General features: G+C 46.8%; 5 protein-coding genes and 1 long non-coding RNA gene across 23 annotated transcripts; 3 read left to right on the forward strand and 3 right to left on the reverse strand.

The window, feature by feature from the left end:
• Positions 1-8,414: 8,414 nt before the first annotated feature.
• CD8B (CD8 subunit beta) lies at positions 8,415-18,044 on the reverse strand. Its single transcript, XM_053976707.1, has 6 exons — positions 17,977-18,044; positions 14,211-14,516; positions 11,725-12,075; positions 9,750-9,839; positions 9,036-9,125; positions 8,415-8,920 (listed from the first exon to the last, which is right to left on the reverse strand). The coding sequence occupies exons 2-6, from the start codon at positions 14,254-14,256 to the stop codon at positions 8,880-8,882; spliced, it is 618 nt and encodes a 205-aa protein (XP_053832682.1). The 5' UTR covers positions 14,257-14,516; positions 17,977-18,044; the 3' UTR covers positions 8,415-8,879.
• Positions 17,687-27,228, forward strand: LOC128806868 (uncharacterized). 6 transcript variants are annotated; one of them, XM_053976705.1, is made up of 4 exons: positions 17,687-17,740; positions 17,825-18,067; positions 23,778-23,902; positions 24,131-27,228. In XM_053976705.1, the coding sequence occupies exons 3-4, from the start codon at positions 23,788-23,790 to the stop codon at positions 26,410-26,412; spliced, it is 2,397 nt and encodes a 798-aa protein (XP_053832680.1). In that variant the 5' UTR covers positions 17,687-17,740; positions 17,825-18,067; positions 23,778-23,787; the 3' UTR covers positions 26,413-27,228. The 6 variants fall into 6 exon arrangements, with proteins under 6 accessions (XP_053832680.1, XP_053832681.1, XP_053832678.1 ...); XM_053976706.1 differs by having other exon boundaries at positions 24,881-27,228; XM_053976703.1 differs by having other exon boundaries at positions 17,825-17,911; positions 17,993-18,067; positions 23,778-27,228.
• Positions 27,229-53,197: 25,969 nt separating this feature from the next.
• On the forward strand, positions 53,198-79,417 carry SMYD1 (SET and MYND domain containing 1). Of its 3 annotated transcripts, none has more exons than XM_053976262.1 (10): positions 53,198-53,334; positions 62,372-62,548; positions 63,183-63,396; positions 65,123-65,253; positions 66,980-67,018; positions 69,672-69,864; positions 73,334-73,426; positions 74,454-74,617; positions 76,145-76,313; positions 78,336-79,417. In XM_053976262.1, exons 1-10 carry the CDS (start codon positions 53,198-53,200, stop codon positions 78,492-78,494), a joined length of 1,476 nt encoding a protein of 491 aa, XP_053832237.1. In that variant the 3' UTR covers positions 78,495-79,417. The 3 variants fall into 3 exon arrangements, with proteins under 3 accessions (XP_053832237.1, XP_053832238.1, XP_053832239.1); XM_053976264.1 differs by having other exon boundaries at positions 53,199-53,334; positions 69,744-69,864; XM_053976263.1 differs by lacking the exon at positions 66,980-67,018.
• Positions 79,418-80,553: 1,136 nt separating this feature from the next.
• On the reverse strand, positions 80,554-83,679 carry FABP1 (fatty acid binding protein 1). Its single transcript, XM_053976266.1, has 4 exons — positions 83,542-83,679; positions 82,313-82,485; positions 81,193-81,285; positions 80,554-80,674 (listed from the first exon to the last, which is right to left on the reverse strand). The coding sequence occupies exons 1-4, from the start codon at positions 83,606-83,608 to the stop codon at positions 80,624-80,626; spliced, it is 384 nt and encodes a 127-aa protein (XP_053832241.1). The 5' UTR covers positions 83,609-83,679; the 3' UTR covers positions 80,554-80,623.
• Positions 83,680-91,897: 8,218 nt separating this feature from the next.
• THNSL2 (threonine synthase like 2) lies at positions 91,898-110,928 on the forward strand. Of its 10 annotated transcripts, none has more exons than XM_053976209.1 (12): positions 91,898-93,951; positions 94,600-94,824; positions 95,481-95,675; positions 95,925-96,077; positions 96,754-96,984; positions 97,832-97,980; positions 100,632-100,757; positions 101,676-101,815; positions 101,938-102,146; positions 106,102-106,166; positions 107,460-107,515; positions 107,616-108,081. In XM_053976209.1, the coding sequence occupies exons 2-12, from the start codon at positions 94,602-94,604 to the stop codon at positions 107,695-107,697; spliced, it is 1,629 nt and encodes a 542-aa protein (XP_053832184.1). In that variant the 5' UTR covers positions 91,898-93,951; positions 94,600-94,601; the 3' UTR covers positions 107,698-108,081. The 10 variants fall into 10 exon arrangements, with proteins under 10 accessions (XP_053832184.1, XP_053832181.1, XP_053832179.1 ...); XM_053976206.1 differs by lacking the exon at positions 91,898-93,951 and adding an exon at positions 94,098-94,474; XM_053976204.1 differs by lacking the exon at positions 91,898-93,951 and adding an exon at positions 94,098-94,471 and having other exon boundaries at positions 94,597-94,824.
• LOC128806557 (uncharacterized) lies at positions 97,691-98,204 on the reverse strand. 2 transcript variants are annotated; one of them, XR_008436865.1, is made up of 2 exons: positions 98,156-98,204; positions 97,691-97,992 (listed from the first exon to the last, which is right to left on the reverse strand). It is a non-coding gene; the product is annotated as an uncharacterized LOC128806557 (long non-coding RNA). The 2 variants fall into 2 exon arrangements; XR_008436864.1 differs by having other exon boundaries at positions 98,122-98,182.
• Positions 110,929-138,089: the final 27,161 nt, after the last annotated feature.

Genomic DNA, 138,089 nt, shown 5'->3' on the forward strand with positions numbered 1-138,089 from the left:
GACCAGAGGGTGGAAAATCTCCATCATCTCCAGGCTTGTTGGTACCTCAGATGAAAGTTTGATAGGAGACCTGGATGTGTTGTGAGTTTTCCTCGTGGGAAACTTCCTCTCCTGATCAGTAAATCAGCAATTTGTGATGGTGCCTTTTGGGGACTGGTGACAATGAACTCTGCCTTTGCCCCAGCTGCTCTTAACAGTGGACAAGCTGGTTTTCTGCCTCTTTAATCTAAATACCACAGATTCAGACTAGAATTAAAAAACAAAACTAATGTTCTTCTAACTCTATATAGACTTAAGAAAAGGTAAATTTTCTGCTTGGCTCCAACATATTTTTTTTTTTGTCTGAACTGTTCAAGTAGGTGAACTGGTCTCGTTATGTCATTTCCAATTGTCACAATCAGATTTTTGTTGGGTTCAAGGCACTGTTTGATTGTTGTCCTCTGAGTTCAGCTCCCTGCCAGGGTCTCTTGGTGCAATCCCCACAGCTGATGTCTCCTGTCGCCACCAATCCAGAGCCTTGCCACGTCTGGTCTCCTTCTTTGCTGGACACTGACCTTCTTCCCCAAAGACCTTGGGCAGGAAATCCTGGTGGAGATCTCTCAGGGAGTTTCTGGGTCCATGTGTGTGGTGCAGGAGGGCTTCCCCAGAGCAGGGTGTTGCTGTGCATCTTCACTGTTAAAATCTTTGAGAGGGAACTAATTCCCACAGCAGGTCCCAGCTAATGGGATGGAGGGAGGGTTCCCATTTCTGTTCTCCACCTCTCCTGCTGGCAGAGCTGGCAGGATGGAAACCCATGCCTTCCTGGAGACAACTTGCTTCATCCATTCTGTGGTCCTATTAATAGTGTTTGCTGGCTTATACAGCTTATTTCTTCTCAATTTTGCATTTATTTGTCAAAACCCCAACCCCCACTGTTGAATTAGGCCTGTAAGATGCAACCCTAAGCCACAACACCCTGTTCAAAAGGGGCAGGGTGGGAGGGATGGTGGCATCAAAAAGCAGCAGCTGATTTAATGTTCTCCTGCCATCAACAAAGCAAACTAGATTTGGTGTTATTTCACTTTTAACAGCCTGATCCCCACCAGTACTGCAAGAGAAGTGTGTGATTACTCTTCCCATGCCTGTTCTCCTGCAGGCACCACTGCACTTCCTGTCAAATCATGTCTAAAACAAATCCTGCAAACCTTATTTTTATGAACATTAATTTCTTTGTATTTATGTGTTGTAAATACAGAACTGCAGAAGTATTTTATAGAGACTGAAATTCAGAGTAGGTTTGTGATTCAGATTGTGAAGTGTTGTATGAAAGGAAAACCAGCCCTGACTTGACTATAAAATTTGGATTAAGACAGGTACTACCATGGGAATATCAACTCCTTGCCCAGCAGGAAAAGCAAATTGGATGCCAGCAGGTAGGAAGGAAATTAGATATAAAGCAGAGAACACAGCTTTGCCATTGCATGATCCAATGGTCTGGTCCAGAGCCAAGGCCTCAATGCTGTGTGTTGGTCTCACCCCTCATCTCACAGAGGGGACTCAAATAAGAAGTAGAGAACAAGAAAAGGTTCAGAGCAGGACAAAATGTAGGGCCAGAGGTCTGTCATGGATTTTGTGTGTCAAGCTAGGACTCTTCACCCTGAAAACCTGATTTAAATGGATTTACACTAAAGGTCTCCAGGGTAAGGAGTGTCTAGAAAGAAGTGGAGAGGGATAAATTACTCCCTGCCCTTTCCAATACAGAAAGTGAGGGGCAGCAGGTGAAGCTGATGCTGGGTGAGGCTGAAAGCAAAAGAAATCCTCCACCCTGGGATGTCCCCAGCAAAGGACACTGTGGATGCAGAGCCTGGACAAATGCCTGGAAGAGAGGCTCATTGTGGGTTACTCAACAGACAGCAACAGGCTCAGGAAATGCATTTAGTTAAAAACAGACTGAATATTAAGGGACAGTGTCATATATGAGTTTCTTGTCATTATTACTTAGCCATCTGCTCACAGCCAGTGTTGGAGACAGGATGGTTGTCTGGATGAACCTTTGCTTTGAACCAAACTAGTCATTTTTATATTCTTAAATGTGAGATCTCATTACAATGTGTCATTTTAAGGAAGCCATTTGTTACAAAACTCCACATCCATTTCCTCTGAAATGCTATTAATTTTCCAATTATCTCATTCTTTAATGCTGGACACTTTAATCTTCCTGAGCTGTTCACCCTGCACAAGGACATTTATCCCAACAACAGATCCTGTGGTTTTTCACAGGAGAACATTTATCCCCCTTGGAAAAGGGATAATGACCAGGAAAGATGTTTGACTCTGGGCAACTACCTCAGTTTGTGTTCCAGATTTAGGAAAGCAAGGAGTGACCCAGGTTTGGGGACCAGGAGAATTTGCACAGAGGCAGCTTCCTTCCCCTGGCCTTTCCTTGGGGATGTCACCTTGGGCTCTGCACAGTGGGATGGGAGCCATGTTTTTAATTGTGTCAAAATTATCCTGGCTATGGCAGTGATGGGTGTCAGATTAAAATGAAAGGACCTGAGGAAAGGCATCTATTTCAGTGATGGCTGTTCCACCACTGCTCTGACTCATTTCCTCCTGCATCCAGGTGACTTGAGACATGTATTTTAATAACAGGAATGTCATTTGCATCTCATTGCTCAGGGCAGAAATATACAATCCCAGCCCCTGGGAATATTTTGTGTCAATTTTTTTTTTTTTTAAGTGACTGATAGGAAATACCCTAACTTAAATTTTGCATTCAGTGTTGATGTTAAGGCATAATGTTTTGAAGCCCCATAGCTGGGCATCAGTGCAGCCCAGCACCTCTCCCTAAGACATCAGTCAGTGAGTTTACCTCGTGCTTGTGCTGGATGATTGCACCTGGGCTTTGTTGAAGAATGGCAGCTGTTCTTCCTGTGACCCTGTCTGTAAGCCAGGAGTCCCCAGAGCTCAGCATCTCATCCCTGGTGTGCCTGAAGAGGGGTCAGGTATTGACAGGACAAGGGGAACTAGCCTCAGGTTGAGCAAAGGGAGGTTCAGTTGGATATTAGGAAAAATTTCTTCACTGAAGGAGTGGCCAAGAATTGGAACAGGCTGCCCAGGGCAGTGGTGAAGTCACCATCAGTGGTACTGCTCAAAAACAAGCAGATATTGCATTTTGGCATTGAGGTATTGGGTCAAAGGTTGGACTTGATGATCTTGGAGGTCATTTCCAACTGAAACGATTCTCTGGTTCTATGCCGTGGTGGCACTCAGCATCTGGAAGAGCAGCACGCACCCAGCTCCTCTGAGAATGCTGTGCCTGTCCCCAGAGGCAGCTGCCCAGCAGGAAGGTTCTGTGCTGCATTTCATGCTGTCTGCAGAGCCCACAGCCCTGGCAGGATGTGTGGTGGGAGAGATCACACGCGCAGAGACATCTCCTAAGCCACAGCCCTCCTCCCTGCTGAGCCCTGCGGGGAGGGAGGGTGGCTGCACACCAGATTTTGGTGCCTGACCTCCTGGCTGGATGCTTTAACCACCAGCAGAGAAGAAGAGCAGCACACCCAGCGTGGTTTGCAGCTGGGGCAGGGTGAGGCCGGCTCCTCTGAGCACAGAGGAAGGGGTGGAACAGGACCAGGGTGGGCCCAGCATGGTGCCCGTAGTGGTTGGCACCAGCTTGTGGGCTCAGCACTGAATCTCAGAATTGTTTAGGTTGGAGAAGAGCTTTAAGGTCATTGAGTCCAACCCTTCACCCAGCACTGCCAAGACCACCACTAAAGCATGTCCCCGAGTGGCACATCTAACATGTCTTCTAAACCCCTCCAGGGATGGTGACTCCACCACTTCTTCCACATTTCTTCACTTCTTTCAGTGAAGAAATTTTTCCTAATATCTGATCTAAAACCCCCCTGGCACAAATTCAGACCATTTCCTCTTGTCCTGACTTTTCTTTAGAGGTGTCCATTGCTCCCAATGCTCTGCAGAGGAAATTCCAGAATTTTTTGGTGTTTTCCAGCAAAACTTAAGCCCTTGAAAAAAAACAGTGATGCAGAACTTCTCCAAATTTATCCAGGATCAAGTGTCTTCCTGCCTGATGCAGAGCTCTGTCCAGGGCAAGACAAAACTTAGCTCTGACTCATTGCTGGGGCCAAAAAAAAAAGCCAAGGAGACAAACTCTGAGGTGTCGGTGTCAGCCTGGCTGCATGAGAGCTCCCTCCAATCCAAGGAGCTTTTGGGAGAGGACGGAGAGGCTTTGCCATCTGAACAACTTTCCTTTGATTATTGACTTCTAGCTGACCCCCATCTTAGGGGTTTGGGGGTTTTATATTGAATAATTTTTCTGTGTGAGATCCCTATTGCAACAGCACTTAGATATGGTGTACCCAGCAGAGAAAAGATTCTGAGCTGGTATCCTCACTGCTTTTTTTTTTTGTTTGTTTGTTTTTGGTTTTTTTTTTTTTTTTTTGGTTTTTGTTTTGTTTTGTTTTGTTTTTTGTTTTTTTTTTTGTTTTTTTGAGTGTTTCATATCTGATTTTCATTTTTTAAGTAGATCAGAAAGTGTAAATAGCAATAATGACAGTCTCTTTCTTAAAAGTGTGATGCAGCCCCCTTTCATGCACATGTGTAACTTAAAGGCTAAATGAGAAGTTGAACTTTAGTAGAAAAAACACAAATGCCTAAGGGAGGAATGTTAAGGCTTCTGTCATCTTGCAAACATTTAAAGCATGGGTGAGTTTTGCTTCATGTGAAAGAACCACTGGTGTATGAGCTCAACCTCTCTCATAGCAAGGTAGCAGAGGAGCAAAATACATACTTTAATATCTGGAAATTATATTAAACAATAATTAGAATAATATATTTAAAAACCTAATTTCTTGTTTATATAAACCAGAAATTTAACACATTGCTATTTTTGGCTTATTGAAGTCCGGACAAATAGGGGCAAAAAGTACTAATGGTACCAGGAGGTAGTTTTTGCATTCCTAGAGGGCTTTTTTGGGATTCCCTTGCAGTTTCTGGGACACATCTGATTTTATACAGTGAGAGAAAAAGACATTTAGAAATTCCCATTTAACAGGTCTGACCTGAATCCTTAGAAGTGCTGCTGTGAATCCATTTCTCCTGCCAGGACCACATATTTCATAAACAGCTACAGTGCATGGAGCTGTTCTGGAGGATAAATCTGAAGGAACTTAAACAGCACCCATGGATAACATATCTCCTTTTTTTTTGGCACAGATTTCAAGTTGAATAATTTAATAGTTGAATATTATAGTTCTCCATTATTGTGCCTTACTCAGCAGTTTATGACTGAAAAATTATTTTTTTATATATTAGGAGTTTTAAACTCAGAGATAACTTTGCTCTCGTGTCAATAGTTTGCTTTCAGTTGAATGTTTTCAACTGCACCTGATTAGATTTACTTTTCTGTATCATAAAAACACAGACCATCCACATAAAAATGACTGAGCAGTTTAAAAGAAAAAGAAAAATTGAGCACTTCCAATATTAGATTAACAACTGAGATATTCTGTAAAGGCTGGCAATTTTTAAAAAGATGCATTTACAGAACTGTAACAAAACCATGAAGACTATTTACTGCAATGCCTGAAGTACCTCTGTTTCTGCTCTGTATCTATATCCTTTGAATATTTTAATACTTTCAAGATCTGCATTGTTCATAGAGAGAATAACTGCATTATATATTTATAATATAGAATATGTATTTTATATATTCTTTGTATATAGTCTATATATTCTATATATAATATCTCTTCTATAACTTGTTCTATACCACATGTACATAAATACACTATAAAACACAAAAGAAATAATAGTAATAATAAACCAGACTATTTCAACATGTAATTTTTGATCTCTTTTACAATTCCTTGCCTAATGATTTGTGGGGATGAGCACAACATAGGTGAAATTTTGTTCTTGAACCCATACATCTGCAAAACCCTCCTTGTCCTTTTGCCTTTGTCCAAATTTTGTGGTGTCTCTTTTTGTCATTTAAAAGGAAATAGTTTGTTTACATTTGAAGCAAGATATTTGGGTTATATATATAAAATCCTTCTAGGTATGGCTGTTCCTTGCTGTAGGCAGGTTGGTGACAGTGGGAGACAGGAGAAGGCTGATCCATCATTGGAAGGAATCAAGGAATAAATTAGGGACCCTCATGTGCCAGGACATGGTGGCAGAAGTGACACTGTGATAGACAATGCTGTCACCTGTATCTCCTTCTCTCTGTGGATCCATTACAGAGATGCACAGAAACACTTTTCCATTAATTTTCAAGTTGGAAATGCCATGCCACGACAGAATATGGCATCCCTGATCCTTGGCTGGCATCATCACTGTGCACTCAGCAGAGAAGCTGCAGATATCAGGGAACTGGGATAATTTTCTCAGCATCTTTTCATTGGTGTTTCTGTTTTGTGCTTATTTATGCTCTGGGAAGAAAAAAAAAGTCTGTGAAATGGGAATCTTTTTTATCTATCAAACCTCACTGCTGCTAAAATCTCTCCCAGTTTTACTGTCTAAATCCCTCTATTGATGATTATAGAAATTACTATTATTTTTTCATCATTTCTACTGGTGAACTTCCCAAACCTGTGTTTCAACAGGCCACACAATATCTTTGGCTGTCAATGTCCTCTCCTGTTTTCACTGCACACAGGTGATGTAGAGTCTGGGTGGGTTTTGGTTTTTCTTTTTTTTTTTTTTTATTTTTTTTTTTTCCAAATACAATGGAAAAGTGAAGACTAATTGAGGAATTCAGACATTGAGCAAATTCTTTGCTGTGGGTGAGCAGAGAGCCAAGGAGTAAATCCCTCTCCTTTGTGCTCACGTTACTGGAGCTGGGATAAGTGACTGAAGCCTATCAAGACAAGATGGTGCTGTCCTGGGGAGGGGATTCAGTCAAGGTCAGACACTCTGAGGATGTCCCAAGTGTGGAGAAGAAGGAGCAGGAGTGGACTGGGCTGGGTTATCCCTGAGGCTGCTCACCTTCCTGTGGGAGAGGAGGATTGGGCTGTGCAGCCTGTATTTGCTGCTTGGCCATGGGAAGTCCTCTCCTGGGCTGGCTGGGAGGTGGGAGAGCTGGACAAAGTGTGGACAACAAGGTCAGGGCTCCTGAAGTGTGAGAAAGGGAACTGGGATTTCAAAACCAGCTGCAGGCGGAGGGAAAGCCCCTGTTTTTTAAAGAATAAACCTTTGCACATGGGATGTCATGGGCTGTCATGAAAAATGTACGTGCCATAAAAAACATCTGCTTCTGGGGCAAAGCTCTGCTCACTACTTGCAGGGCAGGAAAATGATGGTTTTAGTTAATGTGAGCTCTCAGAGAGGATAAATTGTGATGTATGGGAGGCAGAGACGCTCAGAGTCCCCTCCCTGCTGCACCTGGGGAGGGGTCTCATGCTGGTGTCCCCACAGCCATCAGCTGGGTGCCCTGAGAGCTTGGATGAGTGTCACAGCCTGGGAAAGCTGGCTCAGCATGAGCCACTGCCAGCTTTATTTATCCACTGCATCATCTAGGGGAAGCACCAACAGCTGGGCCTGAGACCCAGCTCTACAGAAAATTCAGTATTAAAGTGGAAAGCAGCAGCACCCTGGGGCTGGGAGGGGAGGGAGGGGAAGGCCAGAGTGATGCTGCTCTGCCACTGTGATGCTTTCACCCACAAGCTCATCCCAAGATTGTGTTAGCCCCAACCCTGGACCACCTTCCCCTTGCCCTCACTGTAGCTGGCACAGTGCTGGTGCCTGTGTGTGAGCAGATGTGGGGCTGGGGGTGCACCTGAGAGCGAGTGCTCGCTGCCCGTGCTCAGCAGGATGCCAATTTTCCAGCCCCAGCTCTGCCTTGGTACCCTGGGCAGCAGCTGAGCCTTGTTGCCATCCCTGGGGAGACCTTCCCTGCTTCTGGCATCACTCAAAGCTCAGCACACGAGGGCATGGCTCGGGGCTCAGCACGCAGGGATGTCACACAGGGTTCAGGGCACAGGTGTCCCTTGGGGCTCACAGGGGTGTCACCTGGGGCTCAGCACACCCAGGCATCACTCAGGGCAGTTCCTACTGGCCATGCTGTGCTGCTGGGCTCAGGGCCAGCTCCTGGGGACCTCTGTTTGCTCTCAGAGGTGGTGTTGACCTTCAGGCTGTGCCAAGTGTTTGGCCTTGTGTGCATGGCTTTGTCTGGTTTTCCTCTCCCACTCCTGGCTGTTTTAAGTCTCCCGTGGGAGAAGACACCCTCCCAGATCTGCTCACCCCTGGAGCTTCTGCTTTAACTCTTTCTTGGTTGGAGGCCATGGCTCCTTGCTTGCCACACAACCGTGTGGACCAAAAGACAGCAGCCTGCAGAACAAAATAACTGAGTGATATATTCACTTTTGGTATTGAATAAACCTGCACAGGGTCTTTACAAGTTGCCTCTGCCCCATTCCTGCTGGTTGCTCTCAAAGTGTTGGTTACCAGATTTTTATCAATCAGTATTAACAGGAGCAAAAAAAGCACCTTTGTGCTGTCCTACAGATGAACACAGAGGAGAGCCAAGGAGCTCACAGCTTCCCAGTCCATCTGAATCCCTTTGGTACCAGCCCCTTTTCCCCCGTGCAGAGCCAGCCGTAGCATTTGCCCTGCTCAGTGTCCTTTGGGAAGTGCTCAGGATGCTGCAGAATCCAGCTTGGTCCTTTTGCCAGCTGCTGTGTCCAGGAGAATGTTGAAGTCATGCAGGAGAGAAATGTCTCTTTTGTGGTACAAGCCCACGTCTGTTCCCTGCCAGGTCCTTCCTGGGTCATGTCCAGACAGTGCTCAGCTTTGTGCAGAGAAGTCTGTGGCTTCTCCCTGCCTGTCTGAGGCAGGGGGGGCAGTGGGATTTACTGGGACTTACTGGGATTTACTGGGATTTACTGCCTGTGGATGCGAAGCCACAGCCTCCGCCGCAGACCTGGGAAGAGACATGAGACAGTGTCCATCAGTCCCAGGACCCCCTCCTGGCTCTCCATCCCCCCCTGGGCTGTCCCAGGGCCTGGCTCCCCTCAGGATGCTGGCAGGGTACTCACGGTACAGGCGGTAGGCGGTGAGAACCAGGCTCAGCAGGAGGAGCAGGACACCAGCGGCCAGTGGGATCCAGACCAGGGGACTGCAGGGACCTGGAGACAGGAGAGGACTCAGCACCTGGCACCACCCTGCCCCAGCAGCTTTGGGGATGGAGTGAGGCGTGGGGAAGGGAGAAAAGCAAGGCAGGCCCTCAGAGGAGCGGTGGAGGATGTGACCATCACCCTGGGGTATCCTTTGAAGGATGCACCTCAGAACCACAGAACGGGTGAAGTTGGAAGAGACCACAGTGGGTCACCTGGTCCAGCGTTCCTGCTCAAGCAGGGTCATCCCAGAGCACAGGGCACAGGATTGTGTCCAGCTGGCTTTTGCATATTTTTGATAAGGGAGACTCCACAACCTCTCTGGGCAACCTGTTCTGGTGCTCAGTGCCTCTCACAGTAAGAAAGGCATTGCAGGGAACATGGCTCTGAGGTCATGAGAACCTAAACTGAAATACATCCTGCCCCCTAAAGCTGTGGATAGCCCAGGGAATCCCTCCTACAGGCAGAAGTCAGCTCTATCCAGAGCAGTGGGTCCATCTGGACCCAGACACCCACTCCTGCAGGGTGACACTGTGGTGGCCCCCACCCCAGGACAAACTCCAGCTGAGCCCTGAGGACCCCAAGAGCTCAGCAAACCCCTTTTCCCAGGCAGCCTGAGCTGAGACAGTGCCATACCTTCCCTGCTGGCAGCTTTGCCTTTGGTTATCCGTGGCACTGGCTTTTTGGACACCGGTGTCTGTGTGGTCTTTGGAGGCAAAGCATCAACTGGGGGATGAGGAGAAAAAGAGGGTGGTGAGTGTGGCACTGAGTGCAGAGAGATCTCCAAGAGCAGGCAAGAGGGGAAAGTTTGGGTCTTGAGCAAGCCCCAGCCTGCAAAGGGCTGTGCCACTCAGAGGGGTGAGCTTGACCTGAGCCTCTTGGGGCTCACAGAAGTTACCAAGAGCTTTTAAAAAGTGTTAATAAAGCAATGTACCAGGTAAAGAAGGCTAATGCAGGGAAAAACCCCCAAACTTGCTTGAATGACATTTGCTGCCAAGCATCATCTCACCAGAATTGCACAAAATCAGGTAGCAGGAGATTTCAGCAGCACTGGAATGTTTTAAGGGATTCCTGGATCTTTTTCTTATTCACATTGCTCTAAACATTGCTCAACATTTGATTTTTTTATTTTCTTATAAAATGAGGGTAGGATTTATTATGGTGTATCTGAATTAAAATGGAACACATTCGTTTCTGAATAAAGTTGGCCAGGAAAATATGCCAGTAATGTAATTAAATAGCTGCATGTCTGACCGCTCAAACCATATTTATTCAAAATTTTAGGTATTGAAAAATTTTGGGATCGAAAACTATTTTTTTTCTGTTTCTATCCAGGATGTAAATTCCTACAGAAACAACCATTCTTTTACATGAAAAGATGAGACATCAGGGCTCTGGGATTTATCTGGAAACTTCTCCCTTAAATTATAATAGACTTAGGGAAAAGAAACTTAAAGACAATTTGTTTTATCCTGAGAACTAAAAGGAAAAAAAAAAGAATATATCCAGCAAAGCCTGAGTCTTCCCAGAACACCTGCTGCTGTTTACTTTTTAATTGGTGTCCTTGATCAAGCTGCATTTCAAGCCTGTTTTTCATGCTTTGCACAGAGATATGTGCCCAGCTGTTAAAAAACAATTCTCCTTTATCTTAAACCAGCTTTTCTCTGAGCCTGCAAGAATCCAAAAGGGATTTCTCATCCAGTTCAAGGTACAGAATGTATTTGCAAAAAAAAAACCCCAGAAAAACTGGGACATGGGGTCTGCTTTAGAGACAGAAGCGGCATTTCAGTTAAATAAGTTATTTGTATCTTAGTTAAATAAGTTATTTGTCTCCCTAAAAGTCTGCAAAAATAGAGGCTGAATCCCACTTCAAATACATTAGTTTTTCTACATCAACTACTGCTCTGTGGTCAAAAGGAAAATGGTCTGAAAAGAGCTTCTGTATGACCCAGATGTCTGTAAAGCCTCTCTCCTCCCATGACACCTGCAGAAAACTGCTATTTCTGTTTGGATCCCCCCAGGGATAGTGGGTTGTGAGCTTTGAGGAATAAATCCCATTTCAGGATTTTTTTTTGAAAGGTGGTCTTCAAAGCTGCCATCAGATCCACCCCAGAGATGAGAGGGGTGATGCTCTCTGGCCTTGATGCTGCTCTTGTCACTTGGAGTGAGGGTAAGGAAGAATTAAGGCGTGGAAGGACCTGTGAGCTGAGCAGGGCACACATTCAGCCTCTCATCCAAAGTACAGCAGGGAATGAGAAAAAAACAGGGCATGGCAATACCAGGTCTTCCCATGGGAATCCTAGAGCACTAGGAGCAATGCTGTGCTCAAGGCATGCCAATAGCAGAGCAACTGCTGATGGCAAAAGGACTATCACATGAAGCTGCCCTAAATTTTAGCGATTTTCTGTATTTTCTGCATATATATATATACATATATATATATATATATATATTATAGATTTCTTCTGTCTCATAGAAAAAAAAATCCAGAGCCCCAAAACCTTGCAACTCAAAATTGGGAAGAATCTCCCAAAACTAATCGCCCCTTTCCCAGGGGACCTGATCACAGGTTCCTGGTGGCACGTTTTGGAAGCCCGAGGGTGCTGCTTACCCACTCTGAGCTGTGTCCCAGTGCCCAGGAGGAGCTGGGAGGACTGGGAGACGGAGCAGTAGTAGGTGCCGCTGTCCGAGGGATGCAGGTGGCTGATGTGCAGGCTGGAGGAGCTGTGGGACCTCGCCTCATGGACACTAAACTTGTCCTGCCTCACATTTGGGCCATATGTGGTTTTGCCCAGCGTGTTGGAAAATACCAAGAACTCGAAATGTTGCCTCTGCTGGCTCCAGCGGTACCAGTACACCCCGGTATGCTCCTGCTCCAGCTCACAGAGGATCTCAGTTTTATTGTTAGTTTGGGTTAGAATATGCCCTGGAGTTTGGGTTAAAAGTAGAGTTGTATAAAAGCCTAAGGAAAAAGAGAAATATACAGTTATTATTTTAATTTTCTTGTTTTTCTTTTGTGCAAAATACAGATTTTCTTTATGGGCTTAATAAAATCATGTAGACACACAGACCAGGGGGGTGACAAGTGAGAAACAGGAGCATTTTTATCAGGATGCTCCCATATTCCCTCAGAGGCCTTTTTGGGTTCCCCAGCTATTGTTTTGGCCAAGCCAAATTATACAGGCAGACTTTTCTCTGTAAACACTCATCTAGGAAGGAGGCTGCTGACAGAGAGAGAGATGGAGGGATGGTTTTGAGGGTGTTCTTGGGGCTGTATGTGCAGGAAAGAGCATCCCTGCCTGCTCCTGTGAATGCCCCTCTCCTGCCCTCCTTACCTTTCTCATTTTTCAGACATTTTACCCCTTTTTCAACAAATTTTTTATACCTCTCAACAAATTTGCCAAGTTTTTCTTCTAACTGATACAACACTTATAAGCATTTCAGGGGCAGAAAAAAACAACAAAAAATATGCAAATAATCTCAAAATGAGCCAATTTGATACTAGTTTTCAGACAATAATATTTTTCAAAGGAATTTTGAGACATGGGGAAGGAGAGGGAGTGAGGGGCAGTGGTGGGGTTCAAAGCTTTGGTTTGGCGTCACATCGCCCTGTTTGGGCTTTGCAGCTTTTGTGGAAATTATCTGTGTCTTGTTTGGCCCAGGCAGATGTGAGGGGTGTCTGTGAGAGCGAGGATGTGTCCTTGTGGAAAGGATAACAGGTAACTTGTGATCCTTGCTGTTCAGCAAACAGTCCTGCAAAGCTGCAGATACTCTGAGCCCGAGTGAAAAACAGCCCTCTGGAGATAAGGATACTCCTGCTTCCCCCATCTCTTTCCCAGGCATGTTTTAAAGCTGTGCAAAAAGCTCAATAATACATGTTTTTTGTCTTTTTTTTACTTTAAAATGTTCCTTTTTCCTCAAAATTCTGAAGTTGCTTACAGCAGTTTTTTTCAGCCTCATTGCAATGCCAGAAGTCCAGTGTTGCACAGCAGCTGCAGCATTTCCCCACATCCTCTGGCTCTGTGACAACATTAATGTCTCCTTATTATTAAAATACATATTTTAAAGGTTTTAGAGTGTAATTCTCTCAGATTTTGTCCTGGAAAACACCTGTGTGGTTTTTTTAGGGGATGAAATGTGTGTGGCCATGGCACATGGGGGCTTCAGGGTCTCCTTGAGTGACCTGAGGTCTGGCTCTGCTGGGCATGGGAAACATAATTCTCCATGAAAAACTTATCCCTGGCCTGCTGGAGACACTGTTATATAATTCAGAAAAGATACAAAAAGATTCTGGAAGATCTCAGCTCAGTGCCAGTGGTCAAGCTAGGAGTGAGCTGGGATGGAGACAGAGAAGAAAACTCATCCTCAGTCATACTTTCAACCCCAAAACCTCTCTGTTCCCTTTCCTGGTGAATATTCAGGGGGACCCTGGGGAATCACGGTGCTTGCCCAGACCAGCCTGCAGCAACTTAAAAATTACCCCTTTTCCTTTTGCATGGGCAAAGCAAACTCCCATTTTTTGAGGTTTTCTCAGTGGGTTTCCCACCTCATAGATCTATAGGATATCAGAACCTGTAAGGCAGAATGGTTTTATAACACACCAATTCCAGCTGTGGCCCTTGGGATGTAGTCAGTCTTTGGATGATTTAGAAAATTTGGGATGTGTGTCATATTTGTGCTACACAGGCAGTGGAGAGAGAAGCTATTTTAACCTCTTCATTAGCAGCTTCCTACAGCCCATCTGCACTGAGGAGTAAAAACTCTACCACTGTATAGTGAAATATGAATAAAATATAGAATAGAATAGAATAGAATAGAATAGAATAGAATAGAATAGAATAGACTATTTCAGTTGGAAGGGACCCACAGCAACCAACTGGTCCCACTTTCTGACCAGTTCAGGGCTGACCAAAACCTAAAGCATGTCATTAATAGCATGATCCAAAAAAAATATTTGAAATAGGTAATAATACCCTGTAGATCTATACTGTGATGGTATATTTAATCTTCCATCATCCAGCTGCTGGAGTGTGGTGGAGGAGAGGCTCCAGCAGAATTTTAGGTGCCCTCAACCCTTAAGAGATGTGTCCTTCTTACCTGGGATCTGGAGGCAGATGCAGAGATGGAGCCATGGCCGGGCCATGGTGGCGGACTCGGTGATGGAGGGGTTTTGTGCCAGCTCCCCCTTTCCACTTGCTGTCACCTCTTGGTGGCAGGGCTGGCTTAATCTCAGGAAGTCCTTGCCCCTCTCTGTGCAGATCTCTCACCAGCAGCTGCCAAAGAGCCTCTGCCACAGCAGCACCTGGAGCCTCAACCTGGCAGCTTCTCCTGCGCCGAGCCCCAAACCCAAGAGTGCATCAGGGCAGCAGCCCTATGCCCTTCTCCAGCACTTCACAGGGTACCCTTAAATCCCCTTTAGGAAAACAAAACCAAGAAAACTCGCTGATTTTTAATTTCTTCAGATTTCTTCATATTTCACCACCCAGTTATTCATCCTTCTTTTAATCTACTTCTATCCTATCCAAAAAATTACAAATGTAGGACCATGGCCTTAGAGATGGAAGCAGGAAAGCATGAATTTTGTCTGGTTTTCTCCCTGCTGAAATAAAAAAAGCATTCAAAACAAAGAAAAGGTGCAGTTTGATCTATGGAGTTGTTTTCTTCAGCAGAATTTATAGCAGGTGTTTTTCTCTGAAAAATGCTGAACACCAGACCAACCCAACATAAAGCAGAGATGTGAAGCATCACAGAAAGCTTTGAAATCAAGAGCAAGAAACCTCAAACAAATTTGTGGCTGAAAAACCACAAAAATGAGGAAATTCTGCTGGGGCTTTCCACCTCAGAGCATGTGCTGCTTCGGTAGCTGTGACAGCATGCAGCTCACAGACAGAAATATTTAAATGATAAAATATCAGAATGACTTTGAAATGTCTGTGAGGAAGAGGTTTGAAGCACTTGGGGTTTAGGATTCAAATACAAGTACATGAGGTGAAATTAAGGAGATGAACTGTTGTCAGCAGATTTCAATATTTTCATGTTTGGGAAAAAAATAGAAGTTATTTATTATTTTTATTTATTGCTGCCCTCTTGGCTGCCAGGTGAGATTCAGTTTTCTTTTATGTCCCTCTCATGCAGATACCTGTGGTCCTTACCATGCTCCAGCATTTCCCCAGAAAAGGGAATCTCACATGGGGGCACTGAGAAACCTCCCCCAGTGTTGAGCTGGCAGATGAATAGGAAAAACAATATTGTATCTTGTACTCTGTGAGCTTTTGGTCTGTTTTATACCAGATTTTTCCGTGCTGCTGTAACACATGCTCTCCCCATTTCTGTTTAAATTAATTTCCTGCTCAAAGCGGGCTGCTAGCTGCAAAACCCTTGCCACAAAAGGCTCATCTGCTAAACTTTAGGGTGGGCTGAATTGCTCCTTAACTCTTTCCTGGCAGGAGAAGGTAATTTTAGTGTTTTCAAACCCATTTCAGTGCTTTAAAGCTCTTGTTTTCAGAGCTGAGCCCTCGATGTGGGTTGCAGCAACACTTGCCTCTGCTGTCCTCACCTTCTGTTCATCTGTCCTCTTTTATTTCGCATCACCTTGAGATTGGGCCCTCCCTAGAATGAGGTGAAACACTTCTTTTTTTTTTTTTTTTTTTTTTTTTTTTTGAGGTGGGGGTGCAGAGAGTCCCTGTTATGAGAAATGCCACTGCAAGTGAATTTTCCGTTCATCCCTAAATCTGTGAGCAGAGCCCAGAATCCCCAGCTGCTGCAATGGCTGCGTCCCTCTTTTCCCACTGCTGCTGTCACCTGGAGCAACTTCTGGCTTCCTGGCCAGGACAAGAATTTTTCCCAGAGGTGGCTTTTGCCATCATTACAACCTTGGATATGGGGGTGTGACACTGGGATGACTCCCCAGGACATTATAGCAGCTTTAGAGAAAGCAAAAGAAATACATGAAATGTAAAAGCATAATGTACTGGAACAAGGACTAAATGTAATTTTTTAAAAATTGCTGTTTATAGGCAGTGGAGCTGTTTACCAGTGGCCAAGCTGTTCTCAGGACTGGCTGTTGCTCCTACAAGAAAACATTTTGGAGGAGGGATACTTTTGTCTGGCAGCAAAGCTCTGACAAAAATCAAAGCACTGTGTGAACGTGCAGGGGACAGCTGCTGTTTGTAACATCCCCACTTTGTTTGGGGCTGCTGTCCTGGGAAGAAAACGGGAGGAAAGAAGGGTGTAAGTTGATCTTATCTGTTCACACAACCAGGATTTGTTGTTGACCTTGCTGAGGAATAGCAGCTCCAGTGTTTGGCTCACGGCTGGGCAGTGCTGGGGGGGAATAGTTGAATTTTGGTGTATTTGTACTATGTAGCTGCACGATTTCCAGTGGAATTTTATTATTTTTCTGAAATTAAAGACAGCCATCCCTGTCCCCAGCCCAGCTAGGTGCTCTGTGAACTCATCCAAGTAGGAAACAACCCCTCCTCTTATTTCCAGCCTGCATCCTGCCCACCTTACCACATTGAGATTAATTACTGGTGCTTTCACCAGCTTTTCTGCATTTTTTTTTACTCTTTCTTTTCCCCCTCTTATGAATTTCCTACAATAAAGTGTTTGTTTTGGTGGGCTGGAGCAAAGCATTGGTGTAGAAGAACAGGGTTTAGAGGCAAGAAGCAGGACCTGGCTGGGGTTTCATCTCTGTTAAACTCTCATGCTGCAGAGGAGGTTAATTGCAGCTAGGCTGTAAATGCCAGGCTAGAGAAAACAGCTACCACAAAAATAGAGAAAAAAAAAATTCTCTCTGTGCTTTTGAGGTTAGAAGGATTGATTTTGGGGGTCAGGAAAGGCTGCTCAGCCTCCAGGCCAGTCCAACACAAGCCAGTACTACAGTACGTAGAAACAGGGGATTGCTCTGGGGGTAAAGGGGTGCAGGATTGAAACTTCCTGGGGCTCGAGCAGCCGCGAACATTTTTTTTCCCTTCTACTTTTTTTTTTTTAAATTATTTTATTCTAGTGGAGAGTTTAGCTTCTGGAGTATTTCATCAGAGGTAAAAGCAGTAATGAAAATGATAGCATTTTCACTGAGTGAGACAATTGGTACCTTTTTCTGAGTGTAATAGCAGAAAAAAAAAAACCAAAACAAGTCGGTCAAATTTTCTAAACTGCTCCAAGCTAAGATGTGGTTTGTATGGTGAGGTTGGGAGGTCCATCTGCTTTTGCAGGTGCAGATTTACCACTGCAATTCAGCTGATGCAATATCACAGTGGAGGCTCCTGACATCTCCTGGGGTAGCCCCAAGGTCCATGTTAGTGTATGATGAGCTGGGCTGTGGCATGGAAAAATGCTGCTTTTAAAGACCAGACGCCAAAATGGATCTAAATGATGATTTGTGTGAATTTTCCTGTCATTTTTTCCCTCCCTGGCAAACAGATCTGTGCTTGGGGGGTGGTTTGGCGGGACTGTGTTTGTCACAGGTGTCAGGTGTGAGCTTCATGTGTGATCTCACAGACCCCAGGTGCTAATGGGGTGTGCAGTAAGTGAGGGGGCCATGGGAGGATTTGGAAGGATGGACGGTCAGAGGACAGGCTCCAGCTCTCCCTCTTCAGGACATTTGGTGCAAGCAGAAGTTTAGAGTGAGCCGTGCCTAATCCCGGCCCTCCCCAAACAGATAAGGGGCAGTGCAGGTGCTGCCGTGTGATCTCAGCTTCCCTAATCAGTGTTGAAGAGGATAAGGAAAGACAAGGAAAGTGTCCTTGGGAAGGCAGTACACGGAGGAGGAAAAGCCACCAAGGAAGTAAACACAGGTGTCATCAGCCCCAAACAAGGACCTGCCATGGCTATAAAAATCACCAGGCAGAGACTTCATGACCACCTTTACCTTAAAGGTGCAGGATCTGCTGGACCTCTGCAGAGACCATCTCCAAACTCCTGGGACTGCTGGAACATTCAGCCGAGGATTGGTGAGATCTTATTATTGGGGTCCTACTCCGTCTCTCCCTTGCTTCTCCCGCTCCCATATCCCTTCCCCGTTCCCTCCCGGGAGCCGGCGGCTCGCGGCAGCTGCCGGCTCGGCTGCGGCCTCCTGTTCCCACCTTCCCCTTCCCTTGTGCCCGGGCTCGGTGTCCCCCCGGGGGCCTTTTCAGAAGGGTGGGTTGCAGGGTTGCGGGGTTGCGGCCTTGCTCTGTGGAGGGGTTGAAGGGGTGTCAGTGCTGGTGTGTTATGGTAGTTTTGCCCTGAGAAGGAGCCGTCTCAGATCTTGTCCCCTTCACTATGATGAGTGACATCGTTAGCAGCTGGAAGCTGGAGCAGTTCGTGCTCCAGAAGTGTCTCCCCCCAATTTGGTCGCCAGGGTCTTTCCAGGGCCCGGATGCGTACCAGCAGCTGTGCCAGCAGTGGGAGAGCTGGTCGGAGGAGAACAAAAAGCCCAAACCCACTAACAAGTGTAAGAAGCGAGCGGCTTTGCAGGGTTTGCTGATGGTAGGCAGGGAGTTGTCCAAATTGCTGAAGGAGGCTCTTGAGAATGTGCAGACCTTGGAGCAGGCCAAGGACGAGCTCAAAGTCCAGGTGGACAACCTGCGGGCGGAGGTGCAGGGCTTGTGCGGGGACTCTCTGCGCAGCGCGGTGGAGATTACCCGGCTGGAGAGCAAGCTGGGCTATGAGAAGCTGAAAACGGAGGAGCTGAAAAAGGAGGTTGGCAAGTGGATTGGGGAGACCCACGATGCGCAGAGCGCGGTGCGGGCGGTCCTGCAGGACGTCCAGCGGGACCGGGGCACTGGCCCCGATCACAAGGTGTGCCATGCCAAGATCCAGGAGCTGGAGGCAGAGCTGGGGGTGTCAAGGGGCATTGTGGCTGCCATTAAAGGCAAGAGGACCCCGATCGGGAATGGTGAGGGGGAGGACTCCCTGGACCTGCACCCACCCCACTACGATTATGAGGATGATGTGTGGGGTGCTAATAGCCCCACCAGGCCGTCCCCCTATGCTCCTCTGCGGGAGGAGGTGTGCCAGCTGCAAGTAGGGGAGGTAGAGGCTTCCAAAGATAAAAAGGTCCCCCACGATGAGCCAGTCAGCCATGTCCCACTCCAGCCCATTGACACCAACAGGGCTGTGCTCTGGTTTACCCCTGAGCAGCTTAAGACTGTGGGGAAGATGCTGGGGCCACTGACAAAGGAGACAGCAATTAACTGGCTGTCCAGGGTCCAGCGTCTGCCAAAGTGCCAGAGTGGCAACTTTGTGAGCGACCTGATAGACATTGTGAGAAAGAGCATGAAACCAGATGATTTTGCGTCGCTGCCGGGGGATGTGCAGATGGGCAATGTCCAGGATATTGGGGATGTCCAGCTGGCCGTGCTGAAGGTGTTCTTCCCAGAGGTCAACCCCTTAGTGCTCTTCCACCAGGAGAAGCAAAACCCCGAGGAGAGGCCTGATGCCTATGTTAACCGTAAAAAGATGCTCTACCAGATGGCTGGGCTGCCTGGCTCAAAGGACTCCCCCCCTGATTTTGACAGGCCTGAATTCAAGGAGCCACTGGTGGTGGGGCTGACACCCCCACTGAGGGTGATTGCTGGTGGGGATGCAGCCAAAAAGCCTCTGTCAGAGCTGGAGCAGATCCTGAACCAGAATTTTGAGCTGCAAAAGCAGGCATTCCCAGGGTACATGCTGGGGGGGAAGAAAGGGAAAACCTTGGGCATGTCTTTCCAAAATGCAGGGATGAGAAAAATGCAAGGAGACAACCGAAAAGATCCTGATAGCAAGGGGGGGTTAGGGAAGGAGAACCAGCAAGGGCTGAGGTTTCAGAAGTCTAACCCTTGGCGGGCTGAGCTGAGGAAGCGCTTGATAAAATATGAGAAACAGGAGGACATTGATGGCTTGCCGGATTCGGAGCTCTTCCAAAAACTGGCCTTGCATGAGGCCAAAAAAACCAGCAGCTCCCACCTGATTGACCCGGGGGCTAAGGCTCAGCAATAGGGCTGCCAGGCACCCGCATCGCCCCTTTTTGTGGCACCGATTAAGACCGATTTGTGGGGGCGCCTGATAGTTGATGCAACTATTGGAGGAGGGGTGCTTGGACAAGTGATGTTAATTGATACTGGTGCCTCTTATTCAATTCTGAATATGTCCCCTGGCAGAGCCGGGATCTTCCAAACCTCTGAAATTATTGAACTGACAGGACCAAACGGCCAGAAATCCTCAGTGCCGTTCACAGGGCCCATACCCTTTGAAATTGGGGCTGCCAAAGGGTCTGAAAAATTTGGGAAAATAGAAATGAAAGGAAAGCCAGGAATTTTGGCTATCTCTGCACTGACAAAGATGGGGGTGGTGGTGGACCTGGCAAACCAAGCATTGCTACACTGCCCACAAATTGATTTGCCCGTAATCCCGGCAAGCCACAGGGTGATGTCAGTGAAAGCCCCTGAGATCCTGGTCCACCCTGAGTGGGAGCCCCGGGTGAGACGGGTCACAGAGCGGTTCCCCCAGGTCTGGGCAAGGAGCAAGCTGGACTGCGGGCAGATTGATGCTGCTGTGTCAATCAAAGGGCCGGATCCGCCTCCTCAGCCTCAGCCCTGGTACCCAGCTGAGGCTGAGGACAGCCTGTGGGACACAGTCAAAACCTTGCTGGACCAGGGCGTGCTGGTGGAGCAGCAGAGCACCAACAACGCCCCAGTGTGGCCCCTGAGGAAAGCCGATGGGAAAACGTGGAAGCTGACAGTTGATTTCAGCACCCTGAACCAAGTCACCCCAATGCAGACCTCCACGGTGGTCAGGTATCCCAACATCATGGCAGCCATCTCCCAGGGGTCCGAGTGGTTCTCAGTGCTCAGCCTGACCAGCCCATCATTTGCCGTCCCCTTGCACCCCAAGTCCTGGCACAAGTTTGCCTTCACGATTCGAGGACGGCAATTTGCTTTCACCAGAGTCCCTCCGGGTTTCCACAGTGCCCCTGCCATCTGCCATGCCCGCGTGGTGAGGATGTGGGAGCAGGTCAGGCACCGGGAGAGCGTGCTGTCCTGTGCTGGTGATATCCTCATCCACACCCGGACAAAGGAGGAGAACCTGGAGGTGCTGGCAGAGGTGCTGGGGGCTGTCCAGAAGACGGGCTTCAGGATCAGCCCCACAAAGGCCCAGCTGTGCTGGAAGGAGGTCTCCTTTGTGGGGGTGACCCTGGGGGAGGAAGGGCGCTCACTGGAAAAGCAGAGGGTTGAGCTAATACAGAAGATGTCAGCACCCTCTGATGTCACCACCCTGAGGTCCTTCCTGTTCCTCCTGAGGTTGTACCGCGAGTTCATTGAGGGCTATGCAGAGAAAACAGCCCCGCTTTGTCACCTCCTGAAAAAAAACACCCCTTGGGAATGGGGGCCAGAGCAGGACGAGGCAGTGAAGACCTTAAAGGAGAGTGTGGCACGAGCCCCCATGCTGGCACATCCTCAAGGGGACAGACCCTATGTTCTGCAGCTGGCCAGCACGGGGATGGGGCTGCAGGCCACCCTGGGCCAGCAACACAGTGCCAACCTGCTCCCTGTTGCCCACGCCTCGCGTCTCCTGACGCCGGTCGAGCAACAGTTCAGTGACTACGAGAGGGAGGTTTTAACCTTAACCTGGGCCCTGCAGCACTGGGAGTACCTGGTGGGGTCGGCCCTAGTGCTGCTGAGGACCTCCCGCACCCCGGTGAGGTACCTGTTGTTGGGAAAAGGGGATGAAGGTCCTCTGTGCTGCCCCAGGATGGCCAACTGGGCGTTGGCACTAACCAGCAAGGAGGCCCCCGGGGACCTCTCACCTGGTGCCTACAGGGTGGTAATCAGTGCAGAGAGGGATGGGGAAGAGCCGCAAGTCTCCCTTACTGACCCCAAGCCACGACGGGCACCCCTCTTTGAGAGCAGCCTCAGCCTGGAGGAAGCCAAGGAGAGAGGCTACATTGTGTGGTTCGTAGATGGGTGCAACTACCACGAGGAAGGGGTGCCCTACACGGGCTATGCCGCTGTCAACAGGGGCACGGGGGAGGTGGTGAAGGGGAAGTGCCTGCCGCACTCCATCCAGGCTGCTGAGCTGGTGGCCGTGATGGCTGCCCTGGAAAACACGCCGACAGACAAGCCACTGGCCATATTTTCAGACTCGGGTTGGGTGGTGCGTGTGGCGCTGGAGTGGCTGCCCCTCTGGAGGGAGAGGGACATGCAGTCTGCTGATGGCAAGCCTGTCACCTATGCCAAAAAGCTGCTGTACCTGGCAAGGCTGGCAGAGCAGAGGGCGTGCCCAGCACAGATCATTAAGGTCAAGGCCCACAAGAAGGGAACAGAGGAAGCCAAGTGGAACAAGGAGGCAGATGCCAAAGCCAAGCAAGGTGCCAAGGAAGGGCAGATGTGGAAGGCCAGCAAGATGTCAGAGAGTGGCCCAGTGTTGGTGGCTCCCAACAGGCACTGGGAGAGTGTGGATCTGGTGGGCTTACAGGCACAGGACCCCAGGCTCTGGGAGTTAGCGCAGGGTAGGGAGTACAAAGGGTGCAAGGTGTGGAAAGATGTCTCAGGGCTGATCCTGGCACGGAGGGAGGGGGCAGATTTCCCGGTCTGGGTGGTGCCTGAGCTGGTCCGGACAGAGCTGGTGGCCCTGGCTCATGACCAGGGGCATCTGGGGACAGACAAGACCATGGTGAGGCTGCAGGGTGCTGGGTGGTGGCCCGAAATGAGAGAGGATGTGGAGAGGTATGTCAGCAACTGCCTGACATGTGCAGCCAACAATCCTGATGCCAAAACAGCCAAAGCCATCCTGGGCCACCAGAGGGTTTCTGGGCCATGGAGCAAGTTGCAGATGGAGTTTATTGGCCCTCTGTCCCAAACAGCCCAAGGCAATAAGTACTGCCTAGTGGTCAGTGATATCTTCACCAAATGGGTGGAAGCATTCCCAGCTCGAAACAACTCAGCCAGTGCAACTGCAAAGATCCTGGTAGAGCACATCTTCTCACAGTGGGGCATCCCAAAGGAGATCCACTCAGATCATGGCCAACGCTTCATCGGGGAAGTCACAAAAGGGGTGTGCCAGGCCCTGGGAATCAAGCAAAAGCTCCACATCACAGGGCATTTCCAGAAGCCAGTCTCAGCAGAGGGGCCCAACCAACCACTGAAGACAGCACTGAGGAAGCTTGTGAGCCAGCAAAGGAAAGACTGGGATCATAAGCTCCCACTGACCTTGCTGGCACTGCGGGGGTCTCTGGCATCTCAAACACTTTCTCCCCCAAAATTTCCTCCTGCAAGAGACCCGAAGTTTCTGGAACACTGGTGGCAAGGAGGGGAGCCCCCGGATGAAATGCAGCCCCGGGTGCTGATGGACAGGTGGGTCCAGGACATGCTGAGAACGGTGTCAGCTGCCTACCATCAACTCGCCTCAGTGCAGGAGACCAGCATCCCTAAGATGGATAAGCAGTTGGGAGTGCTACTGCGCCCCGTGGAGTGGAACACAGGGGACCTGGTGATATACCGAGGGGTTAGGGAGAAGAACCAGGTGCTGGAACCCCAGTGGATGGGGCCTGTTAGGGTTGTGAACAAGGCCAGCCCCTCTGTGTACCAGGTAGAAATCAGAAAAGGGGCAAAAAGGCAGGAGAAATGGTTCCATTCTTCACAATTAAAAGCATGGAAGGGAAACTAACGGGGCTGGAAAGCCCGCCTTGCTTATGTTTTGCAGATAAAGGAAAATGGAAGGCGATTGTGACCAGCGGGAAGGGCGATCTTCGTGGCATCACCAGCCCTGTTTGTGCTGCGGGGAAAATGCTTTCAAATTTCTGATTGCAGGATTTACTTTGCTTTCTGGTATGTGCATAGTGCTGAGCACCCAGTGTGTCCAACCAACCCATCAGCATCTTGGTAAAAATGTCATTCATTCTCACTTAGAAAGGCACCTTGACACACAGGCCACAGCCCAGCACAGGCTTAGGAGGCACACAGAAATTGGGACTCATTGGCCCTGGTCCCAAGCGTACATAAAACACACGGGGATCATGGGATTAAATTCTAACAAAGGCTTAAATTTGTCAACAGTGGTTATGCATGGGGCAGAGGTGTACTTGGAAAATGAGTGGGGCTGGGACAGCACAAACAGACTTCCACAGCTGCTGGGAAAGGTGGGACAGCAAATAAAGGTGGGGTGCAGGGTAATTAACGGATCCACTCACCAGAGAGTAACTCAAATCTCTGTCACTGAAATAAAAACTAAGAAGAATCAGAACAAAATCTGTGCTGTGGAGAACTTGGACTGCTGGTACAATTTTACTTTGGTCCAGCCAGTCTTTGTGGTTTGCCTTTGGGCACACAACAGCGTGGGGCTGTCCTTTAAATTTAAGATCAGCACCACAGCACCCTCCTTTGCTGCCATTAAGATCTCAAAGTGCCATTTTTTGGCCTGGCATGCACCCCGTTACGTTGAAATTGGCAACCAGGTAAAACTGGAAATTAAATACTCCCAAGAAAATGTAGCTGACCCAGTGCAGATTAATGGCACCACCGTGACTGTCACAGCCCCTAACGGCCGCAAGTGGATCATTCCACTGACCTGCCTCTGTGAGACCAAAACACTTGATAGATCTGAATTAGATGTGGACACTTCATGGTATAATCAGGATTATGGACGCTGCCCACACCTGATCATAACCCTCCAGGTGTGGTGTCAAGGAAACCTGAGCGTAGAAATGTCTCCCAAACTTGGAGGAAAGTGGTGGATAGGAGGCCCTGAAGGATTTAAAAAAGAATTTGCCATCACTGCTGTCTTGCCCCCTTTTGTTTCCAAAATAGGTCCTTATGTAGTGAAGAAAAATCACATCCAGGAGCTGCTGACAGGGCCTGTCCGGTCACTAAAGAAGGTGGTGCTGTCTCTCTCCACTGTTAATATTTCCTCTGTCAGACCACACTGTGCCCCCTTCCTGTCTGCTCTGCACACTGGCTGGCTGGCATGGCTCCACAGCCGCTCCCTCCAGGGCTCCCGGGCCAGGAGGGACCTGCTGGCCACAGCGCTGGGAGGAGGAGCTGCTGGCCTGGGAGTCCTCAACAGCATGGATGCTGAAGTCTTGGCAAACAAGCTGGAGACGGTCACCTTGGGCGTGCAGGGCCTCCTCAAGCCCCTGAATTCATCCCTGTCCAGCCTTGGGATGGGGCAGTGGCTTGTGTCAGAGGTGCTGCCCACCTGGGAACAAATAAGTGAGAAAGATCATCAGGTGCTGTTGCGAGCCCTGGGCATGGAACAAAGTAACGTCTCGCTTGCTCTTAGCTGCATCCAGGCCCAGATGTGGGTGCAGAGTGTTGTTGCAGGTATCCTGAGAGACGGTGACAACGGCGTCCTGCCCACTGAGATCCGAAAGATCGTGTGGGACGCGGCCACAGAGAAGGAGCGGCAGCTCCAAGCCTGGTGGAGGCTCGTCAACTTCACCCACGACCAGGCCCTCAACGCGGTCATTGCCCACGTCCTCACTGTGGCGGAGGCTCGCATTGAAAAGGTCTACCCCATCGTGGCCCTGGGGATAAACACAAATGGGTCTGTGCTCTACCCCCTGGACCACCGCATGTGGGCCAGGGTGTCTGATGGGAGGTGGGAGACGGTAGATTTGGAAGCCTGCATTTTGGAGAGGGGGCTGGGATTCATATGCGAAGATGATGCCCTTAAGGCGAGTGATGTGTGCTTTGACACCAAAGAAGGGGTGTGCCACTTTGAGATCAACCCCCAGAGCAGTAACAAAACCATGTTAGTGTACGTAGGGAAAGGCTGCGTGTGCTTCAGAACGACGTGTAAATACGTGCAAATTAACGAAGCTTATAACCAGACCGTGTTTAGCGACTCAAATATGTGTGCTTGCAATGTAGCTACTATTAGAGGCTGTGATTTTGTGTATAAACCACCCGTGTTTACTAGCCAGTTGCTAATCAGAAACTATACCTTGTATCGTAGTATAACCCCGACCCCCATTGGGATGGATTTATCACTTGTAAAAGAAATGTTAGAGCATGCAAATTTGCAGCAGCTGCTAGAAAATGCCAAGGCCGAAGCTAAAAAGATCCTAATAACGGTTCACCATGATGGTAAAGTCATAAAACAGGTAATGGAACGAATTAAGAGGGCGGGAGAACACCACTGGTGGGAAGTTTTTTTTGGCTGGTCCCCCACGGCCACTGGCATTTTCAACGCACTGCTGCACCCCATTGTAGTTATCCTGCTCGTGCAAATCTGTGTGTGCTTTGCCATGGTAGCCACTTGTTACCGGATGAGGCAGGTGAAGCTCTGCTTTGACAACCAGGTGAAAGAAGCAGGGCTGGCCAAGAGCCTCCTGAAATAGTCAAGGGCAAGACTGGGTTGGCCTCTGTGTTTGCCACCAAGAAGATCTTTTGGCTCCGCTGTTGGCTGCAACCCAGTAGGCGTTGAGCGGTGGGGACACACGCCATGCCAGACCTTGATGAGAGGGATGGCCTTCTCTGTTACCAGAGGGCCATCCAGGAGGGGAGGATAGGCCAAGCAGCCTGCAGATGGCATGAGTCACAGAATGGCTGAGGTTGGAAGGGACCTCTTGAGAGGTTTCGTTTAGTCTGAACCCACCTGCTCAAGCAGGGTCACCTAGAGCAGATTGCCCAGGACTGCGTTCAGCTGGGCTTTGACCATCTCCATGGATGGAGACTCCACAACTTCTCTGGGCAAACCTGTTTCATTGTTTGATCACCCTCATAGTAAAGAAGCAAAAGTTAGCATAAGTATCTTGTTTTTGAACTTCCCATCCCCAAATACTAATGTTAAGAAGCTGCTGTTGTGTGATTTAAGAGTCCTTAAGCCAGGGAGATGGGGGTAAGGAAAGCCAAGGACACTGTCTTTGGAAGGAAAGAGAAGGAAATGTAACACCTGAGCTTGGAAAAGCACCCATTGAAGACAGTGGGAGTGTGAACAGCCTCAAAGACTTGGAAAGATGGTAAAAGATGAGCAGAACAGAAGACTTTGTAATCACCATGGACTTTAAGGAGCTGAATCCACATGGACCTTTGCAGCACCACCTCCAGGTTGCCAAGACTCCCAGCACGTCTGGCCAGCGGGTTGGTGAGATCTTGTTTTTGGAGCCTGGACATCACTGCTTTGCTTTGCTTTTCTTAGTTGTGCATGTACTCAATAAATCTGTCTGTTAGAGAATGGGCTGATTGTTCAATCCCTGCCTCTCACTCACTACCCAGGCTTGTACCCTTGGCTACACTGGGAAAGAGAAATCCTGGTTAAAAGGGAAAAAATGTGGGTTTTTTTCCTCTTTTATAAGCCCAGATCTCCCACTTGCTTTTTTTGTCTGCAGAATATTCACTCAAACATAAAGATTTCTGCCTCGGGCTGCAGGATGAGGCTCTAAGCTGAGGCACAAACTCACTCCCCTTTCTCACTCTGCCCCTCCTCACCTGCATCTCTCCCCTGCCTCTGAATACAGAAAGAGCCTCAAAATACACATAGGGGGTCTCAAACAATTTTAAAACATGGGCAATTTCAAGAATTGGATTAACCACATCATTTCCAGGCCATGTTCAATTTCATCTCAGAGGTGCTGCACTCTCTGAGAATGGGGCAGGGGGTGGGGGGTTACACAGACAAAAAACTCTTTGCAGTTTAGGTTGAAATAAATAGATGAAGTCCTTTAACCCAGCAGAAACCAAGTGAAAACAGAGAAATTAATTTAAAACCCACTTTTCACAATCACCAGGCTAAGAAGTGCAAAGAAATATCATGTTGCTGCAACATAGGTGTTTTAAAAAAATTCAAAACTTTTGTAAAGACTCTTCCCCTTAAAAATATACATTATAACTGAGCTCATGAAAATATAAATAAATAAATCATGGCCTAAACCCACAGAAATCCATTTTTTTCCCTCCAAGAACTACAAATACACCCTTGGGATGGGGGGTTGAACTCTCCCTTCACCCCTCCCACCTGGCTGGGCGAGGGCCATTACCTGGCCCCCTCTATGCTTTGCTGCTCCCTTCAGTTTCCCCATCACAAAGCCTCACAGAAAACACATGGTTATTTTGGTTAAAGCACCTTTCTTACTTGCTAACACCTCACATGTTTCATGAGAACTAATTTCCCAGTGAAAAATTACCCTTTTACACAAAGCCTTTGCCCCTTACAGCACAGAAAATTCCCATTACCCACTCTTCAATCCCACACGTGCACCGTGAGTGTGGCCCAGCAGGGATTAGCCCTGGGATGATGGGATAGCCATAGGAGAAGGGGTTCCTACACCCACACCCAGGTTTGAGCTGAGCACAGACCCCTGCACGTGCATCCTCTGCAGCTGCTCCCTCTGCACCGCCAGCTCATGTGTGCACGTGGGTTGGGAAAGTTTAGAAAATATAAAGTTTAGAAAACGATGAAGTTTGCCCCCTTTCACTGCCATTTGTTAATCACCACAAACCAAGGAGGGTTTTTCACAGTAGCAGCACCACTGCTGTGGCTGTGACACACTCGGGGGTGCAGCCTGGGGGCAGGGCTGCAGGATTCGTCTGCTCTTCCAGCAGCTTCAGTAGATGCCAGAAAAGATTCTACCCAAACCTGCCTGCTCTTCTGAGTCAAATGAGTAACACATTATATAACTGGATTTATTCCCTGGTCTGTTTGTCCCTATCCTCTCTGCTTTGGGGCAGAGTAGACTCTGTGCAGTTCATATGAGCTGTGGCCTTTGGAAGCTCCCATCCATCCACTATGCTCTGGCTTCATTTAGCTCCAGCTAGGCAGATCAAAGAGGTGGTGTTCATCTCTAGCCTAGCCTGGCTGCCTCTGTGTCAGGCTGTGAGTGGGTCACCAGCCCCACAGACCTGGTTCCATGGCATTAATTCAGATTAAATTCTGAAAATTTGGGGTTAAGGTGCTACTGAGAAACAGTTTTGACTCAACCTGAACAAAGTGATGTAAAAAGAAGCCTTGGTGGAACCTCAGGCCTGCTGGGTTCCTCTTAAGAGTCTAAAAAAAATGCCCATAAGGGACAGAAATGTACCAAGCACATAATTTAAGACAAGGTAAGTGCTGATCTCTGGATATATCTCATGAGACTGCAGAGAAGCTTCTCTGTTATTTCTCTTGTGTACCTGGTGTGATGGGCATTTCCTGCTACAGCAGAGGATCCTGGTGGTTTTGGAAGGTGGCCTGCAGTCACACAGAGGTGCCACAGCAGGTCCTCACTCCCTTTGGGCAGACACAGAGTCTCCATCTGCTCCAAAGCACAGGTGAGTGGCTGTGTGGAGATATCTGACCATGGCTGCATGGGGCCATCTCCAGAGCCAGCCCTGGGGAAAGGACCTAACAGCCACCCTGAACCCAAACATCCCACATGGGCTCCAATCCAATGCAGAAGGAATTTGCACCTGGGCCTTTCCCTACTTGAGCACACTGTTCAGAAAAAGCTCAGACTTTGATTTCCCATCCACAAACAGATTACAGTATTGTATTTTCAGAAAAATGTTCAACAAAGCTTGGAGCTTTTTTGGGAGGCTCTGTCTGCAAAGCCCTAAAGACCATCAAGTTCATTTCATACCTCTTTGGGCAAGGCTAGCTGGGCAGATTTCTCTGTCAGTGTTGCCTCTCAAGCCCATCATCAGCATTTGAACCACAGTCACTCTCTGGTGTTAATGTTGCTTTTCAGACTTGAGGCTTGGCCATGGCTCTTTTTCCAGTCTTTCCTTCGCTCTCTTCCCTCTTTCCCACCTCCAACTTTCACCCCTTCATGCACCAGCTGCTTTCCACCTTAACACCATTTTTCTTGCTTCTCAAGTGCGACTGTCACTCCAGATCATCCTCCTGGAGTGAGAAAGCCCCGGGGACAGTGATAAAAGGGCAGTGATATAACCTGGCTGACAGTTTTTTATGTATGGGCATGATGGAAGAAATGAGCTTTAGGCAAAGGAATAAGGAAGAGCATCAGGACTGAGAGGCACAATAAGGAGAATTGGTTTGAGAGCTAAAATGCTGGGTAGCTTATCTGGGATGTGGGACAGATTATGGTTTGTGTTGATTTTTTTTCTCATTCATAGAGTCTCAGAGAAATTCTGTGATGTGCCAGCACTCAGCATGAAGAGAGATGCTTGATTTATTCCACACAACAGCCTCAGGAAGTGATCAGATCTGCACCAGCCTGGCTGAGAAGGGTCATGGATAACTCAGCAGGGAGTTAGTTTACTCTTAGGAGTGGTGAAATGACTGAAGATGTATCCTGCAGAGGGAATTCTTGTGGGTTCACTCATCTTCTCAAAAATAAAACACCACTGAAACAAATTCCAATTTTGAGAGATACCTATCACTAATGTGACTGTTGAATTTAGCAAGGTTAACAAAAGACTGTAATTAAGAATTAGGCTTTCTACAGCGTGGGACAATCAAAGTGTCCTCGTTCCTCCAGCTGCTCTCAGCATCTTCACTAGTGGATAGGAGTCACAGGTATCTGGAAAGAGAATAGAAAGTCATGAAGTTACTTGAAATAGTGCAGGCTAGGAGATATGGGGGGAAAATAAAAACCTTTAAGTTATCCTTGCTCTCCATAAGCAAATGTTGTTGTAAGGCTACAAAGATGCCTGCTTGCCTATGTTTCCCTAAGCAAATAGTATCAGAAAATCTATTAAAAATTGCTAAAAAAAGAGAAAGAAACAAATGTTCATTTGTTTTAACAGCACGCCCACCAATGAACAAGAAAGCACCACCACAACAGCAGTGGTATGTGTGTCCTCACCTCCTTCACACTTCATCAGAAACCTCATCTGTAATCTTAACCCAGTGAGCTGCCAGAGCAGTAAAATCACACCAAAAGGTGAGGGAGCTGTGAGATGAGCGTTGGGCAGCAGATAATGCCACATGGTGAGGCAGAGATGGGCACCAGCTTGGAGATGGACACCAGCCTCCTTTCCTTCACCAGCTGTTGCTTCTTGCTGCTTGGAGCAGAGGGGAGGGATGAAAGGCAGGCTGTGCACGGGTGTGCACCCCCTGCTCACAGTGCAGGGCAGGCTCTGCTCAGGCTGGTGACACAACACCTCCACCTCAGACACCGCGCAGGGGTCGGTGCCCACATCCCTGTGTGCAGCTGGATTTCTTCACTTGTTGAGCTCAGAAAAAAAAACCCAAAGAGACTAAAAAGAGCTGTCAACAAACCAGAAGGCAGGCAGTGAACAGCTGTCATCACCTTCTCTATCTGATATGAGAGGGAATTTTCTGAAAACAGAGCCACTTCCATAAAATCACCTCATTTTAAGGGCAATTCTAAGGAAATGAGTCCCTCTCCTTCTTTAGGCTGTGATACCCTCAGAGAGTGGCATGGAATAACTGAGCAGGGAAGAGAAATGCATCTGAAGAGTTTTCAAAAAATATCACAGAGCTGTAAATGCTTGAACAGACTCAAATGCCAGCAATGCCAGTCACTGGCCATTCACAGACAGCCCCAAAATGCAGACTTTATTTAAATCTGATGGGATCTGATGCTGTTTTGCAGGATACAACTCTATCAGGGTGCTGATTTCACACCAGCTTCCCAGTTATCCTTCTCCATGGAGCACGGATGGAGCTCACGTGTGAAGAAACTGGTGGTGCACACTCAAATTTGAACAGTACACACAATAGAGGTGAAAAAGGTTCCTTCCCAAGGGGCTCTGAGGTCTCTACCTCATGAGCACCACTGACATGAGCTATGGGGCCCAGGGATTTCAGTGCATGCACAGATGTTGCTCCTGCAGGCAAGCCCAGGTGCTGCCTGAGAGAAACCCACAAAAGCTGAGCCCACGTTGCCCTGACCTGGACTTGCATGAAACTGCAGCACCAAAACTTCTATTGGCCTCTAAGAAGTGGGCAAAAGAGCCAAATCTTGCAAGCTGCTGGGAAGTCTCACATATCAGTGGTGTCACACCACTTTGCCCAGACTGAGTGACTCATTTGTCCAGGCAGAAATGCATTTTCTTGGTGTTGCATCAACATGGGGAGTGCAAAGTGAGAGAGGGAGCATTAGTGGGGTGAAGCTGAGCAAGCCAGAGTGATTTGTTGTATTTTTTTTTAAGCACAGCAGCTGGCTATGCCCCCAGCATAAGAAGGACGTGGATCTACTGAAGTGAGTCCAGAGGAGGCCACGAAGATGCTCAGAGGGCTGGAGCACCTCTGCTGTGGAGACAGGATGAGAGAGCTTGGGATGTTCAGCTTGGAGAAGGCTCCAGGGAGACCTTCTAGCATCTTCCATCACCTAAAGAAGCTACACACATAGACTGACATAATACAGTTCCAAAAGAAACATTTTGAGGGAAAAAGCTTACCTAAATGCAAGAGGTATCACAGCCAATGTATTTCTCACACATCATGAAATTATTGACAACTGTGGTTCAGTTTTTGGAGCTTGAATTTATAATGCAGATGGTTTGGAAACATCTAGCACTTAGCTTTGGGGAAAACATCTTCATTTCAACTGTTTGTTAGGTTAGTGCTCGGAACACTGCCGGGAACTGTTTCATCCTTAATTCTAAGGAATCCTACATCACTTTAAAGGTGTTTTTTAAATCTCCCCTCTCCCACACAAATAGATTTTCAGTTTTCTCCACTGCTCTCACAGAGAAAAAACCCACAATGTACTACTTCTTTCACAATCTCCCCACTGAGAATCTGGTTTTCTTTCAAACTTTCATATCTCAAGTACAGAAGCAGCAAGGACCTAAGCCTATCAATGCAGGAAGAAATGGTCTGTGACCTGAGGATCTGTGGTTTTTTGTGCTTGTTAAGTATCAATTCTGCAATGAAGCCCAGCTGTGTGACAAGTGGCACCAGCACATTGTGCAAGGTGGGCTCCTACAGGTGTTCAGGACTTGTGGATATGTCAGTCACCTGTAGAAACTTTGATTTAAATTTTTATGCCCACGCTCAGTGTTCCACCCTGGAGCAGGAATGATTGACAGCAGGAGCAAATCTGGGCAGGCATTTTTCTGCAGCCCTCTGAAATCAAAGCAAGATTTTCCTAAATTCAACAGGAATCAATGCCTAAATTTTTATTTTGCCAGAAAAAAAAAAAAAAACCAAAAAAGCCCCAACCTTGTTGAAATAACTTCATTGCTTTCAGCTGTAAATTGAGCTCTGAAAGGGAGATGAAGACCACTTCATCTCCTTTTCCAAAGCTGTCCCACAGATTTATGGCACTGCACTTATTTATAGTTTCCTATTCATTGAGGGGTTTTTGTGACTATTTTTGTGACACCTGTTTTAGGGCACACTCAAGAACTGTTACAGCTGGTCGGGGTTAAAAAGATACCATGCTTGGCTGCTCAATACCTTGCTCTGAAAACAGAAGCAGGATGGGAAACAGGTACAGCTGGAGGGACACCAGCGGATCTGGCAGGGCTCTGACCTCCTCCCTCAGGCCACTTCCACCACTGGATGTCCAGAAGAACCAGCAGCTACAACATGTTATGGTTAAAAAAGCTGCAGCTGGAAGAGCTCATCTGGCACCACACTCGTGGTAAGTTGTTGTAAATCACAGGAGAAACTCGTACAAAGAGAATACAAATGTCCCAGCCTTTACCCTGCTGCTTTCCTCCTGGTGTTCTGGTCCTGGGGTCTGTGTGTCGAGGTGACCCCAAGATTGCAAAAGTCCTTGATTGGCTTCTCAAGGTTGTTTATTTTCCCTTATCTATAACATTCTTTCTCTGACCTGCTGAGCTCTGTCCATCAGGTTGCCCATGGCATTCTGTGTGCTGCCTCGGGCAGTGTTTACATTCTATACCAAAACCTACATGTGCTATGTTTATAATATTGTGTCAATACCTGTCATCTATGTTGGACAGTGTGTCTCTGCCTTAAACCAATAGAAAAGTGTCACCAAGACATGGAGGACAAGAAGAAAGAGAAGAAGGTCAGGACACACCCAAATCCCTCCATCTTGTCCTCTGAACCCCATTCTAAAAAAGCCCCAAAATTCTACTTTTTCACCCTGTGTTAATTCAGCTACTACAATACTCAAACCCTTGTGACCTGTAATTCCTCATACAAAATTGGCAGTTTTTTCCACAGGTTAAAATTGAAGCCACAGGTGTGTTTGACTTTGTGCCAAGGTCTCCGAGCCCCCTGCCAGGATCTCGAGGCAGCCAGAGGGATGTCCTGGACTATGACATTCTGGCAGATAAACACAACCGCCAAACACACTCTCACCTTCTGGGGTGTGGGATGGCAGTGCTGGCCAGGAGCTCCATGCTGAAAAAAGCCCTTAATTTAATTAAGCTGTAATAGATGTCTGACTTGCTCAAACAACTGTTTTACTCTGTGATCTGGTTCCACAGGTAAATGGCACATTCAAAATGCAGCACAAGGTGTTGCATTTGGGTAATTTGTAGCGATTTTGGTTGAATGCCTCTCAACCTTTAAGGAAACATGCTTGGAGAAGTTAAAAGGTTAGATATGACAAGGATGTGGCTCATAGGCCAACAGTGGGGTTAACTTGGCAGGTGTTGGTGCTCCCTGTGTGCCTCTCTGAAACCACAGCCCGAGTTCAGGGCACACAGAGTGATTCAGTGATTCTCCCTTTCTTTGGTGAGAACCTTCCACTGTGGAAACAACTTTTTGCTCACTTCACTCTGAGATGTTCAGTTTCAGTTGTGGACTTTTTCAGGTGGACTGTGAACTAGCATCTTGCCACAAATTATTCACATTCTGCAGCCAGTCATGAAACCAATGTATAAAAAGTCATAAAGGGGAAAACAAGCTATAAAATAGTGACAGTATTTTGCACATTCATGGCGCTCTTCACAGGGCAAGGAGTGTGATAGCTGCGATCAGAGATGAGTATCTGGGCTCCACTGTGTTCATTGAACAAACAATTCCACTGCCTGAAGGCATTTCTTTTTATTCCTGCTCCCTCAGAAGGGTGGTCTTACCTCCCTCTAATGTTGGCTGCCCTTTTTGGAGAGTTCCAGCAGATCTGTTTGTGAGGGACAGCAGCAGACACAGGGACACAGGGATTTCCAAGGAATGGTAATTTTCAGGAGAAAGGAAGCAAAGTGGCAGCAGCAATCTGTTTAAGGGGCCCAGCATGGCCAGGAGAAATCTGCCAGAATCCCTTTTTGCACCATTTGTAGCTGAAACAAGAGGCCATGGAAGAGCTACTTAATCCAGGTGACCTGGTGAACCAGGGACAGGGCCAAAATTGAAATGCAGGAGTCTTCCATTCAAGCTCAGCTTTAAGCAGCAGCTTTAACCTTGGTTTTGTGCTCTCCGTGTACTCAGTTTTGCCTTGTCCTTTATGTATAGAGCAGCTCTTTCACAAAGCCAAGCAGCACACACATTTTCCAGACAAGGAACAGTTCTAATTTAGTGCTGCTGGGCCTGCAGAGAGGAACACTTGTACCTGCCCTGGACACTGTGGTCACCAAGGGCTCTCCAGGAAGATCTGAAAGATTTTCTGCTTGGATGTGACAAAGATCTGTGGCTCCATTTGTTTCTCAAATCAGAATTGTAATGCTTTGGTGGCTTAAATGGGAGGAGCAGATGAGCAGAATTAGGTTTCATTACTGACATTTGTCTCTAAGAAGTGAAAAAAGATGTATTTAAGTAAAGAGTGAATAACAACATCAGTCTCTGTGCTAAGTACTTTAAATGTAAAGAACTACTGGCACAAATGTGAAAGGCCAGCAACAGGGAAATCATGAAACACATCAACAAAAACCATTATTTATGACCTTAGAAAACTGGTTATTGCTTACCTAAATTAAAGCTGTAAGTCACTTCTGCTAGATGAGAATCTGCTCTGTCTCATTTGCAGCATTTACATCATAGATGCATCATTTTTTAATGGAAATGTGACAAGAACACTTCATTTGGGATCTTATCTTTCATGTTTTACACCAAGAACCCTAGTTTAGAGCGTGGTTTCTGCAACCACTTTCCAGAGGGTGGGCGAGCAGAATTCACATTTGGGAATGACCACTGAACAAACAAAAACCATTTCCTTGTTCTGCCAAATCATTCCTTTTCCATATTTTCAGAGATGTTAATCTCCTCCTTCTGACTTCCAAAAGTGCAACTCTTTTTTCAAAAGCAAGTCAATTGACACTTATTCCTCTTCAATTAGTGCGTTCACAGTGTACAAGTGGAGTACTACATCATGGCCTTTCCGTCTCCTGGGAAGTTTTTAAAGGTTTTTTTAGACTGACTTCCTAATAAAAGGAGGTCTGTGTGACCACATGGAGCAAGGGTTCCCCAGTAATAAATGACACTGGCCAAATTTGCACAGCCCTCTGTGACAGAGTGGCAGAAACTCAGAGGAAAGATCAGATCTGAGTGAGAAAAGAGATACACTGAAGAAAGCAGAGGCATTATCAGTCTCAAATAAAGACCAGAAGAGTTTAGGAAAGGGGACTGAAACAAGAACCCCATGTACACTTTGAACTTAAAACTGAATCCTCATGGACCTTGGCTTGAGGTTCCTGGGACTTCTGACCACTGAATTGTTACTGGCACCTACGTGTCCCTGCTCAGCTTTGCTTAGTTCAGTTTGTCTGTTAGAGGATGGACTAAAATACTTGACAGCTCAGGTTCTGACTACCCAGAATATTTAATTTAGCAGTAGCAGGAAAAATCTAGAGCCAAGATTGTAATCAACCACAAAGTACAAATTCAAAAAGAAACCAGAAAGAAAAAGCAGATTGTATTTTTTACATTATTTTTCAGGGCTTTTCAGCCTTCCTCTTATACTCACAAAACTAAAACTAAGAGAAATCAGACAGAATTCAAGGTTTTGAGGGCCCTGGTCTCTAGTCTATCCCACAGCACAATAACCCACAACAGAAAGCTTCAGTTGGGCAGATTTACTGAGCACAGCAGCTGAGCACAGGTGGTTCTTCAAACAGACCCACCCTGGGGAAAGCACAATCGGAGTGGTGCACGCCAACAGTGTGATGTCTTTCAGGTCTCACATCAAGGCTTACAGAAGCTTTCCCGTGACCTGAAGACAATGAGAGAGACACTAAACAGCCTCTTATGAAATAGCTTTTAAATGATCTGAGGTTTTCAGAACTCCACTGTATTGCTCAGTCCAGCAGCTTTCAGTTAAAATGCCACACAGGCTTCAGGTGCTCTGCACAAGCCCTGCTCTGAACACTGCAGGCAGACTGTGCATTTCCCCTCTTTCTCTTGCCTTTCCCTGCCTACCCCAGGCCCTGTAGAAGCTGATGTTTCCAATCTCTGTGGCTTATTGAAGGTCTCACTCATGAGTCCTGGGAGCAGCACAAGATCTTGAACACATTATGGAATTATAAAATGACAGAATAGTTTGGGTTGGAAGGGACATTTATATATCTTCTAATCCAGCCCCCTGCCCTAGATCAGGTTGCTCAAAGCCCAAATCCAACCTGACCTTGAGCACTTCCAGGGATGGGGCATACATGGCTTCTTTGGGCAGCCTTTGCCAGGACCTCACCACCCTCACAGGGAACAATTTCTTCCTAATATCCAATCTAAACTTGCCTTCTTGTTTGAAGCAATTCCCTCTTGTCCTGTCACTCCATGGCCTTGCCCAAAGTCCCTCTCCAGCTCTCTTGTAGCCCCTTTAGGCACTGGAAGGTGCTGGAAGGTCTCCTGCAGCCTTCTCCTCTCCAGGCTGAACACTCCCAGCTCTCTCAGCCTCTCCCCACATCAGAGGTGCTCCAGTCCTCTGAGCATCTCTGTGGCCTCCTCTGGACTTTCTCCAGCACATTCATATTGTAAAATGCAGGCGAACACAGTGGGAAGAAATGATGATGCCCAACTCCAGTTCAGAAGGCCAAATGATTTCTTTATTATAACTATACTATAATACATTAATATACTATTTAAAGGAAGATACTAAAAGTACATACCTACTTTTCTAACTACCATATCTAACGAACTCACAACTTGTGACCCTCTCTCGAATCCAGACACAGGTGGATTGGATTGGCAATCAGGCTCAAACAATCCTCACCAGAATCCAATCAAGCAATCACCCCAGGTAAACAATTCTCCAAACACATTCCACATGGGAAAAACAAGGAGCAGAAATAGAAATTGTTTTCTCTTTCTTTCTCTCTGTGCTGCTCTATGAAAAATCTTGAGAGAGAGAGAAATGTGCTTGCCACACACTCATGTGTTTTTTATGTTGGGAATCACAGAGCTGTATGCAGTATTTGAGGTGGGGTCTCACCAGAACAGAATCCCCTCCCTCAGCCTTCCCACCCTGCTGGTGATTCAGCCCAGGACAGGTTTGACTTTCTGAGCTGCCTGTGGAAATGACCAGGTCATGTCCAGCCTCTCATCCACCAGTACCTCCAAGTCCTTCTCAGCAGGGTGGCTCTCATTCCTTAAAAATCAGGAATATAGGAAGAAAATCTCCCAGACTATGTGTACATTACAGCAACATTTCCATGTTTAATGGACTCCTTTTCCACTTATAACTGGTAACCAAAAAAGCAAAGCAAACCAAAACCACAATAGCAAATAACATCTGGAATAATTACGTTAAACTGTAGATAGGCCTGTAGCAGTATCCTACACTCCTGTTTTGGGGGATTGTAATTCTGTTCTAAAGAAGTTTTTAAAATCACACCAGTTCTACATCAGTCTTTAGTGGTTTTATTATTATTGTGCTGTCACTTAAAATTTTTTAATAGCCAGACTTGATGATCTTTGAAGTCTTTTCCAACCTTAACAATTCTAGAAAATGTTTTATCAAAATGCTTAATATGTAAGCAATTCTGATATTTTGTCCAGTTGCACAGCACTCTCTAAAAAATACATTTGAAATCACCACAAAATCCATTTTGCATTTAAAAGTTGGCAGCCCTCTCCTGGGTGAAAGGGAAGGTACAAGAGATTCAATTCAATTCAATTCAATTCAATTCAATTCAATTCAATTCAATTCAATTCAATTCAATTCAATTCAATTCATATCTTATGCCAAATGTAAAATGAATCCTGAAAGCAACACAATTGCTGCAGACTTGGCACTTTTCAGGATTAAGGTAATTTTGCCTTGTCAAAGTGAATCTTTAAGCTCAGACCACTTCCTTCTAGACTGAGCACTGCAGATGCTGTGCCAAAATAGGTGCTGCTACCCCCAGAGAGCAAAATAAGTGGGAAAACTGCAAAGGTTGAAGGACCTTCCCTGGGGTTGTCACTGCTATGAGAAGTCTAGGACTGCATCTCAGTTTAAGCAGACAATGCCTCTTAAAACCATTAAACCAAACAACAGTAAAAAACCCAATCCAAAACCAAAACAACAAAAAATCCCCAAGAACTTATTCAAGTCAGTTAACAGCAGACAACAGGGCTCATGAAAAAGTCTGGAAGTGCAAACTGCAGAGGAATAGCAACAGAAGACTTACTGATTTACCTAATCTGGTGCTTATTTAGTTCCATGTGAGAATGGAGTTATGGAATGGACTTACTATGGAAGTAAATGTGATATTACAGACAGGGCACAGGTAACAACCAGCCCCAGTTGTTAAAAAAAAGGAACCTGTAGGTTAGAGACTGCAAAAGAGGCACAAAACTCAAAGCACTCAAAGCATCCCATGCAAGAGTCCTGACACAATGACATAAACAGTATCTATAAGCAATACAGCCTCTGCTGCAGTTTTACACTAGAATTTATGAATTTTACACCAGTATTTATGAAGGGAGCTGGCAAGGTGTCCTGTTGCAGTGTAACCACAGCTTAAACATTAACAAAGAGTATTTCTGATATCTGAAGTGATGCAAGATAATTCCAGCAAACTGTTGTCAAGTGCTGCTGAGAATAAACCATTCTGAAAAATTAAACAATATTATAGATACTTGACCCAAAGCAAGCACCAATAGATACCAATTTAGTTAGTCCAGATTTAATTAAAATAAAATCAGTTTAAACATTATGTGAGACAGTATCACCCCAAGAGTGCGACCCCAACAAGGAATGCCAAACTGAGTATCAAAATATTGCTGATTGGCATGGAGTGCCATTTGTTTCCAATACAGGAATTAATTTTCCAATAAAAACTTTATTTTTGTGACATACAATAGTCCTGGTGGCTCATCTTTTAGAGATTCTTTATGCTGTGATGTAAATCATCAAAAAAATTTCACTATTCTACTGTTACTGATTCATGTAGCTTAATGCCTCCAACAGAGTGAAAGATGGACACAATAACTTGAGTTGACTCACACAAGAAAATCCAGTGACTAAGTTCTGACCATTAGATGAAAGCCCTTCTTGCAGACAAAATACATTAATTGCCAGTGTTTGTAGCAGAAAAGGCATTTACAGAGGAAAATTGCAATTTGCTCAAGTGTACTGAACTGTAAAAACAGCTACCTAGAGAAAGAGAGATGGAACAATATTATCTATTAAAAACCTCCCACCCAGTTAAAAAAAGGCCAATTGCAGCAAGGCACAAGTCTATGAAATGTTACTATCATGGGCAGTATTCACTCTATTTCAATTTGCATAACTTCTCACTGGAAAACATGTATTTGTTTCAAAGACTGACTTCTTTATATGAATTAAGGACAGTACTTTCTATATATTTTCCTTGGATTAGCAGTGAACTGCACAGCCTTCTTGGCAGACATAACCCAACCAAGTGAACACTACAAAAAAGCCCTACAACTTTATAATGTAAAATCTAAAATGAGGTTTAGTTCACCTTTTTTTTTGCTGACCACTGTACTGAGAAGATTGGATTATAGGGAGTAACAGTCTGGCTGGCCAAGTAACATCTATTGTGCCTGAACCCTGCTGCGTCCTTGTCCTCAATGTTTTACAGTAGCTGATGAATTGCACAGAAATACATTCTAGGGACAGCTTCAAATATTACCCTTCTTTGTTATTACAAGATCCATTTTCATTCCTTGGTGTTGTAAAAAGGCTGACAGGAATTAAGATTCTTTCTTCTTCATAAATTCATCATATTTTAGTTTTCTTTTCATATTATTGTCTTTTCTCCTGCTTGTTAAGTCAATTTCCCACCTCTTAACAATGCAGTCCCTTTGTTTGTGCTCAGTCTTTGCCAATATAAAATTAAGCTGCTACAGCTGAGTCAGCAGTGATGAATGCAGAGCTACAATAACCTCTTACCTCAGTCTAACACTTATAGTGCTGTTAATTCATTTGTCCCAAGAGAGGAACAGCCTCAAAAATAAAGACACAGAATTCAAAATATTTGTCTCCATTTCTGAACCCTAAAGATTCACTCTGCTCAGGTTTTCTGCGTGGTCACAGGATGATGATTAACACGTTTGACATGAAACAGGCAGGGCTCCCAAGCAGTAACTCGGCTGGGGAAGACAGGGCAGCACCTCGAGCATGGCAGTGTCACCTGCTTTGAGCAGCTCCTGGCACTCCCCTGCTGCTCCATTAGCAAATAGTGATTTATTAAAGAAATATGGATATTGATCTAGCACCAATATCCAACTGTGACGGACAAAAACTCTCTAACAGTTTAAAGTTAGAAAGTGTATGTTTATTGCGACGCCGGGCAATGTGCGGGATAGCTCCCAAATGCACACTGCACCTTTCCAATGATTACAGAGTCCTTTTATCCACACCAGAATTGAATACCCAAAATACAAATACATATTCATCATTTAGTACCTCCCATTCCTCGCTTCATATGCTTATCATTCCAAAAGCTATTAAGCATGCGTAGTTTGTTCCTTGAAATGGGTCGGTGGTCCCTTTCATGGGGAGGGGTCCCAAAATGAGGAAGTAAATGAAGTCTTCCTCATTCTGACCTTTCTACCTTTTCAATGCAAATATGACAAATGAACCTTGGTAGAACTCCCATTCCCTGTCTTCAATTGGTTTCAGAACAGAGGAGGCCCACAATTGTCTTATGTTCCTAAAAGCTGTTTGTCAGTTTCTATATTTTCCATTATAAACCCAGATAACTAAACATTGTGTTGACAAGCAATCAATTATTAGTTAACTACTAACTCTTAACTTCATCAAGGCCTACTCATTTATTTTAATTAACTCTAGTAAGGCTTATCTCTAACTAATATCTTAGCTCCTCTAAAATCTCTAAATCCCTTAAAGTTTATGTTTCAGCACAGGAGCTCAGCTCCAACTCTGCCAGTGTCACACAGCCAGGCACAGCTCAGCCTCTCCTGCTTCCCCCAGCCCAAACAAGGCCAGGGCATCCTGAGCCACAAATGGGGACAGCAGCTGCTGCTGGGCATGCTTGGAAGCACAGCAACTTCAGAAGCGCTGGGTAACCACTTTTAAAAACCCTGATCTGGTATAATTTCAGCTTCAAACCACATGAATAAAAAAATGTACAAACACACATAGCATTTTTCTTTTTATTTCTGTGTAGTCACCAGATTTTTAGGCAAATATATGCTTGTGTGTGCATACATATATTAAAAAAATATACATACATACATACATACATACATACATACATATATATATATACACATATACACACACACACATATATATATATATATGTACTGCTGGACAGGGTATTTATACATGGTATTCTGACAAACTGCACGAGGCAAGCTCAGGAATAAACTGATGTGTCTCTCACTTAAATCCCAACCAGGCAGCGAGCTGTAAATTGCTTTCAGTTTGGTCTGGGACACTGCAGGCTCCTTCCAAAGGGCACCACGACATCCACAGCTGCTAAAGTGCACAGCCCTGCTCACTCCCAGAGAGGGCTCATGAACAAGTCTGGCCTTTCTCCTTCTAACTCTGCCTCAAGGCCATTTGTTATACACAAAATTGACAGAGCATGGGGAGATCTACGCTCACACTGCCTGTGTGCAAGCAGTTCTATAAATATTAAGCTGAATTTTAGGTTTTCTACTTTCAGATTCACAAGACATCTTTCCTGGCAAGAAAAACTTCTTTAGAAGGCTACCTGAAAGTTTGTAACTATGTCATCAGAAACTGTTGAGAGAATCAATCAAAAGCTGTGGCCCTGCGGAACTGCCAGACTGATATTGTCATTTATATGCCTCCAAAATATTTTATGGTGCTGGTGGTGTGAGTTTGGAGTGGAACAAATTTCTGACATTAACAAATGGTTTGCTGCAGAGCAGACCAACAACTGATTGTCACAAAAGTGCAGCTCTTTAATAAAAATATATTGATAAAAATGTTTAAAAAATGTAAGTTGAGATTTTAGTTGTTGTTTTGTTTTTAATAAAAGATACAAGCATTTGTAACACATGATGAAGTCAACCTATAATTTTCAGTGTTGTTTTCCCTTTATTTTTGGTCTAAACAATTTGTTTGTCAACAGCCAAATGTCAGAGGGGAAACCAGATTTCTGGACTGGAGACATGGATCCAGCCCACATCTCCTATTTACCAGGACCCAGTGGCAATATTAGTAAATCTCATGGTCTGTCCTTGCCACGGGTTCCTCAGCTGTGTTTTGGAACTTATGGCCCCTGGCAGTGCCACAGACATGCTGTGAGAGTTCATGGCTTGTGAAGTCCACTGACATACCATGGCCACAGCAAATATTAACAGCAGTTTAAGTATCTAAAAGGAATGCATAAGTGAAGCAGAAAACATAAGGAGTTTCTGGAAAGCAAATTATGACTCTGATCCTACTGAAATGCTAAGAAGGGCTTGGCAGGTGATTTTAGCACAAGATATTTAGCCTCAGATACTCATGAGATTCCATGAAAAGAATTGCAAAGATCCCTCAAAGATTTAATTTCACATTCATGGGAAGTGTGGAGCACTGTAACAATTCCCTCTGGCTTCTGAGGTGAGAAATCCCACTGAACAGATTGGTACCTCTGCAGTTATGGCCCTGTTTTCAGTTTCATAACACACCATCTGCCTCACCTGTACCATTTGCTTTGCCCCATCATCCTTCCTAAGCACTACAGAAATACTTCTTTTCAGAGGGAACTGGGCTGCAAAAAGTACCTGTCAAAGCTGATTAGACAGAATGGGAAATGAGTGTTCAGGCACCATCCAGGCATAAAGGGAAAATCCAGCAATAAAACTGGCAACATCTTCCTGTTCTGTCATCCTTCACTTGTGTGCCCAGAAAGTAAATGTGAAATACAGCCTAGACTTCCATGAATGTACTACCTAAAATCTGTTCTTTAAATAGCAGATATTTGTGCCAAGAGAAACAAAATGTTATTGCTGTTGGATTGTCAAGGCCAAAGAAAGCAGACCCTGGAGACTACTGCTACCCACAGTGACACGATTCTTTTCACAACCAACTCTCAGCAGCCATATAGTATTTCTTGTGATTACTTCAGCTCCTTGATGATTCAAGAACTTAAAGTCTAGGACAGAGAATCAGTGCCAAAAAGATTTTGCCTATCAAAATGCCTGCAAAATGCTAAAAAAGCAAAGCACATGCACACAAAAGTCAATCTGTTTTCCTTCTTGGGTGTGAAACACTATTCATTTATAGTAGTCATCTGAGATACTTGGGCATTTTAATAGAGGGCTGCATTACAATCAGACTTAAATTCCAAATGTGCTCCAGATGCTATGGAGCCCTAACAGAGAAGAAAGACAGGTGGGAGGAGGTGAGAAAGAAGAAGGCTGGAAAGTTGGTTTATGCCTCTGCACAGAGAAAGGGGGCAAGACTTGGTCAGCACCCTTAAATATACATTCTCACATGCAGGTACTTTTGTATTTAGGCTTTTAAGTTTGAAATCTGGTTTTCACTTCTGTGCATCTCCGAATCCTGCAAAGGTAGCACGGGAGAAATGAGTCACTGCAAAGGGATGAGTTAAAACTTAATTCTTATGAATGCAACTTCAATGGACCTTTCAGTATTACCCTAAGCAGCAGCACTGGCATAAACAGCATCACTTCAAATGACTGTTTTCAGCTGGGGTATGAACAATCTTTGTTTGAATTCACTGGTTTTATCAGAAAACAGGTGTTTCAAAACTGTTCAAAGTGCTTGACTCCCTTGAGCAAACACAGTCAGTGAATTCGCTGCATCACTGCTCCCTCTGAGGCAATGTTCACCTTAAGTCACACTTGGAGTTCTGCCTCATAATTTAACTTTTTACAATACCATTTTAAAAACCCAAGATAGAGGTTTGTAAGGTAATAATTTGTTTCAAAATGAATGTGTTAGTGAGTTGGTCTCAGTCTTACAAGTTCTCCAGCATAAGATAAGCCGTAGGTCACTGAAAATTTATTAATTACCAAAACCCACCCAAACTTTACAAAGACTGGTGGATGAAGAGTTTCCTAAACACATCCACTTCTGCTCTCATAAAAATGACTTCTCATTCTTATCTCCAATGTGACTTAGAAATGGCATGAATAAATAGAAAGAAATTGTTATTAAAGCAGAATAAATCATAACAATAAATGCATGCTTGAAAGCCAGCATACTATTTATTGGTGTAATTTTCTGACTTGTGCATTCTGAGAGAAGACACAACACCTAATACATCAGATGAAGTGACATTAAAAGCAGTATGAGATAATAGTGAATAACAGTGAAGACAGAGAACAACTTTGTTGTTTCAATGTTCAGACACAGAAATTGGGGACATTGAGAAGGCAATGGGAACTTCAGGCTCTCTTAACAAAAAACCTGAAGCTCTTTAAATAAATAAAAATAGTAAAAGTAACTGACGTGGATTTTGAAAACCTGAAACCAAACAAGTTGCCTAATAATGATGAAGCAGACTCTTACTGTGTGAATTGAAAGATGATGATTTGCTTACTGTTTCTCTAGTCTCCATTGTGATCTTAGAATCGCACCCAGCTTTTTAAAAAGTTTTTTTCCTCATTGTCACAGCAATTCCATAAAGCCACTAAAACTTTGATGTGAGAATGCTTAAGGGCATTTTAACCTTATTATATTTGCAAATTTTACCTCTTGAGAGAAGCTTGAGAATGTCTTTCCAACTTTAAACCTTTGCTGTCTGTTTTCTTACTTTTGCTGCATTAATTGTAGAGGAATCTTTGTAGAATTCCATGTAGGAAAGGCAAGGAAAAAAGTGTTCCCTGGGGGCAATATAAACGTGGTAGGAAAAAGAGTAACAGTAATTAAAAATATCAGAAACCAGGTAATTTTAGAACGTCTGTTCACCCCAGGATTTTCTACCACTTGATTAAAAAGGAAATGCTTCCAGCTTTAGCCTATTATTAACTTTTCTTTCCCAGTACTTCAGGGCAAAGAAGACAGAAAACAGAATAATGGAGTAAAGAAAATGTCTAGGCTAGACAAACCCCTTAAGGCAAAGGCATAAAGTTTCAAGTTCAAGGTACTAAACCCACAAAATGACATGGCCAAATTGTACCTTCAGATGCCAACAGCAAACACAGCATTTTAATGAGAAGTAGGTGGATGTGCCTGAATCAAGTACAACTGCAGCTCTTCAAGAGCAAACACTGACTCACACCTTTTCTCTCTTTATGAGCCCTTCCACACATCCTCACAAGCCATGGGTGTGGGAATCCTCAAAATCAGAGGGGTTTGGGAAAGCTGCAAAAGGCAGGCCCCAGAGAGAGCAGAACTACAGTTAGAGCCAAGCATAAGATTTGTAGCAGAGTAGCTGTAAGATTTGTCAGAAAAGTTATATGAGATGTAGAAAGTAAGGACAAATAGAACAATGGCCTGTGTATTAATGCTTGGATAGAATAACTCCTTAAGCTACAGAAAAGTATATTTAGTGAGATATTAGGAATTTCTAAGCTTAATAATGGTGCATTGTATCTTAAGGCTTACAAGCAGGTATTGTACTTGAAATAAGTGAGCATTGTTTTAACCAAAGGTACGTGTGCTTACAGTGGTTTGATAGAACTACTGCCAATATGCTTTTGCTTTGTGTGATTGGTCAAAAAGCTTTTAAAGTGAGTTGTAACATTGAGTTCTTTGCTGCTGGGGGTGTGAGCTGCTGGCATCTTCCCATTGCCATAACCATGTAATGAGGCTGATGCTGGAAAATAAACGGCTCGAGATGCGTTCCTCAGCAGTCCTGTCCCGTTGGTGATTTGTACATAGAGCCCTGGCCAGCAATAATGGGGTTACACACCTCACCAGGACCACCTGCTGTGGAAACCCAGGGCACCAGGAATATTTCTCTGTCTGCTCTGGGTTGTCCTGACCCCCAGGGGAGCACTGACTTTGACCCTCATTCATGGAGAAAATTTCCAAAGCCTCAAGGTAAACCAGAAACTACAAAAGTGTGAAATTGTAGAGACTGTAGAGAGTAGTGTAGTATATCACATGGGTGAGAAATTTAGGTTTTAGGAATTTTAGTATGTTATAGATGGGTTCAAGATGGAGGATATAGGGTGTTGTTTTGAGTTCCCTTCTTCTTTCTTCTTCTTCCTCTTTCTTCTTGGTTGTAGGTGTAGGTTGTAGGTGGTGTCTTGTAATTGGGTAGAAAAATCCACACTGCAGGTCTTTAGGGGTCAGTTATTGGGTTAGAAAGGAAAATAATTTAGGTGTCATTTCTTAATTGAGTAGCTAGTTTTTGATTAGACTTAAAAGGCCTTGTAACAAGAGATTGTTGGCCATTTTTGTGCTGTTTTTCCTGCACGCAGAGTCTGGTGCAGACAATGTGCTGAAGTTTTGATAACAATAAACAGAAACTGAAGACTGAAAAAGTTCAATGCATCTCTCGTTCCTGACACAGAACTGCTCCAGGAGGGTCTCCCCTGACAGGGGAGCCCCAGGGAGTTGCCCAGCTTGGGCAACTCACAACCTGCCAGCCCCACTGTAACTGTGCATGCCCAAGCCTGCCCAGCAGCACGGGTTAATTTGCACCATGTGCACCTTGTTAATCCACATGCATTTATTTCATTCTGCAAGCAGCAAAGGCAGGTGCCTGCACGCTGTCATTGTCCCAGCTGACGGCTTGCAGCTCCACATGATGTTAAAACTCTATTGCTTGTCATCAGGCCATCGTATTCCTGCTCCATAAAAGGAGGAAAGATGAACAAAAACTTGGATGCTGAGAGTGTCAGATGTCAAACTGCAGGCAAAGAGCGGCACTGAAATACCACAGCATGGTCAGTGCACAGGAGGATTCAGAGAGCAAATCTAGAAATTCACTCAGATATTCACAGAAACTCAACTTAGGAAGGGCAGGCAAAGGTAATAGACTTTAAATCCCCTGTCAGGTACACTGGGCTGTGGTGTTGCAGCTCTGTATTCCAAATGAGGAAGGGAGGCTCTACCAGTGAGATTTCCATTTCTGCAGTTAGGTAAAAGACTTTTTTTCCAAGGAAACAATATTGTAGTAGCATTACATTTTCATTTGCTCAGTGAGTTTACTCTCTGAATATATTTTGAGTAATTTTTGTTTTGTTTTCAAAGCTCATGGGAATGAAAAAAAAAAATGAAACACCAAACTGGTTTTTGCTTGGAAATGAATGCTGTTAATGCTTGCACTGCATGTTTCATAAGTTTCATCACTCAAACCCTATGAATTTTTCCCCACAGAGTACCATAACAAGAGTTAACTTACAAGATTTCATATGCATTTTTGAACACTACATTAGCATTAATTTGGCTACAACACAGGACTAAGCCTGTCCTCTGCTTCTTCCTTCCTATCACCCCCATGAGAACTGGGCCAGATTATCAGTGCTGCAGGAGACTGAAATCAGCTATTCTGCTTTTATCAGGAAAAGAAAAAAGCTGCACTTTTTTAAAGTGTCAAAAAATTTTTACTGAAACCAATACTTCAGGATTTCAGAAAACAAGTATTTGATTTTTTTTGTTTCAGTTTCTGTGAGCATGGTTTGATCCAGCTGTGCTGTACTTCTTGAAACACACCATCAAAACTTGACTAGGCTGCAGCAGAAAGCTGATTAAATCTATGCCGAGTGGTTGATTCCTCCCAAAGAAGAATCCTTAGGATAAAAGACTCTTTTCCCTTTCCACACTGGCATGTTTTAGTCCTCCTTGTGCCCTAAGAACACAGTAAGAAATACACCTCACTTTGCAGACTCTCTGGGGCAGGTTAAGACAAGGCACTCGATCTTCTGCCCAGCTCTGTTGTGACATACAAATGCTCCCATATGATTGCAAGAGAGCAGTTTGTACAAAGAGGGGTTTGTGGAATACTGGGAGAGAAACATGATCAGTAAATTGGTACCCAAACTCTTTCTCCTCTCCAGCAAATGAATAAGATGTGCTGAAGAAGGGAGAGGGGAAAATTAATAATTTCTAACATATGAGAACTATTCACTGAGTCTTGATAAAGGATGCATGACTTTAACTACAGATTGACTCCATTCCTACAGGTACCAGGGGGTTTTAGCTTGTTAACACTGAGTCAAAAGAAATTCCTTACACTAAAACTAACAAAAAGAAACAAAAATTGTAAATCCTTTATAATTTTATCACAAAACACACACATGCTCCAAAGGGAGGATGTGTGTGTTGTGTGATAAAATTATTAAGAATTGTGCCATTGAGTCTTTCCAAACTGAAAGTTATTGCTGATTTTACATTGAAGAAAAGGATACCCTCTGTTTTCTCAGATTCTCAGACCAGAAAGTACCCATAATATGCAGTTCCACACCTCTGTTTGGCACAGGTGTGAGCTGACAAACACAACCACCAATCCTTGCTGTGTCTGGCTCATGAAAAAACCTGTACCAGCTCTGCACTAAAAATAAGAGTGTGAGCTACCTCTAAAGGTTAAAAACTACAACCCTCAGACTCCTAAACCCCTTGAAATTTCCAGGAGGCCAAAGTGCTTCTGAAGTTGTTAATGTACCAAAGCAGATTTTGGAGTTCAGAAACATGACAATTCAATTTAGGAAATATGTGTGAAAATAGGAATTTAAACCTAAACATAGCAAGACCATATTGCAACTTTCCACAAGTATATTCCTTTGGAGAGCTCTCATACTTTCCTCCAGAAAGCTGACTGCTTAAAATAGCTGTCAGCTTTCTAAAGGGAGTGATTAATTCCACTGGAGTTATTTCTGCTTCCAAGAATACTAATAAATTTAACTGACAATGGGGAAAGCTGCTGCTAATGGATGTCTCACATATTTTATATAAAGCCCACATCCATGTGTTGCTAAGTGTGTGGGTTTTTTGTTTTTTTAACTTGATTTTCATCATACAACCTATCAGTCAGTGCTTTTAAATCACTGACCAAAGCCATTTAATGACTGCTAGTGACTGCTAGTAATTAGTTAGTAACTGCCTTGTAATTGCCTCAGAGCTAGTAGCACTTGTCTAGTAATTCCCAGTAACTACTAGAGCTAGTAAGTCCCTAGGAACTGCTAGTTACTACTACTGTGTAGTAACTACAAGAAGAGCCTCCCAGTAACTCCTAGGAAGAGTCTAACAACATTGCAATAACTTAATAATAATAATAAAAGTAATATAATATTAAGATGATAATAATTGTGGTAACTGCTGGTAACATCTTAGTGCCAAACAACTGCTGGTAACGACTTTGTAGCTGTCTAATATCGAACATTTACTAATCTAAATATCTAACAATTACTAATATATATCTTAACATTTACTAATCTAATCTAACAATTACTAAATTACTAATTACTGCCTTGTAACTGCCTAGTAATTAATAGTCACAGCCTGACAGCTCCTAGTAGCTACTTAATACCTGCCTAATAACCACTAGTAACTGCCTTGTAACTGCCTAGTTAATACTATGCCTAATACCAGCCCTTCCCTTCATGGCCCCACTGACTCATCCCTTTTCAGGGCCCAATTCCCCTCAGCTCCCATTGTTTCCACCCCAAGGAGAATGAGCAATTTCCCCCCACTTTTCCCTGCTGTTGCCCCAAAAAGGGGCTTCATCTGGCTCAGGGCCTCAAGTGAGGGGTCACATTGGATGGTTAAAGCTGAACTGCAGTGGCAAGATGAGGCTGAGGAGCTCCTGCTTGGCACAGGGATTTTTTCCCTCCTGCTTTTTCCTTTTTCTTCCTCTCTAATTCATGGCTTATCTGAGCTCTGCTGGCAACAGTCCAAAGCTGCTGCCATTAAATTTGATAAAATTGTGCTTTGGATAAGTTTTAGAGGGCAGCAGAGGGTGCTGTTAGTTCTCCTGTTGGGAGGATGGGGCCACTCACCCCTCCAGCCCAGAATCCAGACAGACCCAAAGCACAGAATAATCTCCTGCTGAGGGCTCAGCCTTGTTCCAAGCTCCAAAACTGGTGATTTTCTCCAGCTGGCTCTGAAATTCAATGTTGTTTTTTTTTTTTTTTTCAGTGGGCTCAGAGTAGGTTCACTGCTCTAAATATGGATTGAAAAAGAAGGAATCCCTGATATCCAGCATCTTTGTTGTAATTTTATTATTCTGTTATTCTATTCTGTATTATTTATTATTTGGGAAGCAGAAACATTGCTTGGTGTGATTAATGACTGTGTTCAATATAGCCACACTCCAAGCTGTGGGAGTCTGGGAGGAAAATTCCAATCAGCACTGATTTTGAGGTGCTGAAGTCCTTCTGGCAGTTTCTAAAAGATGCCTAGAGCCAAGGGAATAACCTCTGAATAAGAGATGAGACCAGAGCATCCTGACATCACCTACCACACATGTAGAGCATTGCAGCTAAAATTATAATTGCTTGTAGGAGTTAATTGCCTGTAGTGACTTTTCTAGGCTATGAAAAAGTATGAAATGTACTTTTTCACAGTATGAACTGGGAGGCTTGTGCTGGTGGCTCTGGGACAGCTCTGGCCTTCCTCAGGAGCAGTGGAGGTGTCTGGTTGTTATGGAAATACTGCTCATAACCACATGAATAGCCAGATCACCCTGAATTTATGGAGCTGTGGATTGATACTGTTTGTGCTTGGCACATGCAGGCAGGCTATAAGACAGGGATTTGTTATGATACCAGACTTCATCTGCAGGCAAGAAACACTGCTAGAGGTTTTTATCAGAAGCTGCTGAGCAGTTCTGTGTCTCAAAGAGCCCAGTGATACTTCCCACTGCCTTGGAAATGTAAAGGATTTATTTTACTGCCATAGGATGCACAGGATTTACCCTCTTTATTTCTCTGCAGCTCACTTTTGCTGTTAACCAGGCAGATTTTTCTGTGCAGCACAGAGATGTGGGAAGAGGACTGCAATCATTGTTATCTGCACAGTGCTTAGAGCAGGAAACAGCATCAGGTTTCCTCGGTGGAGGGTGAGATTAGCAGGAACCAGCCCTGTGAATTGCTATTAAATGATAAAGAAATGCTGAAGGGCAACGTGGGCTGGGTTCAGTTTTCACAGCGAGGTTCACTCTTCTACATGAGGGCCTCTCCTTGTGTCTCCCTGAACTTGCTCTGGTGCAGAGAGTAAAGCCATGCTGCTCCTGAGTTTGGTCTCTCTGTTGGACCATCCTTTTCCACTCAGGTGGCTCAGATTCTCTTCCACAGCTGAACACTGGAAGGGGGGACAGCTCTCAGGTGCTGTTTCAAAGAGGTTTGGTGCATCCAGGATGGTGAGAGTATCTAGGATGTCCTGCTTGCTCCCACAGTCTGTGCTGAACTGTTGGTGTCCTTCCAGCTCCTTCCACACTGCTCTGTGCACACGCGGCCACTGGCATTTGGGATGTGAATTCCTCTTTTCCTGGTGGTGACAGGATGCTGAGAATGTCAAGGCACGTGTTTCTCTGTTATCCCTGCCTCTAAACTCGCTGCCCATCTCTTGGAGGGTAAAAATAAAGCAGCTTTGTTTGATTTCTAGAAAAAGCCAGACGACAGTGCAGGGGTCAGAAATAGGCATCCCAGCCCTCCCCATCCCACTGTCTCAGCTGTTGCTTCCTGAGAGACAGAAGCATGTGGTGGCTAAAAATACCCTGTGAAGAGAATACACTCTCTCTCCAATGGGAGAGCATAAATTAAGCTGAGTTGTAATATATACAACTTCTTGTGCTTGGGAGAAACATCTCCCAGCGTCACTTTTGGAGAGGGTTTTCCTAAAGAAGCAGAAAGCCCAGCCCTGTCCCGTCCCTGCGTAGTTTGGTGATACTGAGCAGAGGATCTCCTGCCCCTCCTGCTCCCACCCCCTGGCCCTGCTCTGGGAATCCATGTGGCCAGGGAGGGGGCAGACCAGCCCTCCTCTTATAAGCCTGGCCTCGCAGCACGTCCAGGCTGCCAGGAGTGACAGGAGGTTTGGCTCACTCTGAGATACCCACCTCCCAAACCCTGGGGTCCCTGGGATGACCAAAGGAGGAATGGAGTCCGTGGAATTGTTCACAACTGAAGGCAAAGGCAGGGGTTTGAAAGCCCAGAAGGAATTCTTGGCTGGGGATGTCATCTTTGCAGAGCCAGCCTACGCAGCCGTGGTTTTTGACAGGTAAGACAAAAGCACTTGGAAAACAGACCAAAAACAAGCTCGCTGCAAAATTTCATCTGGGTGGTTGTATAAAAGTTTGGAGGTGTCTGGATGACATCAGGGAAAGCATCAGAGGGAAGTCAGAAGCACTTCTGGAAAGACACATTCACAGCTTGTAGTGACTGTCCTTCCCAGGGCTCAGATCAGCTTGTTCACTTTCAGCATGGTGCAGTTTGTTTCCAGCAGGTGACCTTGCAAGGTGCTTGGTGTTGTAACCTTTTAGAAAAGCACTGGAAGTTGCATGTATTCAGTGCCTCACAAAAGCAGCCCCATGCTACACTGCAGAGCACTGCCAGGAGTCAGGGTAATTCAGGTACAGGAATCTCAGACTGACTTTGCTGAAGCCTCTGATGGGTAATAGAAGATAAAAGTGAGTTCTACTGTGCTCTGCTCACGTGTACCATCCCCAGCTGCACTTCCAGCTTCATCACCCGCTGCCCTCGAACTAGGAGCTGGTGGGGATCAGCAAGCAACAGTGTTTCTGTTAAAGAGATTTAATATTTACTGCTGGCTGAGCTAACTGGAGACAAACGTCTGCATTTGCTCTTTCACGAGACTGGTTTTAAATTTATGTTCACACTGATGTAGCCAGACTCTGAGTTCTGGTGCAAGGATGTTTTTCTTTTCTGCTGCTTGTTTTAATCACAACATTCACTCAACCTGGTGCTGCTGGTGTGGCTGGTAGGTGCAACATTGCACCTTTGAATCAGGGGAAGATTCACTTAACCTGGAAGAGAAAAGATGCAAAGAATGGATTTCTGTATTGATTTCCATTGGGTTAAATCTAAATTAAAGCCTCTGACACAAATGAAATTTCTTCAGCCTTTTAACATGGTAACTGAGAACAGAACGTGGCCCAGATTTTTAAACTGAGGACTTAGATGGCAGCTGAAGGTTTAATTCTGAGCTTAAGAAAGTTGTGAGTGTTCTTCAAGGGCATCATGGTGAGTCCTGAGACTGAATTTTTAGCCCCAAACAGCCAGTGACTTCAGTAAGTACCCTGCACACTAAACAGGGCTGTGAGCAATTCTGCTTAGCTGAGTTTTGTCTAATTGAATTGGCTCTGCTGACGAAGTCTGGGGCACAAGCAGAGGTCGTGCTGCTGTATTAACCCTGGTCATATCATAGCTGAAGCTGATCAGTGCCACTGTGTGATCTGGCAGCAGCAGAGAATTGGATATTAAATGGGCAGAGGAAGAAATAAGTTTTTTATGTGTCTTTCATTCACTGTTTCTTTGTCCTTTAACTGTCAGTGGGTGAACATGATTATAAATCTTTGCCATAGCAGGAATGACACCTTTAGTTTTTATTTTATTATGTCATTGCAAGAGCTCATATTAAAAATGTCATTTTTCACTATAAATGTTGAGTTCTTGAAGTCTTAACCCTGAGCTCAATTAGAGGAGTTGGTGACAAAATAATTTCTCCTTGATGTGTCCTTTTAGCTCTTCAGTTAGTATTTCAGTTTCACTTGTGCCACTAGCTGGAATTTTGTGGTGATTTGCTTCAGAAGTGCCTATGGGCAATTATTTCTGTCATATGCCTTATTAAAAATACTTTTTTTTTTTAAACCACTGAAAACGTTTTGATTTTTGATGATGAGTTAAAAATATTTTTTCTTCCATGTGCAATGTTGCACCATGCATGGAGCAGAGCTGCCCATGTTGAAGAGCTGAGACTTTGCTGCATTTTCAAATGTCACTGGTGTAATGTGAGATAAGGGCAGAAGCTATCACTGCTCCAGCTCAGACTGCAGACTGTGTCTTAGGCTGAGGCTTCCAACAGAAAACCTCAGATGTGTTTCCCTGCTTCCCTCCCTTCCTCTCCAAGCTGGTCTTGTTTAGCTCCCAGAGGGCAGGTCCAGAGGTTGAGCAGCAAGAAATCAAGGTAAATACAGCCCTTCTCTGCAACTGTTGTGCAATAATAATGGATTCGTACCCTCCTGTGACACATTTCATCTCAAAGCACTGAATATGGGTCAGAGGTGAAACAAAATCTCCCAAAACCTCTGAAACAGACTAAATGCTTTTTGATTAGAGCTTGGCAGGATATAGCCTGGGTGTGAGATATAATGGAAATACACATTTTTCTTGTGGAAATTACCCTGATGCTTTTCTTCCACACACAGGGCTTTGGTTTTAAAGGTCCCTTCTATTGCTGTCCCAGGGTATTCAGTTGCACCAAACTCCATTGAAATGATTGCTGTCAAAGAAGGGTTGCCTGCATCCTCATATTCTTTATTCCTGCAAGATTAAATCCACACCTGGCCATGGTAGCTGGTTTTACCCTACAGGAACTGCTGTTGCCTCTGCATGGATGAAGAGTCCAGTGAAGAGGCATGTTCTTTTCCTAGCCCACAAACACAGGTGTATAGGTCCTAAAATTGCTGTTGAGTCTACACTATTAACAAAGGGTCTCAGCCTGCACAGGGAAACCCAAAATCCAGAGTTCCTCATCCTAATTCAACTAAGTATCTCCCATGCCTTGCTGAAAGCACTGTGTACGTGTACTATGGAAAAGGGACTCAAACAGGAATGATTGCTGGGTTTAAGTTTTTGGCTCAGGCCCTACCAAACGTGTGACCAGATTTTCCAGAGAGCTCAGCTTTCTTTGTGCATAAAGACCACACAGATGCACTAGAGTGCAGAGCTGGTCTCTGCTTTGCAGTCCTTTGAAGAATTCAGTCCTTTGGGAAGTCTATTCGCAGTCTGTGGGTACTGAGACCCTGAAATCCTTCCCCTGATTTTGCTGTTGAAAGGTGTATGGAAGGAAGTTGTAGTGCAGAGGCCACACAGTGAGTGATTTCTGTATGGCTGCATAGGATATGCAGGTGAAGCAAAGATCTTTTTGAGATTAGTAGGAGGAGCTCTGCAGAGATACAACACTGATGTGCTTTCCAGAGCACAGCTTGGACTGGAGATCAGACTGGGATATCAGCCACAATTTACCTGGCCAATAACCAGATAGTCAAGTTTAAAGTCAGTAACAAGTTACACGTGGGAGCTTTGACAGGCTGCCAGGCAAATCAATGCCATTCCTGTACTTATCCAGAAAGTCAGGGCTGCTATCACTGCTGGTTACCTGCTCCACTGCTGGGAGCTGTTTGGAGAGGCTCTCCAAACAGCCCACTATGGATCCAATCCAGGGCAACTGGATACTAAAGTACAGACTCCAACCTGACTTATAGATGTAGATAGAGAGAGATACTTAGACAGATTCATCTGAGGAGCTGTCAAAGTAATTTGTCACCCAACTGCACATTATTGACGTCTGTCTTTCAGTTGGAGGCTGAGTTTGAGGAAGTGTGGAGATTTTATTTTGCTAGGAAAAAGGACAAATGTTTCCTTTGACAAAACTATATCATCAGGTATCCCTGCAGAGCCTAACACTGAATTCCTGTGTCCAGACAAGTGAATCCAACACTAAATGCTGATATAATCAATGGAGCTCTATATGTGCAGTGAACACAGACATCTACCTTTGAGCTGAATGGCTTTCCAGACCCCACTGATTGTGCTGGGGAATTTTCCTGATTTTCCAGACCCCACTGATTGTATTGGGGAATCTCTACTCAGACACAGGGGGTACAGACAAATGAGCACATCTTGGTGTCTGAATCTACAGGCTGAATCCACCCTGAAAGCCCCTAAAATTGTTTAAGTTGGTGAGGGCTTGTAGTCTTCAGCCTCAGATGGTCACCTGAGCAGCAGTCTCTTACACAGTGCCAGAGACCTTTAATCTAGAAATTCAAAAGAAAAAACTCAAAGAAAAATGAGTCTCCTATAAACACCAGCTCATAGTCAGATTTTAAGGCCAGAGTATGACTCACTGGGATAACTCTGTTCATTTCAGGGGCGTTGGACTAGGACTAGGTGACCTTTAAAGGTCCCTTCCAACCCAAACCATTTGCGTTTTATGATTCTATAACTTATTTGCTTAACAGAGTGTATACTTAGCGTTGGCTCCTGTATCAAGCCTGTTACTTCTACCTGAATGAGAGCAGGCTGCTTAAAGAAATGGTGATACTGATGGAAAAGGGGTGCAGAACTCTGTGTGATTTCCAGGATAATGTGTAGACACAGCCTGATCTCTGATTTAGCCTTGCTGTTATCAGCTGAAATATCACTCAGAAAACACCACTGTCAGGCAGCTTTGCCCTGACGTAGAAGCAGAAAGCTGGAGATGCATCTTCTCAAGGAATTCTTTGCTTTCATTGGGGTAACTTTTCAATTCGCAAAGGCCCTGAGCCTCTCACTGAAGCTTTCTGCAATCCTTCCTCCCTCTTTGCTTTCTCCTTGAAGATCCCAGATCTCCTTTCCTCCATGACTTTCATGACCATGGCATTCTTGGGCTCGATGTACTGTATGTGACCTTCTCCTCTGACACATCACTTGGCTCTCAAGCCTGTAAGAGTTTACATTTCCTATAAGCAAGGGGATGCCTCATATGTCTCTGTCAGCCTTTGCCAAGAGAAACTTGCTCTTTAACCAGCAGGATTTGAGGGACAGTAGTCAAGGAAAACAGTGTCATGTGGTGGAAAGCCAAGATCACCTGAAGATCTGCTTGATGAGTGATTTGCAAATTGATAAAAAACTGAGATCATGCAATTTGTGCATGTCTGTTTGATGTAGAAAGAGACCAAAAACATTTTCCAAGGAAATGTGGGGAGCTCTGCTATTGTAGTTAGGATGACCTAGACATATAAGAAATCCAAAATTTTCCATAATAGCATGACTGAAAAGATTATGGGAACAAATTCTTTGAGCTGACACCGATAAAAACTGAGAGCTAATGTAATCCTATTCATATTTAAAAAAATGTTCTGGGGTTGGATTTTTTCTTACTATCTCATTTGTTCAAAAGCCTAATTAAAATCTGGGAACAGCCCTAGATTTTTAAAAGAAAATCTCACCCACGTCTCTAAGAAAAGGCTAGGAAATCTTGTAATGAAAGACTAAAAATAAAATAGTCAAAAATTAGTCTAAAATAAATCCGCCTCTGAAATCAGAAAAAACTAGGATATATCATCCCTGACATTTTAAAGATAAAAGTACTAAGCTCCAACTCCTTTTTAAAGAAGCAAACCCATTCTTATGCTAATAATTCATCTTTAGGTAGCAGGTGCATTTTCTTAGGCTGTTGTCTTTAATGAAGTGTTACAGCCTCTGCTTTGAAAACCAAGGAGATTTTGCCCTACATCTTAAGCTGTTCTTATGCTGTTCTCTCTAGCAAACTGAGGAGAGAGATGCCCTGCCAAGCAATAATAAATAGGATTTAGGTGTAAGTTAGGCCATCTCTGTGTGTCATCTGTGATGTACAGCATGGACCCACGTTTAACAGTCTGGGAGCTACTCCCTGTGTCTATCAGCTACTCAATGAAATCCTCCTCTGTTCTTTGCACTAAAGCCATCTCACCTGGCTCTTCCAGGCCACTGAATGAGATGTTTTGTGTGCTGGATGGCAGATGTTTGGGCTGTGCATGTCTTGGAGATGAGGTTAATACATTTCCTGTGACAACGCTCAACCTGGCAGGTCCAACAGACCTTAATCTGTCTGAATCCAATCCAAGCAGTCACAAGAGTTATTTGTTTCTTGTGCTTTCACTGCAAGCTGTGCTTGCAGGAGCCATGGTTTAGTTGTCAGCGCTGTGTTGCCTCTTGCATTTGTTGAATCACTGTTTTTGTCACTGTAGCTGCATTCAGGATTAGTTGTGGTTGTGTGTCTCACCTAAGTGACACCAGAGCACGTGAACCCTTCAGAGTTCAGCTCGGTTGATGCTGGGGTGGGAGGCCAAGGAAACCTGAGGCTCCCCAGAAAGTCATTCAGTGAGACAGTCAGTGGCATCTGCCCTCAAGTCAGCCCTAAATCCTGACCTGGCACGCTGGTGATGGGCTGGAGGCATTGCTGTACTAAAGAAGATCCTGCTTCTGGGCAGGGTGAGAACCAGCTCTCACTATGTGTGGAAGAGGGCACTGATCACCTCGAGGGCTGTGGTGTGCCCAGACAGAGCAGAAATCAGTTGTGTTGTCCCCATGATGAAGAAAGGGAAGCTGAGCAGCAAGACCCAGAGGGTTCAGACCCCCAGGGTTCCTTGGTAGGTGCCACAGCAGAAAGCACCTCCCCAGGGTCCTCTCCAGGAACTTTTAGTGCTGCCTGGCCACGCAGCATCCTGCCTGCATGGGTGTGGGCTGCTCTCTGTACTGGAGGGGAGATCTGGGATACCTGGAACCATTTTGGGTTGTGTTAAACACTTTCTAGACCAAACAGAGAAGGTTTTATAGACCAGTGATTTCCACAGGCTGACAGACTTTTAAATTTAATCTCAGGCTGCTCCACTTGGAGAACCTTAACATTGCAGAGGGGATGAGAGAGAAGCCTTGAACCACTGCAAGCCTTTGGTGTCTGGGTGTTGTGTGTCTCCAGGACAGGTGGAACCAGAACCCAGCCAAGGGAGAGCCCCACTTTGTCCTTCCCTTTTGGGGCATCCAGCTCTGAGCTCCTCTGACACAGCAGGAGTTGCACAACTGCCAAGGGGCACCTGGGGGATTTAGGTGCCTGCAGATGCTTAAGCAATGTTAGTTGAAGTTTTATGGAATAGATCTCACATACTTGTGTCTCCAGATTTTTTACTGTGCCAACAGTTGAGCCCAGGCCTCTGGAGTCCTGATAACACACAGTATCTACAAATGCAGTCTTTGAAACCATTTTGGGCATGGAGGATCCCATAATGGCTTTGTAAGAGCTGCAGTATTTCTTATACTTGCCGGTCAGACTACCTGGGAGTAATTGTCTCTGCAGTTTCAATACCACAAGGGCTGTTCCTTCTCTTTCTCAGAAAGTCTTGTTTAACATTTCTGGTGCATTTCTGCATCTTCTCAGAAATGAAGGGTTTCCAGATCTGGTGGTAAGTTCTGCCAGCCAGGTTTGCTTTGGTAAATCTGGACACCCCATGCAATAAACAGCAAAATGCAAAGTCAGCATTTCAGTGTTTTTTATTCTCAGGGAGCAAACTGAGGGGAGAGAAGCACCTGTTAGAGGGCTTGCATTTTTCTGCACCATGTTCCCTTCCATTCCTCTCTACAATGAAACTTTTTTTTTTTTTTTTTTCTGACTGCCCTTAAAGGAGGTGGCAGGCGGGACCCCCATTCCCCATGTGAGATATCTCCCTGTGCTTCCTGGCACCATGTAACCATGTGGGTTTTATCAGCTCTCTGACTCTGCTTTGCCTTACAAGGAGTGTAATCTCTCTTGCACCTCTCTGCCCCCCTGACCTGACAGCTGACAGAGCCCAGCCTCACATTTCTCACCAGCTCTCAGCTCTTCCATTGGACACAGTGGAGCTGGCTGCATCCCCCTTCCCAGACATGTTTCCCCCTGCCCCATCCCAGGTGCTTGCAATGTTAATTAATTAAGCTTATTATTAATTATTATTATATAATTATATAAGTATATAATATTTTATATATGTGTGTATTATATGTAATTATATAATATATAATAATAATATAATTATTAAACTTACCACCAGCTCTGGAAACCCCTCATTTCTGAGGAGATGCAGAAATGCACCAGAAATGTTAAACAAGACTTTCTGAGAAAGAGAAGGAACAGCCCATGTGGTATTGAAACTGCAGAGACAATTACTCCCAGGTAATCTGACTGGCAAGTGTAAGAAATACTGCAGCTCTTACAAAGCCATTATGGGATCCTCCTTGCCCCAAAATGGTTTCAAAGACTGCATTTGTAGATACTGTGTGTTATCAGGACTCCAGAGGCCTGGGCTCAACTGTTGGCACAGTAAAAAATCTGGAGACACAAGTATGTGAGATCTATTCCATAAAACTTCAATTAACATTACTTAACATTGGGCTCCCTCCAGCACTGCTCACTTTCCTAAACCTTTTTTTCCAAACCTCATTTTTGCACATGGTTTTGTCTGAGGTGGGTCATCCTGCTTTTAAATCCGTGGCCCTCTTTATCCTGCAAGAGCCAAGGCACAGGGTAGATTATGTCAGCAGCTCACATAATATTTTCAGAGAAAAGAAAATGCATTTTGAATGTGCTGTGATATAGATATAAATATAAAAATGCATATGTATGTGTATATCTATATATAGGTAGAGGTATATTAGAGAGGAAGGCTGGATTCTCTGGGGCTGTGAGTCTGATTCCTGCTTGTGGCACATCCTCCTTACAGGGTGATCAATATTTTTTTTATTTCCCTGTGCCTCAGATTCCCCACTCTGCGCTGTGCACAATTATAAATGTTTCTTTGATCACGAAGCCTCTGTGGCCTCTGAGCTTTTTGCAGTGATGAGAACCTCCCTTCTGGCACCAGCAGCGGCTGAGTGGTGTGAATTTAAATTCCCCTGTACTGTCAAGCCTGGCTGGAGGCCCAGATAAAGTGGGCACTTGCCTGGAGAAGCAGACAGCTGCAGACACCAAATCAGGCAGTGAAAAGCCTTCTCTAGCAGCAAGGGGAAAGTCCCAACATTTTTTGGACAGGAGACCAAAGTGTCTCCCCCTCCTTCTCAGTGAATTAAGTTGTAGGAGCAAAAGCTGGACACATGAAGGGGGATATGGGGGAGGTTTCCCCTCAGTCTGGGACCCTGGACACTCTCAGAGGGAGGGTGAGGTCAGACTCCTTCATCAGTATCCTCCCCCGGCCTTGGTTATGGTTACATGCATACAATTATAGGATGCTTCTTGGAAATCCTGCTTTGAATCTCCCAAAGATGAAATACCCCTTTTGAAGGGGTCTCAGTTATTCCATCACCATCTGACTTACAGCAACAGCACCAGGTAAGAACACAAGGATTAAGATGAGTGGGATGATTCTCCATAGTCTCAAAAATCTTGAGAAGTTCGTTTGTGTGACTGCGAGGAGCCCAGGGCTGCAAAACCGGCAGTACCTTCACTGGGCAGAGCTGGTCTGATCCAAGGTGATCAAGGTGATTCAAGGTGATCACTGATCCCAGGTGTCCTTCTGTCCTTCCAGCCTGACACACGTCATCTGTCACACCTGCTTCAAGCGGCAGGAGAGGCTGCACCGCTGCGGGCAGTGCAAGTTTGCCCACTACTGCGACAGGACCTGCCAGAGAGCAGCCTGGCTCAACCACAAAAACGAGTGCTCTGCCATCAAGAGGCACGGCAAGGCACCCACAGAAAACATCAGGTGAGAGCTGGCCCCTGTGACCTGGGAGAGGACAGAGCATCCCATGGCTCATGGAACAGCTGGGTGGCCTGACTTGGGGAAGGTGGAGGTGGGAGAAGGTTTAGGATAGGCCAGGAGGATCTCTGAGATAGGGAAGGTACGGGGAGGAGCATCAGTGGTGCAAGAGATATGTTCCTGTTTGGTTTTTTTTGGTGCTGGGCCCCAAAAACTCTGAATGTGGTGAGGTACACCTACCCTGCATAGTTTAGGAAGTGTGGGAAACTGGGGAGTAGGTGGAAAAGTGAAAGAAGAGATGGGTTATTTCCCAATTTGCCTATAGGATACATTAACTTGTCTTCAAATTCTGGCTCCACCATAAAAAAATGAGAGGAATCCTCAAGGAAATGGGAGCAGCTGTAGAGGGCTGGGGACCTGTAGAACTTCTCCAGATGAGAACACAGGTGCAAGGACAAAACCCTGCATCTCCCTGTCCTTCAGAAGGCTGGGATGCTGACCACCCATCACCCACTGGATGCTGAGCCTGTCTCAGTCAGTCTGCCTGCACACCGTTTCCCCCCAGGAGATGAATTCTGATGAATTTTGCTCTCTCCATGTGGTGCTGGTGCTGTAACCCCCGTGGCCGTGTCCTGGCCAGGCTGGCTGCCCGCATCCTGTGGAAGATGGAGCGGGAGGGCAGCGGGCTGTCCGAGGGCTGCCTGGTGGCCATCGAGGAGCTGCAGAACCACGTGGACAGCTTTGGAGAGGAGGAGAAGAAGGAGCTGCGCGCCGACGTGGAGAGTTTCCTGGAGTTCTGGCCACCCCAGTGCCAGCAGTTCGGGATGCAGCTCATCTCCCACATATTCGGGGTGGTATGTCCAAGGGGTGGCAGTGCACGTGGGGAGGGTTTGTAACGCCAGCTTTGGGGAGGAGCTCTCCAGCTGGCCTCATGAGAGGATGGCTGAATTCATCTCATTCCCCACCTGCTTCTCCTCTGCACTGACACTGGGAAATTGAGGCATGGCAAGGGCGAGTGTTGCTATTGGACACGAAATGAGTACACAGAAGCTTGGTGAGTTCAAGAGAGAAAGAGTTAATTTTATTTCTGGCTTCGCAATATATAGAATTGCAAAAGGATGAAATTGCTACTTCTCCAACCACACTGGTCAAATTAACAGTCTATTAATTCTCTCTTCTCACAAAGAAGAATGTAAAACAATCATTATTTACATGAACAGTGTGTGAGAACTCTAGTAGAAATATGTAAACATTATCAGAAGGCTAAAGAAGTTTTATGAGAACTTTAAAACTTTCAAAAGAACTACAAAAGAAAACTTAACACTTTTAAAAATCAGGGCAACAGGCAAGGGCTGAAACATTTTGTCTGTCTCAATGTGCAGACAAGTGGTTTGCTCAATCATAGGTGCTGCATTTTCATCACAAGTCCCACTGGGCATCTCTCTGCACTTGGGAGAGCTGAGAAAATGTATTTTTAGTAACTACATCTAGAATGTATTTGAATATAGATCTGTTTTAGTATTTATATTAATGTCTATTAATATTGTGTGCATTTGATTTTTTACATTGACATAATATATACAATAAAAACAGTTACAAAATGGAAATATATTTAATAATATCAATTACAAAGTTGTTAACTACAAATTTTTGCTCTCAGTGTAGCAGAGGGGGAAATTCCAGTCCAGGCTGAGCTGCTCTGCTCCCAGCCCTGGGTATCCCTGCACTACCCCCTCAGCTCCCAACACTGCCAAGAGGAGCCTGTGTCTCTGCTCACCCCTCTGCCAGTGGCTGCTGTGCAAGACAAGCTGGCCTTTGTCATTCCCAGTACAGGGAGAGGACACAGCTTTGGCACCCACACCACAAAAAAAACCCAGTGCACTGGACACAGGGAGACCCTATGTGCTAGTGACCAGCACAGCTTGTGGAGGAGCAAGGAAGTACAAAAAAGCTACAGAATCAATTCACAAAGGAAATAAAACTATTAACAGGGTAAAATAATTAGCAGCTGAGTTAATTATTTCCTTTGGTTTATCCTATCACATTTTTTCTTTGCAGGTATTTCCATTATTTATGCTTGTGACTAAAAACAGTTCTGTTCATAATAGTGTCTCATATAGAAAAGTGAAATAATTCATTCTTGGAATATCTTTCATGCAAAAGTAGTCATTCTGAAAATTCACAGCAAAGAGTAGTAGCTGGTTTTTATGAGCTTTGAGGGCAACCCAGCAAACATGACCAGGTTGAATGCAGCAGTCAAGGTTAATTTCTAACTGATATCTGTTTTCATGAGTGTGAACTTTGCTTTCTGCTTGAATTGCCTCAAAGTCATTTTCCTGTGACCTTTCTCTGAATTATTTTCAGGAACCAAATATAAGGAAATCAATGCATGGCCAAACCAAGTTTATCTTAGGCATCCCAAGTGAACACTGACAGCAAATATTCTGTAACATTGACTCAGCTCTGGCCTTGTCCCTCCGCACAAGCCCTGCATTGTTTCTCTTCTGATGTTTTGCCCCAACTGGAGTGTTTCAGCTTTTTCTCCTTTAACACTTCTTCCTGCCTGTGTTTTGGGACTAGATCAGCTGCAATGGCTTTACCCTCAGTGACCAAAGAGGACTGCAGGCTGTTGGTGTGGGAATCTTCCCCAACCTCTGCCAGGCCAACCACGACTGCTGGCCCAACTGCACTGTCGTCTTCAACAACGGCAAGTGAGTGGATTTCTTTCCTTTGGTGCAGCAGGGATGCAGCCAACTCAGGCTCTGCCACCCCCAGTGTCAGGTCCCTGCCCCAGAAAATCTATTCATTCTTTTTTCCTTCTCTAGCTCAGAGAAAAACCCCAAACAGTGTTTTCTTGCTAAAGACAAACTAGTTTCTCTCCTTGTTATTTAAAAAATTGTCATCTGATGCACTAACAAATACATAAGATTTGACCCCAAATCCAGTGACCAGCAAAGAATTTTCCCATGGTGTCTTATGAGTTTTGTAACTAGACTCAAAATAGGTAGCTAAAGTAGTAAGTAGCTGTTTAACTCACCCCTCATATTGAAGTCTCATTTACAGATAAGGAGTAATTCTACTTGCAAATTATCAAGGATTATGCTGAGTCTACAATCCAAAAGTTTCTCCTAACTGAAGCTTGCACTCAGCTGTGTGTGTCACTATGTGCTGGTGTGTTCCTAACCATTCCTAACACAAGTGTGCCATCTCAATTAATCACTGATTAACTCTTTAGCAATGGGACCTTAGTGACAGTTGTAATTGTTATCTGCAAGCAGAGTCACCTGAGAGTGCAGGATGCTCTCACTCTCTGGGCATCCCCTATTCCCACCCCAGTCCTGTAAGAAAACCTCAGCAGGATGAGTGAGATGGAAAAAAAATTCAGTGGGAAATGCAGAGATGTGTCACCAGAGCTGGGAGTGGAGGGATGCTCCCACAGGAGGGATGCTCTGCCCTTCCCAGTTTCCAAGCCATGACAGGTATAAACTGCTGTTGATTCAGAAAGTTGCAGTGTGTGCAAAACAATAACTGTGGGAAATTGCTTGCCAAAAACTGATCTTTCCTCTGATCTTTCTGCTACTATTTTACAGCTACCTGTTTTCACTAAACTTTAGTGCTATAACTTAACCACCCCTCTTCCCCCCAGCTCCTCTTTTAACTAACACATTGGTTCTGCACTCCAGTTATCACTGCTGGTTTTCCCTGATAAAACAACACCAGCATTTACCAAGCAGCTGGTAAACGAGCCAAGAAAAAACAAAATTGCATTAGGATGATTACCTCGGTGGGAAATAGGGTCGGATCCAAAGTCAGGTTGGAGTCTGTACTTTAGTATCCAGTTGCCCTGGATTGGATCCGTAGTGGGCTGATAGGAGAGCCTCTCCAAACAGCTCCCAGCAGTGGAGCAGGTAACCAGCAGTGATAGCAGCCCTGACTTTCGGGGTAAGTACAGGAATGGCATTGATTTGCCTGGCAGCCTGTCAAAGCTCCCACATGTATCTGGTTACTGACTTTAAGCTTGACCATCTGGTTATTGGCCAGGCAAATTGTGGCTGATATCCCAGCCTGATTTCCATTTCAAGCTGTGTTCTAGAGAGCACTGCTGATGTCAGTGGAGACCTTTCTGTGCAGGAGATCCAGTCCCCTTGTTCCTGTCAAATATCAGGAGCAGGTTTTGCACATTCCCTGACCTAGCCCACTCCTAAAATCACAGTGCCAGGGCAGTTCTCCACCAAATCCTCTATGGCCCAGTGATGGGCAATTTGGTCTTTGCAGCTGCACATCAAAAGGGAAGCTCTGATGCAGTGCCACATGAGCCAGGCACAGGCAACCCCCTTGTCTCCTGTCAGTACAATGTCCAGTGCTATGCCACGTACCCATTTTTTTGTTGTTGTACTTGTACATGTGTAAACTGCAGATGTTTGTTTTGTCTTTCAGTCATGAGGCTGTAAGATCAATGTTCCACACACAGATGAGGTGGGTCAGTCTTGAAAGCATCATTCTCCTCCATTCCCCTGTACCCCTCATGCCCCGTGTTTAATGGAAAAGATGCAAAGACCCCAAGGGGCTCCCTCTGTTTACTCCAAATTCCAATTTTCCTGTTTTCTAAACTTCTCCTCTTCCCCTGTGTAAAGCCCCACTAAACCCAAACCTCACTTAACTCTGCATTTTGTAGTACATTAAAATAATAGTGGTAATAGACTGTCTTCCCCAGGGTGAATTCCCTCTTTGCCTTCCCACCCTCTCCCTTGGCTACCTCCCTGTCAGTATTTCCCCTCTCCACTTCTCATTTCTCCTCCCCTGACCATGGCAAGAGCATGAAAGTCAGAACAAGGTCTCGCTAATCTTGTACAGCCCAAAATAAAACCTTGCATATTAGGAGATGAGAAATGACTGTGTTACTGACACACTAAATGCTCCATGTTTCTCCTGCAACAAACTGTGCCCGAGGAATGTGTTGCCTACAGTAGCAGTACCATGACATGTAGGTTTCAATTCCTTTTTACCATAATCCATGATTAATGTTCCACTTTTTAATGATGCCACTGTTACCTGATCCAAACCAAATAAATCACAAAAATATGTGCAAAAAAAAAAAAGTCTTTGCTTAACTCATAGCATTTGGTATATTATAGTCAGTGTTCTTAAGGGGACACTGTTGTCTTTAAAATTTAATTTCAAGCAGGCATGCATTTTCCTCAAAGAAGATGTGAAATACATTTGAAGTGCTTTTCTTCACCACTGAATCTTACTCAGTACATTATAGGTAGGGCCATAAAAAAGGGGAAAAGGAGTTTCACTTCTGATTAGAGTTGCTATTTGGGGCAATTTAAGTTTTGAGCTATCAGGCACTCGCTGTGCCTGTGCATGCAGCTATCAAGGTCCCTGCTGCTCGTGGGGAAAGAGCCCTTGACAAGCTCAGTGGTGTGCTCCTGGCTGACAGTGTCTCTTGAACTACAGTATTTAAAATATGCCATGTGTTTCCTGGCTTACCCCAAAGGCTATCAATCCCCTCCACACAAGGGATGGCTGCCTAAAATACCCCTACAGTGCTTGGGCTATCAGGGGCATCATGAAAGTCAGAGGCTTGATTTTGCTTCTCTGGTTGCATGACCCACTTTGATGAGGATCCTGTGAAGTGTGAACAGGAATGTTTATATGTGTAACCTTCTCAGATGGGAATTGCTCTTTTTTGTGCACTTCCTCCTGGAGTATCTGGTTGCACCTTTCTCTGTCTGGCACTTTCCTGTGGTTGTGACATAACTAACAGCTGCCCTTCGTGACAATGGCATGTTTGGTGATAAATTTTGTATGAAATTTGTTGTTGATATGGCAACGCCCAGAGAAGATCAAGACCAGCCTCGGAGAAGAATTTTGACAGCAGCTGGAAGACTCAGAGCTACGCCCTTGGTACTCAGAGCCTGTAACAGGAATTCCAAGGGAATTAGAAGGGAATTACAGGAGAATTACAATCCCTTTGCAAAAACATGATCACACAGAATAAGTCATGTCCTCCCCAAAAGGCTTACTTCTAAAGCACCTGGTGATACCTGTGAGTCCTCTGCCACCTCTGCCTTTAGTGAGGCATTTGTTGGGTTCCACCTAGAGCACCTCATGTTCAGGTGGAAGCCAGCAGGTCCCCCCTGGTCCATCTCAGGGCAGACATGTACATTAAACGAACTGTTGAGCTCACTAGTAGTTGGGAGAGGAGGTGGATACCAAAGAACCACCTCACAGCTGGTATTTGATGGATTTTTTTCCCCATTCTGGCCAAATTCTCTAGCCAGTTGTGCCTGTTTAGCCCCTACAGCTGAGAGATGGCCCAGAGTAACTGGGACATTCAGTGTGTAGAGTGAAAAAGCAAGGGAATAGTTCTGAACCTCCACATTATTTAAGACCTTTTGCAGGGAATGACATGAGGGAAAGGCAGGTACAAAGGTCTGGCTTTCCAAATCCCATCATCAGGGGCTTGCCATGGATTTCAGTAAGAGACTGGCAATTGAATTGTGGTAATAGGTCAAATGAGCTATTTAAAAATAGACTCTCTCTAGATAATTATTTCTAAGCTTTTATGTGGAAATGCATGAACAGGATGAGGGCATCTCTTACGCAGCACCCAGAAGGAATTTGTCTTAACTTTTCAAAGTGAAAATGATACTGAAGGCAGCAGAGCTTGCGATCTGGGAGTATAGCCAGGGGTGTGTGGGTAGCATGCAAAGCAGTACTTAAAAAAAGACCCCAAATCCAAACTCAGCATTTCTGATCTCAATGTTTTTTTCTTCTGGTGAGATCTCCTGCAACAAACTAAAAGTTGATGTCTAGGTTCAGCCCCCATATGGATAAATTAATGGAGCTGTAACCTCTTTATAGTTCAGACCTTTACATATCCCTGCCAGGGACTTGTAGAGGGGCAGGAAAGTGATGTGACTGTGTTCTTGCTCTGTACTCAGTTAACCAGACTGCTGTTCACCTCTGCACTGCCTCCCTGAAGACTTAAAGCAGTGCCTTAGGGCGAGGGCTCACCTCTGCAAGGCAGGGCAGGCTGCAGGATTTGTCCCTGCCGGCTCTGTGGCTGCACTTCTGCTTCTGCTGCTTCTCCAAGTGCACATCCCATCTCCTGTGCCCCTAGGATCGAGCTGAGGGCCCTGAACAAGATTTCCCCGGGGGATGAGCTGACTGTTTCCTACGTGGATTTCCTCAGCCTGAGCGAGGAGCGGCAGAAGCAGCTGAAGAAGCAATATTACTTTGACTGCACGTGCGAGCACTGCAAGAAACAGCTCAAGGATGACCTGATGCTGGCAGTGAAGGCAGGGGAAAGCAAGGTATGGTTTGTCCTGCAGTGTCCAAACCCAGTGGTGGCCTCATCTCCTCTACCGAGGCAACTGTGGGTCTCTAGGAGTGTGGTTTCTCAGCAGACTTGAGAGGAACATAGATTTTGGCAAAAGCATGACTAATGCCAATGTAAAAAAATGAGAACAGAACTGGACCTTGATTGGGCACAACACCAATTCAAGCCCACCATGCAAGGCCAGCTTAATATGCAAGGTAAGTACAGTTTTTAATTTTAAAAAGCCTCCCGAAGTTGCCTTTGACCTAAAAGTCCAACAATAGACAGAATGCAAAAATATTGGAAAATTAGGTCCAGAGCTAAGGAAAATGCTGGCATTTAGATTGCAGGGTTTTTTTTTTTTTTTTGGTTGTTATTTTGTTTGGTTATGTTTTGTTTTGTTTTCCTGAGAAACTGCAAGGGACTCCACATTTTGAGTGCAAAAAGAGAAATGTGTTGCAGGTGATCCATGGTGTCAGGACTAACGAGTGCTGCTGAAGCTCTGTGGTTTGTACCATCACACAGGCTGCAGGAATGTGGGAAGCCTGAACTTCCAGTCCCTCTTTGCAAAGGCCTGTCACAAGGAGTTGACATTTTTGCATGCTTGCAAAAGTTGCATCAGTTGACATTTTTGCACGCTTGCTGCAGCCAGACTGACTGCAAGGAATGAACATGTTGAACTGCTCATTTTTAAGTAATCTTTCTTTTCCTTGGAGGTCTCACGAGTCATCCAGTAGGAGGGTATAAGGCTGTGTCTTGCTCTTGGCAGTGGGACGTGTTGCTTGGCTGGCAGCTCCAGTTTATGAGTGTGCTGGCAGCTCTAAGAGTTTCTTTTTAGTTCCTCTGCCCAAGGATATAATTGCTCATAGGTTTTGTGATCTCTGGCAGTGTCAGCTTGGGGATTTCTACTCCTTCAAGCCTTATAAAGTGTATAAGGGAAGGTAAAGCAAGGCAGAGCAATAAGTGTATCATCAGGTCATTGATCTGCAGCGTTGAGCAGTCACACCATGAATCAGACAGCACAGCCCAAGGGATGATGTGGAGCAGGTGGGAAACAAAACAGAAAAACTGGGCTGAGGAAATGTGACCTCACAGAAGCAGTGCCACCAGGAGAGGCCCAGTGAGATGCAGCTTCCTGGGAAGGAGCACAGAACTCTCAGCCTCCCTCTCAGGAGGTTCCAGGAAGCCAAGCTCAGTCCTGTAACTCTTCTTTCAAAGACATGGCAGCCAGGAAAGGCTGGATACTGTGGAGTGTAAATCTCTCCTTGAGAAAGGTTTAGAGGAATAGTACTGAGCTGATATAACGGAGCTCCCTTATAGGAGACAGGAGATGGGACTAGAGGAGACCTTTGCCTTGCTGGGTCAAGTTCTCCTCTGGTACAAAAGACCCTGCTATATAACCCCATTTTAAATTATCAAGCTTCATCTTATAGCTAATCCTGACTACTCCACTTCTCCACTTATAATATAAAGCTGTCCCAGAGCTCAGTTCTCTGATGCAGAAGGATTTTTATCTGCCTTTCTGCAGGAGTATTTTTGAACACATTCTCCAGTAGACAGCATTTAAAAAATCTCATCCAACACCTGCTATCAAGTCTTGACTGAACAGAGACCATGAATCACAGAATGATTTGGCTTGGAAGGGACCTTGTAGATAATCTCATTCCATCTGTCCTACCATGAGCAGGGACACCCTTCCACTAGACATGCACCATCCCCTTTTTGTGAGCATCAGAGGTGCTGTGCAGCACACAGCAGGAAAACATGCACTTCTGGGGAAATGTTCTCCACAGTCTGAAGTGCTTGTGCAGAAAAAGCCTGTGAGTATGCAAGGTGCATGATTTCAGCTATTAAAAATACACCCCATCCACAGACAATAAGTATCCAGGCTGACCTCACCCGCAGAGCACGTTGGCTGTGTCACATTTCCTGAGCTCAGGCACACTTGCCTGGGGGCAGCAGCACTCACAGCTGCATGGAAAAAGTGCTAGGAATCCATGGGAGATGGACAGCTTCCATCCTCAACAGCTGCTCTGACCTCCAGTCCTTCACCCCTTCCAAAGAGTAGCACAGTTCCCATTGTTTATAGGCAACTGACTTAGAAGTCTAGTAAAGGCAAGGGAGGATTTTTATTAGACAAAGCCACTGTGGAAATGCTGTTTAAGGTCCCTGTTCTGGGAGTCTTGATGCAGACAACACAGCAATGTGATTTGCACTGACATTAGCAGTGTCTTTGGATGTGCTCTGTGCCCCAGGACATCCTGTGTGCTGCTCAGACTGCCCAAAGCTGATGAGCTACAGTAGCTTCAGTATAATGCTATAGAATAATAAATCATAACACAAATCTTAACATATAACATCTGTAACAGATCGGGGTAAATGGGTCTGAAAATTATGGGTTTTCCTTCAATACTAGACTTTGAAGAGGATTTCCCAACTAGATGAATTTCAGATTCCTCAAAAGTCTAATTGATCAGGTGTGGAAAAAAGACAATAGGACAGTCCTACAGTCCTGATTCCCAATCTTTGCATCCTTCATTGCAATACTGGGACTCTGCTTTTGATCTACACCCAGAGATCTGTCCTGGCTGCTGGCTCTGCTATGTGTCTCCAGACCAGGCTCTTCCCAAAAATTCCTGGAGTCACGTGGCTGTGGGCTGATTTCAGATCTCCTAATTTATGAAAAGGCAGGTCATGATAGCTAGAATAGTTGGGAAATGCAAATTTGAAGGGCTCAGACAAGCAAAGGATGAATGGCTGTGCTGGATAGCATGTTATATTTCAGTATTAAGGGAATAAAGAGGTGGCAGCTAATAATGAGCTCATTAGTGTTTTGCCAGGTGTCCCTAGATGTGCTTCATGTCTCATGGTGAAACACAAACTTCTTTGAGGTGTGCAGGAAAACACATTTCCCTATTGAGGTGCAGCTGAAATCTGAGCTCAGCCATCTTATATTTGGATATTTGGAACTAATGGCAGCATTTCTCTGGGCAGGTAAACTCCAGGGATCTTTCCTATTCCACTCATCTCTCATTCAAGAGCCTCATTTCTTTCTAGCAGCTGCACTAAGAGCACCTGATACTCACCAGCTGGTGGCTTTCACAGCCTCTTTGGTATCTCAGGAGACCTCTCAGTTGCAGGGTGAATTCTGTCCCTTCTCCAGAGGGGAAGAGTGGTGGGGAGGGTTGAGGAACCTAGTTGTGCATGTCAGAGGCACATGGCCACTACCCTGATGGGCAATACTCTCACTGAAGTCAGCAGGACCTTCACCTTTTCACCTGGAACTGGGACCATTGCAGCCCATTTCAGCCTTGGGCAGGTCTGAGGTACACTGGTATTTACAACCAGCAGCAGGAAGGGGTGATGTGGGAAGCATCCCATCAAGCTGATTTGGACCAAGCATTCTTTCAACCATGTGTGAGGCAGTGCATTTTCCTCATTGGTTTTCCTACTGTTGTCCCCAGCCCTCTGCAGACACAGTGAAGGAGGTGATCCAGCTCTCCAAGGACACCCTGGAGAAGATCAACAAGGCCCGCATGGAGGGACATTACCATGAGGTGAGTCCTGGCACTTCTGCTCTCTTGCTGCACACACACTGCCCAGGAAAGGAGGCCTTGTCCCCCTCTACATTCCCAATTTATGGATGAAACTGTAAAGCAAAACCGTGTCTGTGGCACCCCAGACTAACTCCTTTTGTAGTGATGACACAAAGAGATTCAGGTGACTTCCAGCACCTCTGACCGACACAGGTGTTGAACCCAGGGCTCCTGGGTGAAACTCATGAATTATAGGTGTAACAAGTCAGCTCTGCCAGGTAGCCTCAAAAAAAGAAGGACAGTGGGTTTGGGAAAGGAACAAGACCATCGGGGTCTTTGTGTTGATCTCTTTAGTGCCTTGTGTTGTTCATTTGTTGGGTGCTAGGGATAGGTGTGTGGTTTGGGTGAGCCATGTCCCACCTTGGAGCCCAAGCTACAAGGGGAATGGGTGAGACAACTCAAGTAATTTCTTTTTTTTTTCCCTCTTTTGCTTACCCAGGAAATATTTAATTGTTCTCCTCAGAGAGCACTCCAGGTTGAGTAATGACCTCTGGGTTTTAACTGTCTTTGGGAAAAGGCTGAAGCCCCCTAGAACAGAAATCTGAACACTGACTCATGGCTAGATCAGGCATGGAACGGTGCAGCTCTGTGTCTCCAGCCCCAAGGGGTCATTAGGAGTATTCCTTGCATATTTGAATGTTTCCAGGAGGCTGCTGGATGGCATTGGAGTATGAGTCCTATAGGCACTTGGTATCTGACAATACCCAGCCTCCCGGAGTCTTTATTCTCCTGAGCAGCAGACATCACTTTTTCCTCACCGGTTTTATGAGTGTAACCCTAGGAGAGAAAGCTGTGAGTGAAAATCATTTTCCTAGGCTGATGTTCCTCAACAAATCAAAGCACATCCTCTCTTCCCCAACCTTCACAGAGGCTGGCTCAGCCTCGGGGAATGGTATGGACTGCGCAAACCACAGGGTCTTGGTGTGGCAGCTTCAGGCCCAAAGGTGCTTGGACTCACCCTTGCTGTCCCTGCTTCCTCCACACTCAGGTTGTGAAGCTGTGCCGTGACTGCCTGAAGAAACAGGAGCCTGTGCTGGGGGACACGAACATCTACCTGCTGAGGATCCTCAGCATTGCCTCCGAGGTGCTCTCCTACCTCCAGATGTTTGAGGAAGCAGCTGACTATGCCAAGAGGATGGTGGATGGCTACCTGTATGTCTGTGCCCTACTTCTGGCAGCTCTCTGTGCTTGTGCCATGTTAAGCAGTGTCTTACAGGAATAATTTTCTTAGTCTGCTCCCATGAGAGTAGTGGTGGTGAAATTCATATGGGAACATTTTTGTACCACCAGACAGAGAGAGGTCCCTTCTTAAATGCACAAGGGCTCCCAAACACCTTGATTCACTAAACTCTAAAATGGAACTGGCAGATGGTTTAGGAACATCTTTCACTGGCCCTTTTGTTTTGTCTCAGAGGCATCTCAGGGCTACCCTGATAGCAAGACACAAAGCCTGGGTGCAGGACACAGAGGCTGTGACTGCAGGAGATGGCCTCTTCCCTGCACCCTGCAGGAAGGAGAGGTCAAAGAGAAACCATGTCAAATGGCTGTGACTCAAGATATCCCCTCACTCCTGAACATTACATGGATTTTTTCTTGGCTCGTTATATAGTTCTGTGGTAAAAGCTTAGTGAGAATAAAGAAATTCAGGTTTAGTTCACATAGATCCAGGGTAAGCCTCACATTAAAAATTAAGTGCTTTATTATTACTGAGGTTTTATGACAGGACTGATGAGTATTTAACAGAAGGGGGGAAAAAAGGTAAGAAAGAAAAATAATGGAAACTGTTGAGAAGAGAGAAAAGCCTAATTCATCATCTCATTCACCCTCCTGCTGAAGACATCTCATACTCATTACTTGTTTTTTGGTCAGTCCTACCCCAAAAGGCCTGTTATATTTTGTTATTTTGCAGAGGGGTGACAGAGTCACCTCCCTGGCTTGCAGGCCTAACAAGAACCTTCATGTCCCAGCCCTGATGCTGAGCTAATTGAGAGAAAATTCCTTCTCCTCTGTGTTCCTCAGTTTTTCGGACCATGGTGAGGACACCTTGGTAGTTTCCTTTCTTGCTTTAAGTGCCAATTCAAAATTCCAAAGAAGCCCTTGAGGGCAGGTTTTCAGCTAAGTCCAAGCAGCTTCTAACTCTGCTTCAGCTTTCAAAGTTGGATGTAGAGGAGAAGTTTCATTTTTCCCACCTTAGGCACTTAAAATTCCCAGATGAAGGGATGCATTTGCAGAGGGTGAGATGCACATTTCTGGAACCACCTGTTTCTCTTCCTGCTTTGAATGAGGAACTGGTGATTGTTGCATTGTTACCCCACTAAGTGTGTCAGGTAAAGCTGGTGCCAACTGAGCTGTAGGGTCAGATCTGTGTTCTGTTTGTGCCAGAATATTGACGGAGCGTGGTTTTCTCTTGGCATGAGATGACAGAGCTTGGCTTCCTCCAAGCCAGGAGTTGAACTTTCCCAGTCCACATCCCATCTTTCATAACTCATGTCCCTGTACAACTCTGTCCTTGTGTAATGTGTCCCAGTCCCTTTCTAAGAAGAGCACATTTCGAGGGCACTGGCTGCAAGAGGCTCTTCACCTGAGTAAACAAACTGCTCTTTGGCAAACATATCATGTCAGTGACACTTTTGGGAACCCAGATTTCTCCTGAACTAAAATTACCCAATGTTTTTCCAGGAAAATTTACCATCCCAACAACGCGCAGCTGGGGATGGCCGTGATGCGGGCGGGAGTGACTCACTGGCACGCTGGCCTCATTGAAGCTGGCCATGGCTTGATCTGCAAAGCCTATGCCATTCTCCTGATAACCCATGGACCTTCCCACCCAATTACCAAAGACCTGGAGGTAGGTGTCATCTCCCGTCTTGTCTCTGCTCTCTATCTGGGCAAAATGACAGTCAAGCCATAGAAAAAACAGCCTGTAGGGATGTATTAAGTGCTGACTGCTTCTTACTAGTGCTAGATTATGTTACATTCTGCTGGGAAATGCATGTCTTTTCTTATTGGAAATTTTCATCCCTGAAAGCCAGCTTTTATTCTGCAGCAGAACATACATGAGAAATGGCAGCTGAGCCCCCTGAATCTTCTTTGAAATTGCTGTGCCAAAAGACAGAGCCCCCCATTCTTCCAGCAGGCTGATTTCACTGCTCTCAGATGGATGACATTGCAATTTGAGTATATAAAACTACATGTGGTGGATGTGCCCAGTTTCCCACTTGATTTTCTTTATTGGTGTCCATTCTTCTTTATTTACCACTCCCCACTCCTTCTCAGCAGCAGTGTATTTTTTCCTCAGATGACTGATAGGTGCATTTCCTAGTTTAGAGTCAAGAGTGGAGATCCCAGTGAATTGCATCTGCTGAGGTGTGAGGAATTATTTACAATTGCAGCTGGGGATCTATGATTTCTTTAGCCCCTAAGTCCCTTCATGTGACCTGTTTGCTTTATAGCATTCTCCTTTATTACCCCCAAAAAATTATAGGATACCAGGTGAAATCCTTTATTGATGTCTTAGTCCCCATATAGCAGAGCTATAACCTTTACAGGTACAATTTTATATCTTCAGAAAAATTAATATCTACTACCTAAAGCCAACCTGTTGACTGTTTCCATATGTGTAGCAGAGGATGAGATACCTCCATTTCTGTGCTTCCCTTCACATTTTAGGAAGAAAATAGCAGATATATGGCACATGCTTATCTCTGTGCTCCTAAACAAAGGGTTGAATAAAAGCACAGACAGGTGTAAAAAAATATATTCTAGAATTCCTTATGATCCTCTGCTATAATGCAGCACTAGGAATGACTGCTGCTGCTGAATCCTGGGGTCCAAAGGGTGCAACTGTGGGACTGAGCAACCCTCCTCCCACTTGAGGTGACCCCCACCCTGGTGATGGGCCACCCCGAGGGCCAGGCCCAGTGTGTGGATGGGAAGTGCACTCATTTCCTGGCTCTGCACAGCATCACCTCTAGGTCCTGCATCACTTTTTGGAGCGTGAGGCTTCCCAGTAGCCTGTGGAAAAGCTGGCTGTGGGAAAGGCTGATGCCTTCTTCAGCATGCCAGCAAATGAGAGTGAGAAAGGAGCAGAATATCTGTGTCCAGCCAGCTTTGGTCCTGGTGGTGGGACACCGAGGGCGAGGTGGCTCAGTCACTGCATGGCCTAAGACATCCCTTGGGGACAGTGCCTGATATTGGCAGTTGTTCCAGTTTGAAAGCAAAACCAGTGAGACACTCCAAGTCATACATACAATTTATTAAGAAAAGGAAAAAAAAAAAAAAAAAACCCACACAACAAAATACATACAATAACACAAAAAGAAAAACAACTGACAGAGTCAGAATACAACCTGACGCCCTGCTAGTTAGGGTGGTGGTAGCAATCCAGATGAAATGGTCTTGTTGAAGTGGTGAGCCCAGAGAAAAGATCTGGTAGCTCTTGTCCTCTGGAAACCAGTGGATAAAGGCTGCTTGTTCTGTCCCAAATCCCAGATCATATCCAGGTGGGGATGCTTAGCTCCTCCCTCCTGGGCAGAGCATCTCACAATGGGCTGCTGTCATCATTCTGTGAGTCATGCAGTGGGTCCTTGATTGCCCATTAAACAGAAATGGCTCCTGGAGGGAGTCATCTCTGAGTCATGGGCAAGGCATTGATGGGTGCATTAACAGGAGATAAGGAAAAAACAATTCCCCTCCTGGTTTCAACAGCTCTTGAAGATGGGGATAGAATACATCTTTATATTGTAACCTAGGACAGCAGTGTTTGACTCACGTGTTTCGAGGAGATAGAATACATCTTTATGTTGTAACCTAGGACAGCAGTGTTTGACTCACGTGTGTCACAGGGTTTGTAACCTGCTGTGTCCCTCAGGTCATGCGTGTCCAGACGGAGATGGAGCTGCGCATGTTCCAGCAGAACGAGTTCATGTATTACAAGATGAGGGAAGCTGCCCTCAAGAACCAGAAGATCCAAGTCATGCCTGAACCCAGCAATGAGACCACACCAAGCCTCTTCCACAAAAAGGAATAAACCCAGAGCTTGACACTTCATGCCTGCAGGGTAACATCACCCGTGGCACTTCCAAACACTGGGAATGTGATGCAGCAATGTGATATATCCACAAGGATTGTTTCCAGTGGCACAAGTCTGACAGCATGGACCTGCTGGGGGAGCATCCTGAAAACTCTTCTGAGGGCTTAAAGCAGAAGAGGTCCTGGCAGAAACAACATCCCATTTTCTATCACTAAGGCATTAAATAATCAAAGAAAAAAATCCTGTTAGAAAATTATTTACATTTTTATTGGAAGCATGTTTCTCTCTATGCGTTCTGATTCTGAATTCCTTTGTTAAATTTTGATTGATTTTTCCTAAGGGGTTCTACCACTTCCTTGGGATGACATAATTTCTTTCCAGTGGTGTCCATGGGATGATAGAAGTGGGAAGCCAGTTCCAAGAAGTGTCATGTACACCTGTGGGCAATGAATGCAAACTGAACAAGACCCACTGATGGTGTTTTGTGTTAAATGATATTTTTTCTGATGAAAAACTGCTGGAAAATGATTTTGCAGCTGGCACAGGTGCAACACTGAACTGTGGGCCATTTGCAAGTGAGACTAACTGGAATCCTTACATCAAGATAAGTTAATTGAGATAAATTATTCTCCTTAGTTACAAATCAGAAAATGTCTGCAGTGATGGACATGGGGCCATGCCAGAAGCCAGTTGCTATAGTTTGGTGCACTGGCTGTGAGGATTGTTCTAACTAGACAAGCAGTTTCCAGGGAGGGCAATCCACTGTTCCTCATCTTTAGGGTGAGTTGGGGGCTCTGATGCCTTAAAACATCTGCCTTTTAACTTAGGTGTTTCATCAATTTTGCACAGAGGAAAAAAGGGATAGTCCAAAGATCAGCTGCCAGTGAACTGCCAATAAAAAAATGTAATTGTTGTCTGTTCATATGTCTCAAAATCCAACTGATTTCCTGCAGACTTTCAGTGGCAGTCAGGAGAGGAAAAGGTTTATTCAAGAATCCCCTACCTGCTCCTCAGCACAACAGCAAGTAAACAAATCCAGATATTTTCCTCTTTGACATTTCTCAGTAATTTTGCTGATGTTTCTTCAGATCTGAGTTCACTAAAGACCAACACCTGATTTTTAGGCACTGTTTAGCTAAGCCCTTCCATTTGTCTGTGAGGTGCCTCTGCTGCCCTGTGTGACAATCCATATTGGTTCAGTTCTTGGCATGAGGATCAATGCTGATCTGTAATATGAAAACCTTTCCTGGGCACAGAGGAGTCCTGGCAGCAGCCTTGGAAAAGACAGATAAGAGGAAAGAGTTTCCTTTCCTGTGTGCAGCAGAAAACCACATCTCCATTTGGCCTGAAGTGCCAAGCAAGAGTACAGGAGATGGCTTTGGTGCTCCCTATATCTACACTGTGAACAACCAGCCCATCTCCTTCAAGCAGAGAAAATCTGTATTTCACCCTGGAAGAAGTGTTTAATTCCAGTTCAACCCAATTTGTCAGGTGTAGCTTGAGGTGAAACACGCACTGGATACCTGTGGCAGTTGTGACCCTCCTGCTGGTGGGGAGGAGATGGGGATGGGGTGGCCGGAGCTATAGGGCTGGATCGTACTGCAGAGGTGTGAGGATGAAGATAGCAGCTGGTAGCCCATGCTGGTTTCCTTCCCAAGCTTTGCAAACAGGATCACTGACACTTCCTTGACTCCACCTGAACCACCCCAAATCCTCTGGCCCTGCTGGTCACTCTCATTACTTTGGCCATGTCTGTAAGGAAAGAGAACAGAGCCCTTTTCTTGCCCAGTGCTCCCCAGCCCAGATCAGCCATGGGTGAAGGTCTCACTGGGGCATCCCCAGCAGGCTGCTGGCACCTGTCCCCAGGACAGGGCTGGAAGAACACTCATCAGCATGTGCCACTCAGTGGCTTTGAGCCTGTGCCTTGCCTCAACTCCATTCTCCAGCATCAGTACACCCTTAGATCAGTTTGTTGCCCAATTTCTACCATTGCTTCCATGAGCTTTGGAGGCTTGTATCTATTTATAGTAGCAATGAAGAGGTTGATGACAATGAAGAAGATTCAATAAAAATTTTATTTTAACGGCCACGTTTTACACAGTAAATTATTGGCATGTGTAATCTTTCTAGACTCTCTTGCTGACTCTCTTCAAGGTGAGGTCACCCATGGTCATTGTCTAAAAAAGAAATGGAAAGTGTTAGCTTTTTATGCATTTGTAGAATCATTGAATATCTCCAGTTGGATAAGGATCATCATGGTATTTAGCTCCAAACTGTACTTAGGATCTGGTCCTGCAAATCAAAACAGGACTGATCCCCAGTCTATCTCTTATAAACTGGATTTTTAAAGCTTTGGATTTCTTCATGAATACCCCAAAGCACATAGGGATAAGCTGGCATCCCTCAGCTGGGATCAGTTTGCCTCACCTTTCTTCTCTAAGAGTGCCAAGCCCTGGCACATACCTGTTCCTCTGGGTGGGTGAGAACATGCCCTCATTACCCAAAACTTTGATCAGCTGTGCCTAAACTGGGGTCTTAAAAAGTACTTTCTGATCATACTCTAATGAGAAACTGCCTTCAGAGCCTGTGTGCAAGCACTTGCTCTGCTCCAGCACCTCCCAGTGCCTCTGTAGCTTCCTAGGCCAGGCTCCTGAAGGCAGCCCTGTTGCTCCAGCCATTGCCCTTCTACACTTACGTAGGTGATGGTGTCTCCGTTGAGCTCTGTGACGGATTTCATCCCTTTCACCTGTGTGACCAGTTTGTTGTTACCCTCCATCTGCACAACAACCTGGTGGAAGACAGAAGCGTTCATGTTATTGCTGGAGACCACCTCGACCCCTACATGCTGTCCTTCCTCTGCTGTAGCAGGAGGGGACTGCAGAGCCACCTGAGCTGCACATCCAAAGAGGCTACAGACAGCACCAGCACCCCCAGGGCAGCTGTCACTGATCAATGAAATTAATCAAATAAATTAGACAGCAAAGCCCATTTCTGTTTATCTGTCTTGCCCAGCTATAAGATGTATTCATTTGCCCTTGAGCTGCTGATGTACAGAGGCTAAAAGTGTTCTAATAACTGCTTCCCCCTGGTTTATGCCAAAGGGAGTGCAGTGATACTGGAAATCATGACACAGCTGGTAGAGCTCTCAGAGCCCCATTCACGAGACATTTCTTCGGTGATCACCCCTCCTGCTTTCAAAAGTCCCTGCAATTCCATCTTCTCCTGAGGCAGAGATGAGAGGCAGATTTCGCCAGTGGTGTTGCCTTGACATTCTATGAACCACTGGAAACTAATGTCCAGGAAAGGGAGCACCCAAGTTCAAGGGTGGTAACTCCTCACCTTGCCAAATCATCTCACCCAGGGTAACCTGAAGCAGTGGGAAAGGCTAGCAGAGAAGCTAACAGCTACTGGGACTTAAAAGGAGAGATTTATTGGCTTATAACTGATTGTCTGATTTTCCTGCACTACCTTTGAGTCAACAAAATTAAGGTAGAGGTATGTTTTGTGTTGCAACATGACACAAAGTCAATCTTTTTTCACCTCAAATCTTTCAGAACTCTTCCTGTCAAAAAATTTTACCAAAGCATCTCTATCCCCCTTTTCCAAATGGGATATTACTGGCTTCTAGTGTTTTCCAAAATGACTGTTAAAATAGATTCAGAAATACAAGGCTTCTTCTGCAGGAAGTACAATGCATTAATTAATACCTCTGGTATGGTCAGTCCCTTTGCTCATATGCAGAGGGAATGGCTGGAAAGGAAATTTAATGTCCCTGAGCCCCCATGGCCCTGGCAGAGGAGGGGCTGCTCACTCACCTTTGCTTTCTCTCCATTCAGCATCTCTATCTCACTCTCCTCCCCAATGGTGAACTGGTTTTTCACCACTTTGGAGCCAGTGGTCACAGTAATCGTGAACTTTTTCCCATCCTGCACAATTTCTGAGATGCTCTTGAGGTCCTTGCCCTTCTGGATCTGGTCCTCAGGGAGCCCTACCCAGGAACAAGAGACATTGAATGAATGGTGGAGCCATCTGTGGGCAGATTGCAGCCACTGAACAAATCAATGTAGCAGGATTTGGGGACCTACAGTTGGGAAAATTTCTATTCCAGTGTGGAAAAACCTTTCAATGATGGTGCTTCCCCAAGAGCCATATGTCCTTGAGTCTGCTAGGGAGGAAGATTAATACTGTCATCCTGAATTTTGTGTAGGAACTAGACATGTCCCGTGTCTTGCTGACCTGACTGGGAGCACAAACACCACCTTGCTGTCTAAGAATAAATCCTGCTTTCCTTCCTTCACTGACAGGCAAGGAAAAATGGATTAAATCAAGACAAAATAAAGGAACTAAGTGGGTTTTTTAAATGAGATTCAGGGTTCCTCAGAACCAATTTATAAAATATTCTCCCAAAGGCTGAAGGTGATCTGACAGGTAGAGCCCTTCTGGCATATAACCATGCAGAAATAGTGCAAAGCCCCCTGGATCCCTGGAGGACCACATTCCCTGTCACAGAATTCCCTGTCCCTTCCACAGAAGTGGAAATGTACCAGACACATTCATCATTCAGCATTTGAACAACACCAACTATTTTTCTGATGAACCAACTATTTTTCTGTGGCTTTGCAGCATCGCAGCACAGTGGCTGAGCAATGTCCTGCTTGCCCTCAAATTTCACAGCCTGATGGAGCAGATCTGCAGTGCCCCTAAGCCACCAAGGTCCTGCTGGCTTATCACGTGTGTGCAGCACTCAGCCACGCTGGCCAGTGGCTGCAGAACCTGCCAGGACTGACTTCCTGCAAGCCATAAAACTTCACCCATCATCTCCTGACCCCCCGCCCCAGACAGGGAGATGCTTTCTCTTCTATTTTGAGATCACATCTCCACACAAATACATTTAAAATCCCAATAATTACCAGGTGACAGAGAGAAATAACAAATCTCAGAGAGATGTCTCAATCTACATCATCAGCACATCACCACAGTTGGCTCCCAAGAATCAGTGGGATCTGCAGAGACAAAGCAGTACATAGCATATGCAGGCACATACCGAGGGCTCTCATAAAGGGCTCAAAGTTTTCCTGGTACTGGAGCTCGTATTTTCCAGTGAAGCTCATGGTGGAAAAGCTCTCTGTGCTCCTAACACAAGAGAAGGTGCCTTGCTGGTAAGCAGAGCTTGGTTTTATATCATCCTTCTGCCTTAAAAGTTGGCCAGAGGTAAGATGATGTAATTGGTTTATGGGCATGTTCAAACATTAACATAAAACTGGGCAATGGTCAGTGATAAATTGCTCTACATTTTACAGACCACAATTTACAACGTGGGGGCAGGGAAAACCCCATAAAACCCCATTTTATGGAGGCTGCAACGTGGCATTGACAAACCAATGATAAAAAAAAATAATAATTGTGCAAAGAGGCTCATTATCAGATGAACGAGCCAAATCATCTAATGAGTTTGCAGTCTGGAAGCACATATGTGGAGGAGGAGAATGTGGTGACTGTGTGTCCCCTGGAGCTGACAGTGGGGGGTTTCTGCTCACTGGTGTGTGCATGGTGGGTCTCTAGCACTGGCAGAATAGTAGCTGCACACTGGCAGGGACTGACTCACTCACAGACCTGTGCTGGTGGAGTTTGGTGTAACCCAGATGTAGCAGCAGCACAAACCCGTGGCTGTTCTGTAGGGAAAATACTCCAAATCAATTCCTGGCCTTGCACTGGCCCACCTGAAGACTGAAGTTTGAATCAGGCTCCACCTCTATGGTCCTATGCGGATAGAGAGCTGGTGCCATTATTCATCTACCAAATCACTTTCATCTCCTTTTCCTGTAAGAGCCACAGTCACTTGTGTACTGAAGAAGCATTCCAGCCTGTGGAGCTGCAATTCTCCAAGTGCCACATCAGAAGAAGGGTCAGAAGCAGCCTCCAAGCTGAGCCCAATTCCTCCCTCCAAAGCCGGACTCAGAGCTGGGCTCCTCTTCCAGTCCTGTCCCTTTGGCTGAGCGCCCCAGGATTGCTTCATGACATCTGAGCATCCATCCTCTGGGTTTAACTCCCAGGCTGGCCTTCTTGCCTCAATGAATTCCTCCTCCCTCCCAAAGTCAACTCACATCTTTGTCCTTTTTTTTTGAAGTGAAATAATGCATAAGAAAGAAAAAGACCTATCTCCTTCCAATTTGGAGATGCTGTCAGAGCCTTCTGCTGTGGTCTGTCCTACTGCTGCCACTTCAGCTCCACTCTCTGTGCTGCAGTAGTGAGCCTCAGTTTCTGGTTAATTAGTACAGGCAGTCTGCCTGATGAGGCAAGAGAGGGAAAACCTTGGCTGGTGGGATGGACAGTGGATGAAGTTGGCTGGGAGGGGGGAAAATCTGCAGGGACATCATCTGTATGCACCACTGAGGGAGCCAGGCAGGTTCAGAGAGTGTTCATGGAGGGGTGGATTGACTCAGCAATTTCTCCAAACAGCTTTCTGGCTTTTTTTTTTTTTTTTTTTTTTTTTTCCCATTTAACCCCCTCAGGAATTATGTCACATTAGGAACTGCATTTCATTTTTATGCCTGCCTCAGGTGAATAGCCCGGTGTCACATGGGGCTGTGCTAACATGTCCCTTTTCAGTGTCCTCTTCATGGGGACAGTGGTGACTGACCTCTTTTGCTGTGTCCTGGCAGCACCCTGAGCTGCTAGATCTCTGCCTCCTGTCAGCCAACATTCTCTGGCCATGGGCTACCTGAAAGCACATGTGTGCCTCCTGCATTTTCATGCCCTGGACCTCCAGCTGTTCCTCCAGGCAATTCAGGTTCCCTCTCTTTGCATGATGGGGAGAGAGATTAGGCTTGAAAAAGCTGCAGAGTTCCCAGGCCCACAGTGTCCATGGAGATGAAGCTCCTAAGGACCGGATGTCACTCATCAAATGTTAAAAGAAGAATATAATTGTTCAGGACTCTCTTGGTAACAGGGAAGAAATTTTTCCTTTCACAGAAATGGACAACTCATGAGAGAATTCACCCCATTTGGAACCCAAGTTGTTTTCTGTAGGTATCCTCTCCTCCTCTGCTTACTGCGAATAGCTATAATATATCTGTGCTCCTGATCTGCTATTGCTAAGTGGGGACTATGGATTGCTGCTAGAAAGTTTGGAAATGTGACCAACTGATTTTTGATCAATGAACAAAAATAAAACCTCTTTGTGTTCTGTTGGGCTCAACGTTCTTTTATTTTCTTTAGCAAAGATATGCAGTTCATACTAAAGAAAGGAGAAATGCTTATTGAATGAAATTTGGCCAAGGTAATTATTATCTAGCAGGGCTTGCTGAGCAAATGGCAGGTGAGATAAACTTAATCTCAATAGCAAAGTTCAGAATACTTGTACATCTCCCCAACAGAATACAGTATCTTTTAAAATATGACATCATTTTAACTTTCCAGGGCCAAGAACATGCACTTGATTTGCATTAACATGAGGCCATGTCAATTGATAATTTGATTAAAGTAAATCCATACCTTAAAACTTGAATCTGGTTTGTATAAAGAGAAAATGCATGAATCATTTTCAAAAATTATTGAGGAAGCTACATCTTGAGTGAAGCCAGCAGGTACTTCTGTCTTTAAGGTGCTTAGAAAATAAAGCAGAGGGTCTTAGAAGCTTGTCAGAAAAAAAAAAAAAAGACTGAAGTATCTTATTTCTGCTTTTTGCACCTGAATCAGAGATAGGGACATGCAGAATGTCTTAGGCAAGAGTATCACCAGTGCATCAGACATGGTTTTGGCCAAATTTTAAACCCCACCTCCTCTGTCTCCCTAGGCACTGATCCTGGGTCTCCAAGACCCACCTCTTGAAGGAAAGGTGCTCAACCCAAACTTCCCAAACTGCAATTTGTGGCTGGTGCCTCACGTTACAACATCTTTCATAATCAAGGAGAGTTTGGCTCTGTCACCTCAGTAGCTGCCTGTGGAGCAGTTGCATCCTTTTATGACATCCCCTCAACCCTTCCCTGGGATTCCTGAGCTCAGCTCTCACTTTCACTCAGTGTCTGGAAAGCCAACCTCCTACCTGCACTCCTTGGTGAGTTGGACATTGTATCTAGATTTTGAGCTTTATGGCTCCTATAGAAAAAAAAAATCCTCTCTGACTCATCCAGTTCAAACTGAAACTCTTCATTAAGTTCTGAACTACAAAAATGACTTTACAGCCAAAGTACGGGGAGAGGCACTTCCTGTAGTCCAGGGGAGGGTCCCTGGCAGCCCTGTGGAGGTCTGGGAATGTCTTCATGCATCTCTCCTCTACCACCTCACTTGCTTCTCTTATCTACCCCACCAGTGACTCCTCAGACTTCAGTGAGCCCAGCACCTCAGTGCTTTGGGAAACCAGGGCTGGGCTCTACACTAGGATTTTCTTGGCCCAAATGTGAAAGGCTACAAGCCAGGACCTTGGATGATTCAGTCCTGGATTCTCCTACTGCAGGTCCAGTTGAACACCCCAAAAACCCTACCCATTTTTTAAAAAAGCTTGGTCACAAGCTTGCCAGTCACAGATCTCCAGGTGGGCTCCCCTCTGTCTCAACCTATAGTATTGTTGGGTAATTCTATTTCTGCTGCCCTTGAACCTGGAAACTTGATCTGCTGCCAGGTTTTCACATCTCTGGTATGATTATTTTGAACCTTAATGAACAAAGGTTTCTTCATCAGGCCACATGGCTGCATTGCTTTGAAAGGTTGGATGGGATGGAGAAGATGCCGCTGCTGCTGTGAGCTCTCCATCCCTCTCGGTTTTCCTTGTGCTGTGTTACCAAGACAGCACTGAGATTAAATACAGCACCCTTCCCAGATTCTTCTCTTTTTAAAATGGCCTTGGCAGTCTGCTGAGATTCCTGCCTCCAAGCTGTAACTTCCAAGCTGCAGATATGCAAGCACCATTTCATATAGGTTTAGATTAGATATGTCACTATCAGAGCCCTGATAAGAATGCAAAAGCAGTAGCTTGTGCAGTGAGCTGCTGCTTGAGAAAGCTTTCCATCGATGCTGATATTCAGAGAAGAGCAGCCCTCAGCCCTTGTCATCTTATTGCAAAGATGCCAAAGGGAGCAAAGGGTTTGTATTGCATCTTCAAGGTCAAGGTGGCTCTATCACTGATAGCACAAGAGCCTTACTTAGCTCTGCTTATCAGTGATCACCTGGGGACCAGAGCTTGCAGAAGACTTGGACTTTGCTGCTGGGAACTGGCTTTACAATAGGAATAAAGCTGCTGGCTCTGCCACCCACTTCCCATTCTCTTGTCTCCAGCATCTGTGGTGTAGAGCTGTGGCCTCTCTCCAGGCACAGGGATCCTCTGTTTGTGCCCTCAGAGGACGTGTATTGTCCTAGCAGGTTGGCCTTTGGTGGGGTGAGGCTGCCCTCCATCCCACAGCCCAGCTCATGGAGTCAGGGTAACAGACTGAGAATGGTGCTCATTGGTTATGGAACTAGTTTGTGCCAGGACAAGGAAAGAAAATGTTGGGAAAGAAATGGAGCCATTAGCAGCCAATGTTCTTGAGTGAGGAATGTCTGGAAGAGACCCCTCAAGCAGAGCCAGTGAAGATTTAACCAGTGGTGCATCAGATCCTGTGGCAAGCACATTTCTTTCTCTCTCAGGATTTTTCATAGAGGTACACAGAGAGAAAGAAAGAGAAAACAATTTCTATTTCTGCTCCTTGTTTTTCTCATGTGGAATGTGCTTGGAGAATTGTTTACCTGGGGTGATTACTTGATTGGATTCTGGTGAGGATTGTTTGAGTCTGGTGTCCAATCAGACCCACCTGGACTCTGTCTGGACTCTGGCAAACAGAGTCGTGAGTTGTTGGTAGTAAGATATGGTAGTTAGAGAAAGTAGCATGTAGTTTTTAGTATCCTCTTTTATATAGTATATTAGTGTATCATAGCATAGTTATAATAAAGAAATCATTCAGCCTTCTGAACTGGAATCAGACATCATCATTCTTCCCACTGGGTTTGCCTGCATTTTACAACAAGATCCCACCACACATCTGCAGTGCAAACATTTCCCTCTGACCCAGGCACATGAAGAGCCCCTGAAACACAGTGGGGATAAGGAAATTTTTATCTGAGCAAGTGCAGGAGACCGGTGTGTTTGGCATGGAAAGGGCAGCAGCCTCCAAGTGCCCACAGGTGGTCAGATGAACTCCAGTCCTGCAGGGACACCTGGCTGTCACTGTGGGCCAGTACTCACCTGCCCAGCTGTGCTCCCATTCATCCTGATTTATCAAGCACAGTGGCTCACTCAGTGCTCCTCACAGAGGGTTGCAGGTGATTAGTCAAGGAGAGCATCTTGGGGACAGACAAGCGTGGGGAGGAGCCTGTTTCTGTTTCTCCCTGAGGCAAATATATAACCACAATCTGTGTATAAAATGAAGCAAATTTCAAGCAATAACCCCCGAGACCTTCCCTAGCAGACAGTGCTCCTTGGCTGGGGAAAGCAATGAGCCAAGAGTGATGCACCAGCCAGAGGGTCAGTGCTGAGGCAGGACACAGCTGTGAGGAGGGCAGAGAATTGCATGGAGTCTGACAGCAACTGAGCCTTCACCAGGTTCAGGGCCACAGAGGTGCTCCATGGGGAACAACCATGGTGCCAGCAAGACCAGAGCTGTGGACAAAGCCCAGGACTGCCACTGTCCACATCCCACTTGGTTATGTTGTGTTTTTATAGTCAAAGTGCCTCCCTGAGCACAGGTATCCCCCCTTTTGCACATTATGGTGCCTGACTTTTCCAAAGTCACCTGGAGAAGCTGATAAAGCATCTTCCTTGTTCAGTCCCTAATTGGGGGTCATAGAGCCCACATGCTATGGCATTGCAGATTTTGATAAAAAATGTGGCTATGGGGAATAATGTAAACTTTAGCACAGTAGAACCAGATTGCACAGCCTTCTCCAGGATACAACAGCTTCTCCAATATCCCACCAGTGATGCCAGCACTGCGCAATTCCTTGAGTTCCATTTCTGCTCTGCCTTTATGAGTGGGTCCTGCACTTTGGCCTACAAGACCCAAACCACAACACAGATGTCCTTGACCTGGTTGTGAAACACCTGGCTCTGAGGCAAGAGCGTTGCACCCAAATGTGGGGAAAGGGCCAACATGCTGGCAGCTCCTTGCCCTGCAAAATCACCAGAGGGGGAAAAGTCTGTATGTGCACGTTTGCAGATGAGAGGAGGTGATCCATGTGGAAGTTCTGCCTCACATCAGCTGTGATATTGGCAATTTAGATCAGATTTAGAAAGTGGGGGAAAGAGCTACCTTTGCTGTTAACACAGATGCAGCTTTGTACAGTTTAATTTACTTACAGTCATACATTTCTGTCTTCTATCTCTTTGACATGATGCTCAAATAAATAAGTCTGGGTGCATGTTTGCCTGTGCAACTAAAGACATTCTGCAAACTTCCTTAGTCCCCTTCCTGGTGTAGATTCTGAGCCTGACTAAGTTGTGCCTGCCTCTGAGAAGGCACAACTGAAATACCTTGATTTCTGGCCAGAATCTTGCAGTTTTTACCTAGAATCTCCCTGTTCTCTCTGTGAATGTTCACACTTCTGTACATGAGAGGGCAGGGGACACATAACTTCAAGAACCCCCAGTGATATGCTCCTGTAAATTTTCTCAACATAACACACTTCCCACTAGGAGATACTCTGTACAGGGCAGTAAATGGCATTGCAAAATCCCACACTGGTCACTAGCTTTCTGGACCTGCCTGGTGTTGTCTGGGTCACTTATATATGAAAGCTTTTGTTTGAATGTGGTTTTCAGACCCCAGACAACTTGTGGGCAGAGACAGGACTGGGAGTAATGGGGATATTTTTGTTCTGCTCAGGGTTACATGTTTTTTTATTAAATGTGGTGCTTTTTGGACCTGGATGAGAGTTGGGGTTTTTTCTGTTTGTCCTTTTCTGAATGTCTCACTGGGGACAGGAGAGATCTTGCTGAAAAGAAGGTAATAAAATCCCAGGATTGAATCCTCTGGGGATAGGTGAACATGAAGAACCTCCTTCCCACCCCGATGAGCTCTTGCATCAGCTTTGTATCCAACCCTCCTGCCGCAGGACACCGCCCGTGCTTCCTTTTTCTCAGCTCCAAAACTTTGGAGAGGTGTTTCCCGGCTTTTGTTGGGATAGCGTCCGTAACGCGAAGGGTGGAGGGACCTGTGCGAGGGTGGGAAAGGCTGGATGGGATCAGGGAAAGGGATGTGCATCGCCTCCAGGATCCTGGACACAAGGCACTGCCGCCATCTAGTGACTTGGGATTCACCGGTGGCTCCGGCAGAGCCGCTGGTCCACAGCGCTCCTGGGGATGCTCTGCCGGGAAAATGGGCCGGGAACCCCGACCCAACGTGCCTCTTGTGCTTGGGACATCTAGAGGGGCACACTTTGCTGGAGAGGACGGAAAAGCTGCTCAGCAAACACGAAGCTGAGAGTTTTGCTGGGCTTGTCTTTGAGTGCTGCAACGTTTGGGGCTGAGACATGCTACTTTAGGGGGATTTGTGCAGGAAAAAATTGAATTGTTGCTGTTATACATGTCTTTATGCTTTCTCAGTCCTCATCACGCTTTGGGATGCCTTTGGAAGGTGGAGAGGTTGAGGAAATTCCCCTGGATGGATGAAAAATGATGCATTCCAAAAAATAAAAAATAAAAAAAAAAAAAAGAAAAAGGTAAAGTCTGACAGCAGCTTTACCTGGGGTTTGCAAATACAGGTGATTCCTGACATATGAGTCCAGAGACCACAAACTGCTCAGGAATGGGCAAGGTCCAAAGTAGAATTGCAAATCCCAGCAGGAATATGGAGGCAGTGAGTAAGACCAGGTTAATTAGAGGCTATTACATTTTTCAGCTCTTCATCTGTTGCTGCAGTGGATGAGTCCTGACAGGCAGCATGGACACACTCTTCCCCTCTTAAAAATTCAAAATAATATTAAAGAATCATAGAATGAATAATGGAATCACAGAATGGTTCAGGTTGGAAGGGACCTTTAAGATCATCTGGTTCCAACTCCCCTGCCATGGGCAGGGACACCTTTCACTAGACCAGGTTGCTCAGAGCTCCACCCAAGATGAAATGCCACTGTAAACTTGAGTTCATGGAAATGAAGTAGGGCTGAGCATGGGAAAACCTCTCCAAGTAAATGGCAGTGTCATCCTGGTTTGTGTCCCAGGCTGTGTTCTCTGCTCACCTGTGCCACATCAGCAGTCCCTGCACCCCAGCATTAACCACCGACCTTGTTAATGAGGGTTATCACTGCTGACAGACCCAGGCCATGGATAGGCCTGTGGCAACAGCCTCTTTGTAGATACAGAGCAGCAGGTATCCTATCCTGGTGTAATTTTTTTTTTTTTCTTTTTTTTGCAGGGCTCCTGCATCCCAGAGAGATGTAATACTGAAGGAATCATCAATCTCATTTTAAGCTCTTCACTTGGAAAAAAAATTTGGATGCATTAATGAAGTGATTTCACATAGTTAAAACACACATTAAAAGAGTTAGACATAGGGTAAGTGAGTGCCCAGAGGTGTAAGGTCCCATGCTGGTGGGAATAGGTGAGGTCTCATTGAAGTGTGCTGGGTGACTCTTGCAAAGATGTACATTGGTGATATTAAATACTTGCACTAAAACTATCAGCTTGTGCAGCTTGTAATAAAAACTATCAGCTTGTGCAGTTCTGCCTATGGATTTGATCCTGTCCTTGCTCTAGCCTGAATCTGAGCTGAGCTCAAAGTGTGCTCTGCCACTGCATGGGCAAGGAAGGAAAATCCTGAATTCACGTTGGCACACCATCATGGGGAAGGGGAGAGGTTAGAATAGAGGAGGCAAATCACATATCCTGCAGCTTTTGCTATTTCTTTTATTTCTAATATTTCAGTGTTTTGTCCAGAGATACTACTTGCAGTTTTTTGTGTCAGCTACCACTGGAGCATGTTGAGGAGCTGACACTGTTTTGGAGATATCAGCCACTCCCCTCAGCATCCAAACAAATCATCACTGGGAGCTTCCAGTGACTCCAGGGATGGTGATGGGGAGGTTTCACCATCAATTTAGGACCAATCCCTGAAGAACAAGGTCCAGCCTTGCTGTTTTATACAGAACCTTCTGAAAAGGCGTGGATCCACATTTGGAATGGGGACAGATCTCCATTACAGGGTGAGCACCCCACTGCATGCCAGTGTGACAGGAGGACATGGTGACTACAGGTACAGGGAGGACTGTGGGGCCACAGCAGGTTTGGGTGGCTCAGGCTTCATCTTTGCAATGTCATGAGGAATACTGAGCACAGAGATGGTGGGGAGATGCAGGCTGGTTGGTGATATAATTTATATAATTATAGATAAGTAGCTCCCTTCCTAGCTGATTTCCTAGAGGTGTGCTCTGCTCTGGCCCACTGTTTGAGCTCAGATGTGTTATTAAAACACTTCTGTTTGCTTCCTGCTCTGCTACAGCTGCCCTGTTCAACCTTGAGCAATACCATCAAAAGCAGCTCTGTCCAGAGCCTGCAATTTACCTACTGCCTCTACCTAAAGAGCCTGCAGAAAGAGTCTTTTGGGATGTTGGGTGCAGAAAAGTCTTTTTCCACACCACTGCCCAGGGCAGTGACTGGACCACTGTCTATCAGAAATTTGTCTCATTGCTCCAGTTAGAACCATAAGAATAAAGAGAGAGAGGCAATGTATTTAGAGTCAGACTCCAGTGCTTTGGCAAGTGGTATGTCCCTTGCTGCAGATGTGGGCTCCATGGCTCATAGCAGGCTGTTATCAGCCATCCTTTGTACCTCTGCTCCTGCCTGCCTGGCCTGAAGTCCTTTTGCTTTCTCCAGCACTGAGCTGCGTCCTGGGTTTGTGCAGCCACCGGTCCTGTGCTGACCTTGCCCTTCAAAAAATGCTAATTATATTAAAATAAATAGCAGCAAAGGGATGCACAGCCCTTCCCTTTGAAGATGTGGATTTTTTTTGCACAACCTCTTCCATGTCTCCTCTCTCTCCTGTGCCTCAGTTTCCCCGTTGATGTGACAGGGCTGTTGGGAGGCTGAGCAGAGCTGAATTCCAGACTGATTGTGCTTGCAAGGGACTTCTGGGGTTTCCTGACCCAAATCCTCCTTTAAGCAGCTTCAATCTCAAATTTAAGTCCAAACTCACGCTTTAATCAGGTCTCTCCGTGTTTCCCCACTTGAAGTCGGAATGTCTCCAGGGTTATACAAGAGACCACAAGGTCTCCGTGCCCTGTGCCCGATCACTCTCAGGTTAAAAGCTGTCTCCTAATGTTTAACCAGATTTCCCCCTAGCTGCAGCCCGCACCTGCTGCCCCTTGTCCGGACTCCTGGCACCGGCAGAAGCAGCTGAGCTCCGTCTCTCCCGCATATTCCCATTCCCAGGCTTGCCGCGGGCCGTCTCTGCCGGCAGCGGGAACACCGGCGGGCGGCACTGGGGACAAGGTTTCCGTGAGCACAAGCGCAAAGGGTGGCCGGGCTGGGAGCGGTGGCCGCAGCTTCTCTGGGCACTTCCCCGCCGAGCTGAGCCGCGCTGAGGGGGCTGCAGCGCTGCCCAAGGGCCTGAGGCGGGCACAGCTCAAGGCCCGTCCCGGCGGCCGCTCGGCGGGATTTGCGCCAGTCCGGAGCATTTAGCTCAGCCCTTCCTGCGCTGCGTCAAATCCTGTCCTTAGTTTAACCCCTTTGAACAAAATCAGCCTGCTCTGAAAACGTAGTGATTTATTTTTTAATTGAAAGCTCCAGCTTTTGCAAACAGCCCGCAAAGGTTCATGACGTGCTTCTGCAGCGACTTCTGCGCCGTCAGGGCTTTTCCTCAGGCGGGAAGTGTCTCCCCGGGCAGGGTGCAGGGAAAGCGGGACAGGGAGGCTCCAAGCTTGGCACAAATCCCAGGCAGCCTTTCCACCCTCCTGCAAAATGCCGAGTGTCCTGCACTGACCCTGGCTGCTCCAGCTTCCTGTGGGAGGAGGTGGTTTGTTCTCTGGGGAGCTCTGTGTGCTCACGGGGGAGGTTCTGGAGTTGTTTTGGGATGAGGGCCTGTTCCTGGTGCGGGGGTGCTTTGGGTTGCTGGCAGTGATTGCGGTGCCTCCCCAGCAGCCATGGAGTACATCAGCACACGGGGAGGCACGAGGGCCGTGGACTTCGAGGGAGCCCTTTTCTCTGGCTATGCACCCGATGGGGGCCTCTTCATGCCCCAGCACATCCCCTCGCTGGACAGGGGCACCCTGCAGAGGTGGAGCAGCCTGTCCTACCCTGAGCTGGTGAAGGAGCTGTGCTCCCTCTTCGTCCCGGCCAGGCTGGTCCCACGGAACGTGCTCAATGGTGAGCTGAGCGGGGAGCTGCTCGCGGGGACGTGCACGAGGGTTTGGGGGGTCTGCATTCATCTGCCTGCCTTTCCCCCATCCTCTTCACAGCCCCCAAGAGAAGGAGCCTGCTGCACGTTGCCTGCTCCTTTCTGTAGCCTGCTCTCCTCTGTCACCTTGCTGGCACTAGTACAAAAGGTGTCCCCTGTGTAAAAAACGGGTTCTGGTGACAGAAGCTGATGTTGTGGCCCTGCTCACTGTGGGGCTCCCTATAGGGCTTTCTGCTGCTTCACACTTGCCTTGACATGTGGTTTTTAATGTTTTTAACACTTATGAGCTATCTTTTCCACCAGAGGGCAGCTGCAACCTCTGTCTCAATGGCATGTTGGTATAAAACTCGAGTTTCCTGTATTTTATGTTTTAATATAGTTTTCTGATTGTGTAGCATGTCCCCTGGGATTACTTAGCACAGAGCTGTCAAACAGCATGAAGCTGGGCTGGTTCATTCCTAATAACCACGAATAACTTGTTGGGTATCTGTCACTGCACCAGCAACTGAGAGCCTTTGCTTGTGCAGAAAGGTACCCAGGAGCACAAAGAGCACACATGCAGGAATCCATGGGTCAGAAAAACACTCCTTTAATTTAACAGGCCATTTAACCATTTTTCCTCTAGAGCTGATCGACAGGGCCTTCAGCAGATTCAGACACAAGAATGTCGTGCATCTGTCCAGGCTGAAAGATGGGCTGAACATTTTGGAGCTCTGGCATGGTGTTACGTATGCATTTAAGGACCTGTCCTTGTCCTGCACAGGACAGTTTTTACAGTATTTCTTGGAGAAAAAGAAGAAGCATGTCAATATTCTGGTGGGTGAGTATGACTCCTTGGAGGTAAGGTTCTTGGGCAGGCCTTTACCTTGAGACCTATCATCCTACAGCCTTCCCCAAAGATGCCCCAGGATGGTATTGCCTCATAATCTCCAGGCAATGCCAAGGTGGCTGCTCTGGCCAAAAACATCTCATGGAGCATCTCTGCATCTTTTTCTTAAAGTGCAGTGATGCAGGTTTGATTGACACAGCAATTTTTTGCTTTTCTTGGTGCTTCCTCACTTTGAAACAGGGACTTCAGGGGACACGGGGAGCTCGGCCATTGAGAGTGTGAGAGGGCAGAAGAATGTGGACATCTTTGTTCTGCTGCCCAAGGGGTTCTGCACCCAGATACAGGAACTACAGATGACCACTGTCATTGAAGACAACGTCCATGTCTTTGCTGGTTGGCACTGCTGTTGGGACTGTCCACTTTATGGCTCTGCTGTGTCAAAACCTTGACCCTAAAAGTCTGAGGGGCTGCTCAGTGGGGTTTGCAGCTTTAGCAGCTGCAGCCAGCTGGGTCATTGCTATCACCATGCCCAGACATCTGGCTAACAGGAGACAACATCCCCAGGTTGACAGCCAAGCAGTGGTTGGTCCAAGCCTCCATGCAGGTGGTTGGTGTTTGGCTGAACTAAATTCAGCACTGTTTTTTGTCACTAAAAGGATCTGGAGCCACGCCTTCCCTCTGTTCTCTTGCCTTTATGGGTGGTCCACCTCCTACCACCGTGCCATCCCAGTGGATTGGCATTACCACTGGGTGCTTGAGCTGCTTGAGTTCCCATGAACTCCTCTGCTCAGCCTGGTCTCACCTTGGCATCTCACAAGGGGATGCAGCATTTGCCTTCCTGGCGAGTTTATATTTGGTAGAAGCAAGAGCCCAGAGTGCTGTGTCAGAAACCACCTGACATCCACAGGGTGCCACTCAAGCCCTGGTTCACACAGCCCCCAGGGCAGATGGGCAACTCCTGGCCACAGCAAACCCAAGGCTTGAGACCAACCCTATTTCTGAGCAGAAACACCTCGTGCCTGATGCACTGCTGCTGGCAGATCTAATCTTTCCTTTCTCCTTTTGACAGCTCATGGGAACAGCGATGAAATCGATGAGCCGATCAAGGAACTGTTTGCTGATGTCGATTTTGCTGGAAAATACAACCTGATGAGTTTGAATTCTGTCAATTGGTCCAGGATTATGGTGCAGATTGCCCACTTCTTCTATGCTTACTTTCAGTGCACCCCATCCCTGGATACCACCCAGCTGCCAATGGTGGAAATTGTTGTGCCAACGGGAGGAGGAGGAAATATCACGGGTAAAGGGAAAAAGAGATGGGTTAGATAAGAGAGAGAGAATGCTCTGATCTATGGACCAAAAGCACTTTGCAGATACTGGGTATTGCTGTTTATTAAAACACCCACTCTCTGGTAGGATTTCTTCAGAACCACTTATATTTTATTACTCATGTATGGTTATTACTCAATTTAGGTGTCACTGATGATTTGCAAGGTGCAGAAAAACCCAAACCACCCTTTGATGATGACTGTAACTATCTTGAGGGTGGGCACATTAGGAGAGGACAGAATGTGTTTGATGCAGAAAGGAGGGAAAATGCTGTGGCTCTGATTTCTTAAGTGAGACATTAACAGAGGTGTGGAGTCCTGCCTGGTCCTCACTGGTTTGCATGGTAATGCCTGGTCAGGAGAACCACTCTTAATTGCATAATCTGACCTTCTAAATGAGAGTCCTTGATTGCCTCAGTCCCAAAATAGGTGTAAAACTATCTTATGAAAGCAATAAAGGATTTTACATATTCACTCCTCTTCCAGACTGCCATCAGAGAGGCAAAAGCCCAAAATCTTCATCTCACCTGTTTGCTGTCAGCTGCCTGAACTCTCTGTCCCCTGCCTATCCACCAGCAAAAGTGGAGATGAGCAAGGGTCTGTGTTCAATGGCAGGTGGAGCGTTGCATCCCTGGATTTTATAATCTGTACTCTACCAAACCACTGAAGTCAGATATCTCAGAGTCCACAAGGGAATATAATTTTTGTCTGCTTCCGAACTAGATGCTCAATCAATTTGTACAATGACTTCTTTGCTAAATCTCCTTCAAATGTTTCTTCATCAAGCACTTATACATTTTTTTCACTTCTTTTCCCTAGCTGGCTGTATTGCCCAGAAAATGGGTCTCCCAATTCGACTTATTACTGTGGTGAACAGCAATGACATCGTTCATAGGACTGTTCAACATGGAGATTTCTCACTGGCAGAGAGCGTGAAGGCTACGTTAGCATCAGCCATGGATATCCAGGTATGTAGTGAGCTGGCCAAAATACAAAAATAGAAGATTTTGCTGGGTTTTTTTTAAATTTTGTACTCTGTTCTACCTGTAAAATTCTGCCACTCGATGCATTAGGAGGTGTGACTCATATTGACCATTTATGATACAGACTGCTGAGCTGAGATAGATCAAACTCCTCCCTCACTTTTCAGGGCTTGACTTCCTGTTCTTTTTTGTTGAGTGCTGGGTTTCTGGGGATCATTCTGTGCAAGCTTAGCAAGACAGGGACATTTCCACAACATGTGGCAGCTAGAGAACTAAACATGCCATCATGTCACAAGGGTTTTGTTGATGCTTCTGAAAAGCTCCACAAAGAGCAAGAGGAAAGACTAGGAAGGAGTAGAGAAGTCCAGAAGAAATGCCTTGTTCATGGCTGCCTGCAGCTTGCTCAGAGCAAAACAAGTCCCAGCAGGCAGGGAAAGGCCTTGGAAAGAAAAGTCATGGAAGTACAGAAACCAAACACCTGGAAGCACATACCTCCCCTTTCATTCCCATCCTGGGATCCCCAGGGATCAGATCTGCTTCCAAGCAAGTGATCAAAGTGGGAAACCCTTGGGGTTGTAGCTCTATGGCCTTAAGCTACCGGGATTTTCTGAAAGCTGTTCAAACACACTGGGAGGACCTGGGAGTCTGGAGGGACTGCCATACGTTGCAGTCACTAAGTCCTTATGCCCCTATCACCAGGCTGTGCTCTGCAGCTTGGCTTTCCTCCTGAGCCAGTAACTTGTGGGGCTTCTCAGAGCTCCAGGGGTAACTGGGCTTCTCTCTCAGCCAATCTCCCTTCAGTAGCACTGGTCAGCAAATGCTGACTTTGGGATCTTGGGGGCAGAGACAGATGAGGAGATTTCCTGAGATTCCTGAGGAGCTGGATGAGTGAATCCCTCTGCACATTCCTCTCCATGGTTGCATGGGATGCCATTGTTCAGCTCACATCTGAAGCATCCATGCAAATATTTCTGTAGCTAAAGAGAACATTTGTTCTGGAGGGGAATTCAGGAGGTCTCTGGTTAGGACTTGTTTATAGCAGGTTCAGCCTTCAGGTCAGGTGGGATTGCTCAGGGCTTCATCCATTTGGGTGCTGGAGACCTTCAAAGATGGAGGGTGCACAGCCTCTTTAGGTTGCTGCTTCTGCAGACTAAAATAAGGCAGAGAAAAGTTTCCTGTTAGATGCTGCCTGAAGAGTTGAAGGTGAAGCAGAAAGTCTGGTGTGGATGAACCTTGCAAGGAGCAATCCCAGGACAATCCCAGCAGACGCTGTGTCTTTGCAGCCAGGCAGGGGCTGTTCTTTGTCCCTGAGGTCAGGGAGAACCACAGAGCTCATATCCACACTCCAAAACTTTCTCCCCTCCATGACCTGGGCCCCAACCTTCTCCTGGAGATCTCTGATGGTCTGGGACAGAAGCAAAAGCCTTACTTAGATGGTGAGGCTGGTACTTGCATCAGTGCCCTGGCCCACTTCAACTTACTAGTGTCAACATAGTGTTCTGTAATGGAAACCACAAGACTGGTGGGAATGGAGGGTGAAGGGGAAATGTGGGAAGAATGTGGGAAGGATGTGGGAACAGCAGAAAGAAGGACAGGAGAAAGGGTGTCAGGAGCAAAGTGTTGGAGGCACCTTCAGGAGCAGGTCATGGAAGTCCAGGCATGCTGACCTGTATCTTCTTAGGACAGCCTAAGACAGGGGACAGCCTAGAGCAAAGGGCAGGCTACACCCAGACTAGACTGAAGATTAGAGGCTGCAGGCTCTGGGAGATGATGGTGGGAAGATGAAGAACAGAACTGAGCCCATAGGACACCCAGATAAGGACACAAAAGGCTGAGTAAGTCCTGATGACTCAACAAGGTAGGACACGATGGAGTGACAAAAGGTCACAGGCACTGTCAGCTGCTAAAAGTTATGAAGAGTTTATCCAAACCCAACACTTGAGCCCAGGAGGTGAGATGAGGACTCTGTAAATTGGTGCCCTTGTCCTATCTGTCCCTACAAGGTATCTCAGCCAGACCAGCTGGATGAATATTTCTTGGTGCTTGTCAACGTGCAGGAATGAGGCAGGGCAGAGAAATTGGTTTGGGACCCTCCTGTATAGTCTTGCACAGAGTTCTGCTGCAGTGTTGCAATGCTGATTGCTACACAGCCATACAGGCCAGTGGGGCCCTATATGTGCCCTATAAATTCATGGAGATTATCAGCCAGCCCTGCAGGGAGCTGGGTGTCTCATTAAGTCACGCAGGAGCTGGGTGACTCACAGCAGCATCTGCAACACTGAGTAAACAGCTGGATATTTCTGGTTCTCCAATACACAGTGTGTTATTAGCCTGGGCTCCTCGCAGTGATGGTACAGATGTGGTCAAGCTGTTGATTCATCAGCCATCCCTTCATTTTCTGTTTTAATCTGATGGTCACTGTCAGACTGCTCTGACAGGTCAGAGGTTCAAAAGACATTGTGTTCCCAAAGACTTGTCTTGGGATGTAGGTGAGCAAAGGGAAGACAAAAAGCCCACCCTGGCTTCCACGAAGAAAAACACAGTGGTAGGACCTCAGCCCTAATGAGACATCAGAGAATCCACAAGGATGCTTCACCCCTTGTTTGAATTTCCTCAGCTCTTGCCTTGTTATCCAGGAGCCTTACAACATGGAGAGAATCCTCTGGCTGCTCTCGGGCTCTGACAGCTGCCTCATAAAAACTCTGATGGAGCAATTCAACATCTCAAAAAGGCTGAAGCTGCCAGAGGATTTGCACAGAAAGGTCAGTTCCTCATCCATACAACACTGTGCCTCTGTGTGTGTGTGTAAGATTATTGCTACCAGGTATTTCCAATTCATTTTCAGAATAAAAAAAAATCATAGTGGAGAGTATGCAACCAAAAATTTAAGTGTGGCTCCAGAACATTTTTATATCAATATGTGTGCATGGAGATACTAAAAACCCCTTATTTTTTTTTTTTTTAAGAATGCTCTTTCTTCATCACAAAAGTAACTTTAAAATTACCTGCAGTTATTTAGGTAGCATATGAAATTGGCCTATCCTTGGCCATGCACTGAGGCATCATACAGTGGATGCTGGCACAAATTGGGTGTTTGGGGGTGGGTCTGCTGAATTTGGTGCAATTCAGCCTTGCTGTTACAGCAAAGGGGAGCACAAACACAAAACAGAGAGACATAAAAGAGAAAACCAAACATTTGAGTTGTAAGAGGGCCAGGTACAAAATCCTGCCTTTTCCTGTCCAATTTGCGACGTGCTCTCCATCAGAGAGCAGCCTTTGCCCAGTGCCCACTCCTGCTTGTGCTGCAGAAAGATAAATACTGAACAATTTTATTATTAAAAGCAAGAAGAGCTGTTACACTGAGATGTACAAGTCCTCAGAAACTCCCTAAGAGTATGGAAATAGCAGTGCAGAGGTGAGGAGCTGAGTCCTGGCTCCTGCCCATCCACACTCACAGCACCTGTGGACAGAAACCCCCTGCCACTCTCCATCCCTGTGGTTTATTCCAGCAGTGCCTCATCCCCAAGCTGCATCAGCAACCCCTTTTCCTTCAGTCTCTGAAGGAACCCATCCTCCATCTCCATTTCCACATGCTTTGCTGAGTGCCTGTGGCACAAAGCCAGCTGGGAACAACACATTGGGTGGTGGTGCCCTGTGCAAACCTCCCTGTTCCCCCACAGGTCTCAGAGACCCTGGGATCGTGCTCAGCCTCTGACCAGGACATTGTGGGAGCCATGCGGCGCTGCTGGGAGGAGAACCAGTACCTGCTGTGCCCCCACTCTGCCGTGGCTGCTCACTACCACTACTCATGGCCACACAGGTAGGGAGAGCCATGGTCAGGAGCATTAGGGATTGGACCATGACTATCCCCTTGCTCCTGCAGCATCTCCAGCCCCAGCTCGCTTACACCATAAGTTTTCTTTGCTTGTCTTTCCTTTCCAGCATCCCCCGGTGTTGCTTGGCTCCAGCCTCTGCAGCCAAATTTCAGGATGCCCTTCTCCGAGCTGGCCTGGTTCCCCAGATCCCCCCTGAAATCACTGCTCTGACAGCAATGGAGACCAGGTCCACTCCCCTGGAGCGGGGACAGCACTGGGCACAGGTGCTCCGGGGCCGGATTGAAGCTGTGGCACAGCAGTGGGAGGCACAGACGGGTCAGTCGCTACCCCAGGGCAGGTAGTCATACAGACCTGACTACTGGGCACAGCTGGACAATGCCTCCCAGGGCTCATTCTCCACTCCCAGAAAAGCCCTGTCTTATGCTGGGAGTCTCCATGCAAGAATTCCCTTCCCTGTGTAATTGGACTATCTCATAACATTTTCAGTAAAGAGTTCAATTATATGGGCAATTTCATAACATTTTCAGTAAAGAGCACTGCAATTGTATCCCTTTTTCCTAATAAATCAGAAAAACTGATTAAAACTCTGAGTAAACCTGGCCATTCCATCATTACTGGCTGTTACAGAAAGCTGTCATAGCACTACTCACAGCTGCCTGCTTCTTGAGCATTATCCAGTGATTCTGGCTCTGTGCCGGGATGTTCAGCCCAGCAATCCCAATAGCACCCAAGATGCTCAGTAGGAAACACATAAAAGAGTGGAGTGGATCCGCTTTACCCATCCTTGTAATTTAAGTAGTGCCAGGGATTGTTCTCAGGCATTGAAACTTGCTCTCTGATAGTGTTAAATAGCAGATTTCCAGTTAAAAATTTAGCTGTTTTCCCTGGACAAGTTTATCTTAAAGAGCTACTTTCCAGTGCTGTATCTCACAGCTTTTGGGTCCTAGTCCTCCTTCAGACTCTTCCCAGGCAACTTCCACTGTAGCAAGTAGGAAATGGGAAATTCCCTTTATCTTCTGCCTGAAACTTAAGGTCTTTCAATACAACGTTCTCATCATATACATATAAATACATAAATACCTTGTGTGGGAGCTGCCTCCACAAGTCATGCATCTGGCAGGAATCTCTTGTGCCTAAAAAAGGGGGAAGAAAAATAGAAATAATTATACCAGGGGGAAAAATCCCCCTTTGCCATCAAAAAAAAAAATTCCCCCTTTGACATCAAAGGAAGTCCTGTAATGGGAGGATTAATTTGAAGGTTTAGTGGCATTTAACAGGCTAAAAGTAAGTTCTGTGAAGTGATTCAGCTTGGGATGTTGCAGAATGTGCGGGAAGAGTGGGAAGCTTGGCCTGGGCTGCAAGCTGCCTTGCTGGCACCCAGGCAGCCTTTTCCTTGGCTCCCTCTGGCACAGCTGGCTCTGTGCCACCTCCTTCCATCCCACCGAAACCCTGCAGGAGAGGAGGGACCTGTGCCTCCTCCAGGGTGGGGGCTGAGGCTGCCCCATCCCAATTAACGGGGATGAGGGAAACAGCTTAGCTGAAAATGATATAAAAACCACAGCACTTGGATGTTTTTGATGCTAACAGCTCTACTTACATGGATTGAGCAGCTGGGAGGTGGGGTCCAGGAATGATTTTTCATGAAGCCATCATTCACCCTTCTTGAAGAGCCAAACCAGCAAAATACCTCTTATTTAAGCAGCACCTTCATCCTCACGAATAACCCTTCCCCAAAGCATGACTTTGCACTGGGGGTGGTTCAGGACGTCTCTGGGGGTGGCAATAAGAAACTTCTTGATCCCTTTTGACCCCCATGATCAGCTTCCCCTTTCATTGATGCAGATGTTATGCTCATTGGACCCCACTGCCCTTAACAGCTGCCTCCCCAAATCTTGCTGTTCTCAGCCAGGCCCAGTTGCAATTTAGCTCTTAATCATATCTCAAGACACCCTGTGAGAGGGGAGAGGCCCGAAATTGCACCCAGTTCTGCACCCAAGTGACAGGTTGCAAACCTGGCTGGCAAGACCCCAACCCCTCACTGGGGAGCACTGTGAGTGGAGCTGGACTTGCAGCCTGCCAAAATCCTGGTGTGTTTTGCAAGCAGAAAGCATGACGAATACATTCCATACTCCCATCCCCTCAAGCAGTAAGATGAGTAAAGGGTCCAGCCTCATTGCAGGGTGAAAAGGTGTTTAATTCTCAACCATCCCTGAGGATACCCTTCTGGGGTGAGGATGTTACGTCTCCCCCAGCCCAAATCAGACTTTTTTTAGGGTAGGACACTATGAAACTCTCTCTGAGATCTCTGGAGCAGAAGAACAGCAGGAAAAGCCTGTTCCATGCCTGGAGCCAAGGCAGAGGGAGCAAGACAGGCTTGGCTTGCAGGGGGGCTGTGCTCCCACAGAGGGCAATGCACAGCCACGTGTGCCAGCCCAGTGCCTGGGATGTGGGAATGAACCTGGCCCCATGGGCATGCTTTGTCCCACCACCTGCTCAGGGACCATGGCATCCATGGCCACTCTCACACTGGGAGCTCCCACTCTGTCCCCAGAACTGGTGCTTGGGGCTCTGCTCGCTCATCCTTGGGTCTTTGGCTGAGAGGGAAGATCAGCCTGGTTTGGTGGAAAGATGGAAAATGGAGGGAGGAAAGTCACACAAAAAGTGGTACCTCCTCACCCAACACTGATGGGTGGCTGCAGGCTCTGGCAGCTTCACATGTTCCTGGGGTTAATGGTATTTTAGTCCTGCACACTCAAGAGCTGACCACAAACCCAGGACAGGCTTGTCAAATAATTGATCTCATCCATCAACTGCTCTTGCTTTTCTCCAGCAAAAATTCCAGTTTCAGGTCCCTGACCCCAAGCACGTCTGACAGGTCATCCAGGAGATAGTGAAGCCCACAAACCGCTGACAATACTCCATGGGGACACTGTGTTCCCCCACTGAGGGACATGGCTGGGACTTGTTCCCAACTCCTACCTCAAGGAGAAAGTAATGTCTTGGGATGGAGGTGCAGTGTGTTGAAATAGAGGAATAGTCATAGCTCAGCTGGAGTTTCTACTCAATACCTCACATGTACCAAAGCAACTTGCTGTCCTGAGCCAAATTCACTTGTAGTTGGCGTGTCCCACAAGGGATTGGGGTGCCTGTCCTGGTGTGGTTTGGGGTCTGTTGGACTACATGTGGGGTCTTCCCTCTAAGCCATCTGCCTCTGTGCCCCATGGGGACTTCATCTGCCAGCAGAGCCATGCTGTGGTTCAGAAAGATATTTTGAATATATACTCCAATCTGATATACTGATATACTCCATTCTGATATACTCCAATCATTAAGAGTGCCATTAAGAGATCTGTTCGCTAAAGGGGGACATGGAATGATGCTGACTGCTGCTCTGGCTGAGATAAAATTGAGAGGAATATAAAATCCCGAAGGAGCTGTGGGTGAGGAGTCTCTTTCCCATGAGCAGAGCAGTCCAGCCTTCCCCTGTGCTTTGTCACAATGTCCATCCCCATCTTCCAGCTTGTGGCCACCCAATGAATTGATCTTTGGGCAATTACTCCACTGACTGGGCTGTCACGTCCTTCTACTCCATTTATGAGCTGGGAGGAGCCCACAACATGGTGAATTATAAGCCAATGCTTTAAAACAGTGTTCTGAAGGTTTGGGAGCTGAATTATTATTTATAATGCCCTGGGGGCCCCATGTAATTTATGGACAGGTATGAAGACAAGTAGGCGCTCAGACATGGGGATGAGCCCAGTGTAAATGCTGAGATAGAAGGGTAGATAGATGGATGGATGAAGATAAGCTTCTTGGCCAAGAGAGCTGGAGATTGAAAAACTGGAGATGGAGAAGGCTGCTCAGACATCTGTGCTCTCCTAGGGTGATACCTACACTCCCACTACTCTCACTCTGTAAAATGTCATCTCAAATGTGGTGCAAATGATTTGTTTGCTCTTATTTTTTTGAATTTATCCAAAGTGTAAGGAAAAAAAAATAAAAAGGAATTGCTTTGTTGTTGCAATTTGCTGCTAGGCATTCCTATGTGTGCTAATGATAAGTATTAATTAAATAGCTTTCTGTTGTCTTTTAAATGCAGTTCTTTCAGGCTGTAATTAAAAACAGACACCCAGCCCTTTCTGTCTACATAGAAAGAGGCAGGTAGGCCTCTGGAGCACTGCACTTCTTTCCTTGTAACAGGAGAGAAGTGGAAAATGAGGCAAAACCAGTTTCCATTGAAAACTCACTACCCTGTGCATGTCCTTCACAGGGAAGGCAACCAGCTCAAGGAAATTAAAGGAATGTGACTTCCAAGATCTCAGCCCTGCAATCAAAGTAAGTTTATTTGCCCTTAAGATCTTTCAGCTTCATACATTTAAAAGACAGAGGAGATCACTTTGTTTGATCTCTGGGCTGCACAGGCTGCTGAACATCCTCCTGATTCATTCATCATGCCCAGAAGAAACTTGTTGTCTTGTGAACATTTTGATCTGAGTAGCTGGAGATATGATTCCATCCCTCTCACTTGTTTCTTGCTTTCCTCAGCTTTTTTCACTCTTGCTGTGAAAAACCAGACACTGCTGTAAATCCCCATCCCTGTGGTGCTCCTCTGGTCATTTTTAATCTCCCAACTCAGGGCATGCTGCTCAGGGAAACTGGAACTCCCACCAGCCCTACCCCCTATCCCTTTCCCAGCTTAAAACAGACTAAAGCCCTCCAGAAATACAAATAAAATGTCAGATGCTCACGTGATGGAAAGCAACCACCAAATAAAATTTCCCATTTGCCCACAACACTGAATGACACCTAAGCCCATTTTTTTTCTGCCCTTAAAGGCAACTGGGCTTCACTTATCTAAAATGCTGCTGTTAATCAATAAATACATGGAAAGACAATGGCTGTCTGCTGTGCAGCTTATGAGAGTGCTGGGGGAAGATGCAGCTCACTCAGAGGATGCCTTGGTCAGAGATGGCTCATGAGAGAAAAGTTTCTGTGTTCAACAGCTGCATATATATTTTTTTTTTTTTTGTGAATGGAAACATTTAATTATACATTTGAGTAATTTATAACCTGAGATGTGTAGAACTTGTATAATAAATACACAGAGAATATAAAACAGACACATTGCCTGTGAGAGGATCCTCGATTTGGGGCAGTGCAGCACTTTGGTCAGCCAGGGTGATGCTCCTCTGCCTTGATAACTCCTCACACAGTTCATAAAACAGCCACAGCCCTTTTGGGGTCCTATCAACCCAAGGCTGGATTTGCTGTGGGTTTTTCTGTCTCCCTCAACACTATGGCAATGTCTGTCTTGTGATTTTGATGGAGCTGGGCAGGTATCCACAGGGAGTTGGGAACACAAGAAGTGGTCTGGGACACTCTGCAGACTCCTTCCCTGGTGAGGGGAGCATGGGGCTGGGAGCATCTTTGGGGCTGTTGGTGGCAGCAGCAACAGAAGTGGCTCAGAAGGGATTTTTTTCTCAATTGTTTGTGTTTTAGAAATGAGAAAGGGGGAGAAATGGGATGGAAAAGGCAGGGGGAAAAAAGTAAACATTCAGAAATTAAATAATTAAAAAGGAGTTTGAATTTGTTTGAACTGAATCAAAGTATTTTTTTTTTTCTTTGCAGCAAACACGAGATTCTTTTGAGCACAAACTGGAAAAAAAAAAGAGCCTTAAAAAAAGGTATTTTAAAGGAAAAATAACTTGCTTTTAGCCCAAATTGTTAAAATTATGTTTCGGTTTTGGGAAAAAGAAGGAAATGTAGAATTTTTGCAAATTCTAGGAATATTTACAACACCATACCACAAAAAAGGAGGTGTTATGGGGGAGATGAAAAGCAGAACAAGAGGGCTGGAAAAGACTAGCCAACAGCTGCCCTCTGTGGCTCTGTCCTTGCCCTGACACCCCTGAGATCACCCGGAGCACTTTAAGATCACGAGATACTGAGAACAAAGAGTTTGTGTTCTCTTTTTTGTTCTGTAGTTCCCTGCATTTTCAGGCTCCCAAAGCTGGTTCAGCACTTTTAGGGCAGGTTAGAAACCAATTCTTAAAGAAAGCAGAGCAGAAAATCAAATATAAAGTGGCTCCAGGAGGGTGATGCTTTCAGAAAAATAGCAAAACTAATGATTCCTGAAAAACAAATAAATTAAAAAGTGGTGAGCACAGGTCAGTGATATTTCGTGCAATTCCTCACTATTCATCTCATTTCTCTTCCCTTGGGACCCCTCAAGCAGAGCATCACAGGTATTTGCAGAACTTTTTGCTCATGAAATGAAACAGCAGCATGATGCTGCAGTAAAAGAAGTGGGAAAGGGAGAAGGAGCTGTGTCTGAACATGGCTTTATTTTGGTATCTGACACAGGGAGTGGAGCAGGACTCACTGTGCTAAGTCCTGGACTGACATGGGAAAAGGAAGATGAAATATTTTGTTATTGAAGTTTGCAATCAGAGCTTAAACAGCAGGTTTTGAGGGTGGGGTCTTTCTGTCACTGACTTTCTGTGTGACCCTGGAAAGGGTCGAGGTGAGGAGCAGGGGGACCCTCCTGCAGCTCCCCCAGCCTGGTCACTGCCATCTGGGTGGCTCCCGGGGTCCCACAGTGCCTGGGGACCAGGCTGCTGCCACCTCCTCACCCTGAGCTTGATGCCCTGCAGCTCCACTTGGTCCCTACCTGCCCGGCAAAGCAGCAGCACCCTGGGAGCTGCTCGCTTCCGCTCCTCCGGGATGCTTGTGGGGATTAGCCAAGCTATGCTCCCTAAACCCATCACATGTGTTTCAATAGTTTTAATTGTTGCCTTTAAGATAATTACAGGCTGGAGAGCACGGACAGGAAGAGCCCTGTGGATTTGCACCGGGGCCCGGGAGCACCGTTGTGTACGGAATGGGATATCTGCCACTTGGAAATGTTTTTCCTGCTTGGGAGAGTGGTTTGCATGCCAGAAACAGGGAATGCCACAGATCCCCACTTCCCATGGCTGGAACAACTGGAACAAGGTGTCTCCCTGCCCCCCACTCCACCTGCCCTGGGGAAAGAATCCTCCAGCACCTGGCTCAGCAGTTACTGACCCTTGCTCATTTAAGCTGCAGCTTTTTTCTCTTTCCCACATCTGTTCAGAAGGGAATGAGGACCTGAAGTGAGCAGGATGCTGAAAATCAAGCTCAGAGTGGGGTAAGGAGCATCCAGGGCCCACCTTGCTTAGAGATGAGGAGCAGCAGCCAGCCCCAGCACTCTCCTTGGCTCTTAGTGGGGTGGACCATACTTGGGTTTTTAGTATATTATGGTTTGTCCTGGTCCCTTGCTGGCTATCCAGCATTCATCACCGGAGAAAACACTTTCCTGATTTTAAAGGGAGATATCTCTGTGCCTCCCGTAGCCTGGAGTAACTCAATATTGAGTGAGAGGATTGCAGTCACTGCTTTTCCTCTGTTTGCACCTTTCTTGCAATTATTTTTGTTAGAGCTCCCTGCTGGAGGGCAGGGCAGGCAGCTCTCAGGAATAACACAACTTCCTGGATGCTGCCTCACCACAGAAGAGCTGGGGCAGCACTGAGGACCCCTCTTGGGGCACAGACCTTCCCCAGGGTTCACCACACAACACAGGATTTCTCCTGAGATCTTCTCCAGCCCGTTGTGTCACCAAAACAGGAGGTTCTTGGTTCTTGCCTTTGCACTTGCAGTAACCTTTTTATGACTGACGCTTTTTAAAATGAAAACAAGATTTCATTTACATCCAAGAGTTTGCTCCAGTGCAGCCTCCTGGTTGCAGGATGTCTCATGGCTGGTGTGGGTCCGGAGGATCTCGCTGGTTGCTCCCAGACACTGACACCTGCAGTAACTGGAGGGGTGATGTGGGGCCCGGCACACCGAGGGTGGGACTGGTTTTAGCATTCAATCCATAGAAACCCATTTAACAGCACTTCCCCTAAAGTGCTGCCTTTCTTCCACCTGAACTCCTAAAATGGAAATGATCATGGCAGGGAAAAAATTTGGAACTACTCAAATATTAAAATGCAGTGAAGGTGAACTGGCTCCTGGGTGGAGGGGAGGGGATGGGCCCCGTCGCTGCTGCCAAGGTGAGTTTTGGGGATCTATTCAGACCTACATCTGCTGGCAGTGGATTAGAAGTCAAACCCACCTGAAATCCAGAACTGAGCATCCTGAGGGGCTCCTCGAGGATGGGATATTCCCCTCCATGAGCTGCCGACTTTGCCCCAATAATCCTTCACATCCCATCCCTCTTCTCCCTCTCCCCTTTTCCCTTCCCTTCCCTTCCCCTGTGATATGACGCATTGGCAAAGGAATAAAATAATCAGCTATTGCTTTATTACTTTTTCCACCCCTGCTTCCCTCACGGGCAACTGTATTTCGGCAAATGTTTTTAATATTTGCTAATAAAAGCAGCTCCAGTAATGACATGCTCCCTCCCAAAGACAAAATTACCGGGACTGGCGTTATCTAACAAACTCGTTTTGGCACAAGCGCGTCTGCGTTCGAGCCATTTCGGCCCATTCACAGGATTATCAGCCATCTCTGCAGCCAGCCCCAGCCCTCCTCTCTCATTCCTAGTTAATTGGTGTGAAATTGGAGCAAGTTCTCAGGTGATAATGTGTTTGCATTTACTGCTTCACTGAACCACCCTAGCCACTCAATCCCAGCTTCATTAAAGCTTCAATCTCAGCTTTTGCTCCTGGCTGTGAGCTTCAAACCCTATTTCCTGCGTGGCAGACATACAGCCTAACACATGTCAGGAAGACAGCTTGAGCAGAGCTGCTGGGAACAAGCACAGCTACTGCCCGGGCGCCGCTCCGGGAAAATCACGTTCGCGGTGGGAAAGATGCTTGGAGTCCCCACGATGGCTTCACGCTGCGTTGGTTGGCTCCCTGCTCTGGAAAAAGGCATCTTTTATACCCTTTAATTATACTTGATTAATGAATTAATTTTAATTTTTTTTTTTTTTTTTTTGCTGCAGCACTTTGAAGATAAAAACCCCTTCGTCTGAATTCTGATTAGTATTTAAAGACTCAAGTGAAATATTTGTAGGCAGAAAAACCTCACCGAGGAATGCCTGTGTTCAAGCATTCAATAGGGCCTATTCACAGGATAGATTCCAGGGTTATTATTAGCAATAAGGTTATCTTTGGCATAATCTTTTTATGCACAACATGCTATTGGATTCTACCCTCCCTTTTCACTCAGGCCCTGGGGCAGAAGGTAGACAAACCAGAGCTGGTTCAAGCCTTGCAAATGTTTTTCATGCAAGTGGAGCTGAAGCCTGGCAAAGTCTGCCATGGTTATATTTAGGACAAACCATAAGGTTTTTTTTGGTGCAAGATGCACGCCCCAGAATACTTCTGCATGGAGGGAGAAGTGTGCTGCTGCCCCTGGGGTATCTCCAGCCCTGCCAGCACACGCTGTAGGGGACTTGCTGCACACTGGGGACATCTGTGACACCCTGTGGGGGGTGACCCTTCAATCTGAATGGAGAGGGAGGGATTGGGCTGGTCCTATGCCCGCAGGTCATGGAGGCAGCTCCGAGAATCCCCCGGGCATGTGAGATTTCACGGGTCTGGACACAGCTCTGGGCTTGGACAGGTCTGGACACAGCCGGGAGAGAAACCCTGCTAGCCACACCACGGGGTGAATCTCTTTTGGGAAGCTGGAATCGGCTCTCTGCTGGGTTCGATGAGCCCCGGGGGTCCCACCTGCCCCCAGCCCCAGCCAGGAGGGCTGACACGAGTGGGGCTGCAAGTCCACAGCAATGGCTTGATCTGGGCATGAAAGGAGAGAGCAGCTGTCACCTGCCTGCCTCTTAATTTGGTGGTATTTCTAGCTCTCCGAAAGCTAAATGTAGGAGGTGGGGTTTTGTAGTTGTTGGTTGTTGTAGTTGTTGCTTTTTGGTGTTTTGTTGTGTTTTTTTTAATGGGTGGTGGGTGAGATTTTTCAAACGTGTTCCCTTTGGCACATCTATGCCAGCAGCGTTGGTGAGAACCCCAGGATGCCTCTGCTGGAGCCCAGGAATACCTTCCTTTGAAATTTGCCCTGTGTCTCCCCAAACCCACCACTGAGCACTGGGGGTGGGAGGAGGTGAGGCCACCTTTGGCTGTGGTCCTTTACAGCTCAGCTGCTGTGCAGGGTCCCCAAGTCACCCCAAAACCAGCCCGAAAACTCAGTCAGGGCTGCTCCTCCGTGGCCAGGCTCCCCAGCCTGAATGCAGGCAGAGGCAAAACACATAGAGAAACATTAAAGGATGGCTGGTGTGGCTTTGAAACTGCGCGGCAATCCCCTGTAGCCTAGTTTTTAGAGAAAGTATTTTGTAGCTGGTTTTTCTCTTTGTGACTAAACATGGTTATTAAGGCCCCAAGTGCATTATTAAACCTGTTATTAAAAGTAAACATGCTAAGGAGAATATACTGTTGTGTAGCAAGCTCATCCAGGGCACTGGACCCTCTGGAAAAGTCATTAACATTTGTATTTAAAGTGAACATAGTTAAGAACATATTGGACTAATTCAGGGCCTTAGAGCTATTAAAATGACTGTCATTAAAAATAAATATGTTAGGCAGAATATGTTGCATAATTAAAATTATTACAGTGTTTACTCTGTTTTTTATACTGGCCTCCAGTTTAAGAGGTTATTTGTATGTATATCAAATACATATGTGTTTTTTGTATTTATACCTACACGGTAATATGTCTAACTATATATATTTGGTTATGTATTGTCTTAAAATGACTTTGTAGGATAAGTTTGACTTCCTTGTTGCAGGATGAGACAGAGCCCTAGTGGGATGAAATCTTGATTAAAACCATGGGGGAAAAATAATAAATAAGTCTTGGCTATACGTAAGTGTTGTGGCCACAGTCCAGTGGCTGTTGAGTTCAGTGGGAATCTTTCCTTGACTTTGCCATGCTGGGTCAGACCTCAGGAATGTGTCTCTTGCTTTGATGGTTTTGCTATTGGTAGGTCAGCTTGGAAAATCAGCAAATCAGCAGCTTTACTTTCCACAGGCCATTCCCAGGCCGAGCTCCACCAGGTTCTCATTTCCACCCGGTCCCCTGCAGCTCATCTGTCCCTGGGGAGGTGGCAGGGTGGGACCATCTCTCTGTCACAGGGTTCTTCCCACTTGGAGGCCTCGTGTCTCGCTGTGTGGGAAAAGGTGCTCCCAGGGAAGAGTTTCTCCCAGCGGTTTTGGACATGAGCAGTGACCTTTGCCTTGCCAGTGCCTGAGACAAGTGGCATCTCCTGCTGAGGTGTAACATAGATCCAATCCATATAATGTATATAAATGTATTATAGAGCCAGAGAATAGTCCAGGTTGGAAAGGACCTTTCAAGGTCATTTGGCCCAAACTCTTCTTCCTCTTCAACTAGACCAGGGTGCTCAGACTCTGCCCAGCCTGACCTGAATATTTACACAGATGGGACATCCACCACCTCTATGGGCAGCCTGTGCCACTGCCTCACCACTCTCCTTGTAAAAAAAGTCTCTTCCTTATATCTGGTCTGGAACTCAAGCAGGGGCCATCATGCTAAATGCAGTTACCTCCCAGGGACCTGTATGGGAGCTGAGGCTTTTGTGATTCTGGGAGGGTTCATGGAAAAAAAAAAAATCTGAGTGCTCACCATACCAGCCAAGGGCTGTTTTCCAGTAATTCCTCTGGGAGTCCCAGTAACTCCAATACCCCACAGGATCAGAGGTGATAGGAACAAAGGTTAGGGTGGAAAAAGCTGTACTAAGGAATTGCATGGGATGGGGGATGTCCCTTGAAGAGCAGCCTGTTGGAGGGGTTTCACTGTGTTCATTAATTGCTGTGAAGGGGTTAATTAAACCCTGCTGGGTGGCAGTGACCAGCACCTTCCCCTCCAGCTCTTCTCCCAGGAGTGCTTGGGGTCTGCATCCCCAGTAACCAAGGGCACCCTGGATGTCTCTGGGGGTCTCAGGTGCCCGCACACCCCACAGCTCACCTGCGGGGTGTCCCACCAGCACGGCCCTGAGCGGGTGTTTCTCAGGCTGGCACGACCCCAAACGCCGATCACGGGGAGATAAGCACCCCTGGCTTTCGAGGAACGCAGCGGGGAATGTCAGCAGATGGCACTATTTCTTCTGCCATAGGAGCTGCTGGTTCCCCCCACGGCTCTGAGCCGTGCCTGGACCAGGGGAAGCTCCAGGCTCGGGGCAAAGTGCTTTCCAGAGCCCCACGAGCGCCGGGAGCCAGCCGCGGGCTGCACACGGGATGCGCCCGCCGGGGCCGGGAGCCGGGTAGGGAGTTCACAGGGTCCCCATGGAGACCTGTCCTGCTGGAGGTTGCCTTCCCATCGGCTTCGGTGCCCGACAGTGACTCAGTGATCACCAGCACAAACCTCAGGCCACGCTGCCAAACCACTGCGCTGCTTGTTTTGTATCGGCTCTTTTTTTAGGGTTGAAAATCGGTGTTTGTTGCTGACTCTCCAGGTGTAAAGGGAGGAGAAGAGAGTTTTTGTGACCCTCCCTGCTCCCCTTCACCTGCATCCCGCTCCGGGTGATACTGCTGTGACCAATGTCCCCAGATGCTGCCAGCTGGAGAGATGCCTACAGCCAGGGGTCTCAGTCGGACGAGTCCCAAGGGGGATCTCACCACCCGGATCGGCCCTATAAGCTTCTTGTATCAGCTGGAAACCCCTTCACCCAGCTCTGTCCCAGCACTCCGGGGGCCGCAGGACCCTAGGGCTGCTGTCTTCTGCCCTTATCCTTGATTTCACCAGCGCCAGGACTGCTCCTGTGGCTCCCGGCTGTACCTGTGCTGCAGCAGTGGCTGTCAGTGGCCAGCCGAGGGGACATTTTCCACCTCATTGAATTAAACTTCATCTCCGAGAGGTGCTACCCAGCGCAACTGAATATTTGAATAATAAAACGAAACCGTGCTGGTGGGAGTACAGCTGCTATTACACTTATTAGTTAATTGTGGCGGTGTTTCAGAGCCCTAGGCATGCACCTGGACCCCTCGTGCTAGGTGCTGTACAAACAGGACGGAGGAGAAGACTTTGGCGTTTAAAGGCACTGAGTCATTCCTTCGCCCTCTCATCTGAAACCTCAGCTTTGTGTAAAACCTTTAGGATTTTGTTTAATGGGCGCAGCTAATGGTGAGGTAATCAGGGAGCCTTTCGACACAAAACCCAGCGATCAGTGGGTTGGATGCCTTTTGATCTCTCTGCGGAGCAAAGGCATTGAGAGGAGAAGCTGCGCGGCGGGGTACGGGGAGATGCTCTGCGAGTGGGCGGCAGAGACCGGCCCGGGGCAGCATCTCCTACACTAAGCCCCTTGCGTTAGGATCTAGCTGGGGACCATCACCCTCATGCCATGTCCTGGTGCACACTGGAACCTCGTGGGCACATCTCTGACACTGCTTAGATGTCACCCAAGAGGAGATGGAGACCACTAGGGGTGACTGTCCCTCCCTGCCTCCTGCAGAAAGGAGATGTCTGTACGAGACTTCTGCTTGCAGAATATGCGTTTTGACCTATGGTCTCTGAAGGCACCCAAACTGAGCAGTGGGTGCAAGCCATGCCCTTTTCAGGCTCCTGGATGTGCTGCTTTTGTTTGGCCATTTCTATAGCTTTGCTTCTCAGAGGAAACCATGGAAAGGGGAAATGGTCCCCAGCAAGTTCCTGCAGGAGAACAGTGGCTGGTGGATGCTCACAGAAGGGGTGGATGGTCTTTGCTGGGTGGTCACCTGGGGAGCCCAGGGTGTTCCTCCTGTGGCCGTGTGTACAGTGCACAGCCAGGATGGAGCAAAAGTCCTCTAGGCTGCTCCTCTTCTGGGGTGACTTCACCCAACTCCTTTGGTGTGTGGCAACATCTGGCTGGGGCTTGGGCTGGGGCGATGGCCTGAAGGGCAGAGGCCCCAAGGTGAGCCCGTGGACCTGTACTCATGGGTACATTCTGATCTTGGCCTGGCTACACCTGCAGGACTCCTTTCCCTTTCTGCTGGTGTGAGCGAGGCCTAACACTGGAGATCACCTCAGGGTGGTGCTGCTCCTCTCCCATCACCTGGCACCTTGGCACATTGTATGGGTGCATGGGTCAGCTTTGCAGCCCCCCAAGACCCCAGACTTGTAGTTTTTTGACTCAGCTGGGACCAAACTTTGCCAGGTTAGTGTTCAGCTGGGTGAGCCACTGCATGGTCACAAGGAAGGGGTAAAGGGATATATGGATAGAGCAGGGGACAGATGGTTTTGGGTTAAGCATACAACTTCCTTCTCAGGGCTAATGCTAAGACAATATCCTTGGAAAGAACCTTGCAGGAGTGTGTTTAGAAGTGCTGCAGTAGAAATAGCAGCACTGAGGGTCTTCTTTTCAGTGGCAGCCAGCTCAGGGGATGGGGAAAGAAGATTGATGGAGGTAGAGTTGCTCCTGCTGGTTCCACATTCGGATGTCCCAGTCTGTTGAGGGTGTGCAATATAAAGAATAACCTCCTCTACAGTTATCATACCTGACAGGCAACCAAGAATAAAAAACATGGGAAAATGATAATTTTATCATAATTTCTTCATCATCAGGAAATTGAATGAGCAGGGTAATGGAGAGGGTAATACAACTGGAGATCACAGCTAAAGCTGTAGCTGAGCACAAAGTCATCCTGTTCAGCACTGAAAGGGAAGGTTTTCTGGTCTGCTTTGCATTAAATGTCATGTGTCTGAAACATAGGGATGTCAGGCTGGGAGACCAGGCCGCTCACAAAGATGCTTCTCCAGCAAATGTCATGGTAGTCCTGACAAATGACATCTCCCTTGGGCCAGTGAGGTGGTTTGGGTTGGGGCAGTGGTGGGTCAGGTTGGTCAAGCTAAAGCCAGAGGTGGTGTGTCTCACTGTGTCACTGCATGGCAGTGCTGAGAGCCCAGGGCATGTCACTCACACTGCAGGGTGGCTTTAGCTGGGACTAAACACCCGCTCTGTCCTGGGAGCTGGCATCTGCCGCTGGGGTCCTCTCTGCCCTGAGCTGTCACCAGCACAGATCCCGTCCAAGCAGGGACATCTCTGTGGGGCAGATAAATTTCTTCACCCAGAAGCCCATTTTGCTGATCTTTCTCCTTGTTCCAACTATGGGGGCCTCACCTACCCTGGCTAATGCTCCACTGATGCAAATCCTTATCTCGACCAGCTTCAGTCACCAGGGGTGGGAACTGTATCACTAAACGCAGACAGGTAAAAGCTCCAGAGGTCTTACTCTGTTCTTTTCACAGTTGATGGAGATTTAATCTGCACATCCAGGAGAACTGAGGGTGCAGTTCATCTTGTCTTGAAGCAGTTGCAAGCAGGCTGGGTGAATTTTACCTCCAGAGGGCCTTTGGTGACTACAAAGGGAGCTGAGGTACCTGCTGCGCTCCAAGTCAGTGCTGCAGAGACTGACTGTCGAGTGATGCAAATGTCACCCCAGTCGCACTTGGCTCTGGGCTCCTTCAGCAGAGAGTGGAGAAAAATACCTGTAGGGCAACTCAGCCTACCTGGCCTAGACACGTCTCCAAAGATGGAGCAGGATGGGCCTCTGGGGCATCCTGTCTCTTGCTGTGGAGAGCAGATGTTTTAGGTGGCTGAAAGGTGTTAGAGGTGGGTTCTAGAAGGTAACTTAGGAGATGAGCATCCTGCCTGCCTTTAGTGTAAGATCACTGCCTCTCACCAGGCTGCAGGAGAGCTCATGGGTGCAGACCCATCCCCGCAAAAGGGTGGCTGCAGGGCAGAGAGCCCAGAGCTGTGTGCTGCCTCTCCCACTGCAGGGCAACCCTGAGTGCCACCAGCAGGCCCAGTGGGTCCCAAATGGGGCTACAGCCCTGCGCTGAAAGGCTGTGGGCCCTGGGAGAGCCCACCTGCAGAGGTGAAGCCTGTGGCTTGGAGAAGGATGTGAATGTGGATGGAAACCCTAATTTGTCAGGCGAGGACACTATCAGGGTCCAACAAATAAACCCTGGGGACCAGCCTATGTGTGTAGAAGACATCTTGTAGCTGGTTCTCCCATATGTTTCTCCTTCCTGGATCCAAACAGGTGACACTTGGAGAGTTTCTGGGAACTATCATCACCCTCTATATCCATGACCATGTTGCCAGGGGTGTGGTGTCCAGACATGGGACCTGCCAGACCACTGACCTCATCCTTGGCTTTCATTGATAGCTGAGGTCTTTGGGCCGGCTCTCAATAACATGACAAAAAAGAGACCTGCAGACTATCCCAGCGAGGGGGAAGGGCAAGTGGCACAACGTGACTGAAGCTGGGTAGTGGGATGCTTGTCCCAACATCTTGCCATTTCCCCTGGTTTCAGCAGCTCAGCTGAGGGTGAGGTGTCCCATGAGTGTCCCAGGGCCGGTGCTCTGCTCTCCCTCCCTCCCTTTATCTGCAGATCGTGCCATGCTAACAAGGCACACGTACAATGTTTGTGTGTGCATGTGAGACAGGGCGCTGACTCTGGGCCAAGTGAGAAAAATCATTAGTTACAGGCTCTGCAGGACTGAACTTGACGAGGAACTTGGGGCTTTGCCCCGACAGCGCTCAGCGCTGGTGCATTATTCAGTTTGTGGCTATGTTGATTTGCAGATCTAATCACTCCAACAACACATACAGAAAATTAATTTGGACGTGGGCCTGGTTTCTAGAGAAAGTTGGACCTAAAGGCGGGAGGTTGGTCGTGTGGCTCAGGCAAAGGCCCAGGCTGGGGAATATCCCATTTCCAGCTCTTGAGCCTCACAAAGGAGATGGGATGGAGATGGAGTGGCAAGGAGAAGTGGTGTTGAGTGATACTGGAGCATGGGATAAATAGGATTTTATCCCCACAGAGTCTTTCAAAATCAAAGCCCTAATCACTCAGCCCTGGCTTGTGTTCACACCTCTTGCATTCATGGGAGATGAGTTGGATGAAGGGGGAGATGCTCTCCTTTCCCCAGCCAAGGAATGGCCCCCAAGAGGTGTTGATTCAACAGACTGATTCAACACATTTCTAAAAATATCTCTGGTTGGAAAAACATTGCTACTGAGAGTCAGACCAGATGCACTATTCCTGGACTGCCCTAGCCTTCGGACCCTTTCCTCTTCCTCACCTTGCTGACGGCGCCTGCCCCCATCAGAAAACAGCATCTCAGTGGAGACACAATTCCTCCATGAAGAATCCATGGGTTTGGGTTGCTTCCAGCTGTGAGGGATGCTGCCTGCCCTCCTGCCCAGTCTGTGTGAGCTGGTGCTCTGAGAGCTGGCAGCAGCCTGCAAATCCCTCTGTCTTGAATTACCTGGTGAGCGCTCTCCCTCCTTTTGATCACAGACCCCTTAACTTTGCCTTCAGCCAGGGCTGTCTCAGCCCTGGATGTGCTGAATGGTCCCCTTTTAAAATGGGATTTAAGAGGGCATTAGGGACTAATTAGGTCTAATGAACAGCAGTGGCTGTTTTAGACCTGGTGCCTCCAGTTGACATCAAAGGGTGGAGAGGATTGGGTGAAGCCGGAGGAAGTGTTATCAGCAGCAGGAAAGATTTAGACACTGAAAAATCACCCCCCAGCAGGGAGGTTTGTGTTCCTAATCGCTCTGTGCCTATCAGGCAGGGAGGTGGTGTGGTCCTCTCTCATTGGAGACAGGCGGGATGGAGAAATCCTGGTGGGAGCCCATCATCACCATAGCTGCCTCCTCTGCCATCCCTCACCATGAGTGGCTGCGATGGATTTGGGTGATCTGGGGCCACTCCAATATGCGGGACACCAGGATAGGGTTCCCAAGGGAGGAGATGAGGAACAAGGTGGGAACAAGAGAAAGGTGGAAAGGGACACTGGGATGCATTCAGAGCTGGGAGAAGGAGGCAGCTATTTGCCTCTCCTGGAAGCTTCCTCAGGTGCAGGCAGAGGTGACTCAAGGCTGCTCATACACAAGCTGCTCATTAGCAACCTGAAGTGCCAGTGCAGGACCCTAAGCCAGGCAGGGTTTATGTGCCCAGGGTGCAGCAATAGCAGCTGAGTCACACACCCTACCCAAAACATTTAAGCCTTTCACCATTTTCTGCATGTCAGAGGGACCTTTATTGTAAGGGCCTGCATTGTCTAAATGCCGCGGCGCGGTCTGAGGGCACAGGCACTGCGCAAAGCCAGCGGTACCTGCCTCCCATCCAAAGCACCACCAGTTATCTCCTGCCATGACTCGGGCGGTTTCGCCACTGCTGGGAAGTCAGGGGTCAGGCCCAGCACCATGGGAGCCATTTCCTGCCCTCTGCCAAAGCCAGCGGTCTGGGATAGGAGAGGTGGAGTTTGCCAACAGCGATTCTCCCCGTGATTCAGTTTACATGGCAGTATCGAACAGCGGTTTGGTCAGGGGGGATGTTACAGATATCAAATCCTTTTACTGGAAAGTCAGATCTCGGCAGACGGCATTTTGGAGAGCGCAGGGAAAACAACAACTATTTACGGTTGTTGTTTAGGGTTATGGACGCAAATGCCCTTGAATGATACAAACCGTCTTAAGGGGAATTTTTGCGGCTGATTAAGCGTAACCACAAAGCTTCAAGAAAACATGTGTTTATTTTAAGTAAGTAATGTTGATTACTAATGAGAATACTTAGTAGATATGATCAAAGGTAGCTGAAGTGCCGTCATGATATCAAAGACTGGGATGGAACGCTTAATTTAGATGTTGAAAAGCCAATCTAAGGTGAGCGTCTTGAAAGTAAATATCATTAACAGTATCTAGATTAGACCAAGGTATAAAAAGAGTTGGAGGTAACAGCTTTCAAATCTCCCGTATAAACAGGCAGGTGATGCTGGAACTGGGGGAGGCGAGTCAGACACAGAGCCCAGGGTAGAGGATGGATTGTGCATCTGGCGCACGCAGCCCCTGGCCGGGCTCCCGGCTCTGCCCATCAGCATCTCAAGGGAGCTGGCTCTCAGGAGCCAGCGTGGCTCCTTTCTGCTCCAGCTTACCCAGGGGAAAGGGATGGAAATGACTCCCCTGCTCCCAGCATCTTCTGCTTGAGCCCTGGTGCAGGGCTCTGGCTGAGGAGGGAGGCTTGTGAGAGATTCTGGGTGGGAACAGGGTGTCCTCTCTGCCAGCTGACTCAGGAGGTCAGGCAGACTGATGGAGGGATGAGTCTGACAGTGCAGCTCAGTGCTCAGCCTCCAGGTGTCTGCATCCCGCTTCTGAAGCCTGTTTCTCTCTACTACCCCTATCTTGCTCTATTAGCCAGAAGATGCTTGGGAAAGGGCTCCACATGTCCCCGCTGTCACCAGCCCTGTTCCTGAATGTAAAATTCCTGTAGTGGAACCCTGATGGGATTTGGGACAGGCAGGACCTTATATCCCCTTATCTTGCCAACTGTGTCATGTAAGAGGGAATATGTTATTAATTTACCCCATATCCGTCTCAAGCTCCCAGCTTAGAAAAACAGACAGTGTTAATTGGAAAAAACTTTGAACGTGGCTGAGTTGTGATCCACAGTGTCTTCTGCTAAAAACCTGTGCCAAGGTCCACAGCTGGCGACCTCCGTGGTGGCTTCAGACCTCTGTCCTCCCTGCCGTCTCCCCAGGATCATTGCAATCAATCCCCTCTCCGTCCCTGCTCCCATGTGAGCAGGGACCCTCTTAGCCCAAATGCCCTGATGATGGCCAGCACCCCCTGTGTCACTCCCACGCTCCGCAAGAGCCACGTCGGGATACGCTCTGCTCCGCACGTTTCCCTGGACTGAGCCCCTTTGATCGAGCGCTGCGGGGCAGTGAGCGGGTGCCAGACTTCTGCCCTGCCTTGCGTAGGCTGGGAGAGTTTTGTCTTCCCATTTGGGGCCCAGGGAGTGCCCACATCACTGGGTCTGCTGGCCACCCTGGCTGGCCATACGTGGGCCCAGCCGGCTCTTGTTGCATGAATCATCCCCCCTTCTCCAGCTGCACTGGTGGTCCCACATGGGGCCAGGGATGCTGGAGAGGTGGGAGAGATGTTTCCCAGGGATAACCCCTCAAAAGGGTTAAAGGAAGGTGGCTTTGCAGGTAGGAGTGCCTGCTGGATGAGGGCAGATACCATTCAAAGAGCTGGGTGCTGGTCCTGCACATGCTGATGCTTTGCTACATCATTAGGAACAGTGCTTTGCAGAAAAATAAACTTGAAGTGCCTCTGAGCTGCTTTCAAACATGGATGCAAACCCCAGCTTTGCAAAGGCAAGGGGCACTGAAGCTTTTCAAAGCTCTGGCGTCCCCGTGTCCTGGCTGGATACTCTGCAGAGCCCACGTGGCTTGGGAACTGCTGGACACTGCAGGTCCAACATCTCAGCCAGGGCTGGAGCATCTCATCTCCAGTGAGTGGTGACAGTGCCATGTCAAGCTCTTACCAGAAGTCTCTTTGCTCCCAAGTGTTTTGCAGGCTCTTGACTTGTAACAACAATAGCAACAGGAAAGTACAAAAGCTGGTGATTTAAGTAGCTTGAGAACAAATCACTCCCCTGTTTGCTTGAGTGTCACCTGCTCAGTACCTGCTTCATGATATGGATGCACTGTTTTCTCTTGGGCAATGAAAATCTGCATTTCTAATACATTAGAAAAGAAAATAAATAAAATCTAACATGAACAAAGTGATTTCTGGCCCTCTTTGCATATTACAAAGGAACAAGATGGGCACAGACCCAATTCCTTTGTTCTTTTCAGATCTCTGCTACTGCGAGCAATATTTGTCAAGAGATTTGAAGCTGCAGATGAAAAGTGCTACCTACGGACCAAGTATTATTATTACTGCTTTAAACTCACACCCTTCAAGCCAGCTGGCTGTCCCTGTTTAAAGGGAGGTGTGTGGCCAAACAGGTAGGACAGACACCGGCTGCCAGGATGCCCAGGGTCCTTGGCTCATCCTCACTGCCAAGGCTGTGGATACATTCCACGTGCAGTCCAGCACGGACCCTCGCTGTTGATAGCACTGGGGTGGCAGCAAGGAATGCAAACCTGGGGCAGGGAGTTGCTCAAGAGCATTTTTGATACCCAGATTTTGAGATGGAGCTGAACAAGCTGCTTCAGTGTTGACCCTGCTGGGTTTACACCAGAAAGTGAATTCACGGTGGGGTTTGGTGACATGGAGGTTGGTGTTGTACAACCTTGGGTGGACATGCAGGGAAGCAGAGTCTTTCCTGTCACAGCATTATTTCTTGGAAAAAGTGGTCTGCACTTACTGCAACTCTCCATGACCAAAGTGCAAGTGTATGGGGAGGAGGCATTGGATTTTATTTTTCATGTGATAAATCTATGCTCATAAAAACTTTGCTGCACAGGAGGAACTGGGAGATGCCCTGCCACATCCTGCCATCACACAAGGCTGTTCTCTGTGAGCAGGGAGCCATCCTGGCATCCTGAGCACCAACAAAGAGAAGCCCATCCATGACATTAAGTTCTGCTCAACAGCAGCTGAGATTAAGAAAGGTTTTCTTGTGCTGGAAACTCCATGAATAAGAATGTTAGGAATTGGCTTAAACCACTAGTGACATAATTAGAAGGCTTTTGATATGCCAATTTGGCTGATCTCAGTTACTTCCCCCTGGTGCTGGGGAGTGTCAGCAGAGGGATTAGCCTCCAGTCACTTCCTGACACTCTGCTAAATCTTCTCCCTCTTTGTTCTTCATCCAAGACAGGGGAAAAAAGGAAAAACAGGGAAGCAGCTCAGGAGATACTGAAGTGAAGCAGCATGTGCTGCATCCCTGACCTGCCTTCAGTTTACACTACAGGCTCTCCTTAGGGGTGTAATGCAATTACGGCTATAACTGGGTGCTATACATTTTAATCCCATTAGAAACAGCCTTTTAACAGCTCCTGACTGACTATAATATGTAATCTCATTAGAGACACTACCTTTATACCTTGTATGAGAACATGCAAGCAGAAATCAAAGGCTGGGATAAGGCTGACATGGTTTTCTTATTTTAAAACACTGTCTGCTTTCTTGCTTGTATTTGGGGTGCTGGTGCACAGGCACAAAGGCACAAAATGTTTGGTGGGGTCAGGCTGGATGTGGTTTGGATGTGGCCACCCCTGGTTTTTCTCTTATACATCTTCCAGCACCCATCGTGTCCTCTCAGGGACAGGGTACTGCTGTGTGCAGCCCATGTGCCTGATCCAGGTCTGCTGGCCGGGCACACGTGGGGATGTGCAATCCTCGTCACCCCTGAGGCTGGCTGCGTGCAAACTCAGGACAAATATTGACCGAGGCTGGGCCAAAGCTGGAAGGATTTCTCCTGCCAGAGCGTGTTCACTGCGCTGCCTCCCACGACACCACACTGCACTGACCAAAGCCCTTGGTGCGGGTACAGCTGTGTCTACACCACGTCTGCTTGTGTTGCTCTGCCAAAGGCCGGGAGGAGAAAGGGAGGGGTGATTTTTTTTTTTTAAATCTGCTCTCCTCAAGGATTTATCAGCGCTCAAGTGTCTCCTTTCATAGCAATCTTTGAAACTTTGGGCAAACTTCAGGCAGATTTTCTGAGGGAATGCAGACTTGAAGATATTCAGTTCCTACATCCTATACTAAAATAGACTCCTGAGCAATTTTCAGGTAGATTTGAGCTCGTTAGAGATCACTGCCCAACACGGGATAGGGACAGTGTGGATGTCCCAGCCATGGGCCAAGCTTGCCGGGGTTGTGCTCCCTATCTGAGATTCCAAACTCTCAGACAAGTACCTGGCCACAGCTGGGTGGGGGTCCACATGTCATTCCCATCCCAATTCAGCTCAGATGATGTTGAAATAGCAGCTCAGCCCAAAACACCGGGATGGAGAGCACAAGGCTCGGACAGAGCAGCAAAGGTCAGGGAGGGAGGACAGGAGGACAGGACAGACCTGTCGCGTGGGGACAGCAGGGCAGTCTCCTTTCCATGATGAAAAACCGAGATACTGCAGCCAAGGGCAGCCAGGACCTAGTCCTGGTCTCTTCCTGAAGGGAGAGCAGCTGGTCCTGACTTAATCTGAGCTATGGTATGAGTTGTCATGGACCAGGACAACAACCAATTACTTGGGCATAAATCTGTTAAAAAGAGGGGAAAAGGGCAATGTTGAGCTGAGCTGCACATCAGTCCAGTGTTGGGGGCCACTGTGACTGTCCCTCTGATGAGGCTTAAGAGATCTTGATCTTTGGGATCTTTAAAGACTGCAAAGACACTTATTTTTGCAAGAGGGGTGTTAATCCCAGCAGATTCAAAGGGGTGATAAAGCACTTTGTTTCTTGCTCTACAGTAATTGCAACTTCTGACAACTCTGATAAACTAAAATGAGGTTCTCAAAAGCATCCACCCAAGGCTTTGTGGGGCTGAAGTCAGGGTTGTATTTAAATGCCCCTAATGAGTACCTAGAGCAAATGGGAAAGACATGCAAATCAGATGTCTAATTGAATGGGCCTTTGAAGGAATATCCCAAGCCGCTGGGTAATTGATGGGTTATCTTTCCACTGGCTTGCCTTGATTGCATCTCCTTCCGCATTAGTCTTTCCTAGGAGTCTGGTTTAACAGGAAAAGTGGTGCACCAGGATTAAATGCAGCTCTTCTTCACAGACTGAACGAGGACATTTGCTGCCCAACAGTACGACCCTTCTGCAAGGCAGTCATTATTAAAATCTCTCTAGACTGCTGTTTCTTCCAGGCATGGAAGTGCCTTATCTTATTGCATCTGAGCACTGCACTCAGTAAAATGCCTCACGACCTGCTCTCTGAAGTGAAGGCATATGACAGATGAAATAGCTTTCCCATCAAGTTTCTTGGGCCCACTTCTCTAGCAGGAGTAAATTGATGTGACTGCCTCCATTTGGATGTAGCAAAGCTGATTTGCGCCATATGGAAATGTGACCTGTCTGACCCATTGGCTCTGTTGGTGTCTCATGAGGATTTGTCAGTGTTGCATATATGAATTTTGCTTTGCTTAAGAGACTTGTGTTATGTTTGTGCAAGAGCCACTTGCCAGCAGCCACCGTTATGGCCAAGCAACTTGCAGCTCAGCAATGAGCAGGAAAAAGATTCCCCAGCTGGAGCTCTGTTTGGATCAGAACTGAGGCATAAATCCCTAAATTTGGGGCGTGTCTATAACAGAGTCATCTGGGCTGTATGAGCTGTCTCCAGCACCTCTAAGCAACTCTGATGACCACATTTTGTCAAACACACAAATGGCCCCTGAGGACATTTGAGAGGTGCTGGGGTGTCTGAGACATCCTCAAGGGCTGGTTTATGTATCCATGGGAGACTGGAGCAGCAGCTGGGGGCTGGAGAGGGTGGGTACTCAAATACATCTCAACAACTGTCTTTAAGGCAACAGATTTTTAGCTGAAGCTTCTGCTTCTCAGCTGAGTTTAAAATTACTTTCCTCTAGTCCCTGTTGATGACAAGAGGGGCAGATTTTAGTTTCAATTTCTCTCACTGGGGGAAAATTCCTTCCAGAGCAGAGTCTCAGGGATGCTGGGCCAGGACTGTCCTTGACACTGAGCCCATTCCTCAGTTTATCTTCAATCCTTACAGGGGCAGAAACCCCCAGTTCAAGGCCCCACAGCCCAACACCACCTCCAGGCTCCCCACAGAAAGCCAGCACAGGATCGTGGCTGTATCTTGTTGTGTTTGAAGGGCACAAATATATTTGCCAGCATGCCAGCTCAGCCTGGATTTGTTTTGCATCTCTTTCCTTCTGCCACTGAGATGGAGACCCACAGCTCTTTCCTGCCTTCAACAGCCTTTGTAAGTTCTCATTGCAAAGCATCCAGTTCCTGGCTGCATTCTTGCCTGGTATTTACTATTTCTTCCTTTAATCCATGCCTAAATACCATGCTTTGCTCTTCATCTTTAATTTTCCAGCCCAAACCAAGGTACCGATGCCAATAACCTTGCAGAATTTCTGGATTCACACTGCACATCAGCAGTTCTGCCTTTCTGCCTTCCCCCTCCCAGTGCTTTCATACCCTCATGGGTAAACCTGTGATGGGCCTGGTTTGCAAAGCCCCTACAGGGGCAACAGGCAGAGCATGGCCCTGCTCTTGCTGGTACTGGATGCTCTGAGTGTCATTCCCACTGCTGGGTTTGTCCCAGTGCCAGTGTGGGTTGGTGTTGCCAGAGATCCACATCCAGGGGGAGTCACGTGAGGGCTTGGCTGGAGCGGGTCTCCATGCAGGATCTTGATTCTGGTTCCTGCACACCAGTGCTGGTCCATTTTTGTCCTGGCCAGTTCACTCACCAGCATTTGCCACCTGGCTCCATGGCAGCCTTTGCACTGCTGGCCCCTTTCCTGAGGAGCTTCCCACGCAGCTGTGAGTCTTCCACCAAAGCTTTGGCCCAGACTGTCCACACACAAACCCTGAGAGCCAGGGCTAATGCACGGTGTGAACCTGGCCCCGTGCCTGCCCTGGGCATATGGGTTACAGCCCGGGTTTCGCTTCAAAGCAGGCTTTGACCTGCCTGCTGTGCTGCAAGGATGGAGTTAGAACCTGGAGAGAAAAACTCTGATTTGGGTATCTGGCCAACAGCTGCCACAGTTCTCTGGGATGGTATTTCTGACCTCTGCTTCTATTGCTTTGCTTCCCAGAGATCAGAAATTGCTTGCTGTTTGCTGCTGTGAGCCCAATACTCTCACTGGAGACAGGTCTCAGCATGGGCAGATGCATGTGGTGGACACCAAACCACAGAGATCTCTCCCAGCATCTCTGCTCTTACAAGAGGATATCTCCAGCCTGGCAGAAGCAGGTCCTCCAGGTCAGAACCAAGGTGACCTTGTTGCAGATGCCTTGAGATGGGCTTCATTTCACTTTCTTTTGATCTTCTTGTCCCCCACAGGATAAACATGGGCACCTGGGTGGAAAAGAAGGGAAATATCATCCTTTGGCTATTAATCCTGGCTTTGATTGAAGTCCTGGCCGGTTCAGATGAAGTAGAAGCTACAGTATTACACGAGGTGCAAAGTCCTTGGAAGAGTCCTTCCCTGTTCCAGAATTGCCAAGGAATAAATGCTCCTCAGACATTACAGCAGCAATGGCAGGAGGCCTGAGGATGGATTATCACCACTCTGTCGCAACTAGACTCGATGATGAAAATCAAAATCCCATGCCATGATCTGGGAACGTGCCAGCATCCAACCTCAAGGTGGCCAGCCATCTCCTGCCACTACCTGGGGTAGCCAGCTCCTGGCTGTACTGCTGTGCTGTCCCACACTTCCATGTCCCAGTGCTGGCCAGCTCCGTTGTGTGACCATCCCTTCCCAAGCGGATGTTGCTGAGACACTGGCAATGCCCTTGGAGCTCCATGTCACTGTGATTGCACCCTGCCATCTGCCCTGGCATCATCTGTGCCTCTCCATGGGGAAAGCTACATATGAGAGCAAATATCAGTTTTTTTCTTCTACACTGGTTTGCATGATGTTCTTATACACTGTGTGTGTGGCAACAGTTATTATTGCTGCTTCCTACTGGAAAACTTAATTTTTGGACCTGGTTTTCTCTCCAGTTATAGAGCAGTTTGGATTGTTTTCAGATGGCCAATGCAAGGTCATATGAATGCCACCCTAAGTGTGCCACCTTGCCTTCTGTGCTCTTCCATTCCACCCTATTTCTGGTGTCATTGTTGTTCATGCATTTTTCCAGACTAGTTATACCTTTTTTCCTTCCCCCATTCTTTGAGATCAGCTGATTTATCAACATGGTGCTCCTTTTTGTGCTGAAGTCAGTGGGGAAGATGTGAGATGATTTCCAGCACTGATCCTTAGGGAGTCCCACCAGTGATCTCCCTTCCCTTCAGCTGATGTTTCACTCACAGGGCACTGCTTCCTTGCTCCCAGCAGCACCAACCATCTCCAGAGGAACTTGACATGCCTGTGTGCCACTCTAAAGTCTTACAGCAGTTTTTGAGTCTCAGAACCTTTACACTGTCCCTCCTGGTGTTTGGGAGATGTTCTGGCACTCACCATGCTGTTCATCCTGGGTCAGAGGGTTTAGCTGGGCAAACCACTTCCCTCCCTTGACAAATACAGGGAGCCTGGAGCTCCACCTTCTTTAGTTGGAGGTGGTCTTCACTTGTGCCTTCCTCAACCTAACAGCTTTTGCAGGATAAGACAATGGGGTTCCCTGTACTTGAGCATCTCAACCCACTTCCTCAGCCTTGACTGCTTCATCTTCCAGACTTTCTTTTCTCCATGCTTGTGGGGCTTGAAACAGATATTCACTGGATTCCTCAGGATGACTTGAACTAACTTCCCTTTACCTGTATCTCACTTCAGCCCTTATTTTCCCTTTTATTTTTTATTTAAACGGGTAAAAAGACCCCAATTTTTCTGGTTTTTATCTTTCAAGTGCCTCTCATCTTTTTTGGACAGCTTGTTCTTTTTGTTCCTTTGTAACTTTCTTTGTCAACCCTGCTCTTTTTTCTTCCTGTTCCTTCCTGTCTCCGCTTAGTATCCCATTTCTCCTAAGGTACCTGACACCTGCCCATGGGTTCCTGGGGAGGCACAGCATCTAGCCTGCTTTTGTTTGAAGGTGAAACGAAGCACCGTTTCACCAATAAAAAGTTCTGACTGTCAAGCAGTGTGTTATTCAGGGCTGATGAATAACTTAGAGGAGATCAAAAGATATTAAGCTAAAAGAATTGTTATACAGGAGCCTACGGGACCACACAGATCTCCCGTTCCAGCTAAAAAAGTCCCAAATTAACCCCCCACACTTCTCCCCCTTAAAAAAAAAAAAAAAAAAAAGCATGTGTGGTCTTGAACAGCCAAAGAAGCAAGCCATTATTTGTAAGTCTGCTATATAAAGCATAATTATTATCCTTTTTATCATCCAAGTTATGGGGCAGGCTTTTCCATCTTTACTCACGCCAAGTAGCACCTCGTGTCAGAAATAGCCGCGCTGGTTTGAAGGGGATGAGTCATCCCGCAATCAGGTAGGAGGAGAACAAAGATAGACACGACTTCCCGGACTGGATCTCTCCCTCTTTCTGCCCCGATGCACGATCTCGCTCCTCCACGGCACCTATCAAAGAGCAACCGCCGGGAGCGTTGGTGCGGGCGCGCCTTCCCGCGGGCCTGCAGGCTGGAGACGGCCCACTGGAGCAACGCATCTGGTCTGCAGCTCCCTCCTTCCCGCTCCTTCCCAGCCGCTCCTCAGATGTGGGCAGGAGCGGGCTGTGGGCAGTATGAACTCTTCTGGCAGCTGGCGGCCCCACTCCCACTCGCCACCTTTCCCATAGCCCCAAAACCCGTCATGTGACCGGCACATACTGGTGGGATTCCAGTTGGGGTGCTTGGCAAAGAGGATCCTCTCCAGTCATCGGGGGGCTCTGATGTCATCCCACCACAGCTGAGAGCAAGGTGAAAATAAACAGCAATGCCATGACTCAAAAAAATGTAATATACAAAGGAAAAAACTCCTACAATAGCCACGGGGTTCTCCAGACCAAGAGCCGGCTTTTCTCAAGAGCCCAGTTTTGCTCCAGCTGAGACTTTGCCCAAACCCTCTGGAACCAGAATTTAGATTTTCACCACTTTTTCCCCCTTTTTTTAATTAACAAATTCCGAGAGGGAAAAGGCTGGTTGTTTCCTCTTGCTTGCCCTCACTGTTACAATTTGAAACCCACATCTGGCATTCGGAGTGTTGAGAACAACTGAGTGCCAATGTATTGGGGCTGATGAACCGCCCTGGGTTTCGGGGGAATTAGCTGTTTGCCCAGATGCTCTGGGGGAGCTCTTTAATATCCCAGTGGGAATAACACTACTAAAAAAGGAAAACCCATTAGTGCACGTCTGCTCTTGCAGAGGCTCCTCTGTTCCTGTGAGAGTGAGACCTTTACAGAAGGCTTCTGAGTTGTATCACCTCGGATGGCTCTGACAATGAGCAGTTTTAGGGCAATTTTTTTCCCAGCTGCCCCAAAACATCTCCCCACCCCTCACAGTCACTACCATTGTTGATTAGAAGTTTCTTTAATTGAATCAACCGGTCTGTTCACTGCGGTGAGCGCAGCGCTTTGAAGATGCATTAGAGCACACGTAGAGAGCACTGAGTAATGCAGGGAGATAAGCAGATGTGTTTGAAGCTGGGGATCCAAGAAGCCATGGAGGAGCACAAAAGGCACATGAAAAAGGTGGCGTCACCTCAGCTTCCCACAGGAGTCCTGAGGGCCCAGATCTTTGCCCTTGGGTAGGTTGGTTGCTTCATGCTCAGCATCCAGCCCTGATGTTGCATGCAGCGGCTTTTGTTGCTCTCTCCAGCCCTCCTCTCTTTTGATGCTCCTCCGCTCCGTGGCAGACACCATTCGGTCTCATGGCCAGTTTGGGTGGAGGGAGGGGTGAGAAAGCAGATCTGATTGTCTTTCTCAAGTAGTCCCTGTCTCTCTGTGCTCGTTTGGGTTCATCTCTTAGTGGCAAGATCTTTGCTAATACAAAGCCAGCGGGGCCGTGCCATGGGAAGGAGAAAAGGTGAACGTCCAAACCCTCGGATCTGCAGCTGGGAGCTTAGACGCTTGTCAGAGACACTTGGATCCTATAGGGATGTACATCAGTGCAGGAAACCTGACAGACTACCCAGAAGTCACACCTTAACTCAATGGCTGGGGTACAGGGACAATGGGAAGAGCTCTATATACCCCCCTAGAATGGGGGTTACCACCGTAAGATCTTTAGGAAAGATGTGATCCTTGGGGTCATTTTATGGTCTCTGGTGGAGAATTGGAAACAAGCAATGGTTGGAAACAAAACTGGAAGGAAGACTGGCAAAGAAGACAGACCTAAATTTTTAGAACATCTTGCTGAAAACCTATCTTAGGGCAAGAGGAAGAGCAAAACTTGGGAGTTATGGATCTAAGGATGGCAAGATTTTCAGCTTCTTTCCATAAGCCCTCTTTACCAGCTGCAAAGCACAGCACCACCCAAAAAAGCAAATTATTATCTTCATCTAGAGACATTCAGCATCATTTTGTCTTGCAGCATGTCCCAGAGCTCCCATAGGACTGACAGCCACTTGTCCCAAAAGAGACAGCCAGGACATCTCAGAGAAGCTTTCTCAATGGAATAAACATCCCCAAACTCATGAAAGGCAAATTGCCTTCTCTAATACCTGTGTGCTTTTTCCATGTGAGCAGGTGCAGATATTTTCTGGCTTGTGCCTGCCACTGGGCGTAGGTTCTGCAGGGCTGTTATCTCTCTCATCAGATGATACAAGTTCGCAGGCTCATCTCCTTCCAAGAATGCAACTGACTTAAAAAGAGTTCAAAAGAAGATTAGGTTTCAAGGTAACTGGAAGCTATTCAGTCAAAGCCAAGCTGCATAAAGCGAGGGGAATCCTCCTTCTACCTCCATGGCTGTGCAAGGCAAGTGGGAACATGAGAAAGGAGCTGAGAAAGTGTGTGTCTTCTTCACAGACACAAACAGGACTGCAAATTGGAGACAACCGCTACAAATTTAGCTAAAGATGCTTTAGAAATTGCATCTTGCCAATGTTTTGCTTATCAAGCTAGAGTGTTTGCTGGCAATTACCTCAGCAAAAACAAAAACACATGGGATCTCATCACTAGTGCTCCCTCGTCAGCAGGGAGGTTGGTACTGTGGCACACAGAGGCCTCAGCAATGGGAGCACTTGGGTGCTCAGTTGGTGAAAAGCCCCCAACCTGCAGCTGCAGGGTCTGTGTCCTGATGGCTGGGCAGTGTGGGTTGGGGTATCTGTCCCCTCCACTGGCAGCTCTCTCTGCCTGTCCCTGTGCCTTTCAAACATCCAGAAGCAGCAGGAACAGCCACCTCCACTCTCCCAGCTGTACTGCCACCATCCTGCCCTGTCCCTCCTCTTCCCACAGCAGGAACACACAGTCTCGACACACCTCATCCTCTGGACAGCTTTAGTGTCCCAGCTGAGGTGCTGTGAACCAGCCAAAGAAATGGTTTGGGGTGAGAGCGAGAACACTAGGAAACAAACACCCAGAGATGGGGTTGGCCATGGCTGGAGCCTGGTTTGGGGACAGGTGCTTCATGGACAGGCTGCAGGGACATCTGTGTGGTGACTCCTGGCTCGGCTGGGCAAGCTCAGGTTATAGTGGCACCAGACTCTTATGCCTGGAGACACAACGGTGCCTAATTCCTGATGAAAGCCCATCCATGGATCTGGGCACCAACCTTCTCTCACTTCTATAATGCAATGTCTGTTTTACAACAGGATCCTGTTGGACTGGCTGTGTCATTACATCCAGAGACAGTGTGACCCAAGCCCTGTCTGGAGGAGGAGTTTTGGATATGTCTTCATTACAGAGCAACATGTGATGTGCATCTAGCTGGTCCTGCAATCACAGGAGACTCCTCAGATCACGGGATCATTCAGGTGGGAAGAGGCCTCTGGAGTTTGTCTAGTCCAACCTCAGCTCTCCAAGGCTCGACAGCTTTGGTGCAGCCTGACCCAAAGCCTTGCCATTTGGAGACACGCAAAGGATGGCTTTGCCCTGCACTGAGGAGAGTCTTGGTCCTTGAGGAGCCTTCCAGGCTTGGCTACCATGAGGGAACCTGCAGCTGATTTCATCACCACAGAGGCCCCCACCACCAAGGGCTGAGGACACACGGCACAGGTTTGGGCAAGCCAGACCCTTCTAGAACATGATTGCCAGAGAGGTGTCCACACCCTGGGTTATTTTAAAGCTCTTTCACCACCATCTTCCAGCCTCTCCAAGCCCTGCCTCAACCACAGAGCACCTGGCAGAGGAAGGTTTAATCCCACAGGGATGGACAGGAGGAAGAAGTGCACTTGGTGGCAGAAAGCCAAGAGGTGATGCAAGGCTGCTGGTCCAGCCAGTGCCACCCAACCCACCAGGTCCTGCTGGATGCCGCAGAGCTGCTCCACACCTTTCTCAGAGCACAGGGCTCTGAGGGCTGCTGGACATCCCTGACCATAAGAAGGTCTCATCCTGCTTTTGTGGCCAGGCATGCTTTGCCTCCCTCCTCCACTGCCTGACGTGAGGGTGCTGCTGGTCAAGGTCAAAGCTCTGAAAGCCCTGAGAAATGTCACAGAGCTGTCCCACAGCTGAAAGGGTCACCCACAGGAGACCTTCTACACACCTCAGACAGCAGCTGTCAGTGCTCCTGTCCTTTCTTGCTCAGCTGCAGGTGCTGAGCACACCAGCTGGGCACCCATTTGCTCTCCCCAGGGACAGATGCTGCTCTGCCCTGCTCCACATTCCCCATCACTAAGAAAAGGCCTTTTTCTTCCCTTCTTTCTTCCTCTGCCCACCCAGTCTGGGGAAAAGCTTTACTTCTTCCCCACAGCAGTTCACTAAGGGCTGCTTTTGGGGTCTGACATGCAGGACCCCCTGACAGTCTGTGTAAAACCTGTAGCCATAAGAGGAAGCTGCAGCCTGGTACCCGCAGCAGTAGCTCTCATACTCACTAAACCTGTCATCCCAGTCTGGATTTGCTTTTAATAATCAGGCAGAAGTAAATGATTCACTTGTTGCTCATCTGAAGTTTGCTTTTTTCCTGCTGGAAAGCATTTCTTTGGGAGGGATGGACCTGAATTGCCCCTGTTTCCCAATACTCCTCAGCACTGACCATGCCAGCAGAGAAGCCAGATGTGCCTGGGCATGGGATGGATGAGAGAATCCATCATCACCTTTGCCTGCCTCCTCTGAAAACCTGCTGATTAAAATGAAGTCCTGCTATTTCACTGTTTCAAGCCTCCTTGTCCCATTTTTTCCCAGTTTATTTCAGAGGGCCCCTTCCACCGCCACCCAATAAACAAAAAGAGGGGGATTTTTTTGCTGTTGCACTTGAGCACGGTACCTCTGGAGCTGCCTCTCTTTCCCAGAAGAGTGGAGCATGAGGAAAAGGATTCCACCCGCTACTTGTGTCTGTTTATTTACACTGTAAACAGCTTCTGTGCTGGAGCTTTGAAGAGGTGCCGCACATTTGTATGTCAAGATCCCTCCACGCTCTGTGTGGTTTTCCCACGTGATCTGAGCTCTTCACAGAGGAAAGTTTGCTCCTTTGCCTCCATCCTGGAGAAGAAGAGGAGGGCCAGAGTGATACAGAGCCCCAGTGAGGGGTAATGCTGTCAGTGAAGGAGATTTGGGCTGAATTACCCTGTTTATGGTAACCTGATGCAGCTCTGCTAACGAGTGGTAATTTGGTAAATCCCCATTGATCATGAGCCCTAGAGTGACTCTCAGGAAGTTGTGGCTCCCATCAAACTCAGCTGAACTGCAGCAGCAGGAGTAGCAACCTGCCTGGACTGAGTGCTGGTTTTGTATAAAATAGATTAAAATAGACAGATAAATAGATAAAAAGATAAAATGATAGATCATAGACAAAAATAATAAAATAACTTCTGGAATTCTCTCCCAAAATATCTGTGCAACAGTTATTTAAATGCTATGGACACAGTAACTGCTTGCAGGGGATTATCACCACTGCAAAATCAATATTTGCTAAAAATCCCTTTGGTAAACTCAATAAAGCCTTTTAATAAAGCAAAACCACGGCAGCTTCTCACCACGCTCACAACCTCTTGGGTTTGACAGAAGCAATGATGGATGTCAGAAAGCTTATCTTGGCAAAACAGCTCCTAACAATTCCCTAACCCCTGAACACGATTGTTATCCGCTAAGTTGCCTGCCTTACCTATTTACTATAAGCTATGAGTATGACCATGTGCCCCAGAACAAACTTAGGTCACTTTATTTGGTTGGTTAAATATTAGATTTACATCACTTCAAAATTAGGAATGGGATTTCAGTCATCCAGCAATTAAAAAATTTGCTCTTATGTCTTGAAATGCACACGAGCATCTCCAAGGAGATGATTTGTACCCTGTGAGGTGCTCAGCAGCCAGCTGACAAAGAAGAAAAATGGGTATATTCCCAAATCCCGGGTCCATTAGTGTGCTTACATGTACTTCCTTCTCCACCTCATGCCTCCACAGTCACCCCTGGGACTTGTGCTGTGTCTGGGACATTTGCAGCTTCCCAGCACAGCTAAGCCTTGTGGTGTGCTGGGCATGGAGGCACAGGAGCACCAGTGGGAATAATCTGGTATTTTGCATCAGAGGACAGGAGGAAATGGCCTCAGGTTGTGCCAGGGGAGGTTTAGGTTGGATATTCGGAAAAATTTCTTCAAAGGTTTGTCAAGGATTGGAACTGGTTGCCCAGGGCAATGGTGGAGTCACCATCCCTGGAGGGATGTAAAAGATGTGTGCATGTGGCACTTGGGGACACGTTTTAGTGGTGACCTTGGCAGTGCTGGGTTAACAGTTAGACCCAATCATCCTAAAGGTCTGTTCCAGCCTAATGATTCCATGATTTTATGTTTAGAAAACCACCCTCTCCTGACACCTTGCCTGCTCCAAAGACTCAGATTTGCCTGTAAATCTCTGTTATGCCCTGACTCAAGCCCTTTATGGTGGCTTATGGAACATCCCTGAATGCTTTCCTGAAGCCCCATGCATGACCTCTGCTGGGGTGTGAGGGCTCCTGGGTGTCTCTCTTCTCCCTGGTGGCTGTGCCTGGCTTTGGTGGCAATTTTAAGACACTTACCTGTAGGTGGCTTGTGCCTCACAAGTGGCTTTTGCTGATGAGCGGGGTGGGCAGGAGGACACAGGACACCAAGCAGCCACTGGTGTCCCTTCAGGTTTGTGCTGCTTTGCAACCAGACACAGGGTGTGACTATCACAGTTATGCTCAGGTACCCCGGCATCACTTATGCTGCCTTCTAAGGAAAAAGATGCAATAACTTCCGTGCTCCCAAGAGAATCCCTGTGGGAGAAGGAGAACAAAGCAGAGGCGTGTTTGCACACCAGCCTCGCAGATCCTCGACCCTTGATGCCAAGTCCTGGCTTGAACCCTTCTACCCCAGCAAAGCTGTCCCCTCCTGACCTTGAGCTCTGCCGTGGGGCTCGTGGGGCTCCACACAGCTGCAAAACCCCCTCTGCCCCCATGGGCTCTGCCCTGCCCGTGGGATGGTGCAGGGGATGCAGCGCTTTGGGGATCAAGGGCGATGGCTGCTGTGTGTGGGTGAGGCTGCCTCAGCCTGGAGACCCAGCAGTTAATTTGTTTGTTTCCTTTCTGTATAGGATATTGTTACCAAAAAAAGAAAATGAGGTGGGGGAGAGAGAGAAAAAAGAAAAGCTGAGGCTAAATGATGAAAAGGCCTCTCTCCTGCAGCTATGAAATCTCACCCGGAAGGAGGCGAGGGGAAGTGTTTTCCAGCGGGGTACAAAGTCAGCAGCAGAGCTTTGAACTCGGGGGAACTCCACGGCGGCGCAGAGCCCTGCCAGGGAGCCCCAGCTGTGCATACCTCAGCTGCAGCTGGGGTCACATCCTGCACCCCTGCTCTGCGCCAGGATGGGCTCAGCAATGAGCATGGAAAGGGGGCTTTGCTGGGCAGGCACGAGTGGGACATGTTCCCCGGACCAAAAACTGACTCTTCTCGAAGTTCTTGTCTTGTTTTGGGATGGGCCACCCTGAGCTTGTCCCATGGTCACCCTTGCCTGGCCCAGGCAGGCTCTGCTGTCCCCTTGCCTGTCCCCTGGCAGTTTGTGGGTCCCCCTGCACCCCTCCATCGCCACCACTGGACTCTGATCATACCCAGCACCCTTCACCACAGGTGCTCTGAATACTCCAAATAGGGGAAGGTTCTACTCAAATATGGTAACCAAAAAGCTGGGTTTGGAAGGGATCCCAAGTTACTTGGGGGAATTTAGGCAATTATCCCACCATACCTTTTTTTAAATTTTAATTTCACCCTAATGATTTCAGAGGTACCTTTTCCCCATCTCATTTACAAGTGAAAACACTCAGTTAACTAAACTGAGGAAGGAGTTTAAAAATTAATTTAGGTGCCTCAAAATGAAAGTAAACTTTGAGACAAGCAGTGGGCTCTGTGTGGAACTGGAAGCCAGGTGGAGGTGCTGCTGCTGGACTTTGCTTTTTGCTGAAGTGTCCCTCACCTTGTCACCAGTCCTGGTAGGGTGGGGTCTCTGGGGAAAGTGCATCAGTATGTGGCCCCATTTTTTGTCTTGGATCACAACTGGGCCAGGCAGGAGGAAAACAACTCCGTGAGTCTCCAGGAGAGGGGTGAAACAGAACAGCATCAGGCTTGGAGCCTCTTCTCCAAATTACCCCTAATATCCCCAGCAGCAGCCTTTGCCTGCCAGCTGCAACACTTCTCCTCCCTTATCTGCAGCTAATCCCTTAAACAGCCATTTGAAGCAGTTTTTGCTGTATTTGCCCAAGAAACAACTCCCAGATTTGCTGTTTTCTCAAGGACTTAGAGCAGTGGATCATGCTGCTGTTCCCAGGGATCGAGTGACAGGCACCTCCACCCCT

The sequence above is a fragment of the Vidua macroura genome, chromosome 4 (assembly GCF_024509145.1).
Source record: "Vidua macroura isolate BioBank_ID:100142 chromosome 4, ASM2450914v1, whole genome shotgun sequence".
Classification (NCBI taxonomy): domain Eukaryota; kingdom Metazoa; phylum Chordata; class Aves; order Passeriformes; family Viduidae; genus Vidua; species Vidua macroura.

Coding starts and splice junctions, on each gene's coding strand:
- CD8B (XM_053976707.1), bottom strand. CDS start 14,256: ATGGCCCGGCCATGGCTCCATCTCTGCATCTGCCTCCAGATCCCAG. Junction 12,076..14,210: donor CATCTGCCTCCAGATCCCAG/GTAAGAAGGACA, acceptor CTTTTTCCTTAG/GCTTTTATACAACTCTACTT. Junction 9,840..11,724: donor TGGGACACAGCTCAGAGTGG/GTAAGCAGCACC, acceptor CTCATCCCCCAG/TTGATGCTTTGCCTCCAAAG.
- LOC128806868 (XM_053976700.1), top strand. CDS start 23,788: ATGGAAGGCGATTGTGACCAGCGGGAAGGGCGATCTTCGTGGCATCAC.
- SMYD1 (XM_053976262.1), top strand. CDS start 53,198: ATGACCAAAGGAGGAATGGAGTCCGTGGAATTGTTCACAACTGAAGGC. Junction 67,019..69,671: donor ATGTTCCACACACAGATGAG/GTGGGTCAGTCT, acceptor CTGTGCCCCTAG/GATCGAGCTGAGGGCCCTGA. Junction 73,427..74,453: donor TGGAGGGACATTACCATGAG/GTGAGTCCTGGC, acceptor CTCCACACTCAG/GTTGTGAAGCTGTGCCGTGA.
- FABP1 (XM_053976266.1), bottom strand. CDS start 83,608: ATGAGCTTCACTGGAAAATACGAGCTCCAGTACCAGGAAAACTTTGAG. Junction 82,486..83,541: donor GCCCTTTATGAGAGCCCTCG/GTATGTGCCTGC, acceptor GTTCCTGGGTAG/GGCTCCCTGAGGACCAGATC. Junction 80,675..81,192: donor ACGGAGACACCATCACCTAC/GTAAGTGTAGAA, acceptor TTTCTTTTTTAG/ACAATGACCATGGGTGACCT.
- THNSL2 (XM_053976209.1), top strand. CDS start 94,602: ATGGAGTACATCAGCACACGGGGAGGCACGAGGGCCGTGGACTTCGAG. Junction 96,985..97,831: donor AGGAGGAGGAAATATCACGG/GTAAAGGGAAAA, acceptor TCTTTTCCCTAG/CTGGCTGTATTGCCCAGAAA. Junction 107,516..107,615: donor AAAAAGAGCCTTAAAAAAAG/GTATTTTAAAGG, acceptor TGCAAATTCTAG/GAATATTTACAACACCATAC.